Genomic DNA, 121,896 nt, shown 5'->3' on the forward strand with positions numbered 1-121,896 from the left:
AATATTGAAGAGTTTTGCAGTTTGTCATCTGCTGTTAAAGGAGGTGCAGGGTATGTGGTCTCAGAGTCTGTGCCAGTCTCCAGATCCAGGCCACCAGTCTGCTTTCCACGGGCAATGATCCTATTCATAGAATCACAGAACACAATCATAGGATGGTTTGCATTGGAAGGAACCTTTAAAGACCACCTAGTCTTTAAAGACCAAACAGTTCCACCCAACCCTGCCACAGGCAGGGACACCTTCCACCAGACCAGGTTGCTCCAAGCCCTGTCCAACCTGGCCTTGAACACTGCCAGGGATGGGGCAGCCACAGCTTCTCTGGGCACCCTGTGCCAGGGCCTCACCACCCTCACAGGGAAGAATTTCTGCCTCAGATCCCATCTCAATCTCCCCTCTGTCAGTTTAAAGCCATTCCCCCTTGTCCTGTCCCTTCCTGCCCTTGTCAAAAGCCCCCCCTCCAGATTTTTCTTCTTTTCTTTCTCCAGCCCTTGGAGCATCTTCGTGGCCTCCTCTGGGCTCGCTCCAACAGCTCCACATCCCTCTTGTGTTGGGGGCCCCAGAGCTGGATGCAGGACTGCATAAGGACTTCTGTGCTGGTCGCGCTGCTGGTGATGCAGCCCAGCACATGGCTGGTTTCTGGGCTGCAAGCGCACACTGTTGGGTCATGCCCACTTTTTCATCCCAAGTCCTTCTCCTTGGCTGTACCAAAGGATGGGTCCATGGGCAGCTTGGAAACTCAGTAGCGCTGGCCAGGAAGAAGTATTCTCCCCTCCTATTTCTCAAAACCAGCCCTTATACCTTCTTGTGTTAAAATTTAACCCCAAAATGTATCTGGGGCATTTAATGCAACTTAGCCCAAGAGCCTGGAGGTGGAGCAGCCTTCACACGTTGACCTATCCCCATGTGCACTCCCCTTCTGTCCCTGCTCCACTCATATCCTGCTCAACCTCTAGCCAGAGTCTGCATCCAAGATTCTCATAGGTGGGCAAGAGAAACACAGTGGGATTGTTTACAAGGAAACAGGTTACCAAAGAAGCTAACCAAGCAATGGCTTTGCTGAGCTGCACAGAGCAGCACTCCCTCTGCCTCCAAACACTCCATCAGGCACTACCAAAGGTGCCAGGCAGAAAACAGAGTCCTCCAGAGTCAACCAAGATCATGAGAAGGGGCAAGGAGAAGATAAACAGGGACAGATGCAACCCAAAACCACAGCAGATACACGGAGTGAAACTGGGGAGAGAAGGACCAGATTTCCAGGTGGAAATTCAACCTGTTATGAAGAATTGATGAGCACAACCAAGACATACCTTCACCTCCGGAGCCAAGAGCTCGAACTTGCTCTGAGAGCTGTGCCTGTTGCTATGATTAATAAAATCTTTGCAAATAATAACTTACATATATACTATATACATAACACACAAACACATAGAAACCAGAGACCACTAACAACTAGAACATACATGTTGAGGAATGCTTCAGTGTAATGAACTTGGGTGGTCAAAAATCCATGCTGGGGCACAAAACCCAGTTCCCTGCAAGCAAAAGGTAAAACCTGGGAAGAATTTGGACACCACCAAGTTCGACACCCGTGAGGGGATCTTTGCTTTTTGGCTTTGTCCTGGAGGAGCACACAACCATTTTGTGCTGCTGGGGCTCAGCTCAGCGTCAGGATAGGAGGAACAGCCTCTGAGCAGCCCCAGAGCTGCCAGAGTGGAGCTCAGGATGCTTCTCCCCAACTACATTTGTATTCAGGGCTTGTTCACTTGCTTTTCATTAATACAGACATAGATACATGCATCCTATAAAATATTAAGTCATAATCAAGATAGCCTGCTATCAGAAAGAGCCCGGGCAGCTGAATTACACTGCGTTAATAGATGTGTTCATCTTCAGATCTGAGATGGCAGAAACTCTTTTTCTTTCTCTTTCAGCATCCCCAGCTCATAAATTCAATTTTCCTCCAGGCCATTCACAGCCGGATGCTGAGATTGATGGCTGTGTGCCTGATTGACTCCTGCTGACTCCAAGAGATATTCCAGCTGCTATCAAGAGCTCCAGACTGACACTCTCCGTAGAATCAAATAGGTTGGAAAAGACCTTGAAAACCATCAAGTCCAACCTTTACCCCAGGACTGACCACTAAACCATGCCACTAAATGATGTCACAAATGCAAGGTCTTTTCCTCTTGGAGAAGGCAGGCAGCAAGGAGTGAATGCTCAGCCCTATAACCAATAGAAAGGAGAGGCAAGAGCATCTTGGAAAGCCAAGATGGTCATCCTTTGGAAACCTCTCTTCAAGTAGCTCTGCACTGTCAGCCTCAGTTGAGTTGATGCTTCCTCAAGCCCCAGTTGAACCCTTCAGTCTGCAAAACACCCCGAACCTACAGGTGGGTCTTTCTGAGGCCTCCCTATCCCCAAAATAAAAGACATTTTTGGCAGAGTTCAGCTTCAAGCATTGCAAAGCCCCTGGCCTTGTCCCAGCCAGCTCCATCCTCACCAATGTCTCTTGATCTCCTCCAGAGTCCTGAGATCTCAGCAAAGGGCAAAGCTACATCCAAGGTGCAGATCCAGCCCAGGCTTTCGTTGGTCCCTAATGACATTTTCATGGCATTTTGCTCCAGCTCAGTCTGGCAAAGCCACTGTAGTCTCATGCTGGGTTAGCTTACAGCTGAGATGCCTCAGACTGGCCCTGGGAGCAGCAGTTCCATTCTCCAGCACTTTGCTTCCTCATCACACACATGAATATATTCAAAACCCAACTGGACACAGTCCTGGGCAACTTGCTCCAGCTGATCCTGCTTGAGCAGGGATTGGACTAAAGCATCTCAGAGGTGCCTCCAACCTCTCTGGACAACACACGGGACAACGGGCCACGCCATCAGACCCAGCTAAGACACTACAGACATCTAGCTTCATTTTCCTTGCATCTCCCCAAATAGCCACCACTATCAGCGTAAGTTACAGGTTGAGGACTAGTATCACCCTTGCTATGCGCAAGTGTCTCTTAGACATTGGTCTTCCATGAGCTGGGACCTGTTCTCAATGCTGCTGGGGAAGCAGGAGAAGACACAATGAAGCAAATTCTCCCAAATCACCCCAAGGTTTCCGGAAGCACCAGCTCACGCCTGCAGACCCACACGGGCCACCACTTCCCTATCAAAAAGCAGCACAGGAAAAACATCCCTATCTAGCGGAGCTCAACGATGAGGCGACTCCTGTGGTATCTATGGCGGTGTGCATGAAGCAGCAGCTCTGATCCAGAGAAATCCCCCAAGAGGCACAGATCAAATGTTAATCCTTTGGTTTCCCTGGATCAGAAGGGATTATCCCACTGGGTTATTTACTTGCCGTTCTCACCTGCCCTTTCTGATCTGTTTTGCTTGAGAAATAGATAATTCTGGCCTCAATCTCATCCAGGCAAACCAGGGCAAAGCAAGGCAGGGCCTTTTATCCAAGTGTTTCCACTACGGCAGCATGCCCAGGATTCAGGCACAGGATGAGCACAGAGCCCTGTGCTGTCCGAGGGCCTTCAGGTGGGTCCATGGAACACCTGCAATGCATAATCTCTCCCCAGTTAAGTGAAAATTGCTTCTGGACCATGAGAAGCATTATTTGTGATTTTAAAAGGCATAAAGGATAAACACAGGTTTGGGACACCACCTTTGAATGGGAGAAGACCCCTCCACATCCAGCCACGCACCCAGGGAATAAATTAAATCCACGGAATGCAGAGTTTGGTGTTACATCCCAAATGCCTCTGTTCTCCCAGCCCTTCCATACACACTCCCATTTTACCGAGGGCCGGGGAAGGGAGTGCCCCAGGGAAGGAGGAATTAGTCCTCTGGGATCTGCATACCAGCCCCAGGGCTGGACCGTGCTGGGACCCTGTTCCCACATAGGGAGCCCAGCCCTGCTCTGGGATCCCTGTCCCATGGATGGATGCCAGTCCCATGCTTGGATCCTTGCTCTATGCAGGGTCCCCAACCCCATTCCAGGACCCCAGTCCCATGCCAGAACCCCTGTCTTATACCCAGATCTTGGTCCCATGTCAGGACACCAGTCCTATGCTGGGATCCCCATCTCATGGCCAGAGCCCAGTCCATGCTATGATCCCTGTCCCATGCCAGGACCCACATCTCATGATGGGGTCCCAGTCCTGTGCCAGGATAAGTGATGTTTCACTGCAAGGGTTCACTAGAAAGAGCCTGATCCCGGTATTCCTCTCCACTACTCTCTTCCAAGTACAAGCCCAGCCCCTTGTGTCCCTCTTTGGGTGATGTGGCCCACCAGGAAGGGGGCCTTCAAAATGCTCCATTTTGGATATGGGTAGCTATTTACAGGCGTGCTCCCCCCAGGACCCAAAGCAGCAGGGCACCCTGCATGACTGAGAAATGCTGTTTTAAAGGTTTACAGAAAATGAGGTGTTTATCGGAACAAGGGGCAAGAACCTGCCTCCTCAGCAAAGCAAAGGAAATAAGGCTCAGGGCAGGTATTTTCCAGCCAGAAGAGACCACAGCTGGGTCATTGCTTCTGATGGCTGCAGGGATGTTCCTAAAAGTGTGATGATGGGAGGCTCCCATACACTGGCTTGGGGTCTGTGGAACCCATTATGCATCTGGAAGCAGGCCTCTCCTCCTTCCCAGCTGGGTTTGCAAACCCAGGGGTCCAGGGCTGATCCCAGCTGAATTTAAGGCTGGAATCACAGACTGGTTTGGGTTGGAAGAGACCTTAAAGACCATCCAGTTCCAACCCCCTGCCATGGGCAGGGACACCTTCCACATGGAAAAGTCAATACGCTTTATTTTGGCTTGTCCTAGAAGGAGATGCTTTGATTTTCTGTTTCCAAATGACATTTTCATGGAGAGCTGACAGCAAAAACGAGCCCTTCAAAACTCTTTTCCTTGCACAAGAAAAGCAACTTTTAATTGTTTAAATGTTTTATAGGGTTGAAACACTGCTGCGAATGAGCTCAAGAAATGTCAGCCCATGCAGGGCTGAGAAGGGTGCTTGGTGCTGGGTGGAGCACAGGTTTGCTCCCAGAAGCTGTGCTTACAGTCAGAGACAGTTTAAAGGGAATTAAAGTCATGGAGGGAAAACCCATCTGCTTCCACTGTTGCAAAGCAGATGGAGGATTCTCCCCCTTTACCCTGCTCTAGTGAGACACCCCTGCAGTCCTGCATCCAGCTCTGCAGCTCAAACATAAGAAGGACGTGGAGCTGTTGGAGTGAGTCCAGAGGGGCTACAGAGATGCTCCAAGGGCTGGAGCACCTCTGCTATGGAGACAGGCTAAGAGAGATGGGCTTGTTCAGCCTGGAGAAGAGAAGGCTCCAGGGGGACCTTAGAGCAGTTTCCAGTGCTTAAAGGGGCCAACAAGAAACCTGGAGAGGGGCTTTTGACAAGGGCAGGTAGGGACAGGACAAGGGGGAATGGCTTTAAACTGACAGAGGGGAGACTGAGATGAGATCTGAGGCAGAAGTTCTTCCCTGTGAGGGTGGTGAGGCCCTGGCACAGGGTGCCCAGAGAAGCTGTGGCTGCCCCATCCCTGGCAGTGTTCAAGGCCAGGTTGGACACGGGGGCTTGGAGCAACCTGGTCTCGTGGAAGGTGCTCGTGCCCATGGCAGGGGTTGGAAGCTTTAAGGCCCCTTCCAACCCAAACCACTCTGTGATTCTACGATTCTATGATAACTGTTCCCTGCACACTGTGTTCATATTCATATTGGACATGTATTTCAGAGCAGAGGTCATCAGCCTGTGTCCAGAGGGAAAGGAAAGTTGGCATTGGTACCACGCAGCCAGATGGACAGAGGAGCAGGGTCCAGGTACTGGGATTGGATGCAGCGTGGTTTTATGCACAGATATTTGCTGACATCTACAGGGCGTTTCACAGAGACGAGACTGTAGCTACTTGGAGGATGCATATTCACACTCCCCGATTTCCTTCCCAGTGGAGAAATGCACTTTAAGGTGTGTGACAGCCCCAGGTCGTTACTAACTAACTACAAACACCCGTGATCACCCAACACTCATCTTGATCCACAGTTTCACTTTGGTGTTGGAGACTGTCACAAGTTGGGTCCTTTTCATTTTTAAGCATCTTTGAAGCATCACCACATGCTCTGCCCAGTGCCAAGGATATCCCTGTAGAGCAGATAACACCCCCATTTTCTATGACAGACCCACAACACAGTGTTACCTGGACAGGAGCACCCATGACACGCAGCACCCACCTGTGTCTATGTGGCACCTTCACACCTATGATACATCTTGGCTTTCTTGCCCACAAACATGGGTGGAGGGCACTTGGCTGCCTCCTGCACAGGGTAAAACAGAGCAAAATGGTAAAAATAAGACAAAAATGACACTCGGGAAGATGGCTGGGCTTTCACTCCTAGTGCTTTCCCACTAGAGAGCCCAGAGGGAATCCACAGCCACACATCAACTCTTTGGCATGGTGCTGGATACTCACTGGTCGGGTGGGTACTGATGTCCCCTTGCTCCATGGGTTTCCATCTCTTTGTTGGCCTCATGTAGCATGGAAGGGCCCCTCTGAGGGGTGACAGGCTGAGGGGAGGATGCAGCAGGGATGGCTGCAAACACCAGGAACCAGCACACCAAGGGAGAGGGGAGGCAGCTAGGGACGGAGGCTTTAAGCAGCCATTTGTGCACAGAAGTTGGAGGATCAAGAGAGTATTTCACCAGCTCTTTGCTCCTTGTCCTTCATGTGGAATCAGGTAGGGGGGCTCTTGCAGGTGGAAAGCCCTGAAACTTGCTTATCACACACAACCACACAGCAGTTTTGCAGTAGCAGCAGATCTGGCAGAGGAACAAGCGTTGATCAGTCTGTATTTAGCATGGCTGGGACTGACTGTGTCCTGTGTGGAGACCTGGTCCAGCTGGGGATAATCTGAGATGGCCACTCCAGCCACCAAGGCTCCAGCAGGCTTGAGGGCAGAAATGCCACCCCCCTCCAAGGCAGGCTGCTGCCACATGAATAACCTCTCCCCCTCCAGCAGCTCTTTTAAACAGGCTTTTAAAAGCAGCAGGATGTGTGCATTGACAGGAACAGTTATTTTTATCACAGGTGAACTCTTCTGTCAATGCTGCTGTCAAAGGCAGATGCCCCAGATGTCTTACCTCAAGATAAGAACACTTTGAACCAAGCACAGAGGATTCAGAAGCCCGTACAATCAGGCCTGACCAAGGCACCCAGCCTTTAAGACCTCCCAGAGGCACAGCAAAGGTTCCTGGGAAAAGTGCAGGGTCAGCTTTGCAGCATCCCACCCCCTTGCTTCTTCCAGCCACATCAGGTTGGCATCATCCCACGTCACCCCATTCACAGCCCAGGAGTTGTGCTTAGAACTGCAGTAGCTACAAGCTCAGCCACCTCAAAGTCCACTGCTGCTCATCCCAGGGAAGCGAAGGGGACAGGGACTAGCGAACAGTGGTCTGAAGTCCCCACAGACGTAAGAGAGATGAGGTGAGCTTTGCTGACAAGAAGCTCTCCATGACCCAGAAGTGTTCTTTTGCAGCCCAGAAACCAACCGTGCCCTGGGCTGCATCACCAGCAGTGTGACCAGCAGGGTGAGGGAGGGGATTCTCCACTTCTACTCTGCTCTGGTGAGACTCCCCTGCAGTCTTGCACCCAGCTCTGAGGCAACAACACAAGGGCATAGAGCTGTTGGGGTGAGTTCAGAGGCCACAAAGATGCTCCAAGGGCTGAAGCACCTTTGCTATGGAGACAGGCTGAGAGAGCTGGGCTTGTTCAGCCTGGAGAAGGCTCCCGGGACACCTTAGAGCAGCTTCCAGTGCCTGAAGGGGCCAACAGGACAGCTGGAGATGGACTTTTAACAAGGGCAGGTAGGGACAGAACAAGGGGGAATGGATTTAAACTGACAGAGGGGAGATTTAGATGGGCTAATATGAGGAAGTTCTCCCCTGTGAGGCTGGGGAGGCAGTGGTACAGGTTGGCCAAAGAAGCTGAGGCTGCTCCATCCCTGGAAGTGCTCAAGGATTCCATGAGCTGCCTCTACCCAGTCCTCTGCAGAACAAGTGACAACTCCTTCCCCTGTGGGACTGGTTTATTATTAAAAGATTTGTTAACAACAAACTTTGTCAATTACACAATACATAGAAGTGGTGTATATACACAGACACACTGCACCACTGGGAGGGTCGGGAAACCTCAAAGAATAGAACAAATTGCAAATTAACATCAAGCAGCAATCAGGTCCCAAGCCACTCAGCCACTTCCAGCACATGTTGGGTCTGACCATGGATGCTCCCAAATACACACAGCCAGTTCTCTAGAGAAAACCACCTCTTTGTTCCCCACCTGGCAGTCACCACCAGCTCTTCCACAGAAAGAAGCACCTTAAAAAAGCATCTTTGTGCAGGAAGAGGAGAACCAGTCCTCTGGGAAATTGTCATGGCTCTGGCTCTCTAAGGGCTGGCGAGCAGCATGTCCCAACAAGGTGCCTCTACCTGAGGGCAACAGGATTGGAATTGCTGGCAGATCCCAAGCCCAAGGCTGCCTGATGAACCTCCTCAGTCAGAGTCACTTCCCTCCTGCTTTGCTGACCCGACAGCAGATGCCAGCTCCTCCTCCTGCCCTTTCAACCGCTCTCCTGCAAGTGAAAAACAGCAGTGGCTTAGTGATAAACTGGCTGTACTGGGGAACCTACATGGTGGAGGACATGAATCCCTGAGCCCACAGACCATCCCCCCAGCCATGCAAGCCAAGCGTGCATGCAGTCTTGGGGAAGCTAGCAGGACCAACAGCTTCCCAGACCCTTTTGGGACGGCCACCAAGCTCTGCCAGTGCCTCCCTGGCCCAATAGCAAGACACCAAGCTCCCAGCAAGCATCATGTAATCCCTCTGGAACAAATGGTGACCCCCACGTACACCATCCCTCCGGCACCGTAACGCACTTATTAGCTCAGCGATGGCTCTCTGTGTCCTCTTCTCCAGCTTCTCCAGTTTCTTGGCTACATCTCGCTTCAAATCCCTGGAGAGGAGAGAGACAACGTCAGAACAAATCCTCACCCCAGGCAGATGTGAAATCAAGGGCTATATTACACCCTTCCCGCTGGAAGAGATACTTATTATCTCTCCTGTGAGCACCATGGAGCAGAGTGTGTTTCCCATCAGGACAACACACTGATGGGCAAACCACTCAATGCTCTAGCATTCCTTGTCACTGAGGCCACCATGGTGACAAGCATCCCAGAGGGATCAGCAGAGTCACCTGGTGGAAGCAGGAAAAGTGAAGACAGTCCCGTGCTTTGAATTTTCCTCAAAGCAGGGCTGGGTTTCCCGTTTCTAGCAGTTTTAACCCAACCTGGACAACCTCGAGCTGATAATAACCCACCACTGATGCCAACAACCTTTTCCCCATAGCAGAGCTCTGCAGGCACTCACCAATCTGGTTTCCTGGGGGCCAGGTTTGCCAGATCCTAGGGAAGAGAAGACACCCACTGAGAGCTGCAGGCAAGGTTCAAGCCTGGACACAGATAGATGTACCTGGCACAGAATGGCTTGCAATATACGTACCACCTCATCGATGATGGGCTCTGACTTGGCAGCCTCCAGCTGGTCCTTCACCTTGTCTTCCACTAGATGGGGGAACAAGACCAGCATTAACGCAAGGCGCAACAGCAGGACACCAAGAGGACGAGGCACAGCAAAACCCACCAGAGCTCTGGACTTGGTTCACAAAAGCCAATTTGAACATCTTTGCCTTAAGAGCACGGCACACACAAGTGAGTACAAGCAGCATGTGTACTCCCACCACCCAAACCCTTTCAGAGACTCCCAAAAATCACCTGGAAATGATGCAAACCCAACAACCATTAAATGCCACAAACCAACAGCAGCAAGAAGTCGCCTGCTGGGTTCCAACCCTCTTTCCATAAAACCTGCAGGGACCAGCTGCTCCGCAAGTGGCATTTGACTCACTGTGACTCATTTACAAGGCCACCACCTGAGACAACTTGGACAAATCAAGCTCCAGCCCAAACCATACATAAAGGTCTGCAGATACCAAGGATAATGGCAAAGCTTGCATGGCAAACAGCCCTCCATCCTTCAACACTGTGTCTGTGCAAGGAGGGGGTGTGGGGACCAGGGAGAGCACATCCCTGTGGTGGGAATCCTGGTCCAGTAAACGGATATGCCCAAAGCACGTTTAATATGAAATCACACCGAGCCCCAGCCCTTCTGTCCTTCTCCCTCCCACAAAGTGCCCAAGGGCAGACAGGTTGGATGCTCCAGACACAGGAACAGCAGCTCCAAAGAAGGGCTTCCTGAGAGGACGAGTTTTACTGGAAACAGCCAAAATTCCTGTTCCCAATTCCAAATGACACTCCAGGGAAGAATCAGGGGAAGTTTTAAACTTTTACAAAAGGACCAAGAAAGCAGAGTGTCAGCAGATCTCTGCCATGCTCCCACAGGCAGCCTTTTGATATAGGGCATTTTAAAAAAGATCTACTCCAGGAAGACTTCATATTTCAAGATCAAGGGAACTTCTACCCTTTGCTTCCCTCTCAAGAGCTGTGCTGAGGTTCAGTGCTAGGAAACAGCAGACTGAACACCCTGGACTCATGACTAATATTTGTTTAAAGATAACTCAAACAAAAAAAAGCCAGAGTCTCCTTTAGGACCCTCCAGCAAGAGCTCGGCTCCCCTGAGTGTCAACCCTTTGGTTTGGGGCTGGACCCGGTGTGCTCACACACCCACCCCACTTGTGCAACACAGGGTGTGAAGTCCTCATGGGTGAGAGGAAGATGAGGCAAACATGGGCCGCAAGCATCACACTCACCCAGCAGCAGTGGGAAAGCTCTGGCACTCCCACCATGGCTGCTCAGACATGCCATCACCCTCCAGGGATGCAGACAGTCATCTCCTACAACCTAAACACCTCACACCAACAAGCTACCAACAGAATACATCCAGTGACTTTTGCACCTTTGGCTGAAGTGATCAGGAATACAGAGGTTTCCAAGCCACCTGGCTTTTGGAAAGGAAAGGTACAACCCATCCACTCTGCAGCATGCTGGCTGGATGCAAAGTTCCGTGCTGGTTTATTTTGTCCTCACAATGACAAGTGTTGCCTCATTCTCCCTGGGAACATGGCTGGTGTGGGAGACTGGTGAATGGGATGCAGATGGGATGTGCTGTTATAGAGAGCCCCATCATAGCAGTCAGTGAATCCCTGCAACGGGCTCTGTGTGAGGCAGGGGATTCTCCCCCTCTGCTCTCATGAGAGCCCCCCTGCAATCCTGCATCCAGATCTGGGACTCCAATATAAGGACATGGAGCTGTTGGAGTGAGTCCAGAGGTGGTCACAGAGATGCTTGAAGGGCTGGAGCACCTCTGCTATGGAGACAGGCTGAGAGAGCTGGGCTTGTTCAGCCTGGAGAAGAGAAGGCTCCAGGGGGACCTTAGAGCAGCTTCCAGTGCCTAAAGGGGCTGATAAGAGTGCTGCAGAGGGGCATTTGACAAGGGCAGGTAGGGACAGGACAAGGGGGAATGGCTTTAAACTGACAGAGGGGAGACTGAGATGGGATCTGAGGCAGAAGTTCTTCCCTGTGAGGGTGGTGAGGCCCTGGCACAGGTTGCCCAGAGAAGCTGTGGCTGCCCCATCCCTGGCAGTGTTCAAGGCCAGGTTGGACACAGGGGCTTGGAGCAACCTGGTCTAGTGGAAGATGTCCCTGCCCATGGTAGGGGGCTGGAACTCGATGGTCTTTAAGGTCCCTTCCAACCCAAACCAGTCTGTGATTCTATGATCTGCCTTGCCTGAAAGACTCAAAAGAGAGTAAAGCACAGGGAGCCTCACCACAGGCACCAGCACCACCTCCGGCAACGCTTCTGCTGTTGTCCTTCCTTGTGTCACCTCCCATGCACACCCTAGCACCCACCTGAGGCCGGCTTGGCCGGGGGCATCTTCCTCTTCTTAAGCTCCTCATCTTCAGGATCGTAGTTTCGCAGTTTGAGCTCCCTGGGAAGGAAAAGGAAGAGCACAGAGCAGTGAGACACATACTTGCCACGCTAGACCATGGGCTCTCAATAGTGAGGGGCATATCTGCAATAGCAGCTGCGGGCAGTGGCCAGGAGTTGGCAGCAACCCATGCTTGTCAGAAAAGACAGGGTCATGCCAGAGCTCAGCAGGATAAAGGTGATGTCTTGGCAAGCCAAGCAGAGGCTTGGACACAAGTGGTTTTGCAAAGCTCTGAACTTCAGCCCAGCTCCCTTCTAGATCTCAATCCAGTGACAGACTCAGTATGGGAACACCAGAGATCCACAACCAAGGGAAAAAACTATCCCAGGAAGGTACATAGGAAGGACAGGGAGAAAAGAGTATTTGGGGTACAAGGCGCTTACTCAGTCACCAGAAGCTTCTGCAGTACTACAAACACAGGGTGCAAGTAAGGGAAGCAAATTCAGGTTCCTGAGCAAATGGGTGATGGAGCTGACACACACAGGGATGATGATACCCGAACCTCACAGAAGTCTGCCCAGAGAAGCGGTAGATGCCCCATCCCTGGCAGTGCTCAAGGCCACATTAGCTTTCACAGAGACCACGTCAGAAAATCTCACTTAAAATTAAGAACAAAAACCCTACAGCAATAACGCAGATGAGAACAGCACTCCACGCATGACTCCTTCCGCAACGCCTCGCTCCTTCTAGATTTGCCAGATGGGACAGAAAATAAAGGAAAGAGCTTTTCTTTTAGGAGACGCTTTTCTTTTCCACGGTTCTTCTTCCTGGTAAGAGTCATCACAGGGCTGTATCCCACTCTCCTGATTCATAAAGCTCAGTTCCCCGACCATAATGTACACCTCAAGGCAAGAACCAGAGCAGAACACACTTGGCCTGACCACCAAACCACGGCTCCCTTTAGTGGCCCCAAGAGAAGGGCCCTCAGTGGAAGGACAGAGCGTCTTCCCACGCTAGTAGTCCATACTAAGCTGGATCAACAAATTCAGGATGTTGTGGTGGAAGAGGAGCAGAGCTAGCGCTGCCCTACTAGCCCAAAAGAGGAGAACCAAGCGATGCCAGGATGTGCAGAGACACACTGGAGCACGGCCGCCTTCCTCAGCAAGAGCTGCCAAGATATTAATGACCGAGTTTGTCAAGTTTACTCCATCCCCAATTAAAAAAAAATAAAATAAAAACCCCATTGTAATGTTCTGAGCTCAGCATCTGCAGAGGCAACAAGGACACCAGGAAAAACAACCACAGTTTTCTGGGTGAGAATCCAAGCAATGGCAAAAGTTCTCAGATAAATGTAATAACTGAGCCCAGATATTTTGCTGCCAGCAGCACCTTCTGCAACACAAGGTTTACAGTAACCACAGTGAATTCCCCTGGGGCGGAGCAAGGAGCCTGCCGCACCATGCACAGCACTCACATCCAAGAAGAAAACCACCATGTCTGGACCCTGGCTTTGGCAACACAGCTTCAGTAGCCTCAAGCCTGCACTACAGGCAACGAGGTCTCAGCATCTCCTGGATGAGAAGCTGAAGGCCCAGAAAGCAGCAGAGAAACGCAACATGTTATTAATTAATCCCAGGGTGAAGCTCTTTCCATCCTCACCACCAAACCAGGTTGCGGCCTGGCTGCCAGATGTGATGCAAACACAGCAAACTGGGGAGACAGCACGGGAAAATCAAGAGGCTGAATCACGCACTGGGAGAGGGGGTTAGCAAAGGCCAGGGATGGCAAAGGCAGAACTAAAAGCCAGAGGAAGCCCGAGGACAGGCCATACAGGCCCTGGGGTCATACAGAGCCCACACAAACCCACAGACAAGACCAAGGAGGCTCAGGACCATCACATAAATCCCAAACCCCCTCCAGCACTCACACCCTGCTTTTTCTGGCACCCCTCTCACCCCACATCCCCTTCCCCACAGCAGGGCACCCCCTCTGCCTCACTACTCTCCCCTCCTCCTCTCTCCACCCCACAGCCTGCTCCCCATTGTTTCCCCACACACCCCACCAGGCACCAGCCATTCCTCCCACTTGGCCCCATAAACCCCCAATGCCCCACAACCTGAACACCCCGTTACACCCAGCCTGGGGGCTCCAGACCCATTAGCACCCCTGAACCCCCCACCTACCCTCAGATGCTCCTGTCCCTGCCCAATCCTTCTCACATCTCTAGACCTACTCTCCACACCCTCTGCCCCCTACATCCCAAATAACTACAGACCCACTGGAGACCCCCTGACCCCCACATCCCTTCTCTCCCCTCCTCCAAACCACCAAGCCCACCTCAGACCATCCACACACACACACAGAGGCCCACTCCAGACCTCCACACCCCTCCATCTCCCACCCCACACACCTCCCACCGACAGCCCCTCGCCGACCTGCAGCGTGCGCTGCCTCAGAGCCCGCAGCCTCTCCCGCCGCCGCCGCCACGCTTCCCCCTCCAGCCTCCCCAACACCAAGCCCTGAGCCTCCTCCTCCTCCACCTCCACACCACCGCCAGGCGCCGCCATCTTTCCCCTTCTCCTTATACTCCGTACAACCCGCAGCGCGCATGCGCGCATCGAGCGCCTTCAACCCACCGAGCGCCGAGCTTCGGTGGTGGGGTGCAACGGGGGGGGGGGGGGGGGGGGGGGCACATAAAATGATTCAAAATAAATGGGATTTAACAACTAAAAGGTAAAATTGTCCCAAATCATCCTCTTTGTGGCCTTGCTACGCTTATTCCCCCGCTGTCCTAGGGCGCGCAAGGCTCAGTTGCGTTGATTGGAGGGGACGATTACTTCAAGGGGGCATTTAACCTTTTCGCACCCCCCCTTTTACCTTCTCCCCCCCGCAGCGGAGCTGCGTGGGGGAGAAGGTAAAAGGGGGGCTGTGAAAAGCTCCCCCTTCTCGCATCAGTTACTTGGGGGGGTCCTTGTCACCGCCCCCCCTGTACCTGGGGGAGGGCCCGTCCATGGGGGGGGGGCGGAGCTGCCCGTGCCGTGCCGGCCCGGCATGGCTTCCCGGGAGCGGCTCTACGAGCTGTGGATGCTCTACTTCGCCAAGGTGAGGTCGGCACCGGAGGACCCCACGCACACCCCAGTTCCTTCCCTCCCCTCGGGGGTGGGGTGGGGTGGGGGGGCAGCACCCCTTTTAACCCCCATCACCCCGCTGCCTGCATCCCCCTTCCCTAGGGGAAAGGGGAACGCTAAACCCTGCCTGCAACCCCCTGCCGGCACCTCCTCCCCGTCTCACCCCCGACTTGGGGGGGCACCGCGTTCCCTCCGTACCCCTCATTGCGGCATCCCGTGATCCCCCCGCCCCATTCTCCCTATTTGGGGGTCACCGCAAACCCCCCCCGCCCGCACCCTACTGCCGCATCCTGGGAGCCGCCACCGCGTGTCGTCCCCCCCCGCCCCGGATCCCCATTGCTATATCACGGGGATGACACCCCCCCCCCCCGTACCCCGAGTTCCGCGATCCCCCTCGGGGGGCACCGCACCCTCCGGGACTCCCCCACCGCATCCCATCTCTCACGGGGGTATTTGGGGGGTACACACATCCCCTTACACCCGGCCCGGGTGGGTTTGGGGGGGTCCTTTCCCCCTTCCGGGTCCCCGCACCCTTGCCAAGCAGCAGGTGCGGCCGCGGTGACATTGGAGCAGCAGCAGGGGGGAAACGGGGGTTCCCTGTACAGGGGGGACCCTCCCGGCACCACCGCCTGTCCCGTCCCGTCCCGTCCCGTCCCCCCCTCGTATTTCCCTCTGCTGGGGCAGGTCCCACAGGCAGGGGTCCTGGAGAATGGGGGGTTCTGAGCGGCAGCGTGGGGGACCCTCCGTATCCACCTCCAAAGCCCCTTATGCTTTGTTTTCTCCTTAAGTATCCGTGCGTCCAGGTTTGGGGAAGGGTAGTGGGGGGGATCCTGGAGGAAAGGATCACACACCCCCCTGTGTCTCCCCCAGCTCCTATGCCACGGGCTGGGGTGTCCGTCTCAGAGAGATTGGGGTGAAGGGGATTATTTCTTCCCTAAAACCCTGCCGTGTTCCCAGCACATGGCAGGGGGTTCCAGGAGGGATGGTGTTATAAATTGAGACCACAACGGATCATAATCCAATTGAAATTTTATTAATTATAGCAAGTAGAATATGAGCAAGGACAGCGCTGGACGACAGGGGAGTCTGCGCTCCGCCAACTGCCGTGTTAAGTATTTCAAACAGCCCCTTTTTATACATCTTCACTTCTTTGTTCATGAAATAGTGGAAGTACTCTGCGCATGCTTCAGTTGTTGTTAGGGGGTAGTTTCCTGCCTCCTGGTGATCGATGAGACCAAGGTGAGAAGTCTTCCTCCTTTGATCCTTCATCCATATGTCTTTCCAGGGAGTTGTTAGTCTTATCTCTGCCAGTTCCTGGGACATCTTGCGGCTATCTTATCTTGGCCAGCTGTGTTTTATCTCTGTCAGTTCCTTTACATTTGGCTTAACATATATCTTAATAAACAATACACTAGTCTATAGTTTCTCACATGGAACATCTTACAGCTATCTTTAGGCAACATCTACTATGTTTGCATAAGCGATAAGCGATTGCGGTTGGCGACTGTTAGTCTATGTAAGCTGTGTCCGGTGACTGTTTGAGTAAGCAATTTCATACTTTTTTATTGCCTAACCTTTACATTGGGCTTAACATAAATCCTAATAAACAATATCCTAATTTATAGTTTCTCACACGTAGCAAGGCCACAAAGAGGATGATTTGGGACAATTTTACCTTTTATTTGTTAAATCCCATTTATTTTGAATCATTTTATGTGCACCCCACCACCGAAGCTCGGCGCTCGGTGGGTTGAAGGCGCTCGGCGCTCGATGCGCGCATGCGCGCTGCGGGTTGTACGGAGTATAAGGAGAAGGGGAAAGACGGCGGCGCCCAGCGGTGGTGTGGAGGTGGCACAGGTGGCACCACCACAGGGTGGTGAGGCCCTGGCACAGGTTGCCCAGAGAAGCTGTGGCTGCCCCAGCCCTGGCAGCGTTCAAGGCCAGGTTGGACGGGGCCTGGGGCAACCTGGTCTAGTGGAAGGTGTCCCTGTGTATGCCAGGGGGTTGGAAGTGGGTGATCTTAAGGTCCTTTCCAAACCAAGCCATTCTGTGATTCCATGAAAGATCAGATCTCCCTGTTTTATATGCCCCCAAAAATCTGAAACCAAGGAAAGGGAAGCCAAAAATAAAAATGCCAATAAAACAACTCCACAGTATCCTGTTACCTGGAAGCCATTGGAAAGTCATGTGGGAGCAGCCTTGAAGGTAAGCTTTCTGCTGTGCCAAAGCAGAGGAGCCGCACAGGGAAGTGCCATAGTCTCTTAACGTGTCTGTGCGTATTTTCTGCCCGCTTATGATATATAAAAAAGCGTTTCTGAAGCTGATTGCTTATGAAACCGCTGCTTAGCTCATGTTTTCATTGCTGCCTTTTATTAACAGGAAAACCCCACCAAGTTTTTGCAGGGAGCCTTATGAAAGCTCCCGTGGTGACATTAGATCTTGTCAAGGTTAAGGTTGGTTTTCTGTGTATGTTTTAGGAAGCAAATGGTTCTAGCTGCCTAGGCCCTGCTGCGGGGAAAAGCGGGACAGGCTGTGCAGACATCTCCAGAACGAAGGCATTGGGGTTAAGAGCTAAGGAATGGGATTCTTCCTATGTCTTTTATTTTGCAAATGACTTGAGTATGGGCAGTAGAAGCTGTGTGAGGGCTGGATGGGTCTGGAGCTCGCTCTTTGCCCAAGGGTTGTTGTGCTGATGCTCATGACAGTGGTGAGGCTCCTCCTCACAGTATCGTGTGGTAAAGCCCCACTTATCTTCTCTTTTTTTTTTTTTCTTGCCTAATGTTAAAAATCAGATTAAAATGTTCTCTGTGTGTTCCTCAGGAAGACTTTTATTTTTTTTTTTTTAGCTGAAGAAAACCTTTAACCCAATTTAAGCTTCAGCTTAGCACGACTGTATTTAGTTTAGCAGTTCCTGACTGTCACCTAACTGTCCACTTTGAAGGAGACTCATAGCATCCCAGAATGGTTTGGGTTGAAAAGGACCTTAAAGCTCATCCAGTTCCAACCCCCTGCCACAGGCAGGGGCACCTTCCACTAGACCAGGCTGCTCCAAGCCCCATCCAGCCTGGCCTTGAGCACTGCCAGGGATGGGGCAGCCACAGCTTCTCTGGGCAGACTTCTGTGAGGTTCGGGTATCATCATCCCTGTGTGTGTCAGCTCCATCACCCATTTCCTCAGGAACCTGAATTTGCTCCCCTTACTTGCACCGTGTGTTTGTAGTACTGCAGAAGCCTCTGGTGACTGAGTAAGCGCCTTGTACCCCAAATACTCTTTTCTCCCTGTCCTTCCTATGTACCTTCCTGGGATAGTTTTTTCCCTTGGTTGTGGATCTCTGGTGTTCCCATACTGAGTCTGTCACCGGATTGAGATCTAGAAGGGAGCCCCTTGTACAAGCCCCCCCCCCCCAACAGGGGTCCTGGGGGACATGGCGGGGCCAGGGGAGGAGATGGACACAACCGCTGTCCCTGTTCCCAGGTGGCCCCAGGGTCCCCATCCCTCCTGGAACCCCCTGCCATGTGCTGGGAACACGGCAGGGTTTTAGGGAAGAAATAATCCCCTTCACCCCAATCTCTCTGAGACGGACACCCCAGCCCGTGGCATAGGAGCTGGGGGAGACACAGGGGGGTGTGTGATCCTTTCCTCCAGGATCCCCCCCACTACCCTTCCCCAAACCTGGACGCACGGATACTTAAGGAGAAAACAAAGCATAAGGGGCTTTGGAGGTGGATACGGAGGGTCCCCCACGCTGCCGCTCAGAACCCCCCATTCTCCAGGACCCCTGCCTGTGGGACCTGCCCCAGCAGAGGGAAATACGAGGGGGGGACGGGACGGGACGGGACGGGACAGGCGGTGGTGCCGGGAGGGTCCCCCCTGTACAGGGAACCCCCGTTTCCCCCCTGCTGCTGCTCCAATGTCACCGCGGCCGCACCTGCTGCTTGGCAAGGGTGCGGGGACCCGGAAGGGGGAAAGGACCCCCCCAAACCCACCCGGGCCGGGTGTAAGGGGATGTGTGTACCCCCCAAATACCCCCGTGAGAGATGGGATGCGGTGGGGGAGTCCCGGAGGGTGCGGTGCCCCCCGAGGGGGATCGCGGAACTCGGGGTACGGGGGGGGGTGTCATCCCCGTGATATAGCAATGGGGATCCGGGGCGGGGGGGGACGACACGCGGTGGCGGCTCCCAGGATGCGGCAGTAGGGTGCGGGCGGGGGGGGTTTGCGGTGACCCCCAAATAGGGAGAATGGGGCGGGGGGATCACGGGATGCCGCAATGAGGGGTACGGAGGGAACGCGGTGCCCCCCCAAGTCGGGGGTGAGACGGGGAGGAGGTGCCGGCAGGGGGTTGCAGGCAGGGTTTAGCGTTCCCCTTTCCCCTAGGGAAGGGGGATGCAGGCAGCGGGGTGATGGGGGTTAAAAGGGGTGCTGCCCCCCCACCCCACCCCACCCCCCCCCCGAGGGGAGGGAAGGAACTGGGGTGTGCGTGGGGTCCTCCGGTGCCGACCTCCCCTTGGCGAAGTAGAGCATCCACAGCTCGTAGAGCCGCTCCCGGGAAGCCATGCCGGGCCGGCACGGCACGGGCAGCTCCGCCCCCCCCCCATGGACGGGCCCTCCCCCAGGTACAGGGGGGGCGGTGACAAGGACCCCCCCAAGTAACTGATGCTAGAAGGGGGAGCTTTTCACAGCCCCCCTTTTACCTTCTCCCCCACGCAGCTCCGCTGCGGGGGGGAGAAGGTAAAAGGGGGGGTGCGAAAAGGTTAAATGCCCCCTTGAAGTAATCGTCCCCTCCAATCAACGCAACTGAGCCTTGCGCGCCCTAGGACAGCGGGGGAATAAGCGTAGCAAGGCCACAAAGAGGATGATTTGGGACAATTTTACCTTTTATTTGTTAAATCCCATTTATTTTGAATCATTTTATGTGCACCCCACCACCGAAGCTCGGCGCTCGGTGGGTTGAAGGCGCTCGATGCGCGCATGCGCGCTGCGGGTTGTACGGAGTATAAGGAGAAGGGGAAAGACGGCGGCGCCCGGCGGTGGTGTGGAGGTGGCACAGGTGGCACCACCACAGGGTGGTGAGGCCCTGGCACAGGTTGCCCAGAGAAGCTGTGGCTGCCCCAGCCCTGGCAGCGTTCAAGGCCAGGTTGGACGGGGCCTGGGGCAACCTGGTCTAGTGGAAGGTGTCCCTGTGTATGCCAGGGGGTTGGAAGTGGGTGATCTTAAGGTCCTTTCCAAACCAAGCCATTCTGTGATTCCATGAAAGATCAGATCTCCCTGTTTTATATGCCCCCAAAAATCTGAAACCAAGGAAAGGGAAGCCAAAAATAAAAATGCCAATAAAACAACTCCACAGTATCCTGTTACCTGGAAGCCATTGGAAAGTCATGTGGGAGCAGCCTTGAAGGTAAGCTTTCTGCTGTGCCAAAGCAGAGGAGCCGCACAGGGAAGTGCCATAGTCTCTTAACGTGTCTGTGCGTATTTTCTGCCCGCTTATGATATATAAAAAAGCGTTTCTGAAGCTGATTGCTTATGAAACCGCTGCTTAGCTCATGTTTTCATTGCTGCCTTTTATTAACAGGAAAACCCCACCAAGTTTTTGCAGGGAGCCTTATGAAAGCTCCCATGGTGACATTAGATCTTGTCAAGGTTAAGGTTGGTTTTCTGTGTATGTTTTAGGAAGCAAATGGTTCTAGCTGCCTAGGCCCTGCTGCGGGGAAAAGCGGGACAGGCTGTGCAGACATCTCCAGAACGAAGGCATTGGGGTTAAGAGCTAAGGAATGGGATTCTTCCTATGTCTTTTATTTTGCAAATGACTTGAGTATGGGCAGTAGAAGCTGTGTGAGGGCTGGATGGGTCTGGAGCTCGCTCTTTGCCCAAGGGTTGTTGTGCTGATGCTCATGACAGTGGTGAGGCTCCTCCTCACAGTATCGTGTGGTAAAGCCCCACTTATCTTCTCTTTTTTTTTTTTTTCTTGCCTAATGTTAAAAATCAGATTAAAATGTTCTCTGTGTGTTCCTCAGGAAGACTTTTATTTTTTTTTTTTTAGCTGAAGAAAACCTTTAACCCAATTTAAGCTTCAGCTTAGCACGACTGTATTTAGTTTAACAGTTCCTGACTGTCACCTAACTGTCCACTTTGAAGTAGACTCATAGCATCCCAGAATGGTTTGGGTTGAAAAGGACCTTAAAGCTCATCCAGTTCCAACCCCCTGCCACAGGCAGGGGCACCTTCCACTAGACCAGGCTGCTCCAAGCCCCATCCAGCCTGGCCTTGAGCACTGCCAGGGATGGGGCAGCCACAGCTTCTCTGGGCAGACTTCTGTGAGGTTCGGGTATCATCATCCCTGTGTGTGTCAGCTCCATCACCCATTTGCTCAGGAACCTGAATTTGCTCCCCTTACTTGCACCGTGTGTTTGTAGTACTGCAGAAGCCTCTGGTGACTGAGTAAGCGCCTTGTACCCCAAATACTCTTTTCTCCCTGTCCTTCCTATGTACCTTCCTGGGATAGTTTTTTCCCTTGGTTGTGGATCTCTGGTGTTCCCATACTGAGTCTGTCACCGGATTGAGATCTAGAAGGGAGCCCCTTGTACAAGCCCCCCCCCCAACAGGGGTCCTGGGGGACATGGCGGGGCCAGGGGAGGAGATGGACACAACCGCTGTCCCTGTTCCCAGGTGGCCCCAGGGTCCCCATCCCTCCTGGAACCCCCTGCCATGTGCTGGGAACACGGCAGGGTTTTCGGGAAGAAATAATCCCCTTCACCCCAATCTCTCTGAGACGGACACCCCAGCCCGTGGCATAGGAGCTGGGGGAGACACAGGGGGGTGTGTGATCCTTTCCTCCAGGATCCCCCCCACTACCCTTCCCCAAACCTGGACGCACGGATACTTAAGGAGAAAACAAAGCATAAGGGGCTTTGGAGGTGGATACGGAGGGTCCCCCACGCTGCCGCTCAGAACCCCCCATTCTCCAGGACCCCTGCCTGTGGGACCTGCCCCAGCAGAGGGAAATACGAGGGGGGGACGGGACGGGACAGGCGGTGGTGCCGGGAGGGTCCCCCCTGTACAGGGAACCCCCGTTTCCCCCCTGCTGCTGCTCCAATGTCACCGCGGCCGCACCTGCTGCTTGGCAAGGGTGCGGGGACCCGGAAGGGGGAAAGGACCCCCCCAAACCCACCCGGGCCGGGTGTAAGGGGATGTGTGTACCCCCCAAATACCCCCGTGAGAGATGGGATGCGGTGGGGGAGTCCCGGAGGGTGCGGTGCCCCCCGAGGGGGATCGCGGAACTCGGGGTACGGGGGGGGGGGTGTCATCCCCGTGATATAGCAATGGGGATCCGGGGCGGGGGGGGACGACACGCGGTGGCGGCTCCCAGGATGCGGCAGTAGGGTGCGGGCGGGGGGGGTTTGCGGTGACCCCCAAATAGGGAGAATGGGGCGGGGGGATCACGGGATGCCGCAATGAGGGGTACGGAGGGAACGCGGTGCCCCCCCAAGTCGGGGGTGAGACGGGGAGGAGGTGCCGGCAGGGGGTTGCAGGCAGGGTTTAGCGTTCCCCTTTCCCCTAGGGAAGGGGGATGCAGGCAGCGGGGTGATGGGGGTTAAAAGGGGTGCTGCCCCCCCACCCCACCCCACCCCCCCCCCGAGGGGAGGGAAGGAACTGGGGTGTGCGTGGGGTCCTCCGGTGCCGACCTCCCCTTGGCGAAGTAGAGCATCCACAGCTCGTAGAGCCGCTCCCGGGAAGCCATGCCGGGCCGGCACGGCACGGGCAGCTCCGCCCCCCCCCCATGGACGGGCCCTCCCCCAGGTACAGGGGGGGCGGTGACAAGGACCCCCCCAAGTAACTGATGCTAGAAGGGGGAGCTTTTCACAGCCCCCCTTTTACCTTCTCCCCCACGCAGCTCCGCTGCGGGGGGGAGAAGGTAAAAGGGGGGGTGCGAAAAGGTTAAATGCCCCCTTGAAGTAATCGTCCCCTCCAATCAACGCAACTGAGCCTTGCGCGCCCTAGGACAGCGGGGGAATAAGCGTAGCAAGGCCACAAAGAGGATGATTTGGGACAATTTTACCTTTTATTTCTTGTAAGAAACTATGAATTAGGATATTGTTTATTAAGATTTATGTTAAGCCCAATGTAAAGGTTAGGCAATAAAAAGTATGAAATCGCTTACATAGACTAACAGTCGCCAACCGCAAATCGCCTATCGCTTATGCAGACATAGCAGATGTTGCCTAAAGATAGCTGTAAGATGTTCCAGGATATGGCAGAGATAAGACGAACAAAGGACATAGGAGTAGAGGGGTCAACAATGGGACAAAAGAGGAAGACTTCTCACTTCGGCAGAAAACGACCCCGTAACAACAGCTGAAGCCTGCGCAGAGTACCTGCACTACTTCATGAACACGGAAGTAAAGATGTATAAAAAGGGACTGTTTGAACTGCTCAGGACGGCAGTTGGCGGAGCGCAGACTCCCCTGTCGTCCAGCGCTGTCTTTGCTCATATTCTACTTGCTATAATTAATGAAATTTCAATTGGATTATGATCCGTTGTGGTCTCAATTTATAACACTTTCTGGTGCCGTGACTCGGATACGGAACGGTGGGCTTTGGTCCTCCGGGGGGGCGCCCCGCGACATTTCGCGGCCCCGCGGCCAACAGCTTACCTCATCCTTACCGACGAACCTAAATGCTAGAATATGAGCAAAGGGAAAACCGGTAAAATCCCATAAAAATTCTGTGCACGGGAGTCCGGACGAAGACGCAGGACGCGTAAGTATATTGCGAAACTTTCCGCAGAGCGAAATAGTTCGCGGCGGAGGACTGCAGAGTGAAATGGGTTTACGGCAGGTCTGCAGAGTGAAATGGGTTCACGGCAGGTCTGCAGAGTGATTGTTCACGGCAGAGTTGTTCGCAGGTTTGCCGTTCGGGCGGGATTGGGTTTCCTGGAATATAACGAATGAGAGGTTCGATATACTGAACCAAGCGAGTGTGGACCCTTAAGTACTGCGGTTCCCATCTCCCGCGAGGGACTGGGCCAGGAAGAAGGGGGAGCGAGTGAGTGCGTGTTCGGAGATGTTCCAGAAGATGGGGGCGAAGGGCAGCAAGCCTTCGACTCCCATGGGAAGGGTACCCATTGTATGTATAGGCGTAAGGGAATAAATGTAAAGGAAAAACGACCCTGGGTGTGCATACTTTGGAGGAACGATCCCCATGCACCTCAGCGCTGAATAAAGCACACCTACTTTACAACTTTAACGAGTTGTGGAGTCAATCCGCGTATCAATTTGGCGAGCCAGCCAGGAGGCCTCTGTTCGGCTGCAGGATCGGGTGAGGAGCGGATATCCTAAGCCCCCCCCCCTGGCCGCTTGCCTGGGGGAGCTCCGCTTCTCATCCGCTCACTGCGGGGACAGACAGCGACCTGCGCCGGCTGCGGAGAGGCGGTATGCTTGGAATTTAGGTACTTTGGGGGGCCTGTAGGGCGTACGCGTGGCCGGGGCTGCTGGTAAGGCGTGCAGAGACGTCTGGCGCACAGCGGAGTTCCCCGTGGCAGGTAGGGCTTGCAAGCTGGGGGGGCTTGACCGATAGCGCGGCTGCCAGCGATCCTGGAGGCGGATCGGGCGAGCCCGGGTTTTCGCTGCATCCCAAGTTTTGGAGCCAGGGCGGACCTGCTAATGACCGTGTAGGAAGCAGGAGAAGGGCAAGCGGAACCATAGCGTGAGTGTGTGGGATCCCATGTGTTTCTGTGTGACTGAGACGTAGCGTAGCTACGAAGCGAGTGTGGAGTCCTAATCCGCGGTTCCGTGTCTCCGCGAGGGGAGCGGCCGGAGACGGACGAAGCGTTTATGTTTTTCTGTCCTGTGTCTTGTCTGTGTATAACCATCAAGCAGCTCAGAAAGCGGGGGAAGGTCCGGCTGCCCGTCCCGCAGTGGATAACTTTACGAAATACAAGGGCAAGGGAATTTCCTATATGCCCTGTGAGAGTATGTGCCTTGTAGGAGTGTAACTGTATGGGACGGGTGGCATTTCACGTGGATATTGCCACTCAGGACAGCGGTGGGGCAGATACTGCTCGCGGTGTCTTACAAAACACTGCCAGGTAGAAAATTATAATTATCTAATCGGTGACCAGAAATAAAAGATTACTTTGTGGAGAAAAGCCACAAAATCCTGGCGGACTTCCGGGAAGTTAGAATGGAAAACTGAGAAAGGGTTTATAGAAGGTATCAAAGAAAATTTGAGAAGATGTGGTTACAAAGGGAAAAAAAAAATGGGAATACAACAATTAATGTCTCTTTTTGGGACAATCAACGGGGGATATCAGGAAAACCTTCGTAACCTGACATATGAGTGCATAACAAGTTTTGAACAGTGGAACCTGCTGTGGATACTAGGGCAGTGTAAATTTTGCTGGAACTGAAACTATGTTCTAACGACAGGGGAGTTGATCTGCAGAACCCAGAGATACTATCTTACTGAATCCCCTGAGGATATCATAAAACTTGTGTGTGGGTGCTCTCATATTTTAAGTGCATTTGCAGAGCACCGGGAAAGAGAAGCTATAGAGATTTGTAAGAGATTGTTTGAAATGGGAGCCGGTCAAAACAAGGGAATTCTGAAGAAAAGCCCATTGGGTTACATTTTGGCACATTGGAAAGAACTGGGAGGTTCTTCTGGGGGCTCGGTAAACAAGAAAACATTGGTAAAATATTGTAATCAATGGTGGCCTTTATAAACTTTGGAAAATCAGGAAAAATGGCCTAAAAATGGAATTCTGAATTCTAATGCATTTTTTTTTTTTTTACAATTTATGTTGGTTTTGAGGTGGCCAAGAAAATGCAGTGAAGTAATGCATGCAGACATGTTTCGCTTTAAGAAAGCACCTGGAGTGGCAGACAGAATGTGAAATTAATATAACCCTGCCAGATCCCTAATTTTGGTTTTGGAAAAACAGAAAGCTAAGCTGGAGAGATGTTGTTCAGCCTGTGATATTGGGACAGTCATCAAGAAAATTATATATCACAGGTACCTCCGAGAGGAGCACCCTCTGCCTCTGTCCTATCAGGTATTGATAAGGAGGAGGAAATTACTGTCACTGGCAACAAGCAGCACATTCACATTCAGGGTTAAGAAGGGGTTAAACCAGAAGTGCTGTTGCAGAGGCAGGCATCTGTAACCCCTGCAGAGCAGGGTGAGCACCTGTGAAAAATAACAAATAAATAAATAAAAAAGGGAAAACCAAAGGGGAAAGGAGGGAAGCTCCCGCAGTTCCTGTGTTTAAGTATGAGATGGGTGCTGGGGCAGGCAGACAGACATGTTGACAGACGGGATTGAACGGTTGATGAATAAATGTGGATGGGAGTGAAGGAGAAAGCATGGAGAGTGTATAGGAATTGGAAATAGGTAGAAAAGAAAAAGCTGGGCCGTGCTACAGCCACGGCTGCGCTGGTTGCTTTGAAACTGGTGGAGGACGAATGTCGGACAGAAGTGGGGGAGTGACCTCCTCTTCTGTGGAACCGGATCGGTGTGAGTGCTATGAGGAGTTTGGACGCTGGGAGTGAGACTACCCTAGTGGGAGTGCCATGGGGTGGCTCGGGTGACTGAATTGGAACTAGGCTGACGGGACCAGGGGAATCTTCCCTAGCAGATCCACTGGGTATAATGGAATTTTTGGTTGATACAGGTGCAATATATTCAGTTTTAAACAAAGCTTTAATACCTTTGGGGACGATTATATGATGATAAAAGGGGCGACTGGCCAAGGTGAAAAGGCTTATTTTTGTAAACTACTAAAATATCAATTGGGAAAACAATGGGGCATCCATAAGTTTTTGTATATGCCTAACTCCGCAAAAGCTCTTTTGGGGAGAGATTTGTTAGAACACTTGGGAGCAACCATTACTTTCAAAGGAGGCGAGATCACTTTAAAAAGGACCAACAGTATATAGAAATGTTAAAAGCTTAATTTTGATCACTAATCATGTCGAGGGAGAAGTCAGATGGAAAATATACTGGATCAGGTATTCCCAGGGATATGGGCTACAAACATACCTGGAAGAGCTCCTAAAAGAATACCAGGTACAAACGGGGAACGTGCTGTTACAGTATGTAGATGATCTGCTCATAGCAGGGAATAATAAGGAGGATGTAAGAAAAGAAAGCATTCGATTTCTAAACTTTCTTGCACAAAAAGGCCTACGGGTATCACAAGAAAAGTTACAATTTGTGGAGGAAAAAGTGAAATATCTGGGACATTATTTGTTTAACGGCCAGAAAATATTGGAGCCAGTCGCATTAAAGGCCCAGTGACGAGACCCCACTGGAAAGTACTCAGTACTCCAGGGGACACCAAGATAACCCTGAAAAGATAACGTAATGATAGAGACTTTATTTAATTATTTTGCCGCATTATCTTTTGGCATAAAGTGTGTATTGCTGTTTATATTTGCTATAATTATTTCTCCTCTTTTCTATTGTATATGGAAGCGTACAAAGTGTGCTGAAGAAAATTGCTAAACTTATGCAACCACACAATAGTGAATATAGAAGATATGCTGATGTAAATAATGTATGTACTCTAGGTATACGAATTAGGTGTAATAATTTGAATTGCAATTGTTATCCATTTGCTTGTCTTAGGTGTAAGGTATGTCAGGATAAATGGTGGACACACTGTGAGTGTGGATGCCCTCCAATAGGAGTTTGCACACAGTGTTGGAAAATCCAAAGAACTCTCACTGAGTGGAAACTAAAACAATTAGAGTCTAAAACAAGAAATTATTTGGGAATCCCATGAGTGGTGGGAGATTTTTGCCAAAGGAATAAACCCTCAATATTATTGTTACCACTCCAATGAACCGGTCCCCTTTATAGCCGAAATTTTGATTATAAAGTGTAGAAGGGAAGTACTAACTGTATCTTGCTTTGCCCCATTAGTTAAGGCTGCAAAGTGGGAAGCCTATGTAAACAGGCAGAAAGCCCGAAACAGCTGTTCTCCTGAAGAATTCCCTTGCTGCCGAGAAGATGGTACACCCCGTGGCTCGAAGCAACCGAGTCGACGGGCGAGGCAGAGGAGGAATAAACCGTGGAGAAAAGAACCAGAACAATGGGATGCAAAACCAGCAATGGCCGAACTTCCCCAGGACTGGTAAAAATATACTTAAATTGGCAAAAATTGACAGACACCCTTTTTCCTGGTATACCGTTAGTTTTGTTATTGATAATAACCCAAGCAAATGGAAACCCGCATGAACCATTAAAGTGGGAATTAATATCCTGGGAAACATCCAAAGTGATAACCACTTTCACTGGGGCGGGACAACCTGAATTCCCTGCACAACCTTAATGTAGAACTCCGGAAAAGGTTAAATCAACGTAAGAAAGATCGTCCAGCGCTGTGTTTGCTCATATTCTACTTGCTATAATTAATAAAATTTTAATTGGATTATGATCCGTTGTGGTCTCAATTTATCCCCAGGGGGATCGCGGAACTCGGGGTACGGGGGGGGGGTGTCATCCCCGTGATATAGCAATGGGGATCCGGGGCGGGGGGGGACGACACGCGGTGGCGGCTCCCAGGATGCGGCAGTAGGGTGCGGGCGGGGGGGGTTTGCGGTGACCCCCAAATAGGGAGAATGGGGCGGGGGGATCACGGGATGCCGCAATGAGGGGTACGGAGGGAACGCGGTGCCCCCCCAAGTCGGGGGTGAGACGGGGAGGAGGTGCCGGCAGGGGGTTGCAGGCAGGGTTTAGCGTTCCCCTTTCCCCTAGGGAAGGGGGATGCAGGCAGCGGGGTGATGGGGGTTAAAAGGGGTGCTGCCCCCCCACCCCACCCCACCCCCGAAGGGAGGGAAGGAACTGGGGTGTGCGTGGGGTCCTCCGGTGCCGACCTCACCTTGGCGAAGTAGAGCATCCACAGCTCGTAGAGCCGCTCCCGGGAAGCCATGCCGGGCCGGCACGGCACGGGCAGCTCCGCCCCCCCCCCATGGACGGGCCCTCCCCCAGGTACAGGGGGGGCGGTGACAAGGACCCCCCCAAGTAACTGATGCGAGAAGGGGGAGCTTTTCACAGCCCCCCTTTTACCTTCTCCCCCACGCAGCTCCGCTGCGGGGGGGAGAAGGTAAAAGGGGGGGTGCGAAAAGGTTAAATGCCCCCTTGAAGTAATCGTCCCCTCCAATCAACGCAACTGAGCCTTGCGCGCCCTAGGACAGCGGGGGAAGAAGCGTAGCAAGGCCACAAAGAGGATGATTTGGGACAATTTTACCTTTTATTTGTTAAATCCCATTTATTTTGAATCATTTTATGTGCACCCCACCACCGAAGCTCGGCGCTCGGTGGGTTGAAGGCGCTCGATGCGCGCATGCGCGCTGCGGGTTGTACGGAGCATAAGGAGAAGGGGAAAGACGGCGGCGCCCGGCGGTGGTGTGGAGGTGGCACAGGTGGCACCACCACAGGGTGGTGAGGCCCTGGCACAGGTTGCCCAGAGAAGCTGTGGCTGCCCCAGCCCTGGCAGCGTTCAAGGCCAGGTTGGACGGGGCCTGGGGCAACCTGGTCTAGTGGAAGGTGTCCCTGTGTATGCCAGGGGGTTGGAAGTGGGTGATCTTAAGGTCCTTTCCAAACCAAGCCATTCTGTGATTCCATGAAAGATCAGATCTCCCTGTTTTATATGCCCCCAAAAATCTGAAACCAAGGAAAGGGAAGCCAAAAATAAAAATGCCAATAAAACAACTCCACAGTATCCTGTTACCTGGAAGCCATTGGAAAGTCATGTGGGAGCAGCCTTGAAGGTAAGCTTTCTGCTGTGCCAAAGCAGAGGAGCCGCACAGGGAAGTGCCATAGTCTCTTAACGTGTCTGTGCGTATTTTCTGCCCGCTTATGATATATAAAAAAGCGTTTCTGAAGCTGATTGCTTATGAAACCGCTGCTTAGCTCATGTTTTCATTGCTGCCTTTTATTAACAGGAAAACCCCACCAAGTTTTTGCAGGGAGCCTTATGAAAGCTCCCATGGTGACATTAGATCTTGTCAAGGTTAAGGTTGGTTTTCTGTGTATGTTTTAGGAAGCAAATGGTTCTAGCTCCCTAGGCCCTGCTGCGGGGAAAAGCGGGACAGGCTGTGCAGACATCTCCAGAACGAAGGCATTGGGGTTAAGAGCTAAGGAATGGGATTCTTCCTATGTCTTTTATTTTGCAAATGACTTGAGTATGGGCAGTAGAAGCTGTGTGAGGGCTGGATGGGTCTGGAGCTCGCTCTTTGCCCAAGGGTTGTTGTGCTGATGCTCATGACAGTGGTGAGGCTCCTCCTCACAGTATCGTGTGGTAAAGCCCCACTTATCTTCTCTTTTTTTTTTTTTTCTTGCCTAATGTTAAAAATCAGATTAAAATGTTCTCTGTGTGTTCCTCAGGAAGACTTTTATTTTTTTTTTTTTAGCTGAAGAAAACCTTTAACCCAATTTAAGCTTCAGCTTAGCACGACTGTATTTAGTTTAACAGTTCCTGACTGTCACCTAACTGTCCACTTTGAAGTAGACTCATAGCATCCCAGAATGGTTTGGGTTGAAAAGGACCTTAAAGCTCATCCAGTTCCAACCCCCTGCCACAGGCAGGGGCACCTTCCACTAGACCAGGCTGCTCCAAGCCCCATCCAGCCTGGCCTTGAGCACTGCCAGGGATGGGGCAGCCACAGCTTCTCTGGGCAGACTTCTGTGAGGTTCGGGTATCATCATCCCTGTGTGTGTCAGCTCCATCACCCATTTGCTCAGGAACCTGAATTTGCTCCCCTTACTTGCACCGTGTGTTTGTAGTACTGCAGAAGCCTCTGGTGACTGAGTAAGCGCCTTGTACCCCAAATACTCTTTTCTCCCTGTCCTTCCTATGTACCTTCCTGGGATAGTTTTTTCCCTTGGTTGTGGATCTCTGGTGTTCCCATACTGAGTCTGTCACCGGATTGAGATCTAGAAGGGAGCCCCTTGTACAAGCCCCCCCCCCAACAGGGGTCCTGGGGGACATGGCGGGGCCAGGGGAGGAGATGGACACAACCGCTGTCCCTGTTCCCAGGTGGCCCCAGGGTCCCCATCCCTCCTGGAACCCCCTGCCATGTGCTGGGAACACGGCAGGGTTTTAGGGAAGAAATAATCCCCTTCACCCCAATCTCTCTGAGACGGACACCCCAGCCCGTGGCATAGGAGCTGGGGGAGACACAGGGGGGTGTGTGATCCTTTCCTCCAGGATCCCCCCCACTACCCTTCCCCAAACCTGGACGCACGGATACTTAAGGAGAAAACAAAGCATAAGGGGCTTTGGAGGTGGATACGGAGGGTCCCCCACGCTGCCGCTCAGAACCCCCCATTCTCCAGGACCCCTGCCTGTGGGACCTGCCCCAGCAGAGGGAAATACGAGGGGGGGACGGGACGGGACGGGACGGGACAGGCGGTGGTGCCGGGAGGGTCCCCCCTGTACAGGGAACCCCCGTTTCCCCCCTCCTGCTGCTCCAATGTCACCGCGGCCGCACCTGCTGCTTGGCAAGGGTGCGGGGACCCGGAAGGGGGAAAGGACCCCCCCAAACCCACCCGGGCCGGGTGTAAGGGGATGTGTGTACCCCCCAAATACCCCCGTGAGAGATGGGATGCGGTGGGGGAGTCCCGGAGGGTGCGGTGCCCCCCGAGGGGGATCGCGGAACTCGGGGTACGGGGGGGGGGGGTGTCATCCCCGTGATATAGCAATGGGGATCCGGGGCGGGGGGGGACGACACGCGGTGGCGGCTCCCAGGATGCGGCAGTAGGGTGCGGGCGGGGGGGGTTTGCGGTGACCCCCAAATAGGGAGAATGGGGCGGGGGGATCACGGGATGCCGCAATGAGGGGTACGGAGGGAACGCGGTGCCCCCCCAAGTCGGGGGTGAGACGGGGAGGAGGTGCCGGCAGGGGGTTGCAGGCAGGGTTTAGCGTTCCCCTTTCCCCTAGGGAAGGGGGATGCAGGCAGCGGGGTGATGGGGGTTAAAAGGGGTGCTGCCCCCCCACCCCACCCCACCCCCCCCCCGAGGGGAGGGAAGGAACTGGGGTGTGCGTGGGGTCCTCCGGTGCCGACCTCCCCTTGGCGAAGTAGAGCATCCACAGCTCGTAGAGCCGCTCCCGGGAAGCCATGCCGGGCCGGCACGGCACGGGCAGCTCCGCCCCCCCCCCATGGACGGGCCCTCCCCCAGGTACAGGGGGGGCGGTGACAAGGACCCCCCCAAGTAACTGATGCTAGAAGGGGGAGCTTTTCACAGCCCCCCTTTTACCTTCTCCCCCACGCAGCTCCGCTGCGGGGGGGAGAAGGTAAAAGGGGGGGTGCGAAAAGGTTAAATGCCCCCTTGAAGTAATCGTCCCCTCCAATCAACGCAACTGAGCCTTGCGCGCCCTAGGACAGCGGGGGAATAAGCGTAGCAAGGCCACAAAGAGGATGATTTGGGACAATTTTACCTTTTATTTCTTGTAAGAAACTATGAATTAGGATATTGTTTATTAAGATTTATGTTAAGCCCAATGTAAAGGTTAGGCAATAAAAAGTATGAAATCGCTTACATAGACTAACAGTCGCCAACCGCAAATCGCCTATCGCTTATGCAGACATAGCAGATGTTGCCTAAAGATAGCTGTAAGATGTTCCAGGATATGGCAGAGATAAGACGAACAAAGGACATAGGAGTAGAGGGGTCAACAATGGGACAAAAGAGGAAGACTTCTCACTTCGGCAGAAAACGACCCCGTAACAACAGCTGAAGCCTGCGCAGAGTACCTGCACTACTTCATGAACACGGAAGTAAAGATGTATAAAAAGGGACTGTTTGAACTGCTCAGGACGGCAGTTGGCGGAGCGCAGACTCCCCTGTCGTCCAGCGCTGTCTTTGCTCATATTCTACTTGCTATAATTAATGAAATTTCAATTGGATTATGATCCGTTGTGGTCTCAATTTATAACACTTTCTGGTGCCGTGACTCGGATACGGAACGGTGGGCTTTGGTCCTCCGGGGGGGCGCCCCGCGACATTTCGCGGCCCCGCGGCCAACAGCTTACCTCATCCTTACCGACGAACCTAAATGCTAGAATATGAGCAAAGGGAAAACCGGTAAAATCCCATAAAAATTCTGTGCACGGGAGTCCGGACGAAGACGCAGGACGCGTAAGTATATTGCGAAACTTTCCGCAGAGCGAAATAGTTCGCGGCGGAGGACTGCAGAGTGAAATGGGTTTACGGCAGGTCTGCAGAGTGAAATGGGTTCACGGCAGGTCTGCAGAGTGATTGTTCACGGCAGAGTTGTTCGCAGGTTTGCCGTTCGGGCGGGATTGGGTTTCCTGGAATATAACGAATGAGAGGTTCGATATACTGAACCAAGCGAGTGTGGACCCTTAAGTACTGCGGTTCCCATCTCCCGCGAGGGACTGGGCCAGGAAGAAGGGGGAGCGAGTGAGTGCGTGTTCGGAGATGTTCCAGAAGATGGGGGCGAAGGGCAGCAAGCCTTCGACTCCCATGGGAAGGGTACCCATTGTATGTATAGGCGTAAGGGAATAAATGTAAAGGAAAAACGACCCTGGGTGTGCATACTTTGGAGGAACGATCCCCATGCACCTCAGCGCTGAATAAAGCACACCTACTTTACAACTTTAACGAGTTGTGGAGTCAATCCGCGTATCAATTTGGCGAGCCAGCCAGGAGGCCTCTGTTCGGCTGCAGGATCGGGTGAGGAGCGGATATCCTAAGCCCCCCCCCCTGGCCGCTTGCCTGGGGGAGCTCCGCTTCTCATCCGCTCACTGCGGGGACAGACAGCGACCTGCGCCGGCTGCGGAGAGGCGGTATGCTTGGAATTTAGGTACTTTGGGGGGCCTGTAGGGCGTACGCGTGGCCGGGGCTGCTGGTAAGGCGTGCAGAGACGTCTGGCGCACAGCGGAGTTCCCCGTGGCAGGTAGGGCTTGCAAGCTGGGGGGGCTTGACCGATAGCGCGGCTGCCAGCGATCCTGGAGGCGGATCGGGCGAGCCCGGGTTTTCGCTGCATCCCAAGTTTTGGAGCCAGGGCGGACCTGCTAATGACCGTGTAGGAAGCAGGAGAAGGGCAAGCGGAACCACAGCGTGAGTGTGTGGGAGCCCATGTGTTTCTGTGTGACTGAGACGTAGCGTAGCTACGAAGCGAGTGTGGAGTCCTAATCCGCGGTTCCGTGTCTCCGCGAGGGGAGCGGCCGGAGACGGACGAAGCGTTTATGTTTTTCTGTCCTGTGTCTTGTCTGTGTATAACCATCAAGCAGCTCAGAAAGCGGGGGAAGGTCCGGCTGCCCGTCCCGCAGTGGATAACTTTACGAAATACAAGGGCAAGGGAATTTCCTATATGCCCTGTGAGAGTATGTGCCTTGCAGGAGTGTAACTGTATGGGACGGGTGGCATTTCACGTGGATATTGCCACTCAGGACAGCGGTGGGGCAGATACTGCTCGCGGTGTCTTACAAAACACTGCCAGGTAGAAAATTATAATTATCTAATCGGTGACCAGAAATAAAAGATTACTTTGTGGAGAAAAGCCACAAAATCCTGGCGGACTTCCGGGAAGTTAGAATGGAAAACTGAGAAAGGGTTTATAGAAGGTATCAAAGAAAATTTGAGAAGATGTGGTTACAAAGGGAAAAAAAAAATGGGAATACAACAATTAATGTCTCTTTTTGGGACAATCAACGGGGGATATCAGGAAAACCTTCGTAACCTGACATATGAGTGCATAACAAGTTTTGAACAGTGGAACCTGCTGTGGATACTAGGGCAGTGTAAATTTTGCTGGAACTGAAACTATGTTCTAACGACAGGGGAGTTGATCTGCAGAACCCAGAGATACTATCTTACTGAATCCCCTGAGGATATCATAAAACTTGTGTGTGGGTGCTCTCATATTTTAAGTGCATTTGCAGAGCACCGGGAAAGAGAAGCTATAGAGATTTGTAAGAGATTGTTTGAAATGGGAGCCGGTCAAAACAAGGGAATTCTGAAGAAAAGCCCATTGGGTTACATTTTGGCACATTGGAAAGAACTGGGAGGTTCTTCTGGGGGCTCGGTAAACAAGAAAACATTGGTAAAATATTGTAATCAATGGTGGCCTTTATAAACTTTGGAAAATCAGGAAAAATGGCCTAAAAATGGAATTCTGAATTCTAATGCATTTTTTTTTTTTTTTACAATTTATGTTGGTTTTGAGGTGGCCAAGAAAATGCAGTGAAGTAATGCATGCAGACATGTTTCGCTTTAAGAAAGCACCTGGAGTGGCAGACAGAATGTGAAATTAATATAACCCTGCCAGATCCCTAATTTTGGTTTTGGAAAAACAGAAAGCTAAGCTGGAGAGATGTTGTTCAGCCTGTGATATTGGGACAGTCATCAAGAAAATTATATATCACAGGTACCTCCGAGAGGAGCACCCTCTGCCTCTGTCCTATCAGGTATTGATAAGGAGGAGGAAATTACTGTCACTGGCAACAAGCAGCACATTCACATTCAGGGTTAAGAAGGGGTTAAACCAGAAGTGCTGTTGCAGAGGCAGGCATCTGTAACCCCTGCAGAGCAGGGTGAGCACCTGTGAAAAATAACAAATAAATAAATAAAAAAGGGAAAACCAAAGGGGAAAGGAGGGAAGCTCCCGCAGTTCCTGTGTTTAAGTATGAGATGGGTGCTGGGGCAGGCAGACAGACATGTTGACAGACGGGATTGAACGGTTGATGAATAAATGTGGATGGGAGTGAAGGAGAAAGCATGGAGAGTGTATAGGAATTGGAAATAGGTAGAAAAGAAAAAGCTGGGCCGTGCTACAGCCACGGCTGCGCTGGTTGCTTTGAAACTGGTGGAGGACGAATGTCGGACAGAAGTGGGGGAGTGACCTCCTCTTCTGTGGAACCGGATCGGTGTGAGTGCTATGAGGAGTTTGGACGCTGGGAGTGAGACTACCCTAGTGGGAGTGCCATGGGGTGGCTCGGGTGACTGAATTGGAACTAGGCTGACGGGACCAGGGGAATCTTCCCTAGCAGATCCACTGGGTATAATGGAATTTTTGGTTGATACAGGTGCAATATATTCAGTTTTAAACAAAGCTTTAATACCTTTGGGGACGATTATATGATGATAAAAGGGGCGACTGGCCAAGGTGAAAAGGCTTATTTTTGTAAACTACTAAAATATCAATTGGGAAAACAATGGGGCATCCATAAGTTTTTGTATATGCCTAACTCCGCAAAAGCTCTTTTGGGGAGAGATTTGTTAGAACACTTGGGAGCAACCATTACTTTCAAAGGAGGCGAGATCACTTTAAAAAGGACCAACAGTATATAGAAATGTTAAAAGCTTAATTTTGATCACTAATCATGTCGAGGGAGAAGTCAGATGGAAAATATACTGGATCAGGTATTCCCAGGGATATGGGCTACAAACGTACCTGGAAGAGCTCTTAAAAGAATACCAGGTACAAACGGGGAACGTGCTGTTACAGTATGTAGATGATCTGCTCATAGCAGGGAATAATAAGGAGGATGTAAGAAAAGAAAGCATTCGACTTCTAAACTTTCTTGCACAAAAAGGCCTACGGGTATCACAAGAAAAGTTACAATTTGTGGAGGAAAAAGTGAAATATCTGGGACATTATTTGTTTAACGGCCAGAAAATATTGGAGCCAGTCGCATTAAAGGCCCAGTGACGAGACCCCACTGGAAAGTACTCAGTACTCCAGGGGACACAAGATAACCCTGAAAAGATAACGTAATGATAGAGACTTTATTTATTTAATTATTTTGCCGCATTATCTTTTGGCATAAAGTGTGTATTGCTGTTTATATTTGCTATAATTATTTCTCTTTTCTATTATATATGGAAGCGTACAAAGTGTGCTGAAGAAAATTGCTAAACTTATGCAACCACACAATAGTGAATATAGAAGATATGCTGATGTAAATAATGTATGTACTCTAGGTATACGAATTAGGTGTAATAATTTGAATTGCAATTGTTATCCATTTGCTTGTTTTAGGTGTAAGGTATGTCAGGATAAATGGTGGACACACTGTGAGTGTGGATGCCCTCCAATAGGAGTTTGCACACAGTGTTGGAAAATCCAAAGAACTCTCACTGAGTGGAAACTAAAACAATTAGAGTCTAAAACAAGAAATTATTTTGGGAATCCCATGAGTGGTGGGAGATTTTTGCCTAAGGAATAAACCCTCAATATTATTGTTACCACTCCAATGAACCGGTCCCCTTTATAGCCGAAATTTTGATTATAAAGTGTAGAAGGGAAGTACTAACTGTATCTTGCTTTGCCCCATTAGTTAAGGCTGCAAAGTGGGAAGCCTATGTAAACAGGCAGAAAGCCCGAAACAGCTGTTCTCCTGAAGAATTCCCTTGCTGCCGAGAAGATGGTACACCCCGTGGCTCGAAGCAACCGAGTCGACGGGCGAGGCAGAGGAGGAATAAACCGTGGAGAAAAGAACCAGAACAATGGGATGCAAAACCAGCAATGGCCGAACTTCCCCAGGACTGGTAAAAATATACTTAAATTGGCAAAAATTGACAGACACCCTTTTTCCTGGTATACCGTTAGTTTTGTTATTGATAATAACCCAAGCAAATGGAAACCCGCATGAACCATTAAAGTGGGAATTAATATCCTGGGAAACATCCAAAGTGATAACCACTTTCACTGGGGCGGGACAACCTGAATTCCCTGTACAACCTTAATGCAGAACTCCGGAAAAGGTTAAATCAACGTAAGAAAGATCGTCCAGCGCTGTCTTTGCTCATATTCTACTTGCTATAATTAATAAAATTTTAATTGGATTATGATCCGTTGTGGTCTCAATTTATCCCGAGGGGGATCGCGGAACTCGGGGTACGGGGGGGGGGTGTCATCCCCGTGATATAGCAATGGGGATCCGGGGCGGGGGGGGACGACACGCGGTGGCGGCTCCCAGGATGCGGCAGTAGGGTGCGGGCGGGGGGGGTTTGCGGTGACCCCCAAATAGGGAGAATGGGGCGGGGGGATCACGGGATGCCGCAATGAGGGGTACGGAGGGAACGCGGTGCCCCCCCAAGTCGGGGGTGAGACGGGGAGGAGGTGCCGGCAGGGGGTTGCAGGCAGGGTTTAGCGTTCCCCTTTCCCCTAGGGAAGGGGGATGCAGGCAGCGGGGTGATGGGGGTTAAAAGGGGTGCTGCCCCCCCACCCCACCCCACCCCCGAAGGGAGGGAAGGAACTGGGGTGTGCGTGGGGTCCTCCGGTGCCGACCTCACCTTGGCGAAGTAGAGCATCCACAGCTCGTAGAGCCGCTCCCGGGAAGCCATGCCGGGCCGGCACGGCACGGGCAGCTCCGCCCCCCCCCCATGGACGGGCCCTCCCCCAGGTACAGGGGGGGCGGTGACAAGGACCCCCCCAAGTAACTGATGCGAGAAGGGGGAGCTTTTCACAGCCCCCCTTTTACCTTCTCCCCCACGCAGCTCCGCTGCGGGGGGGAGAAGGTAAAAGGGGGGGTGCGAAAAGGTTAAATGCCCCCTTGAAGTAATCGTCCCCTCCAATCAACGCAACTGAGCCTTGCGCGCCCTAGGACAGCGGGGGAAGAAGCGTAGCAAGGCCACAAAGAGGATGATTTGGGACAATTTTACCTTTTATTTGTTAAATCCCATTTATTTTGAATCATTTTATGTGCACCCCACCACCGAAGCTCGGCGCTCGGTGGGTTGAAGGCGCTCGATGCGCGCATGCGCGCTGCGGGTTGTACGGAGCATAAGGAGAAGGGGAAAGACGGCGGCGCCCGGCGGTGGTGTGGAGGTGGCACAGGTGGCACCACCACAGGGTGGTGAGGCCCTGGCACAGGTTGCCCAGAGAAGCTGTGGCTGCCCCAGCCCTGGCAGCGTTCAAGGCCAGGTTGGACGGGGCCTGGGGCAACCTGGTCTAGTGGAAGGTGTCCCTGTGTATGCCAGGGGGTTGGAAGTGGGTGATCTTAAGGTCCTTTCCAAACCAAGCCATTCTGTGATTCCATGAAAGATCAGATCTCCCTGTTTTATATGCCCCCAAAAATCTGAAACCAAGGAAAGGGAAGCCAAAAATAAAAATGCCAATAAAACAACTCCACAGTATCCTGTTACCTGGAAGCCATTGGAAAGTCATGTGGGAGCAGCCTTGAAGGTAAGCTTTCTGCTGTGCCAAAGCAGAGGAGCCGCACAGGGAAGTGCCATAGTCTCTTAACGTGTCTGTGCGTATTTTCTGCCCGCTTATGATATATAAAAAAGCGTTTCTGAAGCTGATTGCTTATGAAACCGCTGCTTAGCTCATGTTTTCATTGCTGCCTTTTATTAACAGGAAAACCCCACCAAGTTTTTGCAGGGAGCCTTATGAAAGCTCCCATGGTGACATTAGATCTTGTCAAGGTTAAGGTTGGTTTTCTGTGTATGTTTTAGGAAGCAAATGGTTCTAGCTCCCTAGGCCCTGCTGCGGGGAAAAGCGGGACAGGCTGTGCAGACATCTCCAGAACGAAGGCATTGGGGTTAAGAGCTAAGGAATGGGATTCTTCCTATGTCTTTTATTTTGCAAATGACTTGAGTATGGGCAGTAGAAGCTGTGTGAGGGCTGGATGGGTCTGGAGCTCGCTCTTTGCCCAAGGGTTGTTGTGCTGATGCTCATGACAGTGGTGAGGCTCCTCCTCACAGTATCGTGTGGTAAAGCCCCACTTATCTTCTCTTTTTTTTTTTTTTCTTGCCTAATGTTAAAAATCAGATTAAAATGTTCTCTGTGTGTTCCTCAGGAAGACTTTTATTTTTTTTTTTTTAGCTGAAGAAAACCTTTAACCCAATTTAAGCTTCAGCTTAGCACGACTGTATTTAGTTTAACAGTTCCTGACTGTCACCTAACTGTCCACTTTGAAGTAGACTCATAGCATCCCAGAATGGTTTGGGTTGAAAAGGACCTTAAAGCTCATCCAGTTCCAACCCCCTGCCACAGGCAGGGGCACCTTCCACTAGACCAGGCTGCTCCAAGCCCCATCCAGCCTGGCCTTGAGCACTGCCAGGGATGGGGCAGCCACAGCTTCTCTGGGCAGACTTCTGTGAGGTTCGGGTATCATCATCCCTGTGTGTGTCAGCTCCATCACCCATTTGCTCAGGAACCTGAATTTGCTCCCCTTACTTGCACCGTGTGTTTGTAGTACTGCAGAAGCCTCTGGTGACTGAGTAAGCGCCTTGTACCCCAAATACTCTTTTCTCCCTGTCCTTCCTATGTACCTTCCTGGGATAGTTTTTTCCCTTGGTTGTGGATCTCTGGTGTTCCCATACTGAGTCTGTCACCGGATTGAGATCTAGAAGGGAGCCCCTTGTACAAGCCCCCCCCCCAACAGGGGTCCTGGGGGACATGGCGGGGCCAGGGGAGGAGATGGACACAACCGCTGTCCCTGTTCCCAGGTGGCCCCAGGGTCCCCATCCCTCCTGGAACCCCCTGCCATGTGCTGGGAACACGGCAGGGTTTTAGGGAAGAAATAATCCCCTTCACCCCAATCTCTCTGAGACGGACACCCCAGCCCGTGGCATAGGAGCTGGGGGAGACACAGGGGGGTGTGTGATCCTTTCCTCCAGGATCCCCCCCACTACCCTTCCCCAAACCTGGACGCACGGATACTTAAGGAGAAAACAAAGCATAAGGGGCTTTGGAGGTGGATACGGAGGGTCCCCCACGCTGCCGCTCAGAACCCCCCATTCTCCAGGACCCCTGCCTGTGGGACCTGCCCCAGCAGAGGGAAATACGAGGGGGGGACGGGACGGGACGGGACGGGACAGGCGGTGGTGCCGGGAGGGTCCCCCCTGTACAGGGAACCCCCGTTTCCCCCCTCCTGCTGCTCCAATGTCACCGCGGCCGCACCTGCTGCTTGGCAAGGGTGCGGGGACCCGGAAGGGGGAAAGGACCCCCCCAAACCCACCCGGGCCGGGTGTAAGGGGATGTGTGTACCCCCCAAATACCCCCGTGAGAGATGGGATGCGGTGGGGGAGTCCCGGAGGGTGCGGTGCCCCCCGAGGGGGATCGCGGAACTCGGGGTACGGGGGGGGGGGGTGTCATCCCCGTGATATAGCAATGGGGATCCGGGGCGGGGGGGGACGACACGCGGTGGCGGCTCCCAGGATGCGGCAGTAGGGTGCGGGCGGGGGGGGTTTGCGGTGACCCCCAAATAGGGAGAATGGGGCGGGGGGATCACGGGATGCCGCAATGAGGGGTACGGAGGGAACGCGGTGCCCCCCCAAGTCGGGGGTGAGACGGGGAGGAGGTGCCGGCAGGGGGTTGCAGGCAGGGTTTAGCGTTCCCCTTTCCCCTAGGGAAGGGGGATGCAGGCAGCGGGGTGATGGGGGTTAAAAGGGGTGCTGCCCCCCCACCCCACCCCACCCCCCCCCGAGGGGAGGGAAGGAACTGGGGTGTGCGTGGGGTCCTCCGGTGCCGACCTCCCCTTGGCGAAGTAGAGCATCCACAGCTCGTAGAGCCGCTCCCGGGAAGCCATGCCGGGCCGGCACGGCACGGGCAGCTCCGCCCCCCCCCCATGGACGGGCCCTCCCCCAGGTACAGGGGGGGCGGTGACAAGGACCCCCCCAAGTAACTGATGCTAGAAGGGGGAGCTTTTCACAGCCCCCCTTTTACCTTCTCCCCCACGCAGCTCCGCTGCGGGGGGGAGAAGGTAAAAGGGGGGGTGCGAAAAGGTTAAATGCCCCCTTGAAGTAATCGTCCCCTCCAATCAACGCAACTGAGCCTTGCGCGCCCTAGGACAGCGGGGGAATAAGCGTAGCAAGGCCACAAAGAGGATGATTTGGGACAATTTTACCTTTTATTTCTTGTAAGAAACTATGAATTAGGATATTGTTTATTAAGATTTATGTTAAGCCCAATGTAAAGGTTAGGCAATAAAAAGTATGAAATCGCTTACATAGACTAACAGTCGCCAACCGCAAATCGCCTATCGCTTATGCAGACATAGCAGATGTTGCCTAAAGATAGCTGTAAGATGTTCCAGGATATGGCAGAGATAAGACGAACAAAGGACATAGGAGTAGAGGGGTCAACAATGGGACAAAAGAGGAAGACTTCTCACTTCGGCAGAAAACGACCCCGTAACAACAGCTGAAGCCTGCGCAGAGTACCTGCACTACTTCATGAACACGGAAGTAAAGATGTATAAAAAGGGACTGTTTGAACTGCTCAGGACGGCAGTTGGCGGAGCGCAGACTCCCCTGTCGTCCAGCGCTGTCTTTGCTCATATTCTACTTGCTATAATTAATGAAATTTCAATTGGATTATGATCCGTTGTGGTCTCAATTTATAACACTTTCTGGTGCCGTGACTCGGATACGGAACGGTGGGCTTTGGTCCTCCGGGGGGGCGCCCCGCGACATTTCGCGGCCCCGCGGCCAACAGCTTACCTCATCCTTACCGACGAACCTAAATGCTAGAATATGAGCAAAGGGAAAACCGGTAAAATCCCATAAAAATTCTGTGCACGGGAGTCCGGACGAAGACGCAGGACGCGTAAGTATATTGCGAAACTTTCCGCAGAGCGAAATAGTTCGCGGCGGAGGACTGCAGAGTGAAATGGGTTTACGGCAGGTCTGCAGAGTGAAATGGGTTCACGGCAGGTCTGCAGAGTGATTGTTCACGGCAGAGTTGTTCGCAGGTTTGCCGTTCGGGCGGGATTGGGTTTCCTGGAATATAACGAATGAGAGGTTCGATATACTGAACCAAGCGAGTGTGGACCCTTAAGTACTGCGGTTCCCATCTCCCGCGAGGGACTGGGCCAGGAAGAAGGGGGAGCGAGTGAGTGCGTGTTCGGAGATGTTCCAGAAGATGGGGGCGAAGGGCAGCAAGCCTTCGACTCCCATGGGAAGGGTACCCATTGTATGTATAGGCGTAAGGGAATAAATGTAAAGGAAAAACGACCCTGGGTGTGCATACTTTGGAGGAACGATCCCCATGCACCTCAGCGCTGAATAAAGCACACCTACTTTACAACTTTAACGAGTTGTGGAGTCAATCCGCGTATCAATTTGGCGAGCCAGCCAGGAGGCCTCTGTTCGGCTGCAGGATCGGGTGAGGAGCGGATATCCTAAGCCCCCCCCCCTGGCCGCTTGCCTGGGGGAGCTCCGCTTCTCATCCGCTCACTGCGGGGACAGACAGCGACCTGCGCCGGCTGCGGAGAGGCGGTATGCTTGGAATTTAGGTACTTTGGGGGGCCTGTAGGGCGTACGCGTGGCCGGGGCTGCTGGTAAGGCGTGCAGAGACGTCTGGCGCACAGCGGAGTTCCCCGTGGCAGGTAGGGCTTGCAAGCTGGGGGGGCTTGACCGATAGCGCGGCTGCCAGCGATCCTGGAGGCGGATCGGGCGAGCCCGGGTTTTCGCTGCATCCCAAGTTTTGGAGCCAGGGCGGACCTGCTAATGACCGTGTAGGAAGCAGGAGAAGGGCAAGCGGAACCATAGCGTGAGTGTGTGGGATCCCATGTGTTTCTGTGTGACTGAGACGTAGCGTAGCTACGAAGCGAGTGTGGAGTCCTAATCCGCGGTTCCGTGTCTCCGCGAGGGGAGCGGCCGGAGACGGACGAAGCGTTTATGTTTTTCTGTCCTGTGTCTTGTCTGTGTATAACCATCAAGCAGCTCAGAAAGCGGGGGAAGGTCCGGCTGCCCGTCCCGCAGTGGATAACTTTACGAAATACAAGGGCAAGGGAATTTCCTATATGCCCTGTGAGAGTATGTGCCTTGCAGGAGTGTAACTGTATGGGACGGGTGGCATTTCACGTGGATATTGCCACTCAGGACAGCGGTGGGGCAGATACTGCTCGCGGTGTCTTACAAAACACTGCCAGGTAGAAAATTATAATTATCTAATCGGTGACCAGAAATAAAAGATTACTTTGTGGAGAAAAGCCACAAAATCCTGGCGGACTTCCGGGAAGTTAGAATGGAAAACTGAGAAAGGGTTTATAGAAGGTATCAAAGAAAATTTGAGAAGATGTGGTTACAAAGGGAAAAAAAAAATGGGAATACAACAATTAATGTCTCTTTTTGGGACAATCAACGGGGGATATCAGGAAAACCTTCGTAACCTGACATATGAGTGCATAACAAGTTTTGAACAGTGGAACCTGCTGTGGATACTAGGGCAGTGTAAATTTTGCTGGAACTGAAACTATGTTCTAACGACAGGGGAGTTGATCTGCAGAACCCAGAGATACTATCTTACTGAATCCCCTGAGGATATCATAAAACTTGTGTGTGGGTGCTCTCATATTTTAAGTGCATTTGCAGAGCACCGGGAAAGAGAAGCTATAGAGATTTGTAAGAGATTGTTTGAAATGGGAGCCGGTCAAAACAAGGGAATTCTGAAGAAAAGCCCATTGGGTTACATTTTGGCACATTGGAAAGAACTGGGAGGTTCTTCTGGGGGCTCGGTAAACAAGAAAACATTGGTAAAATATTGTAATCAATGGTGGCCTTTATAAACTTTGGAAAATCAGGAAAAATGGCCTAAAAATGGAATTCTGAATTCTAATGCATTTTTTTTTTTTTTACAATTTATGTTGGTTTTGAGGTGGCCAAGAAAATGCAGTGAAGTAATGCATGCAGACATGTTTCGCTTTAAGAAAGCACCTGGAGTGGCAGACAGAATGTGAAATTAATATAACCCTGCCAGATCCCTAATTTTGGTTTTGGAAAAACAGAAAGCTAAGCTGGAGAGATGTTGTTCAGCCTGTGATATTGGGACAGTCATCAAGAAAATTATATATCACAGGTACCTCCGAGAGGAGCACCCTCTGCCTCTGTCCTATCAGGTATTGATAAGGAGGAGGAAATTACTGTCACTGGCAACAAGCAGCACATTCACATTCAGGGTTAAGAAGGGGTTAAACCAGAAGTGCTGTTGCAGAGGCAGGCATCTGTAACCCCTGCAGAGCAGGGTGAGCACCTGTGAAAAATAACAAATAAATAAATAAAAAAGGGAAAACCAAAGGGGAAAGGAGGGAAGCTCCCGCAGTTCCTGTGTTTAAGTATGAGATGGGTGCTGGGGCAGGCAGACAGACATGTTGACAGACGGGATTGAACGGTTGATGAATAAATGTGGATGGGAGTGAAGGAGAAAGCATGGAGAGTGTATAGGAATTGGAAATAGGTAGAAAAGAAAAAGCTGGGCCGTGCTACAGCCACGGCTGCGCTGGTTGCTTTGAAACTGGTGGAGGACGAATGTCGGACAGAAGTGGGGGAGTGACCTCCTCTTCTGTGGAACCGGATCGGTGTGAGTGCTATGAGGAGTTTGGACGCTGGGAGTGAGACTACCCTAGTGGGAGTGCCATGGGGTGGCTCGGGTGACTGAATTGGAACTAGGCTGACGGGACCAGGGGAATCTTCCCTAGCAGATCCACTGGGTATAATGGAATTTTTGGTTGATACAGGTGCAATATATTCAGTTTTAAACAAAGCTTTAATACCTTTGGGGACGATTATATGATGATAAAAGGGGCGACTGGCCAAGGTGAAAAGGCTTATTTTTGTAAACTACTAAAATATCAATTGGGAAAACAATGGGGCATCCATAAGTTTTTGTATATGCCTAACTCCGCAAAAGCTCTTTTGGGGAGAGATTTGTTAGAACACTTGGGAGCAACCATTACTTTCAAAGGAGGCGAGATCACTTTAAAAAGGACCAACAGTATATAGAAATGTTAAAAGCTTAATTTTGATCACTAATCATGTCGAGGGAGAAGTCAGATGGAAAATATACTGGATCAGGTATTCCCAGGGATATGGGCTACAAACGTACCTGGAAGAGCTCTTAAAAGAATACCAGGTACAAACGGGGAACGTGCTGTTACAGTATGTAGATGATCTGCTCATAGCAGGGAATAATAAGGAGGATGTAAGAAAAGAAAGCATTCGACTTCTAAACTTTCTTGCACAAAAAGGCCTACGGGTATCACAAGAAAAGTTACAATTTGTGGAGGAAAAAGTGAAATATCTGGGACATTATTTGTTTAACGGCCAGAAAATATTGGAGCCAGTCGCATTAAAGGCCCAGTGACGAGACCCCACTGGAAAGTACTCAGTACTCCAGGGGACACAAGATAACCCTGAAAAGATAACGTAATGATAGAGACTTTATTTATTTAATTATTTTGCCGCATTATCTTTTGGCATAAAGTGTGTATTGCTGTTTATATTTGCTATAATTATTTCTCTTTTCTATTATATATGGAAGCGTACAAAGTGTGCTGAAGAAAATTGCTAAACTTATGCAACCACACAATAGTGAATATAGAAGATATGCTGATGTAAATAATGTATGTACTCTAGGTATACGAATTAGGTGTAATAATTTGAATTGCAATTGTTATCCATTTGCTTGTTTTAGGTGTAAGGTATGTCAGGATAAATGGTGGACACACTGTGAGTGTGGATGCCCTCCAATAGGAGTTTGCACACAGTGTTGGAAAATCCAAAGAACTCTCACTGAGTGGAAACTAAAACAATTAGAGTCTAAAACAAGAAATTATTTTGGGAATCCCATGAGTGGTGGGAGATTTTTGCCTAAGGAATAAACCCTCAATATTATTGTTACCACTCCAATGAACCGGTCCCCTTTATAGCCGAAATTTTGATTATAAAGTGTAGAAGGGAAGTACTAACTGTATCTTGCTTTGCCCCATTAGTTAAGGCTGCAAAGTGGGAAGCCTATGTAAACAGGCAGAAAGCCCGAAACAGCTGTTCTCCTGAAGAATTCCCTTGCTGCCGAGAAGATGGTACACCCCGTGGCTCGAAGCAACCGAGTCGACGGGCGAGGCAGAGGAGGAATAAACCGTGGAGAAAAGAACCAGAACAATGGGATGCAAAACCAGCAATGGCCGAACTTCCCCAGGACTGGTAAAAATATACTTAAATTGGCAAAAATTGACAGACACCCTTTTTCCTGGTATACCGTTAGTTTTGTTATTGATAATAACCCAAGCAAATGGAAACCCGCATGAACCATTAAAGTGGGAATTAATATCCTGGGAAACATCCAAAGTGATAACCACTTTCACTGGGGCGGGACAACCTGAATTCCCTGTACAACCTTAATGCAGAACTCCGGAAAAGGTTAAATCAACGTAAGAAAGATCGTCCAGCGCTGTCTTTGCTCATATTCTACTTGCTATAATTAATAAAATTTTAATTGGATTATGATCCGTTGTGGTCTCAATTTATCCCGAGGGGGATCGCGGAACTCGGGGTACGGGGGGGGGGTGTCATCCCCGTGATATAGCAATGGGGATCCGGGGCGGGGGGGGACGACACGCGGTGGCGGCTCCCAGGATGCGGCAGTAGGGTGCGGGCGGGGGGGGTTTGCGGTGACCCCCAAATAGGGAGAATGGGGCGGGGGGATCACGGGATGCCGCAATGAGGGGTACGGAGGGAACGCGGTGCCCCCCCAAGTCGGGGGTGAGACGGGGAGGAGGTGCCGGCAGGGGGTTGCAGGCAGGGTTTAGCGTTCCCCTTTCCCCTAGGGAAGGGGGATGCAGGCAGCGGGGTGATGGGGGTTAAAAGGGGTGCTGCCCCCCCACCCCACCCCCGAGGGGAGGGAAGGAACTGGGGTGTGCGTGGGGTCCTCCGGTGCCGACCTCCCCTTGGCGAAGTAGAGCATCCACAGCTCGTAGAGCCGCTCCCGGGAAGCCATGCCGGGCCGGCACGGCACGGGCAGCTCCGCCCCCCCCCCATGGACGGGCCCTCCCCCAGGTACAGGGGGGGCGGTGACAAGGACCCCCCCAAGTAACTGATGCTAGAAGGGGGAGCTTTTCACAGCCCCCCTTTTACCTTCTCCCCCACGCAGCTCCGCTGCGGGGGGGAGAAGGTAAAAGGGGGGGTGCGAAAAGGTTAAATGCCCCCTTGAAGTAATCGTCCCCTCCAATCAACGCAACTGAGCCTTGCGCGCCCTAGGACAGCGGGGGAATAAGCGTAGCAAGGCCACAAAGAGGATGATTTGGGACAATTTTACCTTTTATTTGTTAAATCCCATTTATTTTGAATCATTTTATGTGCACCCCACCACCGAAGCTCGGCGCTCGGTGGGTTGAAGGCGCTCGGCGCTCGATGCGCGCATGCGCGCTGCGGGTTGTACGGAGCATAAGGAGAAGGGGAAAGACGGCGGCGCCCGGCGGTGGTGTGGAGGTGGCACAGGTGGCACCACCACAGGGTGGTGAGGCCCTGGCACAGGTTGCCCAGAGAAGCTGTGGCTGCCCCAGCCCTGGCAGCGTTCAAGGCCAGGTTGGACGGGGCCTGGGGCAACCTGGTCTAGTGGAAGGTGTCCCTGTGTATGCCAGGGGGTTGGAAGTGGGTGATCTTAAGGTCCTTTCCAAACCAAGCCATTCTGTGATTCCATGAAAGATCAGATCTCCCTGTTTTATATGCCCCCAAAAATCGGAAACCAAGGAAAGGGAAGCCAAAAATAAAAATGCCAATAAAACAACTCCACAGTATCCTGTTACCTGGAAGCCATTGGAAAGTCATGTGGGAGCAGCCTTGAAGGTAAGCTTTCTGCTGTGCCAAAGCAGAGGAGCCGCACAGGGAAGTGCCATAGTCTCTTAACGTGTCTGTGCGTATTTTCTGCCCGCTTATGATATATAAAAAAGCGTTTCTGAAGCTGATTGCTTATGAAACCGCTGCTTAGCTCATGTTTTCATTGCTGCCTTTTATTAACAGGAAAATCCCACCAAGTTTTTGCAGGGAGCCTTATGAAAGCTCCCATGGTGACATTAGATCTTGTCAAGGTTAAGGTTGGTTTTCTGTGTATGTTTTAGGAAGCAAATGGTTCTAGCTGCCTAGGCCCTGCTGCGGGGAAAAGCGGGACAGGCTGTGCAGACATCTCCAGAACGAAGGCATTGGGGTTAAGAGCTAAGGAATGGGATTCTTCCTATGTCTTTTATTTTGCAAATGACTTGAGTATGGGCAGTAGAAGCTGTGTGAGGGCTGGATGGGTCTGGAGCTCGCTCTTTGCCCAAGGGTTGTTGTGCTGATGCTCATGACAGTGGTGAGGCTCCTCCTCACAGTATCGTGTGGTAAAGCCCCACTTATCTTCTCTTTTTTTTTTCTTGCCTAATGTTAAAAATCAGATTAAAATGTTCTCTGTGTGTTCCTCAGGAAGACTTTTATTTTTTTTTTTAGCTGAAGAAAACCTTTAACCCAATTTAAGCTTCAGCTTAGCACGACTGTATTTAGTTTAACAGTTCCTGACTGTCACCTAACTGTCCACTTTGAAGTAGACTCATAGCATCCCAGAATGGTTTGGGTTGAAAAGGACCTTAAAGCTCATCCAGTTCCAACCCCCTGCCACAGGCAGGGGCACCTTCCACTAGACCAGGCTGCTCCAAGCCCCATCCAGCCTGGCCTTGAGCACTGCCAGGGATGGGGCAGCCACAGCTTCTCTGGGCAGACTTCTGTGAGGTTCGGGTATCCTCATCCCTGTGTGTGTCAGCTCCATCACCCATTTGCTCAGGAACCTGAATTTGCTCCCCTTACTTGCACCGTGTGTTTGTAGTACTGCAGAAGCCTCTGGTGACTGAGTAAGCGCCTTGTACCCCAAATACTCTTTTCTCCCTGTCCTTCCTATGTACCTTCCTGGGATAGTTTTTTCCCTTGGTTGTGGATCTCTGGTGTTCCCATACTGAGTCTGTCACCGGATTGAGATCTAGAAGGGAGCCCCTTGTACGAGCCCCCCCCCCCCCAACAGGGGTCCTGGGGGACATGGCGGGGCCAGGGGAGGAGATGGACACAACCGCTGTCCCTGTTCCCAGGTGGCCCCAGGGTCCCCATCCCATGTGCTGGGAACACGGCAGGGTTTTCGGGAAGAAATAATCCCCTTCACCCCAATCTCTCTGAGACGGACACCCCAGCCCGTGGCATAGGAGCTGGGGGAGACACAGGGGGGTGTGTGATCCTTTCCTCCAGGATCCCCCCCACTACCCTTCCCCAAACCTGGACGCACGGATACTTAAGGAGAAAACAAAGCATAAGGGGCTTTGGAGGTGGATACGGAGGGTCCCCCACGCTGCCGCTCAGAACCCCCCATTCTCCAGGACCCCTGCCTGTGGGACCTGCCCCAGCAGAGGGAAATACGAGGGGGGGACGGGACGGGACGGGAAAGGACAGGCGGTGGTGCCGGGAGGGTCCCCCCTGTACAGGGAACCCCCGTTTCCCCCCTGCTGCTGTTCCAATGTCACCGCGGCCGCACCTGCTGCTTGGCAAGGGTGCGGGGACCCGGAAGGGGGAAAGGACCCCCCCAAACCCACCCGGGCCGGGTGTAAGGGGATGTGTGTACCCCCCAAATACCCCCGTGAGAGATGGGATGCGGTGGGGGAGTCCCGGAGGGTGCGGTGCCCCCCGAGGGGGATCGCGGAACTCGGGGTACGGGGGGGGGGTGTCATCCCCGTGATATAGCAATGGGGATCCGGGGCGGGGGGGGACGACACGCGGTGGCGGCTCCCAGGATGCGGCAGTAGGGTGCGGGCGGGGGGGGTTTGCGGTGACCCCCAAATAGGGAGAATGGGGCGGGGGGATCACGGGATGCCGCAATGAGGGGTACGGAGGGAACGCGGTGCCCCCCCAAGTCGGGGGTGAGACGGGGAGGAGGTGCCGGCAGGGGGTTGCAGGCAGGGTTTAGCGTTCCCCTTTCCCCTAGGGAAGGGGGATGCAGGCAGCGGGGTGATGGGGGTTAAAAGGGGTGCTGCCCCCCCACCCCACCCCACCCCCGAGGGGAGGGAAGGAACTGGGCTGTGCGTGGGGTCCTCCGGTGCCGACCTCACCTTGGCGAAGTAGAGCATCCACAGCTCGTAGAGCCGCTCCCGGGAAGCCATGCCGGGCCGGCACGGCACGGGCAGCTCCGCCCCCCCCCCCATGGACGGGCCCTCCCCCAGGTACAGGGGGGGCGGTGACAAGGACCCCCCCAAGTAACTGATGCTAGAAGGGGGAGCTTTTCACAGCCCGCCTTTTACCTTCTCCCCCACGCAGCTCCGCTGCGGGGGGGAGAAGGTAAAAGGGGGGGTGCGAAAAGGTTAAATGCCCCCTTGAAGTAATCGTCCCCTCCAATCAACGCAACTGAGCCTTGCGCGCCCTAGGACAGCGGGGGAATAAGCGTAGCAAGGCCACAAAGAGGATGATTTGGGACAATTTTACCTTTTATTTGTTGTAAGAAACTATGAATTAGGATATTGTTTATTAAGATTTATGTTAAGCCCAATGTAAAGGTTAGGCAATAAAAAGTATGAAATCGCTTACATAGACTAACAGTCGCGTACCGCAAATCGCCTATCGCTTATGCAAACATAGCAGATGTTGCCTAAAGATAGCTGTAAGATGTTCCAGGAAATGGCAGAGATAAGACGAACAAAGGACATAGGAGTAGAGGGGTCAACAATGGGACAAAAGAGGAAGACTTCTCACTTCGGCAGAAAACGACCCCGTAACAACAGCTGAAGCATGGCAGAGTACCTGCACTACTTCATGAACACGGAAGTAAAGATGTATAAAAAGGGACTGTTTGAACTGCTCAGGACGGCAGTTGGCGGAGCGCAGACTCCCCTGTCGTCCAGCGCTGTCTTTGCTCATATTCTACTTGCTATAATTAATGAAATTTCAATTGGATTATGATCCGTTGTGGTCTCAATTTATAACAATTTCTGGTGCCGTGACTCGGATACGGAACGGTGGGCTTTGGTCCTCCGGGGGGGCGCCCCGCGACATTTCGCGGCCCCGCGGCCAACAGCTTACCTCATCCTTACCGACGAACCTAAATGCTAGAATATGAGCAAAGGGAAAACCGGTAAAATCCCATAAAAATTCTGTGCACGGGAGTCCGGACGAAGACGCAGGACGCGTAAGTATATTGCGAAACTTTCCGCAGAGCGAAATAGTTCGCGGCGGAGGACTGCAGAGTGAAATGGGTTCACGGCAGGTCTGCAGAGTGATCACGGCAGAGTAGTTCGCAGGTTTGCCGTTCGGGCGGGATTGGGTTTCCTGGAATATAACGAATGAGAGGTTCGATATACTGAACCAAGCGAGTGTGGACCCTTAAGTACTGCGGTTCCCATCTCCTGCGAGGGACTGGGCCAGGAACAAGGGGGAGCGAGTGAGTGCGTGTTCGGAGATGTTCCAGAAGATGGGGGCGAAGGGCAGCAAGCCTTCGACTCCCATGGGAAGGGTACCCATTGTATGTATAGGCGTAAGGGAATAAATGTAAAGGAAAAACGACCCTGGGTGTGCATACTTTGGAGGAACGATCCCCATGCACCTCAGCGCTGAATAAAGCACACCTACTTTACAACTTTAACGAGTTGTGGAGTCAACCCGCGTATCAATTTGGCGAGCCAGCCAGGAGGCCTCTGTTCGGCTGCAGGATCAGGTGAGGAGCGGATATCCTAAGCCCCCCCCCAGGCCGCTTGCCTGGAGGAGCTCCGCTTCTCATCCGCTCACTGCGGGGACAGACAGCGACCTGCGCCGGCTGCGGAGAGGCGGTATGCTTGGAATTTGGGTACTTTGGGGGGCCTGTAGGGCGTACGCGTGGCCCGGGGCTGCTGGTAAGGCGTGCAGAGACGTCTGGCGCACAGCGGAGTTCCCCGTGGCAGGTAGGGCTTGCAAGCTGGGGGGGCTCGTCGACCGATAGCGCGGCTGCAAGCGATCCTGGAGGCGGATCGGGCGAGCCCGGGTTTTCGCTGCATCCCAAGTTTTGGAGCCAGGGCGGACCTGCTAATGACCGTGTAGGAAGCAGGAGAAGGGCAAGCGGAACCATAGCGTGAGTGTGTGGGATCCCATGTGTTTCTGTGTGACTGAGACGTAGCGTAGCTACGAAGCGAGTGTGGAGTCCTAATCCGCGGTTCCGTGTCTCCGCGAGGGGAGCGGCCGGAGACGGACGAAGCGTTTATGTTTTTCTGTCCTGTGTCTTGTCTGTGTATAACCATCAAGCAGCTCAGAAAGCGGGGGAAGGTCCGGCTGCCCGTCCCGCAGTGGATAACTTTACGAAATACAAGGGCAAGGGAATTTCCTATATGCCCTGTGAGAGTATGTGCCTTGTAGGAGTGTAACTGTATGGGACGGGTGGCATTTCACGTGGATATTGCCACTCAGGACAGCGGTGGGGCAGATACTGCTCGGGGTGTCTTACAAAACACTGCCAGGTAGAAAATTATAATTATCTAATCGGTGACCAGAAATAAAAGATTACTTTGTGGAGAAAAGCCACAAAATCCTGGCGGACTTCCGGGAAGTTAGAATGGAAAACTGAGAAAGGGTTTATAGAAGGTATCAAAGAAAATTTGAGAAGATGTGGTTACAAAGGGAAAAAAAAAATAAAATGGGAATACAACAATTAATGTCTCTTTTTGGGACAATCAACGGGGGATATCAGGAAAACCTTCGTAACCTGACATATGAGTGCATAACAAGTTTTGAACAGTGGAACCTGCTGTGGATACTAGGGCAGTGTAAATTTTGCTGGAACTGAAACTATGTTCTAACGACAGGGGAGTTGATCTGCAGAACCCAGAGATACTATCTTACTGAATCCCCTGAGGATATCATAAAACTTGTGTGTGGGTGCTCTCATATTTTAAGTGCGTTTGCAGAGCACCGGGAAAGAGAAGCTATAGAGATTTGTAAGAGATTGTTTGAAATGGGAGCCGGTCAAAACAAGGGAATTCTGAAGAAAAGCCCATTGGGTTACATTTTGGCACATTGGAAAGAACTGGGAGGTTCTTCTGGGGGCTCGGTAAACAAGAAAACATTGGTAAAATATTGTAATCAATGGTGGCCTTTATAAACTTTGGAAAATCAGGAAAAATGGCCTAAAAATGGAATTCTGAATTCTAATGCATTTTTTTACAATTTATGTTGGTTTTGAGGTGGCCAAGAAAATGCAGTGAAGTAATGCATGCAGATATGTTTCGCTTTAAGAAAGCACCTGGAGTGGCAGACAGAATGTGAAATTAATATAACCCTGCCAGATCCCTAATTTTGGTTTTGGAAAAACAGAAAGCTAAGCTGGAGAGATGTTGTTCAGCCTGTGATATTGGGACAGTCATCAAGAAAATTATATATCACAGGTACCTCCGAGAGGAGCACCCTCTGCCTCTGTCCTATCAGGTATTGATAAGGAGGAGGAAATTGCTGTCACTGGCAACAAGCAGCACATTCACATTCAGGGTTAAGAAGGGGTTAAACCAGAAGTGCTGTTGCAGAGGCAGGCATCTGTAACCCCTGCAGAGCAGGGTGAGCACCTGTGAAAAATAACAAATAAATAAATAAAAAGGGAAAACCAAAGGGGAAAGGAGGGAAGCTCCCGCAGTTCCTGTGTTTGAGCATGAGATGGGTGCTGGGGCAGGCAGACAGACATGTTGACAGACGGGATTGAACGGTTGATGAATAAATGTGGATGGGAGTGAAGGAGAAAGCATGGAGAGTGTATAGGAATTGGAAATAGGTAGAAAAGAAAAAGCTGGGTCGTGCTACAGCCACGGCTGCGCTGGTTGCTTTGAAACTGGTGGAGGACGAATGTCGGACAGAAGTGGGGGAGTGACCTCCTCTTCTGTGGAACCGGATCGGTGTGAGTGCTATGAGGAGTTTGGACGCTGGGAGTGAGACTACCCTAGTGGGAGTGCCATGGGGTGGCTCGGGTGACTGAATTGGAACTAGGCTGACGGGACCAGGGGAATCTTCCCTAGCAGATCCACTGGTTATAATGGAATTTTTGGTTGATACAGGTGCAATGTATTCAGTTTTAAACAAAGCTTTAATACCTTTGGGGACGATTATATGATGATAAAAGGGGCGACTGGCCAAGGTGAAAAGGCTTATTTTTGTAAACTACTAAAATATCAATTGGGAAAACAATGGGGCATCCATAAGTTTTTGTATATGCCTAACTCCGCAAAAGCTCTTTTGGGGAGAGATTTGTTAGAACTCTTGGGAGCAACCATTACTTTCAAAGGAGGCGAGATCACTTTAAAAAGGACCAACAGTATATAGAAATGTTAAAAGCTTAATTTTGATCACTAATCATGTCGAGGGAGAAGTCAGATTGAAGATATACTGGATCAGGTATTCCCAGGGATATGGGCTACAAACGTACCTGGAAGAGCTCCTAAAAGAATACCAGGTACAAACGGGGAACGTGCTGTTACAGTATGTAGATGATCTGCTCATAGCAGGGAATAATAAGGAGGATGTAAGAAAAGAAAGCATTCGACTTCTAAACTTTCTTGCACAAAAGGGCCTACGGGTATCACAAGAAAAGTTACAATTTGTGGAGGAAAAAGTGAAATATCTGGGACATTATTTGTTTAACGGCCAGAAAATATTGGAGCCAGTCGCATTAAAGGCCCAGTGACGAGACCCCACTGGAAAGTACTCAGTACTCCAGGGGACACCAAGATAACCCTGAAAAGATAACGTAATGATAGAGACTTTATTTAATTATTTTGCCGCATTATCTTTTGGCATAAAGTGTGTATTGCTGTTTATATTTGCTATAATTATTTCTCCTCTTTTCTATTGTATATGGAAGCGTACAAAGTGTGCTGAAGGAAATTGCTAAATTTATGCAACCACACAATAGTGAATATAGAAGATATGCTGATGTAAATAATGTATGTACTCTAGGTATACGAATTAGGTGCAATAATTTGAATTGCAATTGTTATCCATTTGCTTGTTTTAGGTGTAAGGTATGTCAGGATAAATGGTGGACACACTGTGAATGTGGATGCCCTCCAATAGGAGTTTGCACACAGTGTTGGAAAATCCAAAGAACTCTCACTGAGTGGAAACTAAAACAATTAGAGTCTAAAACAAGAAATTATTTGGGAATCCCATGAGTGGTGGGAGATTTTTGCCAAAGGAATAAACCCTCAATATTATTGTTACCACTCCAATGAACCGGTCCCCTTTATAGCCGAAATTTTGATTATAAAGTGTAGAAGGGAAGTACTAACTGTATCTTGCTTTGCCCCATTAGTTAAGGCTGCAAAGTGGGAAGCCTATGTAAACAGGCAGAAAGCCCGAAACAGCTGTTCTCCTGAAGAATTCCCTTGCTGCCGAGAAGATGGTACACCCCGTGGCTCGAAGCAACCGAAGCAACCGAGTCGACGGGCGAGGCAGAGGAGGAATAAACCGTGGAGAAAAGAACCAGAACAATGGGATGCAAAACCAGCAATGGCCGAACTTCCCCAGGACTGGTAAAAATATACTTAAATTGGCAAAAATTGACAGACACCCTTTTTCCTGGTATACCGTTAGTTTTGTTATTGATAATAACCCAAGCAAATGGAAACCCGCATGAACCATTAAAGTGGGAATTAATATCCTGGGAAACATCCAAAGTGATAACCACTTTCACTGGGGCGGGACAACCTGAATTCCCTGCACAACCTTAATGCAGAACTCCGGAAAAGGTTAAATCAACGTAAGAAAGATCGTCCAGCGCTGTCTTTGCTCATATTCTACTTGCTATAATTAATAAAATTTTAATTGGATTATGATCCGTTGTGGTCTCAATTTATCCCGAGGGGGATCGCGGAACTCGGGGTACGGGGGGGGGGGTGTCATCCCCGTGATATAGCAATGGGGATCCGGGGCGGGGGGGGACGACACGCGGTGGCGGCTCCCAGGATGCGGCAGTAGGGTGCGGGCGGGGGGGGTTTGCGGTGACCCCCAAATAGGGAGAATGGGGCGGGGGGATCACGGGATGCCGCAATGAGGGGTACGGAGGGAACGCGGTGCCCCCCCAAGTCGGGGGTGAGACGGGGAGGAGGTGCCGGCAGGGGGTTGCAGGCAGGGTTTAGCGTTCCCCTTTCCCCTAGGGAAGGGGGATGCAGGCAGCGGGGTGATGGGGGTTAAAAGGGGTGCTGCCCCCCCACCCCACCCCACCCCCGAGGGGAGGGAAGGAACTGGGGTGTGCGTGGGGTCCTCCGGTGCCGACCTCACCTTGGCGAAGTAGAGCATCCACAGCTCGTAGAGCCGCTCCCGGGAAGCCATGCCGGGCCGGCACGGCACGGGCAGCTCCGCCCCCCCCCCATGGACGGGCCCTCCCCCAGGTACAGGGGGGGCGGTGACAAGGACCCCCCCAAGTAACTGATGCGAGAAGGGGGAGCTTTTCACAGCCCCCCTTTTACCTTCTCCCCCACGCAGCTCCGCTGCGGGGGGGAGAAGGTAAAAGGGGGGGTGCGAAAAGGTTAAATGCCCCCTTGAAGTAATCGTCCCCTCCAATCAACGCAACTGAGCCTTGCGCGCCCTAGGACAGCGGGGGAATAAGCGTAGCAAGGCCACAAAGAGGATGATTTGGGACAATTTTACCTTTTATTTGTTAAATCCCATTTATTTTGAATCATTTTATGTGCACCCCACCACCGAAGCTCGGCGCTCGGTGGGTTGAAGGCGCTCGGCGCTCGATGCGCGCATGCGCGCTGCGGGTTGTACGGAGTATAAGGAGAAGGGGAAAGACGGCGGCGCCCGGCGGTGGTGTGGAGGTGGCACAGGTGGCACCACCACAGGGTGGTGAGGCCCTGGCACAGGGTGCCCAGAGAAGCTGTGGCTGCCCCAGCCCTGGCAGCGTTCAAGGCCAGGTTGGACGGGGCCTGGGGCAACCTGGTCTAGTGGAAGGTGTCCCTGTGTATGCCAGGGGGTTGGAAGTGGGTGATCTTTACAGATGTCCAGTTTGCATAGCTGATCCCTAACCCAATCCTCATCTACCAAAGCAAACTCCTCCTTTGTCCTGACTCCTTCTGGGGCTATAGAAATCCGGGGCCCTCGGGGAGAGTCTGCAGGAGTAAAGACAGAGGCAAAGAAGGCATTCAGCACCTCTGCCTTCTTTATATCCTCTGTCTCCAGGGTACCCACTTTGTTCAGCAGTGGGCCTATATTGCCTCTTGTAAAGATGATGGAACAACTTATTCTTGACTCCATCACTAGGCATATCAAGGATGAGGGGGTCATTAAGAACAGCCAACATGGTTTTATGAGGGGGAAGTCATGTATGACCAACCTTATAGCCTTCTATGAGGAAGTGACTAGGTGGAGGGATGATGGTAGAGCGGTAGATGTAGTTTTTCTTGATTTCAGTAAGGCATTTGATACTGTCTCCCACAGCATCCTCATAGATAAGCTAAGGAAGTGTGGGCTTGACGATCAAGTAGTGAGGTGGATTGAGAACTGGTTGAAAGGAAGAAGGCAGAGAGTTGTGGTCAATGGCGCAGAATCTAGCTGGAGGTCTGTGACTAGTGGAGTCCCTCAGGGGTCGGTGCTGGGACCGGTGCTGTTTAATATTTTCATCAATGACCTGGATGAGGGAACTGAGTGCACCCTCAGCAAGTTTGCTGATGACACAAAACTGGGAGGAGTGGCTGACACACCAGAGGACTGTGCTGCCATTCAGCGAGACCTGGACAGGCTGGAGAGTTGGGCGGGGAGAAACTTGATGAAATTTAACAAGGGCAAGTGTAGAGTCTTGCATCTGGGGAAGAACAACCCCATGTACCAGTACAGGTTGGGGGTTGACCTGCTGGAAAGTAGTGAAGGGGAAAGGGACCTGGGGGTCCTGGTGGATAGGAGGATGACCATGAGCCAGCAATGTGCTCTTGTGGCCAAGAAGGCAAATGGCATCTTAGGGTGCATTAGAAAGGGAGTGGTTAGTAGGTCAAGAGAGGTTCTCCTCCCCCTCTACTCAGCCTTGGTGAGGCCGCATCTGGAATATTGCGTCCAGTTCTGGGCCCCTCTGTTCAAGAAGGACAGGGAATTGCTTGAAGGAGTCCAGCGCAGAGCCACAAAGATGATTAAGGGAGTGGAACATCTCCCTTATGAGGAGAGGCTGAGGGAGCTGGGTCTCTTTAGCTTGCAAAAGAGGAGACTGAGGGGTGACCTCATCAATGTTTACAAATATGTGAAGGGTAGGTGTCAGGATGATGGAGCTAGGCTTTTTTCAGTGATATCCAGTGATAGGACAAGGGGCAATGGGTGTAAACTGGAACATAGGAAGTTCCACGTTAACATCAGGAAGAACTTCTTTACTGTAAGAGTGACAGAGCACTGGAACAGGTTGCCCAGGGGGGTTGTGGAGTCTCCTACACTGGAGATATTCAAGGCCCGCCTGGACAAGTTCCTGTGTGATGTACTGTAGGTTACCCTGCTCTTGCAGGGGGGTTGGACTAGATGATCTTTTTAGGTCCCTTCCAACCCTTGGGATTCTGTGATTCTGTGATCTTAAGGTCCTTTCCAAACCAAGCCATTCTGTGATTCCATGAAAGATCAGATCTCCCTGTTTTATATGCCCCCAAAAATCTGAAACCAAGGAAAGGGAAGCCAAAAATACAAATGCCAATAAAACAACTCCACAGTATCCTGTTACCTGGAAGCCATTGGAAAGTCATGTGGGAGCAGCCTTGAAGGTAAGCTTTCTGCTGTGCCAAAGCAGAGGAGCCGCACAGGGAAGTGCCATAGTCTCTTAACGTGTCTGTGCGTATTTTCTGCCCGCTTATGATATATAAAAAAGCGTTTCTGAAGCTGATTGCTTATGAAACCGCTGCTTAGCTCATGTTTTCATTGCTGCCTTTTATTAACAGGAAAACCCCACCAAGTTTTTGCAGGGAGCCTTATGAAAGCTCCCATGGTGACATTAGATCTTGTCAAGGTTAAGGTTGGTTTTCTGTGTATGTTTTAGGAAGCAAATGGTTCTAGCTCCCTAGGCCCTGCTGCGGGGAAAAGCGGGACAGGCTGTGCAGACATCTCCAGAACGAAGGCATTGGGGTTAAGAGCTAAGGAATGGGATTCTTCCTATGTCTTCTATTTTGCAAATGACTTGAGTATGGGCAGTAGAAGCTGTGTGAGGGCTGGATGGGTCTGGAGCTCGCTCTTTGCCCAAGGGTTGTTGTGCTGATGCTCATGACAGTGGTGAGGCTCCTCCTCACAGTATCGTGTGGTAAAGCCCCACTTATCTTCTCTTTTTTTTTTCTTGCCTAATGTTAAAAATCAGATTAAAATGTTCTCTGTGTGTTCCTCAGGAAGACTTTTATTTTTTTTTTTTTAGCTGAAGAAAACCTTTAACCCAATTTAAGCTTCAGCTTAGCACGACTGTATTTAGTTTAACAGTTCCTGACTGTCACCTAACTGTCCACTTTGAAGGAGACTCATAGCATCCCAGAATGGTTTGGATTGAAAAGGACCTTAAAGCTCATCCAGTTCCAACCCCCTGCCACAGGCAGGGGCACCTTCCACTAGACCAGGCTGCTCCAAGCCCCATCCAGCCTGGCCTTGAGCACTGCCAGGGATGGGGCAGCCACAGCTTCTCTGGGCAGACTTCTGTGAGGTTCGGGTATCCTCATCCCTGTGTGTGTCAGCTCCATCACCCATTTGCTCAGGAACCTGAATTTGCTCCCCTTACTTGCACCGTGTGTTTGTAGTACTGCAGAAGCCTCTGGTGACTGAGTAAGCGCCTTGTACCCCAAATACTCTTTTCTCCCTGTCCTTCCTATGTACCTTCCTGGGATAGTTTTTTCCCTTGGTTGTGGATCTCTGGTGTTCCCATACTGAGTCTGTCACCGGATTGAGATCTAGAAGGGAGCCCCTTGTACAAGCCCCCCCCCCAACAGGGGTCCTGGGGGACATGGCGGGGCCAGGGGAGGAGATGGACACAACCGCTGTCCCTGTTCCCAGGTGGCCCCAGGGTCCCCATCCCTCCTGGAACCCCCTGCCATGTGCTGGGAACACGGCAGGGTTTTAGGGAAGAAATAATCCCCTTCACCCCAATCTCTCTGAGACGGACACCCCAGCCCGTGGCATAGGAGCTGGGGGAGACACAGGGGGGTGTGTGATCCTTTCCTCCAGGATCCCCCCCACTACCCTTCCCCAAACCTGGACGCACGGATACTTAAGGAGAAAACAAAGCATAAGGGGCTTTGGAGGTGGATACGGAGGGTCCCCCACGCTGCCGCTCAGAACCCCCCATTCTCCAGGACCCCTGCCTGTGGGACCTGCCCCAGCAGAGGGAAATACGAGGGGGGGACGGGACGGGACGGGACGGGACGGGACAGGCGGTGGTGCCGGGAGGGTCCCCCCTGTACAGGGAACCCCCGTTTCCCCCCTGCTGCTGCTCCAATGTCACCGCGGCCGCACCTGCTGCTTGGCAAGGGTGCGGGGACCCGGAAGGGGGAAAGGACCCCCCCAAACCCACCCGGGCCGGGTGTAAGGGGATGTGTGTACCCCCCAAATACCCCCGTGAGAGATGGGATGCGGTGGGGGAGTCCCGGAGGGTGCGGTGCCCCCCGAGGGGGATCGCGGAACTCGGGGTACGGGGGGGGGGTGTCATCCCCGTGATATAGCAATGGGGATCCGGGGCGGGGGGGGACGACACGCGGTGGCGGCTCCCAGGATGCGGCAGTAGGGTGCGGGCGGGGGGGGTTTGCGGTGACCCCCAAATAGGGAGAATGGGGCGGGGGGATCACGGGATGCCGCAATGAGGGGTACGGAGGGAACGCGGTGCCCCCCCAAGTCGGGGGTGAGACGGGGAGGAGGTGCCGGCAGGGGGTTGCAGGCAGGGTTTAGCGTTCCCCTTTCCCCTAGGGAAGGGGGATGCAGGCAGCGGGGTGATGGGGGTTAAAAGGGGTGCTGCCCCCCCACCCCACCCCACCCCCGAGGGGAGGGAAGGAACTGGGCTGTGCGTGGGGTCCTCCGGTGCCGACCTCACCTTGGCGAAGTAGAGCATCCACAGCTCGTAGAGCCGCTCCCGGGAAGCCATGCCGGGCCGGCACGGCACGGGCAGCTCCGCCCCCCCCCCATGGACGGGCCCTCCCCCAGGTACAGGGGGGGCGGTGACAAGGACCCCCCCAAGTAACTGATGCTAGAAGGGGGAGCTTTTCACAGCCCCCCTTTTACCTTCTCCCCCACGCAGCTCCGCTGCGGGGGGGAGAAGGTAAAAGGGGGGGTGCGAAAAGGTTAAATGCCCCCTTGAAGTAATCGTCCCCTCCAATCAACGCAACTGAGCCTTGCGCGCCCTAGGACAGCGGGGGAATAAGCGTAGCAAGGCCACAAAGAGGATGATTTGGGACAATTTTACCTTTTATTTGTTAAATCCCATTTATTTTGAATCATTTTATGTGCACCCCACCACCGAAGCTCGGCGCTCGGTGGGTTGAAGGCGCTCGGCGCTCGATGCGCGCATGCGCGCTGCGGGTTGTACGGAGTATAAGGAGAAGGGGAAAGACGGCGGCGCCCGGCGGTGGTGTGGAGGTGGCACAGGTGGCACCACCACAGGGTGGTGAGGCCCTGGCACAGGTTGCCCAGAGAAGCTGTGGCTGCCCCAGCCCTGGCAGCGTTCAAGGCCAGGTTGGACGGGGCCTGGGGCAACCTGGTCTAGTGGAAGGTGTCCCTGTGTATGCCAGGGGGTTGGAAGTGGGTGATCTTAAGGTCCTTTCCAAACCAAGCCATTCTGTGATTCCATGAAAGATCAGATCTCCCTGTTTTATATGCCCCCAAAAATCGGAAACCAAGGAAAGGGAAGCCAAAAATACAAATGCCAATAAAACAACTCCACAGTATCCTGTTACCTGGAAGCCATTGGAAAGTCATGTGGGAGCAGCCTTGAAGGTAAGCTTTCTGCTGTGCCAAAGCAGAGGAGCCGCACAGGGAAGTGCCATAGTCTCTTAACGTGTCTGTGCGTATTTTCTGCCCGCTTATGATATATAAAAAAGCGTTTCTGAAGCTGATTGCTTATGAAACCGCTGCTTAGCTCATGTTTTCATTGCTGCCTTTTATTAACAGGAAAACCCCACCAAGTTTTTGCAGGGAGCCTTATGAAAGCTCCCGTGGTGACATTAGATCTTGTCAAGGTTAAGGTTGGTTTTCTGTGTATGTTTTAGGAAGCAAATGGTTCTAGCTCCCTAGGCCCTGCTGCGGGGAAAAGCGGGACAGGCTGTGCAGACATCTCCAGAACGAAGGCATTGGGGTTAAGAGCTAAGGAATGGGATTCTTCCTATGTCTTTTATTTTGCAAATGACTTGAGTATGGGCAGTAGAAGCTGTGTGAGGGCTGGATGGGTCTGGAGCTCGCTCTTTGCCCAAGGGTTGTTGTGCTGATGCTCATGACAGTGGTGAGGCTCCTCCTCACAGTATCGTGTGGTAAAGCCCCACTTATCTTCTCTTTTTTTTTTCTTGCCTAATGTTAAAAATCAGATTAAAATGTTCTCTGTGTGTTTCTCAGGAAGACTTTTATTTTTTTTTTAGCTGAAGAAAACCTTTAACCCAATTTAAGCTTCAGCTTAGCACGACTGTATTTAGTTTAACAGTTCCTGACTGTCACCTAACTGTCCACTTTGAAGTAGACTCATAGCATCCCAGAATGGTTTGGGTTGAAAAGGACCTTAAAGCTCATCCAGTTCCAACCCCCTGCCACAGGCAGGGGCACCTTCCACTAGACCAGGCTGCTCCAAGCCCCATCCAGCCTGGCCTTGAGCACTGCCAGGGATGGGGCAGCCACAGCTTCTCTGGGCAGACTTCTGTGAGGTTCGGGTATCCTCATCCCTGTGTGTGTCAGCTCCATCACCCATTTGCTCAGGAACCTGAATTTGCTCCCCTTACTTGCACCGTGTGTTTGTAGTACTGCAGAAGCCTCTGGTGACTGAGTAAGCGCCTTGTACCCCAAATACTCTTTTCTCCCTGTCCTTCCTATGTACCTTCCTGGGATAGTTTTTTCCCTTGGTTGTGGATCTCTGGTGTTCCCATACTGAGTCTGTCACCGGATTGAGATCTAGAAGGGAGCCCCTTGTACAAGCCCCCCCCCCCCAACAGGGGTCCTGGGGGACATGGCGGGGCCAGGGGAGGAGATGGACACAACCGCTGTCCCTGTTCCCAGGTGGCCCCAGGGTCCCCATCCCTCCTGGAACCCCCTGCCATGTGCTGGGAACACGGCAGGGTTTTCGGGAAGAAATAATCCCCTTCACCCCAATCTCTCTGAGACGGACACCCCAGCCCGTGGCATAGGAGCTGGGGGAGACACAGGGGGGTGTGTGATCCTTTCCTCCAGGATCCCCCCCACTACCCTTCCCCAAACCTGGACGCACGGATACTTAAGGAGAAAACAAAGCATAAGGGGCTTTGGAGGTGGATACGGAGGGTCCCCCACGCTGCCGCTCAGAACCCCCCATTCTCCAGGACCCCTGCCTGTGGGACCTGCCCCAGCAGAGGGAAATACGAGGGGGGGACGGGACGGGACGGGACAGGCGGTGGTGCCGGGAGGGTCCCCCCTGTACAGGGAACCCCCGTTTCCCCCCTGCTGCTGCTCCAATGTCACCGCGGCCGCACCTGCTGCTTGGCAAGGGTGCGGGGACCCGGAAGGGGGAAAGGACCCCCCCAAACCCACCCGGGCCGGGTGTAAGGGGATGTGTGTACCCCCCAAATACCCCCGTGAGAGATGGGATGCGGTGGGGGAGTCCCGGAGGGTGCGGTGCCCCCCGAGGGGGATCGCGGAACTCGGGGTACGGGGGGGGGGGGGTGTCATCCCCGTGATATAGCAATGGGGATCCGGGGCGGGGGGGGACGACACGCGGTGGCGGCTCCCAGGATGCGGCAGTAGGGTGCGCGCGGGGGGGGTTTGCGGTGACCCCCAAATAGGGAGAATGGGGCGGGGGAATCACGGGATGCCGCAATGAGGGGTACGGAGGGAACGCGGTGCCCCCCCAAGTCGGGGGTGAGACGGGGAGGAGGTGCCGGCAGGGGGTTGCAGGCAGGGTTTAGCGTTCCCCTTTCCCCTAGGGAAGGGGGATGCAGGCAGCGGGGTGATGGGGGTTAAAAGGGGTGCTGCCCCCCCACCCCACCCCCGAGGGGAGGGAAGGAACTGGGGTGTGCGTGGGGTCCTCCGGTGCCGACCTCACCTTGGCGAAGTAGAGCATCCACAGCTCGTAGAGCCGCTCCCGGGAAGCCATGCCGGGCCGGCACGGCACGGGCAGCTCCGCCCCCCCGCCATGGACGGGCCCTCCCCCAGGTACAGGGGGGGCGGTGACAAGGACCCCCCCAAGTAACTGATGCTAGAAGGGGGAGCTTTTCACAGCCCCCCTTTTACCTTCTCCCCCACGCAGCTCCGCTGCGGGGGGGAGAAGGTAAAAGGGGGGGTGCGAAAAGGTTAAATGCCCCCTTGAAGTAATCGTCCCCTCCAATCAACGCAACTGAGCCTTGCGCGCCCTAGGACAGCGGGGGAATAAGCGTAGCAAGGCCACAAAGAGGATGATTTGGGACAATTTTACCTTTTATTTGTTAAATCCCATTTATTTTGAATCATTTTATGTGCACCCCACCACCGAAGCTCGGCGCTCGGTGGGTTGAAGGCGCTCGGCGCTCGATGCGCGCATGCGCGCTGCGGGTTGTACGGAGTATAAGGAGAAGGGGAAAGACGGCGGCGCCCGGCGGTGGTGTGGAGGTGGCACAGGTGGCACCACCACAGGGTGGTGAGGCCCTGGCACAGGTTGCCCAGAGAAGCTGTGGCTGCCCCAGCCCTGGCAGCGTTCAAGGCCAGGTTGGACGGGGCCTGGGGCAACCTGGTCTAGTGGAAGGTGTCCCTGTGTATGCCAGGGGGTTGGAAGTGGGTGATCTTAAGGTCCTTTCCAAACCAAGCCATTCTGTGATTCCATGAAAGATCAGATCTCCCTGTTTTATATGCCCCCAAAAATCTGAAACCAAGGAAAGGGAAGCCAAAAATACAAATGCCAATAAAACAACTCCACAGTATCCTGTTACCTGGAAGCCATTGGAAAGTCATGTGGGAGCAGCCTTGAAGGTAAGCTTTCTGCTGTGCCAAAGGAGAGGAGCCGCACAGGGAAGTGCCATAGTCTCTTAACGTGTCTGTGCGTATTTTCTGCCCGCTTATGATATATAAAAAAGCGTTTCTGAAGCTGATTGCTTATGAAACCGCTGCTTAGCTCATGTTTTCATTGCTGCCTTTTATTAACAGGAAAACCCCACCAAGTTTTTGCAGGGAGCCTTATGAAAGCTCCCATGGTGACATTAGATCTTGTCAAGGTTAAGGTTGGTTTTCTGTGTATGTTTTAGGAAGCAAATGGTTCTAGCTCCCTAGGCCCTGCTGCGGGGAAAAGCGGGACAGGCTGTGCAGACATCTCCAGAACGAAGGCATTGGGGTTAAGAGCTAAGGAATGGGATTCTTCCTATGTCTTTTATTTTGCAAATGACTTGAGTATGGGCAGTAGAAGCTGTGTGAGGGCTGGATGGGTCTGGAGCTCGCTCTTTGCCCAAGGGTTGTTGTGCTGATGCTCATGACAGTGGTGAGGCTCCTCCTCACAGTATCGTGTGGTAAAGCCCCACTTATCTTCTCTTTTTTTTTTTTTTCTTGCCTAATGTTAAAAATCAGATTAAAATGTTCTCTGTGTGTTCCTCAGGAAGACTTTTATTTTTTTTTTTTTAGCTGAAGAAAACCTTTAACCCAATTTAAGCTTCAGCTTAGCACGACTGTATTTAGTTTAACAGTTCCTGACTGTCACCTAACTGTCCACTTTGAAGTAGACTCATAGCATCCCAGAATGGTTTGGGTTGAAAAGGACCTTAAAGCTCATCCAGTTCCAACCCCCTGCCACAGGCAGGGGCACCTTCCACTAGACCAGGCTGCTCCAAGCCCCATCCAGCCTGGCCTTGAGCACTGCCAGGGATGGGGCAGCCACAGCTTCTCTGGGCAGACTTCTGTGAGGTTCGGGTATCATCATCCCTGTGTGTGTCAGCTCCATCACCCATTTGCTCAGGAACCTGAATTTGCTCCCCTTACTTGCACCGTGTGTTTGTAGTACTGCAGAAGCCTCTGGTGACTGAGTAAGCGCCTTGTACCCCAAATACTCTTTTCTCCCTGTCCTTCCTATGTACCTTCCTGGGATAGTTTTTTCCCTTGGTTGTGGATCTCTGGTGTTCCCATACTGAGTCTGTCACCGGATTGAGATCTAGAAGGGAGCCCCTTGTACAAGCCCCCCCCCCAACAGGGGTCCTGGGGGACATGGCGGGGCCAGGGGAGGAGATGGACACAACCGCTGTCCCTGTTCCCAGGTGGCCCCAGGGTCCCCATCCCTCCTGGAACCCCCTGCCATGTGCTGGGAACACGGCAGGGTTTTAGGGAAGAAATAATCCCCTTCACCCCAATCTCTCTGAGACGGACACCCCAGCCCGTGGCATAGGAGCTGGGGGAGACACAGGGGGGTGTGTGATCCTTTCCTCCAGGATCCCCCCCACTACCCTTCCCCAAACCTGGACGCACGGATACTTAAGGAGAAAACAAAGCATAAGGGGCTTTGGAGGTGGATACGGAGGGTCCCCCACGCTGCCGCTCAGAACCCCCCATTCTCCAGGACCCCTGCCTGTGGGACCTGCCCCAGCAGAGGGAAATACGAGGGGGGGACGGGACGGGACGGGACGGGACAGGCGGTGGTGCCGGGAGGGTCCCCCCTGTACAGGGAACCCCCGTTTCCCCCCTCCTGCTGCTCCAATGTCACCGCGGCCGCACCTGCTGCTTGGCAAGGGTGCGGGGACCCGGAAGGGGGAAAGGACCCCCCCAAACCCACCCGGGCCGGGTGTAAGGGGATGTGTGTACCCCCCAAATACCCCCGTGAGAGATGGGATGCGGTGGGGGAGTCCCGGAGGGTGCGGTGCCCCCCGAGGGGGATCGCGGAACTCGGGGTACGGGGGGGGGGGGTGTCATCCCCGTGATATAGCAATGGGGATCCGGGGCGGGGGGGGACGACACGCGGTGGCGGCTCCCAGGATGCGGCAGTAGGGTGCGGGCGGGGGGGGTTTGCGGTGACCCCCAAATAGGGAGAATGGGGCGGGGGGATCACGGGATGCCGCAATGAGGGGTACGGAGGGAACGCGGTGCCCCCCCAAGTCGGGGGTGAGACGGGGAGGAGGTGCCGGCAGGGGGTTGCAGGCAGGGTTTAGCGTTCCCCTTTCCCCTAGGGAAGGGGGATGCAGGCAGCGGGGTGATGGGGGTTAAAAGGGGTGCTGCCCCCCCACCCCACCCCACCCCCCCCCCGAGGGGAGGGAAGGAACTGGGGTGTGCGTGGGGTCCTCCGGTGCCGACCTCCCCTTGGCGAAGTAGAGCATCCACAGCTCGTAGAGCCGCTCCCGGGAAGCCATGCCGGGCCGGCACGGCACGGGCAGCTCCGCCCCCCCCCCATGGACGGGCCCTCCCCCAGGTACAGGGGGGGCGGTGACAAGGACCCCCCCAAGTAACTGATGCTAGAAGGGGGAGCTTTTCACAGCCCCCCTTTTACCTTCTCCCCCACGCAGCTCCGCTGCGGGGGGGAGAAGGTAAAAGGGGGGGTGCGAAAAGGTTAAATGCCCCCTTGAAGTAATCGTCCCCTCCAATCAACGCAACTGAGCCTTGCGCGCCCTAGGACAGCGGGGGAATAAGCGTAGCAAGGCCACAAAGAGGATGATTTGGGACAATTTTACCTTTTATTTCTTGTAAGAAACTATGAATTAGGATATTGTTTATTAAGATTTATGTTAAGCCCAATGTAAAGGTTAGGCAATAAAAAGTATGAAATCGCTTACATAGACTAACAGTCGCCAACCGCAAATCGCCTATCGCTTATGCAGACATAGCAGATGTTGCCTAAAGATAGCTGTAAGATGTTCCAGGATATGGCAGAGATAAGACGAACAAAGGACATAGGAGTAGAGGGGTCAACAATGGGACAAAAGAGGAAGACTTCTCACTTCGGCAGAAAACGACCCCGTAACAACAGCTGAAGCCTGCGCAGAGTACCTGCACTACTTCATGAACACGGAAGTAAAGATGTATAAAAAGGGACTGTTTGAACTGCTCAGGACGGCAGTTGGCGGAGCGCAGACTCCCCTGTCGTCCAGCGCTGTCTTTGCTCATATTCTACTTGCTATAATTAATGAAATTTCAATTGGATTATGATCCGTTGTGGTCTCAATTTATAACACTTTCTGGTGCCGTGACTCGGATACGGAACGGTGGGCTTTGGTCCTCCGGGGGGGCGCCCCGCGACATTTCGCGGCCCCGCGGCCAACAGCTTACCTCATCCTTACCGACGAACCTAAATGCTAGAATATGAGCAAAGGGAAAACCGGTAAAATCCCATAAAAATTCTGTGCACGGGAGTCCGGACGAAGACGCAGGACGCGTAAGTATATTGCGAAACTTTCCGCAGAGCGAAATAGTTCGCGGCGGAGGACTGCAGAGTGAAATGGGTTTACGGCAGGTCTGCAGAGTGAAATGGGTTCACGGCAGGTCTGCAGAGTGATTGTTCACGGCAGAGTTGTTCGCAGGTTTGCCGTTCGGGCGGGATTGGGTTTCCTGGAATATAACGAATGAGAGGTTCGATATACTGAACCAAGCGAGTGTGGACCCTTAAGTACTGCGGTTCCCATCTCCCGCGAGGGACTGGGCCAGGAAGAAGGGGGAGCGAGTGAGTGCGTGTTCGGAGATGTTCCAGAAGATGGGGGCGAAGGGCAGCAAGCCTTCGACTCCCATGGGAAGGGTACCCATTGTATGTATAGGCGTAAGGGAATAAATGTAAAGGAAAAACGACCCTGGGTGTGCATACTTTGGAGGAACGATCCCCATGCACCTCAGCGCTGAATAAAGCACACCTACTTTACAACTTTAACGAGTTGTGGAGTCAATCCGCGTATCAATTTGGCGAGCCAGCCAGGAGGCCTCTGTTCGGCTGCAGGATCGGGTGAGGAGCGGATATCCTAAGCCCCCCCCCCTGGCCGCTTGCCTGGGGGAGCTCCGCTTCTCATCCGCTCACTGCGGGGACAGACAGCGACCTGCGCCGGCTGCGGAGAGGCGGTATGCTTGGAATTTAGGTACTTTGGGGGGCCTGTAGGGCGTACGCGTGGCCGGGGCTGCTGGTAAGGCGTGCAGAGACGTCTGGCGCACAGCGGAGTTCCCCGTGGCAGGTAGGGCTTGCAAGCTGGGGGGGCTTGACCGATAGCGCGGCTGCCAGCGATCCTGGAGGCGGATCGGGCGAGCCCGGGTTTTCGCTGCATCCCAAGTTTTGGAGCCAGGGCGGACCTGCTAATGACCGTGTAGGAAGCAGGAGAAGGGCAAGCGGAACCACAGCGTGAGTGTGTGGGAGCCCATGTGTTTCTGTGTGACTGAGACGTAGCGTAGCTACGAAGCGAGTGTGGAGTCCTAATCCGCGGTTCCGTGTCTCCGCGAGGGGAGCGGCCGGAGACGGACGAAGCGTTTATGTTTTTCTGTCCTGTGTCTTGTCTGTGTATAACCATCAAGCAGCTCAGAAAGCGGGGGAAGGTCCGGCTGCCCGTCCCGCAGTGGATAACTTTACGAAATACAAGGGCAAGGGAATTTCCTATATGCCCTGTGAGAGTATGTGCCTTGCAGGAGTGTAACTGTATGGGACGGGTGGCATTTCACGTGGATATTGCCACTCAGGACAGCGGTGGGGCAGATACTGCTCGCGGTGTCTTACAAAACACTGCCAGGTAGAAAATTATAATTATCTAATCGGTGACCAGAAATAAAAGATTACTTTGTGGAGAAAAGCCACAAAATCCTGGCGGACTTCCGGGAAGTTAGAATGGAAAACTGAGAAAGGGTTTATAGAAGGTATCAAAGAAAATTTGAGAAGATGTGGTTACAAAGGGAAAAAAAAAATGGGAATACAACAATTAATGTCTCTTTTTGGGACAATCAACGGGGGATATCAGGAAAACCTTCGTAACCTGACATATGAGTGCATAACAAGTTTTGAACAGTGGAACCTGCTGTGGATACTAGGGCAGTGTAAATTTTGCTGGAACTGAAACTATGTTCTAACGACAGGGGAGTTGATCTGCAGAACCCAGAGATACTATCTTACTGAATCCCCTGAGGATATCATAAAACTTGTGTGTGGGTGCTCTCATATTTTAAGTGCATTTGCAGAGCACCGGGAAAGAGAAGCTATAGAGATTTGTAAGAGATTGTTTGAAATGGGAGCCGGTCAAAACAAGGGAATTCTGAAGAAAAGCCCATTGGGTTACATTTTGGCACATTGGAAAGAACTGGGAGGTTCTTCTGGGGGCTCGGTAAACAAGAAAACATTGGTAAAATATTGTAATCAATGGTGGCCTTTATAAACTTTGGAAAATCAGGAAAAATGGCCTAAAAATGGAATTCTGAATTCTAATGCATTTTTTTTTTTTTTTACAATTTATGTTGGTTTTGAGGTGGCCAAGAAAATGCAGTGAAGTAATGCATGCAGACATGTTTCGCTTTAAGAAAGCACCTGGAGTGGCAGACAGAATGTGAAATTAATATAACCCTGCCAGATCCCTAATTTTGGTTTTGGAAAAACAGAAAGCTAAGCTGGAGAGATGTTGTTCAGCCTGTGATATTGGGACAGTCATCAAGAAAATTATATATCACAGGTACCTCCGAGAGGAGCACCCTCTGCCTCTGTCCTATCAGGTATTGATAAGGAGGAGGAAATTACTGTCACTGGCAACAAGCAGCACATTCACATTCAGGGTTAAGAAGGGGTTAAACCAGAAGTGCTGTTGCAGAGGCAGGCATCTGTAACCCCTGCAGAGCAGGGTGAGCACCTGTGAAAAATAACAAATAAATAAATAAAAAAGGGAAAACCAAAGGGGAAAGGAGGGAAGCTCCCGCAGTTCCTGTGTTTAAGTATGAGATGGGTGCTGGGGCAGGCAGACAGACATGTTGACAGACGGGATTGAACGGTTGATGAATAAATGTGGATGGGAGTGAAGGAGAAAGCATGGAGAGTGTATAGGAATTGGAAATAGGTAGAAAAGAAAAAGCTGGGCCGTGCTACAGCCACGGCTGCGCTGGTTGCTTTGAAACTGGTGGAGGACGAATGTCGGACAGAAGTGGGGGAGTGACCTCCTCTTCTGTGGAACCGGATCGGTGTGAGTGCTATGAGGAGTTTGGACGCTGGGAGTGAGACTACCCTAGTGGGAGTGCCATGGGGTGGCTCGGGTGACTGAATTGGAACTAGGCTGACGGGACCAGGGGAATCTTCCCTAGCAGATCCACTGGGTATAATGGAATTTTTGGTTGATACAGGTGCAATATATTCAGTTTTAAACAAAGCTTTAATACCTTTGGGGACGATTATATGATGATAAAAGGGGCGACTGGCCAAGGTGAAAAGGCTTATTTTTGTAAACTACTAAAATATCAATTGGGAAAACAATGGGGCATCCATAAGTTTTTGTATATGCCTAACTCCGCAAAAGCTCTTTTGGGGAGAGATTTGTTAGAACACTTGGGAGCAACCATTACTTTCAAAGGAGGCGAGATCACTTTAAAAAGGACCAACAGTATATAGAAATGTTAAAAGCTTAATTTTGATCACTAATCATGTCGAGGGAGAAGTCAGATGGAAAATATACTGGATCAGGTATTCCCAGGGATATGGGCTACAAACGTACCTGGAAGAGCTCTTAAAAGAATACCAGGTACAAACGGGGAACGTGCTGTTACAGTATGTAGATGATCTGCTCATAGCAGGGAATAATAAGGAGGATGTAAGAAAAGAAAGCATTCGACTTCTAAACTTTCTTGCACAAAAAGGCCTACGGGTATCACAAGAAAAGTTACAATTTGTGGAGGAAAAAGTGAAATATCTGGGACATTATTTGTTTAACGGCCAGAAAATATTGGAGCCAGTCGCATTAAAGGCCCAGTGACGAGACCCCACTGGAAAGTACTCAGTACTCCAGGGGACACAAGATAACCCTGAAAAGATAACGTAATGATAGAGACTTTATTTATTTAATTATTTTGCCGCATTATCTTTTGGCATAAAGTGTGTATTGCTGTTTATATTTGCTATAATTATTTCTCTTTTCTATTATATATGGAAGCGTACAAAGTGTGCTGAAGAAAATTGCTAAACTTATGCAACCACACAATAGTGAATATAGAAGATATGCTGATGTAAATAATGTATGTACTCTAGGTATACGAATTAGGTGTAATAATTTGAATTGCAATTGTTATCCATTTGCTTGTTTTAGGTGTAAGGTATGTCAGGATAAATGGTGGACACACTGTGAGTGTGGATGCCCTCCAATAGGAGTTTGCACACAGTGTTGGAAAATCCAAAGAACTCCACTGAGTGGAAACTAAAACAATTAGAGTCTAAAACAAGAAATTATTTTGGGAATCCCATGAGTGGTGGGAGATTTTTGCCTAAGGAATAAACCCTCAATATTATTGTTACCACTCCAATGAACCGGTCCCCTTTATAGCCGAAATTTTGATTATAAAGTGTAGAAGGGAAGTACTAACTGTATCTTGCTTTGCCCCATTAGTTAAGGCTGCAAAGTGGGAAGCCTATGTAAACAGGCAGAAAGCCCGAAACAGCTGTTCTCCTGAAGAATTCCCTTGCTGCCGAGAAGATGGTACACCCCGTGGCTCGAAGCAACCGAGTCGACGGGCGAGGCAGAGGAGGAATAAACCGTGGAGAAAAGAACCAGAACAATGGGATGCAAAACCAGCAATGGCCGAACTTCCCCAGGACTGGTAAAAATATACTTAAATTGGCAAAAATTGACAGACACCCTTTTTCCTGGTATACCGTTAGTTTTGTTATTGATAATAACCCAAGCAAATGGAAACCCGCATGAACCATTAAAGTGGGAATTAATATCCTGGGAAACATCCAAAGTGATAACCACTTTCACTGGGGCGGGACAACCTGAATTCCCTGTACAACCTTAATGCAGAACTCCGGAAAAGGTTAAATCAACGTAAGAAAGATCGTCCAGCGCTGTCTTTGCTCATATTCTACTTGCTATAATTAATAAAATTTTAATTGGATTATGATCCGTTGTGGTCTCAATTTATCCCGAGGGGGATCGCGGAACTCGGGGTACGGGGGGGGGGTGTCATCCCCGTGATATAGCAATGGGGATCCGGGGCGGGGGGGGACGACACGCGGTGGCGGCTCCCAGGATGCGGCAGTAGGGTGCGGGCGGGGGGGGTTTGCGGTGACCCCCAAATAGGGAGAATGGGGCGGGGGGATCACGGGATGCCGCAATGAGGGGTACGGAGGGAACGCGGTGCCCCCCCAAGTCGGGGGTGAGACGGGGAGGAGGTGCCGGCAGGGGGTTGCAGGCAGGGTTTAGCGTTCCCCTTTCCCCTAGGGAAGGGGGATGCAGGCAGCGGGGTGATGGGGGTTAAAAGGGGTGCTGCCCCCCCACCCCACCCCACCCCCGAAGGGAGGGAAGGAACTGGGGTGTGCGTGGGGTCCTCCGGTGCCGACCTCACCTTGGCGAAGTAGAGCATCCACAGCTCGTAGAGCCGCTCCCGGGAAGCCATGCCGGGCCGGCACGGCACGGGCAGCTCCGCCCCCCCCCCATGGACGGGCCCTCCCCCAGGTACAGGGGGGGCGGTGACAAGGACCCCCCCAAGTAACTGATGCGAGAAGGGGGAGCTTTTCACAGCCCCCCTTTTACCTTCTCCCCCACGCAGCTCCGCTGCGGGGGGGAGAAGGTAAAAGGGGGGGTGCGAAAAGGTTAAATGCCCCCTTGAAGTAATCGTCCCCTCCAATCAACGCAACTGAGCCTTGCGCGCCCTAGGACAGCGGGGGAAGAAGCGTAGCAAGGCCACAAAGAGGATGATTTGGGACAATTTTACCTTTTATTTGTTAAATCCCATTTATTTTGAATCATTTTATGTGCACCCCACCACCGAAGCTCGGCGCTCGGTGGGTTGAAGGCGCTCGATGCGCGCATGCGCGCTGCGGGTTGTACGGAGCATAAGGAGAAGGGGAAAGACGGCGGCGCCCGGCGGTGGTGTGGAGGTGGCACAGGTGGCACCACCACAGGGTGGTGAGGCCCTGGCACAGGTTGCCCAGAGAAGCTGTGGCTGCCCCAGCCCTGGCAGCGTTCAAGGCCAGGTTGGACGGGGCCTGGGGCAACCTGGTCTAGTGGAAGGTGTCCCTGTGTATGCCAGGGGGTTGGAAGTGGGTGATCTTAAGGTCCTTTCCAAACCAAGCCATTCTGTGATTCCATGAAAGATCAGATCTCCCTGTTTTATATGCCCCCAAAAATCTGAAACCAAGGAAAGGGAAGCCAAAAATAAAAATGCCAATAAAACAACTCCACAGTATCCTGTTACCTGGAAGCCATTGGAAAGTCATGTGGGAGCAGCCTTGAAGGTAAGCTTTCTGCTGTGCCAAAGCAGAGGAGCCGCACAGGGAAGTGCCATAGTCTCTTAACGTGTCTGTGCGTATTTTCTGCCCGCTTATGATATATAAAAAAGCGTTTCTGAAGCTGATTGCTTATGAAACCGCTGCTTAGCTCATGTTTTCATTGCTGCCTTTTATTAACAGGAAAACCCCACCAAGTTTTTGCAGGGAGCCTTATGAAAGCTCCCATGGTGACATTAGATCTTGTCAAGGTTAAGGTTGGTTTTCTGTGTATGTTTTAGGAAGCAAATGGTTCTAGCTCCCTAGGCCCTGCTGCGGGGAAAAGCGGGACAGGCTGTGCAGACATCTCCAGAACGAAGGCATTGGGGTTAAGAGCTAAGGAATGGGATTCTTCCTATGTCTTTTATTTTGCAAATGACTTGAGTATGGGCAGTAGAAGCTGTGTGAGGGCTGGATGGGTCTGGAGCTCGCTCTTTGCCCAAGGGTTGTTGTGCTGATGCTCATGACAGTGGTGAGGCTCCTCCTCACAGTATCGTGTGGTAAAGCCCCACTTATCTTCTCTTTTTTTTTTTTTTCTTGCCTAATGTTAAAAATCAGATTAAAATGTTCTCTGTGTGTTCCTCAGGAAGACTTTTATTTTTTTTTTTTTAGCTGAAGAAAACCTTTAACCCAATTTAAGCTTCAGCTTAGCACGACTGTATTTAGTTTAACAGTTCCTGACTGTCACCTAACTGTCCACTTTGAAGTAGACTCATAGCATCCCAGAATGGTTTGGGTTGAAAAGGACCTTAAAGCTCATCCAGTTCCAACCCCCTGCCACAGGCAGGGGCACCTTCCACTAGACCAGGCTGCTCCAAGCCCCATCCAGCCTGGCCTTGAGCACTGCCAGGGATGGGGCAGCCACAGCTTCTCTGGGCAGACTTCTGTGAGGTTCGGGTATCATCATCCCTGTGTGTGTCAGCTCCATCACCCATTTGCTCAGGAACCTGAATTTGCTCCCCTTACTTGCACCGTGTGTTTGTAGTACTGCAGAAGCCTCTGGTGACTGAGTAAGCGCCTTGTACCCCAAATACTCTTTTCTCCCTGTCCTTCCTATGTACCTTCCTGGGATAGTTTTTTCCCTTGGTTGTGGATCTCTGGTGTTCCCATACTGAGTCTGTCACCGGATTGAGATCTAGAAGGGAGCCCCTTGTACAAGCCCCCCCCCCAACAGGGGTCCTGGGGGACATGGCGGGGCCAGGGGAGGAGATGGACACAACCGCTGTCCCTGTTCCCAGGTGGCCCCAGGGTCCCCATCCCTCCTGGAACCCCCTGCCATGTGCTGGGAACACGGCAGGGTTTTAGGGAAGAAATAATCCCCTTCACCCCAATCTCTCTGAGACGGACACCCCAGCCCGTGGCATAGGAGCTGGGGGAGACACAGGGGGGTGTGTGATCCTTTCCTCCAGGATCCCCCCCACTACCCTTCCCCAAACCTGGACGCACGGATACTTAAGGAGAAAACAAAGCATAAGGGGCTTTGGAGGTGGATACGGAGGGTCCCCCACGCTGCCGCTCAGAACCCCCCATTCTCCAGGACCCCTGCCTGTGGGACCTGCCCCAGCAGAGGGAAATACGAGGGGGGGACGGGACGGGACGGGACGGGACAGGCGGTGGTGCCGGGAGGGTCCCCCCTGTACAGGGAACCCCCGTTTCCCCCCTCCTGCTGCTCCAATGTCACCGCGGCCGCACCTGCTGCTTGGCAAGGGTGCGGGGACCCGGAAGGGGGAAAGGACCCCCCCAAACCCACCCGGGCCGGGTGTAAGGGGATGTGTGTACCCCCCAAATACCCCCGTGAGAGATGGGATGCGGTGGGGGAGTCCCGGAGGGTGCGGTGCCCCCCGAGGGGGATCGCGGAACTCGGGGTACGGGGGGGGGGGGTGTCATCCCCGTGATATAGCAATGGGGATCCGGGGCGGGGGGGGACGACACGCGGTGGCGGCTCCCAGGATGCGGCAGTAGGGTGCGGGCGGGGGGGGTTTGCGGTGACCCCCAAATAGGGAGAATGGGGCGGGGGGATCACGGGATGCCGCAATGAGGGGTACGGAGGGAACGCGGTGCCCCCCCAAGTCGGGGGTGAGACGGGGAGGAGGTGCCGGCAGGGGGTTGCAGGCAGGGTTTAGCGTTCCCCTTTCCCCTAGGGAAGGGGGATGCAGGCAGCGGGGTGATGGGGGTTAAAAGGGGTGCTGCCCCCCCACCCCACCCCACCCCCCCCCGAGGGGAGGGAAGGAACTGGGGTGTGCGTGGGGTCCTCCGGTGCCGACCTCCCCTTGGCGAAGTAGAGCATCCACAGCTCGTAGAGCCGCTCCCGGGAAGCCATGCCGGGCCGGCACGGCACGGGCAGCTCCGCCCCCCCCCCATGGACGGGCCCTCCCCCAGGTACAGGGGGGGCGGTGACAAGGACCCCCCCAAGTAACTGATGCTAGAAGGGGGAGCTTTTCACAGCCCCCCTTTTACCTTCTCCCCCACGCAGCTCCGCTGCGGGGGGGAGAAGGTAAAAGGGGGGGTGCGAAAAGGTTAAATGCCCCCTTGAAGTAATCGTCCCCTCCAATCAACGCAACTGAGCCTTGCGCGCCCTAGGACAGCGGGGGAATAAGCGTAGCAAGGCCACAAAGAGGATGATTTGGGACAATTTTACCTTTTATTTCTTGTAAGAAACTATGAATTAGGATATTGTTTATTAAGATTTATGTTAAGCCCAATGTAAAGGTTAGGCAATAAAAAGTATGAAATCGCTTACATAGACTAACAGTCGCCAACCGCAAATCGCCTATCGCTTATGCAGACATAGCAGATGTTGCCTAAAGATAGCTGTAAGATGTTCCAGGATATGGCAGAGATAAGACGAACAAAGGACATAGGAGTAGAGGGGTCAACAATGGGACAAAAGAGGAAGACTTCTCACTTCGGCAGAAAACGACCCCGTAACAACAGCTGAAGCCTGCGCAGAGTACCTGCACTACTTCATGAACACGGAAGTAAAGATGTATAAAAAGGGACTGTTTGAACTGCTCAGGACGGCAGTTGGCGGAGCGCAGACTCCCCTGTCGTCCAGCGCTGTCTTTGCTCATATTCTACTTGCTATAATTAATGAAATTTCAATTGGATTATGATCCGTTGTGGTCTCAATTTATAACACTTTCTGGTGCCGTGACTCGGATACGGAACGGTGGGCTTTGGTCCTCCGGGGGGGCGCCCCGCGACATTTCGCGGCCCCGCGGCCAACAGCTTACCTCATCCTTACCGACGAACCTAAATGCTAGAATATGAGCAAAGGGAAAACCGGTAAAATCCCATAAAAATTCTGTGCACGGGAGTCCGGACGAAGACGCAGGACGCGTAAGTATATTGCGAAACTTTCCGCAGAGCGAAATAGTTCGCGGCGGAGGACTGCAGAGTGAAATGGGTTTACGGCAGGTCTGCAGAGTGAAATGGGTTCACGGCAGGTCTGCAGAGTGATTGTTCACGGCAGAGTTGTTCGCAGGTTTGCCGTTCGGGCGGGATTGGGTTTCCTGGAATATAACGAATGAGAGGTTCGATATACTGAACCAAGCGAGTGTGGACCCTTAAGTACTGCGGTTCCCATCTCCCGCGAGGGACTGGGCCAGGAACAAGGGGGAGCGAGTGAGTGCGTGTTCGGAGATGTTCCAGAAGATGGGGGCGAAGGGCAGCAAGCCTTCGACTCCCATGGGAAGGGTACCCATTGTATGTATAGGCGTAAGGGAATAAATGTAAAGGAAAAACGACCCTGGGTGTGCATACTTTGGAGGAACGATCCCCATGCACCTCAGCGCTGAATAAAGCACACCTACTTTACAACTTTAACGAGTTGTGGAGTCAATCCGCGTATCAATTTGGCGAGCCAGCCAGGAGGCCTCTGTTCGGCTGCAGGATCGGGTGAGGAGCGGATATCCTAAGCCCCCCCCCCTGGCCGCTTGCCTGGGGGAGCTCCGCTTCTCATCCGCTCACTGCGGGGACAGACAGCGACCTGCGCCGGCTGCGGAGAGGCGGTATGCTTGGAATTTAGGTACTTTGGGGGGCCTGTAGGGCGTACGCGTGGCCGGGGCTGCTGGTAAGGCGTGCAGAGACGTCTGGCGCACAGCGGAGTTCCCCGTGGCAGGTAGGGCTTGCAAGCTGGGGGGGCTTGACCGATAGCGCGGCTGCCAGCGATCCTGGAGGCGGATCGGGCGAGCCCGGGTTTTCGCTGCATCCCAAGTTTTGGAGCCAGGGCGGACCTGCTAATGACCGTGTAGGAAGCAGGAGAAGGGCAAGCGGAACCATAGCGTGAGTGTGTGGGATCCCATGTGTTTCTGTGTGACTGAGACGTAGCGTAGCTACGAAGCGAGTGTGGAGTCCTAATCCGCGGTTCCGTGTCTCCGCGAGGGGAGCGGCCGGAGACGGACGAAGCGTTTATGTTTTTCTGTCCTGTGTCTTGTCTGTGTATAACCATCAAGCAGCTCAGAAAGCGGGGGAAGGTCCGGCTGCCCGTCCCGCAGTGGATAACTTTACGAAATACAAGGGCAAGGGAATTTCCTATATGCCCTGTGAGAGTATGTGCCTTGCAGGAGTGTAACTGTATGGGACGGGTGGCATTTCACGTGGATATTGCCACTCAGGACAGCGGTGGGGCAGATACTGCTCGCGGTGTCTTACAAAACACTGCCAGGTAGAAAATTATAATTATCTAATCGGTGACCAGAAATAAAAGATTACTTTGTGGAGAAAAGCCACAAAATCCTGGCGGACTTCCGGGAAGTTAGAATGGAAAACTGAGAAAGGGTTTATAGAAGGTATCAAAGAAAATTTGAGAAGATGTGGTTACAAAGGGAAAAAAAAAATGGGAATACAACAATTAATGTCTCTTTTTGGGACAATCAACGGGGGATATCAGGAAAACCTTCGTAACCTGACATATGAGTGCATAACAAGTTTTGAACAGTGGAACCTGCTGTGGATACTAGGGCAGTGTAAATTTTGCTGGAACTGAAACTATGTTCTAACGACAGGGGAGTTGATCTGCAGAACCCAGAGATACTATCTTACTGAATCCCCTGAGGATATCATAAAACTTGTGTGTGGGTGCTCTCATATTTTAAGTGCATTTGCAGAGCACCGGGAAAGAGAAGCTATAGAGATTTGTAAGAGATTGTTTGAAATGGGAGCCGGTCAAAACAAGGGAATTCTGAAGAAAAGCCCATTGGGTTACATTTTGGCACATTGGAAAGAACTGGGAGGTTCTTCTGGGGGCTCGGTAAACAAGAAAACATTGGTAAAATATTGTAATCAATGGTGGCCTTTATAAACTTTGGAAAATCAGGAAAAATGGCCTAAAAATGGAATTCTGAATTCTAATGCATTTTTTTTTTTTTTACAATTTATGTTGGTTTTGAGGTGGCCAAGAAAATGCAGTGAAGTAATGCATGCAGACATGTTTCGCTTTAAGAAAGCACCTGGAGTGGCAGACAGAATGTGAAATTAATATAACCCTGCCAGATCCCTAATTTTGGTTTTGGAAAAACAGAAAGCTAAGCTGGAGAGATGTTGTTCAGCCTGTGATATTGGGACAGTCATCAAGAAAATTATATATCACAGGTACCTCCGAGAGGAGCACCCTCTGCCTCTGTCCTATCAGGTATTGATAAGGAGGAGGAAATTACTGTCACTGGCAACAAGCAGCACATTCACATTCAGGGTTAAGAAGGGGTTAAACCAGAAGTGCTGTTGCAGAGGCAGGCATCTGTAACCCCTGCAGAGCAGGGTGAGCACCTGTGAAAAATAACAAATAAATAAATAAAAAAGGGAAAACCAAAGGGGAAAGGAGGGAAGCTCCCGCAGTTCCTGTGTTTAAGTATGAGATGGGTGCTGGGGCAGGCAGACAGACATGTTGACAGACGGGATTGAACGGTTGATGAATAAATGTGGATGGGAGTGAAGGAGAAAGCATGGAGAGTGTATAGGAATTGGAAATAGGTAGAAAAGAAAAAGCTGGGCCGTGCTACAGCCACGGCTGCGCTGGTTGCTTTGAAACTGGTGGAGGACGAATGTCGGACAGAAGTGGGGGAGTGACCTCCTCTTCTGTGGAACCGGATCGGTGTGAGTGCTATGAGGAGTTTGGACGCTGGGAGTGAGACTACCCTAGTGGGAGTGCCATGGGGTGGCTCGGGTGACTGAATTGGAACTAGGCTGACGGGACCAGGGGAATCTTCCCTAGCAGATCCACTGGGTATAATGGAATTTTTGGTTGATACAGGTGCAATATATTCAGTTTTAAACAAAGCTTTAATACCTTTGGGGACGATTATATGATGATAAAAGGGGCGACTGGCCAAGGTGAAAAGGCTTATTTTTGTAAACTACTAAAATATCAATTGGGAAAACAATGGGGCATCCATAAGTTTTTGTATATGCCTAACTCCGCAAAAGCTCTTTTGGGGAGAGATTTGTTAGAACACTTGGGAGCAACCATTACTTTCAAAGGAGGCGAGATCACTTTAAAAAGGACCAACAGTATATAGAAATGTTAAAAGCTTAATTTTGATCACTAATCATGTCGAGGGAGAAGTCAGATGGAAAATATACTGGATCAGGTATTCCCAGGGATATGGGCTACAAACGTACCTGGAAGAGCTCTTAAAAGAATACCAGGTACAAACGGGGAACGTGCTGTTACAGTATGTAGATGATCTGCTCATAGCAGGGAATAATAAGGAGGATGTAAGAAAAGAAAGCATTCGACTTCTAAACTTTCTTGCACAAAAAGGCCTACGGGTATCACAAGAAAAGTTACAATTTGTGGAGGAAAAAGTGAAATATCTGGGACATTATTTGTTTAACGGCCAGAAAATATTGGAGCCAGTCGCATTAAAGGCCCAGTGACGAGACCCCACTGGAAAGTACTCAGTACTCCAGGGGACACAAGATAACCCTGAAAAGATAACGTAATGATAGAGACTTTATTTATTTAATTATTTTGCCGCATTATCTTTTGGCATAAAGTGTGTATTGCTGTTTATATTTGCTATAATTATTTCTCTTTTCTATTATATATGGAAGCGTACAAAGTGTGCTGAAGAAAATTGCTAAACTTATGCAACCACACAATAGTGAATATAGAAGATATGCTGATGTAAATAATGTATGTACTCTAGGTATACGAATTAGGTGTAATAATTTGAATTGCAATTGTTATCCATTTGCTTGTTTTAGGTGTAAGGTATGTCAGGATAAATGGTGGACACACTGTGAGTGTGGATGCCCTCCAATAGGAGTTTGCACACAGTGTTGGAAAATCCAAAGAACTCTCACTGAGTGGAAACTAAAACAATTAGAGTCTAAAACAAGAAATTATTTTGGGAATCCCATGAGTGGTGGGAGATTTTTGCCTAAGGAATAAACCCTCAATATTATTGTTACCACTCCAATGAACCGGTCCCCTTTATAGCCGAAATTTTGATTATAAAGTGTAGAAGGGAAGTACTAACTGTATCTTGCTTTGCCCCATTAGTTAAGGCTGCAAAGTGGGAAGCCTATGTAAACAGGCAGAAAGCCCGAAACAGCTGTTCTCCTGAAGAATTCCCTTGCTGCCGAGAAGATGGTACACCCCGTGGCTCGAAGCAACCGAGTCGACGGGCGAGGCAGAGGAGGAATAAACCGTGGAGAAAAGAACCAGAACAATGGGATGCAAAACCAGCAATGGCCGAACTTCCCCAGGACTGGTAAAAATATACTTAAATTGGCAAAAATTGACAGACACCCTTTTTCCTGGTATACCGTTAGTTTTGTTATTGATAATAACCCAAGCAAATGGAAACCCGCATGAACCATTAAAGTGGGAATTAATATCCTGGGAAACATCCAAAGTGATAACCACTTTCACTGGGGCGGGACAACCTGAATTCCCTGTACAACCTTAATGCAGAACTCCGGAAAAGGTTAAATCAACGTAAGAAAGATCGTCCAGCGCTGTCTTTGCTCATATTCTACTTGCTATAATTAATAAAATTTTAATTGGATTATGATCCGTTGTGGTCTCAATTTATCCCGAGGGGGATCGCGGAACTCGGGGTACGGGGGGGGGGTGTCATCCCCGTGATATAGCAATGGGGATCCGGGGCGGGGGGGGGACGACACGCGGTGGCGGCTCCCAGGATGCGGCAGTAGGGTGCGGGCGGGGGGGGTTTGCGGTGACCCCCAAATAGGGAGAATGGGGCGGGGGGATCACGGGATGCCGCAATGAGGGGTACGGAGGGAACGCGGTGCCCCCCCAAGTCGGGGGTGAGACGGGGAGGAGGTGCCGGCAGGGGGTTGCAGGCAGGGTTTAGCGTTCCCCTTTCCCCTAGGGAAGGGGGATGCAGGCAGCGGGGTGATGGGGGTTAAAAGGGGTGCTGCCCCCCCACCCCACCCCCGAGGGGAGGGAAGGAACTGGGGTGTGCGTGGGGTCCTCCGGTGCCGACCTCCCCTTGGCGAAGTAGAGCATCCACAGCTCGTAGAGCCGCTCCCGGGAAGCCATGCCGGGCCGGCACGGCACGGGCAGCTCCGCCCCCCCCCCATGGACGGGCCCTCCCCCAGGTACAGGGGGGGCGGTGACAAGGACCCCCCCAAGTAACTGATGCTAGAAGGGGGAGCTTTTCACAGCCCCCCTTTTACCTTCTCCCCCACGCAGCTCCGCTGCGGGGGGGAGAAGGTAAAAGGGGGGGTGCGAAAAGGTTAAATGCCCCCTTGAAGTAATCGTCCCCTCCAATCAACGCAACTGAGCCTTGCGCGCCCTAGGACAGCGGGGGAATAAGCGTAGCAAGGCCACAAAGAGGATGATTTGGGACAATTTTACCTTTTATTTGTTAAATCCCATTTATTTTGAATCATTTTATGTGCACCCCACCACCGAAGCTCGGCGCTCGGTGGGTTGAAGGCGCTCGGCGCTCGATGCGCGCATGCGCGCTGCGGGTTGTACGGAGCATAAGGAGAAGGGGAAAGACGGCGGCGCCCGGCGGTGGTGTGGAGGTGGCACAGGTGGCACCACCACAGGGTGGTGAGGCCCTGGCACAGGTTGCCCAGAGAAGCTGTGGCTGCCCCAGCCCTGGCAGCGTTCAAGGCCAGGTTGGACGGGGCCTGGGGCAACCTGGTCTAGTGGAAGGTGTCCCTGTGTATGCCAGGGGGTTGGAAGTGGGTGATCTTAAGGTCCTTTCCAAACCAAGCCATTCTGTGATTCCATGAAAGATCAGATCTCCCTGTTTTATATGCCCCCAAAAATCGGAAACCAAGGAAAGGGAAGCCAAAAATAAAAATGCCAATAAAACAACTCCACAGTATCCTGTTACCTGGAAGCCATTGGAAAGTCATGTGGGAGCAGCCTTGAAGGTAAGCTTTCTGCTGTGCCAAAGCAGAGGAGCCGCACAGGGAAGTGCCATAGTCTCTTAACGTGTCTGTGCGTATTTTCTGCCCGCTTATGATATATAAAAAAGCGTTTCTGAAGCTGATTGCTTATGAAACCGCTGCTTAGCTCATGTTTTCATTGCTGCCTTTTATTAACAGGAAAATCCCACCAAGTTTTTGCAGGGAGCCTTATGAAAGCTCCCATGGTGACATTAGATCTTGTCAAGGTTAAGGTTGGTTTTCTGTGTATGTTTTAGGAAGCAAATGGTTCTAGCTGCCTAGGCCCTGCTGCGGGGAAAAGCGGGACAGGCTGTGCAGACATCTCCAGAACGAAGGCATTGGGGTTAAGAGCTAAGGAATGGGATTCTTCCTATGTCTTTTATTTTGCAAATGACTTGAGTATGGGCAGTAGAAGCTGTGTGAGGGCTGGATGGGTCTGGAGCTCGCTCTTTGCCCAAGGGTTGTTGTGCTGATGCTCATGACAGTGGTGAGGCTCCTCCTCACAGTATCGTGTGGTAAAGCCCCACTTATCTTCTCTTTTTTTTTTCTTGCCTAATGTTAAAAATCAGATTAAAATGTTCTCTGTGTGTTCCTCAGGAAGACTTTTATTTTTTTTTTTAGCTGAAGAAAACCTTTAACCCAATTTAAGCTTCAGCTTAGCACGACTGTATTTAGTTTAACAGTTCCTGACTGTCACCTAACTGTCCACTTTGAAGTAGACTCATAGCATCCCAGAATGGTTTGGGTTGAAAAGGACCTTAAAGCTCATCCAGTTCCAACCCCCTGCCACAGGCAGGGGCACCTTCCACTAGACCAGGCTGCTCCAAGCCCCATCCAGCCTGGCCTTGAGCACTGCCAGGGATGGGGCAGCCACAGCTTCTCTGGGCAGACTTCTGTGAGGTTCGGGTATCCTCATCCCTGTGTGTGTCAGCTCCATCACCCATTTGCTCAGGAACCTGAATTTGCTCCCCTTACTTGCACCGTGTGTTTGTAGTACTGCAGAAGCCTCTGGTGACTGAGTAAGCGCCTTGTACCCCAAATACTCTTTTCTCCCTGTCCTTCCTATGTACCTTCCTGGGATAGTTTTTTCCCTTGGTTGTGGATCTCTGGTGTTCCCATACTGAGTCTGTCACCGGATTGAGATCTAGAAGGGAGCCCCTTGTACGAGCCCCCCCCCCCCCAACAGGGGTCCTGGGGGACATGGCGGGGCCAGGGGAGGAGATGGACACAACCGCTGTCCCTGTTCCCAGGTGGCCCCAGGGTCCCCATCCCATGTGCTGGGAACACGGCAGGGTTTTCGGGAAGAAATAATCCCCTTCACCCCAATCTCTCTGAGACGGACACCCCAGCCCGTGGCATAGGAGCTGGGGGAGACACAGGGGGGTGTGTGATCCTTTCCTCCAGGATCCCCCCCACTACCCTTCCCCAAACCTGGACGCACGGATACTTAAGGAGAAAACAAAGCATAAGGGGCTTTGGAGGTGGATACGGAGGGTCCCCCACGCTGCCGCTCAGAACCCCCCATTCTCCAGGACCCCTGCCTGTGGGACCTGCCCCAGCAGAGGGAAATACGAGGGGGGGACGGGACGGGACGGGAAAGGACAGGCGGTGGTGCCGGGAGGGTCCCCCCTGTACAGGGAACCCCCGTTTCCCCCCTGCTGCTGTTCCAATGTCACCGCGGCCGCACCTGCTGCTTGGCAAGGGTGCGGGGACCCGGAAGGGGGAAAGGACCCCCCCAAACCCACCCGGGCCGGGTGTAAGGGGATGTGTGTACCCCCCAAATACCCCCGTGAGAGATGGGATGCGGTGGGGGAGTCCCGGAGGGTGCGGTGCCCCCCGAGGGGGATCGCGGAACTCGGGGTACGGGGGGGGGGTGTCATCCCCGTGATATAGCAATGGGGATCCGGGGCGGGGGGGGACGACACGCGGTGGCGGCTCCCAGGATGCGGCAGTAGGGTGCGGGCGGGGGGGGTTTGCGGTGACCCCCAAATAGGGAGAATGGGGCGGGGGGATCACGGGATGCCGCAATGAGGGGTACGGAGGGAACGCGGTGCCCCCCCAAGTCGGGGGTGAGACGGGGAGGAGGTGCCGGCAGGGGGTTGCAGGCAGGGTTTAGCGTTCCCCTTTCCCCTAGGGAAGGGGGATGCAGGCAGCGGGGTGATGGGGGTTAAAAGGGGTGCTGCCCCCCCACCCCACCCCACCCCCGAGGGGAGGGAAGGAACTGGGCTGTGCGTGGGGTCCTCCGGTGCCGACCTCACCTTGGCGAAGTAGAGCATCCACAGCTCGTAGAGCCGCTCCCGGGAAGCCATGCCGGGCCGGCACGGCACGGGCAGCTCCGCCCCCCCCCCCATGGACGGGCCCTCCCCCAGGTACAGGGGGGGCGGTGACAAGGACCCCCCCAAGTAACTGATGCTAGAAGGGGGAGCTTTTCACAGCCCGCCTTTTACCTTCTCCCCCACGCAGCTCCGCTGCGGGGGGGAGAAGGTAAAAGGGGGGGTGCGAAAAGGTTAAATGCCCCCTTGAAGTAATCGTCCCCTCCAATCAACGCAACTGAGCCTTGCGCGCCCTAGGACAGCGGGGGAATAAGCGTAGCAAGGCCACAAAGAGGATGATTTGGGACAATTTTACCTTTTATTTGTTGTAAGAAACTATGAATTAGGATATTGTTTATTAAGATTTATGTTAAGCCCAATGTAAAGGTTAGGCAATAAAAAGTATGAAATCGCTTACATAGACTAACAGTCGCGTACCGCAAATCGCCTATCGCTTATGCAAACATAGCAGATGTTGCCTAAAGATAGCTGTAAGATGTTCCAGGAAATGGCAGAGATAAGACGAACAAAGGACATAGGAGTAGAGGGGTCAACAATGGGACAAAAGAGGAAGACTTCTCACTTCGGCAGAAAACGACCCCGTAACAACAGCTGAAGCATGGCAGAGTACCTGCACTACTTCATGAACACGGAAGTAAAGATGTATAAAAAGGGACTGTTTGAACTGCTCAGGACGGCAGTTGGCGGAGCGCAGACTCCCCTGTCGTCCAGCGCTGTCTTTGCTCATATTCTACTTGCTATAATTAATGAAATTTCAATTGGATTATGATCCGTTGTGGTCTCAATTTATAACAATTTCTGGTGCCGTGACTCGGATACGGAACGGTGGGCTTTGGTCCTCCGGGGGGGCGCCCCGCGACATTTCGCGGCCCCGCGGCCAACAGCTTACCTCATCCTTACCGACGAACCTAAATGCTAGAATATGAGCAAAGGGAAAACCGGTAAAATCCCATAAAAATTCTGTGCACGGGAGTCCGGACGAAGACGCAGGACGCGTAAGTATATTGCGAAACTTTCCGCAGAGCGAAATAGTTCGCGGCGGAGGACTGCAGAGTGAAATGGGTTCACGGCAGGTCTGCAGAGTGATCACGGCAGAGTAGTTCGCAGGTTTGCCGTTCGGGCGGGATTGGGTTTCCTGGAATATAACGAATGAGAGGTTCGATATACTGAACCAAGCGAGTGTGGACCCTTAAGTACTGCGGTTCCCATCTCCTGCGAGGGACTGGGCCAGGAACAAGGGGGAGCGAGTGAGTGCGTGTTCGGAGATGTTCCAGAAGATGGGGGCGAAGGGCAGCAAGCCTTCGACTCCCATGGGAAGGGTACCCATTGTATGTATAGGCGTAAGGGAATAAATGTAAAGGAAAAACGACCCTGGGTGTGCATACTTTGGAGGAACGATCCCCATGCACCTCAGCGCTGAATAAAGCACACCTACTTTACAACTTTAACGAGTTGTGGAGTCAACCCGCGTATCAATTTGGCGAGCCAGCCAGGAGGCCTCTGTTCGGCTGCAGGATCAGGTGAGGAGCGGATATCCTAAGCCCCCCCCCAGGCCGCTTGCCTGGAGGAGCTCCGCTTCTCATCCGCTCACTGCGGGGACAGACAGCGACCTGCGCCGGCTGCGGAGAGGCGGTATGCTTGGAATTTGGGTACTTTGGGGGGCCTGTAGGGCGTACGCGTGGCCCGGGGCTGCTGGTAAGGCGTGCAGAGACGTCTGGCGCACAGCGGAGTTCCCCGTGGCAGGTAGGGCTTGCAAGCTGGGGGGGCTCGTCGACCGATAGCGCGGCTGCAAGCGATCCTGGAGGCGGATCGGGCGAGCCCGGGTTTTCGCTGCATCCCAAGTTTTGGAGCCAGGGCGGACCTGCTAATGACCGTGTAGGAAGCAGGAGAAGGGCAAGCGGAACCATAGCGTGAGTGTGTGGGATCCCATGTGTTTCTGTGTGACTGAGACGTAGCGTAGCTACGAAGCGAGTGTGGAGTCCTAATCCGCGGTTCCGTGTCTCCGCGAGGGGAGCGGCCGGAGACGGACGAAGCGTTTATGTTTTTCTGTCCTGTGTCTTGTCTGTGTATAACCATCAAGCAGCTCAGAAAGCGGGGGAAGGTCCGGCTGCCCGTCCCGCAGTGGATAACTTTACGAAATACAAGGGCAAGGGAATTTCCTATATGCCCTGTGAGAGTATGTGCCTTGTAGGAGTGTAACTGTATGGGACGGGTGGCATTTCACGTGGATATTGCCACTCAGGACAGCGGTGGGGCAGATACTGCTCGGGGTGTCTTACAAAACACTGCCAGGTAGAAAATTATAATTATCTAATCGGTGACCAGAAATAAAAGATTACTTTGTGGAGAAAAGCCACAAAATCCTGGCGGACTTCCGGGAAGTTAGAATGGAAAACTGAGAAAGGGTTTATAGAAGGTATCAAAGAAAATTTGAGAAGATGTGGTTACAAAGGGAAAAAAAAAATAAAATGGGAATACAACAATTAATGTCTCTTTTTGGGACAATCAACGGGGGATATCAGGAAAACCTTCGTAACCTGACATATGAGTGCATAACAAGTTTTGAACAGTGGAACCTGCTGTGGATACTAGGGCAGTGTAAATTTTGCTGGAACTGAAACTATGTTCTAACGACAGGGGAGTTGATCTGCAGAACCCAGAGATACTATCTTACTGAATCCCCTGAGGATATCATAAAACTTGTGTGTGGGTGCTCTCATATTTTAAGTGCGTTTGCAGAGCACCGGGAAAGAGAAGCTATAGAGATTTGTAAGAGATTGTTTGAAATGGGAGCCGGTCAAAACAAGGGAATTCTGAAGAAAAGCCCATTGGGTTACATTTTGGCACATTGGAAAGAACTGGGAGGTTCTTCTGGGGGCTCGGTAAACAAGAAAACATTGGTAAAATATTGTAATCAATGGTGGCCTTTATAAACTTTGGAAAATCAGGAAAAATGGCCTAAAAATGGAACTCTGAATTCTAATGCATTTTTTTACAATTTATGTTGGTTTTGAGGTGGCCAAGAAAATGCAGTGAAGTAATGCATGCAGATATGTTTCGCTTTAAGAAAGCACCTGGAGTGGCAGACAGAATGTGAAATTAATATAACCCTGCCAGATCCCTAATTTTGGTTTTGGAAAAACAGAAAGCTAAGCTGGAGAGATGTTGTTCAGCCTGTGATATTGGGACAGTCATCAAGAAAATTATATATCACAGGTACCTCCGAGAGGAGCACCCTCTGCCTCTGTCCTATCAGGTATTGATAAGGAGGAGGAAATTGCTGTCACTGGCAACAAGCAGCACATTCACATTCAGGGTTAAGAAGGGGTTAAACCAGAAGTGCTGTTGCAGAGGCAGGCATCTGTAACCCCTGCAGAGCAGGGTGAGCACCTGTGAAAAATAACAAATAAATAAATAAAAAGGGAAAACCAAAGGGGAAAGGAGGGAAGCTCCCGCAGTTCCTGTGTTTGAGCATGAGATGGGTGCTGGGGCAGGCAGACAGACATGTTGACAGACGGGATTGAACGGTTGATGAATAAATGTGGATGGGAGTGAAGGAGAAAGCATGGAGAGTGTATAGGAATTGGAAATAGGTAGAAAAGAAAAAGCTGGGTCGTGCTACAGCCACGGCTGCGCTGGTTGCTTTGAAACTGGTGGAGGACGAATGTCGGACAGAAGTGGGGGAGTGACCTCCTCTTCTGTGGAACCGGATCGGTGTGAGTGCTATGAGGAGTTTGGACGCTGGGAGTGAGACTACCCTAGTGGGAGTGCCATGGGGTGGCTCGGGTGACTGAATTGGAACTAGGCTGACGGGACCAGGGGAATCTTCCCTAGCAGATCCACTGGTTATAATGGAATTTTTGGTTGATACAGGTGCAATGTATTCAGTTTTAAACAAAGCTTTAATACCTTTGGGGACGATTATATGATGATAAAAGGGGCGACTGGCCAAGGTGAAAAGGCTTATTTTTGTAAACTACTAAAATATCAATTGGGAAAACAATGGGGCATCCATAAGTTTTTGTATATGCCTAACTCCGCAAAAGCTCTTTTGGGGAGAGATTTGTTAGAACTCTTGGGAGCAACCATTACTTTCAAAGGAGGCGAGATCACTTTAAAAAGGACCAACAGTATATAGAAATGTTAAAAGCTTAATTTTGATCACTAATCATGTCGAGGGAGAAGTCAGATTGAAGATATACTGGATCAGGTATTCCCAGGGATATGGGCTACAAACGTACCTGGAAGAGCTCCTAAAAGAATACCAGGTACAAACGGGGAACGTGCTGTTACAGTATGTAGATGATCTGCTCATAGCAGGGAATAATAAGGAGGATGTAAGAAAAGAAAGCATTCGACTTCTAAACTTTCTTGCACAAAAGGGCCTACGGGTATCACAAGAAAAGTTACAATTTGTGGAGGAAAAAGTGAAATATCTGGGACATTATTTGTTTAACGGCCAGAAAATATTGGAGCCAGTCGCATTAAAGGCCCAGTGACGAGACCCCACTGGAAAGTACTCAGTACTCCAGGGGACACCAAGATAACCCTGAAAAGATAACGTAATGATAGAGACTTCATTTAATTATTTTGCCGCATTATCTTTTGGCATAAAGTGTGTATTGCTGTTTATATTTGCTATAATTATTTCTCCTCTTTTCTATTGTATATGGAAGCGTACAAAGTGTGCTGAAGGAAATTGCTAAATTTATGCAACCACACAATAGTGAATATAGAAGATATGCTGATGTAAATAATGTATGTACTCTAGGTATACGAATTAGGTGCAATAATTTGAATTGCAATTGTTATCCATTTGCTTGTTTTAGGTGTAAGGTATGTCAGGATAAATGGTGGACACACTGTGAATGTGGATGCCCTCCAATAGGAGTTTGCACACAGTGTTGGAAAATCCAAAGAACTCTCACTGAGTGGAAACTAAAACAATTAGAGTCTAAAACAAGAAATTATTTGGGAATCCCATGAGTGGTGGGAGATTTTTGCCAAAGGAATAAACCCTCAATATTATTGTTACCACTCCAATGAACCGGTCCCCTTTATAGCCGAAATTTTGATTATAAAGTGTAGAAGGGAAGTACTAACTGTATCTTGCTTTGCCCCATTAGTTAAGGCTGCAAAGTGGGAAGCCTATGTAAACAGGCAGAAAGCCCGAAACAGCTGTTCTCCTGAAGAATTCCCTTGCTGCCGAGAAGATGGTACACCCCGTGGCTCGAAGCAACCGAAGCAACCGAGTCGACGGGCGAGGCAGAGGAGGAATAAACCGTGGAGAAAAGAACCAGAACAATGGGATGCAAAACCAGCAATGGCCGAACTTCCCCAGGACTGGTAAAAATATACTTAAATTGGCAAAAATTGACAGACACCCTTTTTCCTGGTATACCGTTAGTTTTGTTATTGATAATAACCCAAGCAAATGGAAACCCGCATGAACCATTAAAGTGGGAATTAATATCCTGGGAAACATCCAAAGTGATAACCACTTTCACTGGGGCGGGACAACCTGAATTCCCTGCACAACCTTAATGCAGAACTCCGGAAAAGGTTAAATCAACGTAAGAAAGATCGTCCAGCGCTGTCTTTGCTCATATTCTACTTGCTATAATTAATAAAATTTTAATTGGATTATGATCCGTTGTGGTCTCAATTTATCCCGAGGGGGATCGCGGAACTCGGGGTACGGGGGGGGGGTGTCATCCCCGTGATATAGCAATGGGGATCCGGGGCGGGGGGGGACGACACGCGGTGGCGGCTCCCAGGATGCGGCAGTAGGGTGCGGGCGGGGGGGGTTTGCGGTGACCCCCAAATAGGGAGAATGGGGCGGGGGGATCACGGGATGCCGCAATGAGGGGTACGGAGGGAACGCGGTGCCCCCCCAAGTCGGGGGTGAGACGGGGAGGAGGTGCCGGCAGGGGGTTGCAGGCAGGGTTTAGCGTTCCCCTTTCCCCTAGGGAAGGGGGATGCAGGCAGCGGGGTGATGGGGGTTAAAAGGGGTGCTGCCCCCCCACCCCACCCCACCCCCGAGGGGAGGGAAGGAACTGGGGTGTGCGTGGGGTCCTCCGGTGCCGACCTCACCTTGGCGAAGTAGAGCATCCACAGCTCGTAGAGCCGCTCCCGGGAAGCCATGCCGGGCCGGCACGGCACGGGCAGCTCCGCCCCCCCCCCATGGACGGGCCCTCCCCCAGGTACAGGGGGGGCGGTGACAAGGACCCCCCCAAGTAACTGATGCGAGAAGGGGGAGCTTTTCACAGCCCCCCTTTTACCTTCTCCCCCACGCAGCTCCGCTGCGGGGGGGAGAAGGTAAAAGGGGGGGTGCGAAAAGGTTAAATGCCCCCTTGAAGTAATCGTCCCCTCCAATCAACGCAACTGAGCCTTGCGCGCCCTAGGACAGCGGGGGAATAAGCGTAGCAAGGCCACAAAGAGGATGATTTGGGACAATTTTACCTTTTATTTGTTAAATCCCATTTATTTTGAATCATTTTATGTGCACCCCACCACCGAAGCTCGGCGCTCGGTGGGTTGAAGGCGCTCGGCGCTCGATGCGCGCATGCGCGCTGCGGGTTGTACGGAGTATAAGGAGAAGGGGAAAGACGGCGGCGCCCGGCGGTGGTGTGGAGGTGGCACAGGTGGCACCACCACAGGGTGGTGAGGCCCTGGCACAGGGTGCCCAGAGAAGCTGTGGCTGCCCCAGCCCTGGCAGCGTTCAAGGCCAGGTTGGACGGGGCCTGGGGCAACCTGGTCTAGTGGAAGGTGTCCCTGTGTATGCCAGGGGGTTGGAAGTGGGTGATCTTTACAGATGTCCAGTTTGCATAGCTGATCCCTAACCCAATCCTCATCTACCAAAGCAAACTCCTCCTTTGTCCTGACTCCTTCTGGGGCTATAGAAATCCGGGGCCCTCGGGGAGAGTCTGCAGGAGTAAAGACAGAGGCAAAGAAGGCATTCAGCACCTCTGCCTTCTTTATATCCTCTGTCTCCAGGGTACCCACTTTGTTCAGCAGTGGGCCTATATTGCCTCTTGTAAAGATGATGGAACAACTTATTCTTGACTCCATCACTAGGCATATCAAGGATGAGGGGGTCATTAAGAACAGCCAACATGGTTTTATGAGGGGGAAGTCATGTATGACCAACCTTATAGCCTTCTATGAGGAAGTGACTAGGTGGAGGGATGATGGTAGAGCGGTAGATGTAGTTTTTCTTGATTTCAGTAAGGCATTTGATACTGTCTCCCACAGCATCCTCATAGATAAGCTAAGGAAGTGTGGGCTTGACGATCAAGTAGTGAGGTGGATTGAGAACTGGTTGAAAGGAAGAAGGCAGAGAGTTGTGGTCAATGGCGCAGAATCTAGCTGGAGGTCTGTGACTAGTGGAGTCCCTCAGGGGTCGGTGCTGGGACCGGTGCTGTTTAATATTTTCATCAATGACCTGGATGAGGGAACTGAGTGCACCCTCAGCAAGTTTGCTGATGACACAAAACTGGGAGGAGTGGCTGACACACCAGAGGACTGTGCTGCCATTCAGCGAGACCTGGACAGGCTGGAGAGTTGGGCGGGGAGAAACTTGATGAAATTTAACAAGGGCAAGTGTAGAGTCTTGCATCTGGGGAAGAACAACCCCATGTACCAGTACAGGTTGGGGGTTGACCTGCTGGAAAGTAGTGAAGGGGAAAGGGACCTGGGGGTCCTGGTGGATAGGAGGATGACCATGAGCCAGCAATGTGCTCTTGTGGCCAAGAAGGCAAATGGCATCTTAGGGTGCATTAGAAAGGGAGTGGTTAGTAGGTCAAGAGAGGTTCTCCTCCCCCTCTACTCAGCCTTGGTGAGGCCGCATCTGGAATATTGCGTCCAGTTCTGGGCCCCTCTGTTCAAGAAGGACAGGGAATTGCTTGAAGGAGTCCAGCGCAGAGCCACAAAGATGATTAAGGGAGTGGAACATCTCCCTTATGAGGAGAGGCTGAGGGAGCTGGGTCTCTTTAGCTTGCAAAAGAGGAGACTGAGGGGTGACCTCATCAATGTTTACAAATATGTGAAGGGTAGGTGTCAGGATGATGGAGCTAGGCTTTTTTCAGTGATATCCAGTGATAGGACAAGGGGCAATGGGTGTAAACTGGAACATAGGAAGTTCCACGTTAACATCAGGAAGAACTTCTTTACTGTAAGAGTGACAGAGCACTGGAACAGGTTGCCCAGGGGGGTTGTGGAGTCTCCTACACTGGAGATATTCAAGGCCCGCCTGGACAAGTTCCTGTGTGATGTACTGTAGGTTACCCTGCTCTTGCAGGGGGGTTGGACTAGATGATCTTTTTAGGTCCCTTCCAACCCTTGGGATTCTGTGATTCTGTGATCTTAAGGTCCTTTCCAAACCAAGCCATTCTGTGATTCCATGAAAGATCAGATCTCCCTGTTTTATATGCCCCCAAAAATCTGAAACCAAGGAAAGGGAAGCCAAAAATACAAATGCCAATAAAACAACTCCACAGTATCCTGTTACCTGGAAGCCATTGGAAAGTCATGTGGGAGCAGCCTTGAAGGTAAGCTTTCTGCTGTGCCAAAGCAGAGGAGCCGCACAGGGAAGTGCCATAGTCTCTTAACGTGTCTGTGCGTATTTTCTGCCCGCTTATGATATATAAAAAAGCGTTTCTGAAGCTGATTGCTTATGAAACCGCTGCTTAGCTCATGTTTTCATTGCTGCCTTTTATTAACAGGAAAACCCCACCAAGTTTTTGCAGGGAGCCTTATGAAAGCTCCCATGGTGACATTAGATCTTGTCAAGGTTAAGGTTGGTTTTCTGTGTATGTTTTAGGAAGCAAATGGTTCTAGCTCCCTAGGCCCTGCTGCGGGGAAAAGCGGGACAGGCTGTGCAGACATCTCCAGAACGAAGGCATTGGGGTTAAGAGCTAAGGAATGGGATTCTTCCTATGTCTTCTATTTTGCAAATGACTTGAGTATGGGCAGTAGAAGCTGTGTGAGGGCTGGATGGGTCTGGAGCTCGCTCTTTGCCCAAGGGTTGTTGTGCTGATGCTCATGACAGTGGTGAGGCTCCTCCTCACAGTATCGTGTGGTAAAGCCCCACTTATCTTCTCTTTTTTTTTTCTTGCCTAATGTTAAAAATCAGATTAAAATGTTCTCTGTGTGTTCCTCAGGAAGACTTTTATTTTTTTTTTTTTAGCTGAAGAAAACCTTTAACCCAATTTAAGCTTCAGCTTAGCACGACTGTATTTAGTTTAACAGTTCCTGACTGTCACCTAACTGTCCACTTTGAAGGAGACTCATAGCATCCCAGAATGGTTTGGATTGAAAAGGACCTTAAAGCTCATCCAGTTCCAACCCCCTGCCACAGGCAGGGGCACCTTCCACTAGACCAGGCTGCTCCAAGCCCCATCCAGCCTGGCCTTGAGCACTGCCAGGGATGGGGCAGCCACAGCTTCTCTGGGCAGACTTCTGTGAGGTTCGGGTATCCTCATCCCTGTGTGTGTCAGCTCCATCACCCATTTGCTCAGGAACCTGAATTTGCTCCCCTTACTTGCACCGTGTGTTTGTAGTACTGCAGAAGCCTCTGGTGACTGAGTAAGCGCCTTGTACCCCAAATACTCTTTTCTCCCTGTCCTTCCTATGTACCTTCCTGGGATAGTTTTTTCCCTTGGTTGTGGATCTCTGGTGTTCCCATACTGAGTCTGTCACCGGATTGAGATCTAGAAGGGAGCCCCTTGTACAAGCCCCCCCCCCAACAGGGGTCCTGGGGGACATGGCGGGGCCAGGGGAGGAGATGGACACAACCGCTGTCCCTGTTCCCAGGTGGCCCCAGGGTCCCCATCCCTCCTGGAACCCCCTGCCATGTGCTGGGAACACGGCAGGGTTTTAGGGAAGAAATAATCCCCTTCACCCCAATCTCTCTGAGACGGACACCCCAGCCCGTGGCATAGGAGCTGGGGGAGACACAGGGGGGTGTGTGATCCTTTCCTCCAGGATCCCCCCCACTACCCTTCCCCAAACCTGGACGCACGGATACTTAAGGAGAAAACAAAGCATAAGGGGCTTTGGAGGTGGATACGGAGGGTCCCCCACGCTGCCGCTCAGAACCCCCCATTCTCCAGGACCCCTGCCTGTGGGACCTGCCCCAGCAGAGGGAAATACGAGGGGGGGACGGGACGGGACGGGACGGGACGGGACAGGCGGTGGTGCCGGGAGGGTCCCCCCTGTACAGGGAACCCCCGTTTCCCCCCTGCTGCTGCTCCAATGTCACCGCGGCCGCACCTGCTGCTTGGCAAGGGTGCGGGGACCCGGAAGGGGGAAAGGACCCCCCCAAACCCACCCGGGCCGGGTGTAAGGGGATGTGTGTACCCCCCAAATACCCCCGTGAGAGATGGGATGCGGTGGGGGAGTCCCGGAGGGTGCGGTGCCCCCCGAGGGGGATCGCGGAACTCGGGGTACGGGGGGGGGGTGTCATCCCCGTGATATAGCAATGGGGATCCGGGGCGGGGGGGGACGACACGCGGTGGCGGCTCCCAGGATGCGGCAGTAGGGTGCGGGCGGGGGGGGTTTGCGGTGACCCCCAAATAGGGAGAATGGGGCGGGGGGATCACGGGATGCCGCAATGAGGGGTACGGAGGGAACGCGGTGCCCCCCCAAGTCGGGGGTGAGACGGGGAGGAGGTGCCGGCAGGGGGTTGCAGGCAGGGTTTAGCGTTCCCCTTTCCCCTAGGGAAGGGGGATGCAGGCAGCGGGGTGATGGGGGTTAAAAGGGGTGCTGCCCCCCCACCCCACCCCACCCCCGAGGGGAGGGAAGGAACTGGGCTGTGCGTGGGGTCCTCCGGTGCCGACCTCACCTTGGCGAAGTAGAGCATCCACAGCTCGTAGAGCCGCTCCCGGGAAGCCATGCCGGGCCGGCACGGCACGGGCAGCTCCGCCCCCCCCCCATGGACGGGCCCTCCCCCAGGTACAGGGGGGGCGGTGACAAGGACCCCCCCAAGTAACTGATGCTAGAAGGGGGAGCTTTTCACAGCCCCCCTTTTACCTTCTCCCCCACGCAGCTCCGCTGCGGGGGGGAGAAGGTAAAAGGGGGGGTGCGAAAAGGTTAAATGCCCCCTTGAAGTAATCGTCCCCTCCAATCAACGCAACTGAGCCTTGCGCGCCCTAGGACAGCGGGGGAATAAGCGTAGCAAGGCCACAAAGAGGATGATTTGGGACAATTTTACCTTTTATTTGTTAAATCCCATTTATTTTGAATCATTTTATGTGCACCCCACCACCGAAGCTCGGCGCTCGGTGGGTTGAAGGCGCTCGGCGCTCGATGCGCGCATGCGCGCTGCGGGTTGTACGGAGTATAAGGAGAAGGGGAAAGACGGCGGCGCCCGGCGGTGGTGTGGAGGTGGCACAGGTGGCACCACCACAGGGTGGTGAGGCCCTGGCACAGGTTGCCCAGAGAAGCTGTGGCTGCCCCAGCCCTGGCAGCGTTCAAGGCCAGGTTGGACGGGGCCTGGGGCAACCTGGTCTAGTGGAAGGTGTCCCTGTGTATGCCAGGGGGTTGGAAGTGGGTGATCTTAAGGTCCTTTCCAAACCAAGCCATTCTGTGATTCCATGAAAGATCAGATCTCCCTGTTTTATATGCCCCCAAAAATCGGAAACCAAGGAAAGGGAAGCCAAAAATACAAATGCCAATAAAACAACTCCACAGTATCCTGTTACCTGGAAGCCATTGGAAAGTCATGTGGGAGCAGCCTTGAAGGTAAGCTTTCTGCTGTGCCAAAGCAGAGGAGCCGCACAGGGAAGTGCCATAGTCTCTTAACGTGTCTGTGCGTATTTTCTGCCCGCTTATGATATATAAAAAAGCGTTTCTGAAGCTGATTGCTTATGAAACCGCTGCTTAGCTCATGTTTTCATTGCTGCCTTTTATTAACAGGAAAACCCCACCAAGTTTTTGCAGGGAGCCTTATGAAAGCTCCCGTGGTGACATTAGATCTTGTCAAGGTTAAGGTTGGTTTTCTGTGTATGTTTTAGGAAGCAAATGGTTCTAGCTCCCTAGGCCCTGCTGCGGGGAAAAGCGGGACAGGCTGTGCAGACATCTCCAGAACGAAGGCATTGGGGTTAAGAGCTAAGGAATGGGATTCTTCCTATGTCTTTTATTTTGCAAATGACTTGAGTATGGGCAGTAGAAGCTGTGTGAGGGCTGGATGGGTCTGGAGCTCGCTCTTTGCCCAAGGGTTGTTGTGCTGATGCTCATGACAGTGGTGAGGCTCCTCCTCACAGTATCGTGTGGTAAAGCCCCACTTATCTTCTCTTTTTTTTTTCTTGCCTAATGTTAAAAATCAGATTAAAATGTTCTCTGTGTGTTTCTCAGGAAGACTTTTATTTTTTTTTTAGCTGAAGAAAACCTTTAACCCAATTTAAGCTTCAGCTTAGCACGACTGTATTTAGTTTAACAGTTCCTGACTGTCACCTAACTGTCCACTTTGAAGTAGACTCATAGCATCCCAGAATGGTTTGGGTTGAAAAGGACCTTAAAGCTCATCCAGTTCCAACCCCCTGCCACAGGCAGGGGCACCTTCCACTAGACCAGGCTGCTCCAAGCCCCATCCAGCCTGGCCTTGAGCACTGCCAGGGATGGGGCAGCCACAGCTTCTCTGGGCAGACTTCTGTGAGGTTCGGGTATCCTCATCCCTGTGTGTGTCAGCTCCATCACCCATTTGCTCAGGAACCTGAATTTGCTCCCCTTACTTGCACCGTGTGTTTGTAGTACTGCAGAAGCCTCTGGTGACTGAGTAAGCGCCTTGTACCCCAAATACTCTTTTCTCCCTGTCCTTCCTATGTACCTTCCTGGGATAGTTTTTTCCCTTGGTTGTGGATCTCTGGTGTTCCCATACTGAGTCTGTCACCGGATTGAGATCTAGAAGGGAGCCCCTTGTACAAGCCCCCCCCCCCCAACAGGGGTCCTGGGGGACATGGCGGGGCCAGGGGAGGAGATGGACACAACCGCTGTCCCTGTTCCCAGGTGGCCCCAGGGTCCCCATCCCTCCTGGAACCCCCTGCCATGTGCTGGGAACACGGCAGGGTTTTCGGGAAGAAATAATCCCCTTCACCCCAATCTCTCTGAGACGGACACCCCAGCCCGTGGCATAGGAGCTGGGGGAGACACAGGGGGGTGTGTGATCCTTTCCTCCAGGATCCCCCCCACTACCCTTCCCCAAACCTGGACGCACGGATACTTAAGGAGAAAACAAAGCATAAGGGGCTTTGGAGGTGGATACGGAGGGTCCCCCACGCTGCCGCTCAGAACCCCCCATTCTCCAGGACCCCTGCCTGTGGGACCTGCCCCAGCAGAGGGAAATACGAGGGGGGGACGGGACGGGACGGGACAGGCGGTGGTGCCGGGAGGGTCCCCCCTGTACAGGGAACCCCCGTTTCCCCCCTGCTGCTGCTCCAATGTCACCGCGGCCGCACCTGCTGCTTGGCAAGGGTGCGGGGACCCGGAAGGGGGAAAGGACCCCCCCAAACCCACCCGGGCCGGGTGTAAGGGGATGTGTGTACCCCCCAAATACCCCCGTGAGAGATGGGATGCGGTGGGGGAGTCCCGGAGGGTGCGGTGCCCCCCGAGGGGGATCGCGGAACTCGGGGTACGGGGGGGGGGGGTGTCATCCCCGTGATATAGCAATGGGGATCCGGGGCGGGGGGGGACGACACGCGGTGGCGGCTCCCAGGATGCGGCAGTAGGGTGCGCGCGGGGGGGGTTTGCGGTGACCCCCAAATAGGGAGAATGGGGCGGGGGAATCACGGGATGCCGCAATGAGGGGTACGGAGGGAACGCGGTGCCCCCCCAAGTCGGGGGTGAGACGGGGAGGAGGTGCCGGCAGGGGGTTGCAGGCAGGGTTTAGCGTTCCCCTTTCCCCTAGGGAAGGGGGATGCAGGCAGCGGGGTGATGGGGGTTAAAAGGGGTGCTGCCCCCCCACCCCACCCCACCCCCGAGGGGAGGGAAGGAACTGGGGTGTGCGTGGGGTCCTCCGGTGCCGACCTCACCTTGGCGAAGTAGAGCATCCACAGCTCGTAGAGCCGCTCCCGGGAAGCCATGCCGGGCCGGCACGGCACGGGCAGCTCCGCCCCCCCGCCATGGACGGGCCCTCCCCCAGGTACAGGGGGGGCGGTGACAAGGACCCCCCCAAGTAACTGATGCTAGAAGGGGGAGCTTTTCACAGCCCCCCTTTTACCTTCTCCCCCACGCAGCTCCGCTGCGGGGGGGAGAAGGTAAAAGGGGGGGTGCGAAAAGGTTAAATGCCCCCTTGAAGTAATCGTCCCCTCCAATCAACGCAACTGAGCCTTGCGCGCCCTAGGACAGCGGGGGAATAAGCGTAGCAAGGCCACAAAGAGGATGATTTGGGACAATTTTACCTTTTATTTGTTAAATCCCATTTATTTTGAATCATTTTATGTGCACCCCACCACCGAAGCTCGGCGCTCGGTGGGTTGAAGGCGCTCGGCGCTCGATGCGCGCATGCGCGCTGCGGGTTGTACGGAGTATAAGGAGAAGGGGAAAGACGGCGGCGCCCGGCGGTGGTGTGGAGGTGGCACAGGTGGCACCACCACAGGGTGGTGAGGCCCTGGCACAGGTTGCCCAGAGAAGCTGTGGCTGCCCCAGCCCTGGCAGCGTTCAAGGCCAGGTTGGACGGGGCCTGGGGCAACCTGGTCTAGTGGAAGGTGTCCCTGTGTATGCCAGGGGGTTGGAAGTGGGTGATCTTAAGGTCCTTTCCAAACCAAGCCATTCTGTGATTCCATGAAAGATCAGATCTCCCTGTTTTATATGCCCCCAAAAATCTGAAACCAAGGAAAGGGAAGCCAAAAATACAAATGCCAATAAAACAACTCCACAGTATCCTGTTACCTGGAAGCCATTGGAAAGTCATGTGGGAGCAGCCTTGAAGGTAAGCTTTCTGCTGTGCCAAAGGAGAGGAGCCGCACAGGGAAGTGCCATAGTCTCTTAACGTGTCTGTGCGTATTTTCTGCCCGCTTATGATATATAAAAAAGCGTTTCTGAAGCTGATTGCTTATGAAACCGCTGCTTAGCTCATGTTTTCATTGCTGCCTTTTATTAACAGGAAAACCCCACCAAGTTTTTGCAGGGAGCCTTATGAAAGCTCCCGTGGTGACATTAGATCTTGTCAAGGTTAAGGTTGGTTTTCTGTGTATGCTTTAGGAAGCAAATGGTTCTAGCTCCCTAGGCCCTGCTGCGGGGAAAAGCGGGACAGGCTGTGCAGACATCTCCAGAACGAAGGCATTGGGGTTAAGAGCTAAGGAATGGGATTCTTCCTATGTCTTTTATTTTGCAAATGACTTGAGTATGGGCAGTAGAAGCTGTGTGAGGGCTGGATGGGTCTGGAGCTCGCTCTTTGCCCAAGGGTTGTTGTGCTGATGCTCATGACAGTGGTGAGGCTCCTCCTCACAGTATCGTGTGGTAAAGCCCCACTTACCTTCTCTTTTTTTTTTTTTCTTGCCTAATGTTAAAAATCAGATTAAAATGTTCTCTGTGTGTTCCTCAGGAAGACTTTTATTTTTTTTTTTAGCTGAAGAAAACCTTTAACCCAATTTAAGCTTCAGCTTAGCACGACTGTATTTAGTTTAGCAGTTCCTGACTGTCACCTAACTGTCCACTTTGAAGTAGACTCATAGCATCCCAGAATGGTTTGGGTTGAAAAGGACCTTAAAGCTCATCCAGTTCCAACCCCCTGCCACAGGCAGGGGCACCTTCCACTAGACCAGGCTGCTCCAAGGCCCATCCAGCCTGGCCTTGAGCACTGCCAGGGATGGGGCAGCCACAGCTTCTCTGGGCAGACTTCTGTGAGGTTCGGGTATCCTCATCCCTGTGTGTGTCAGCTCCATCACCCATTTGCTCAGGAACCTGAATTTGCTCCCCTTACTTGCACCGTGTGTTTGTAGTACTGCAGAAGCCTCTGGTGACTGAGTAAGCGCCTTGTACCCCAAATACTCTTTTCTCCCCGTCCTTCCTATGTACCTTCCTGGGATAGTTTTTTCCCTTGGTTGTGGATCTCTGGTGTTCCCATACTGAGTCTGTCACCGGATTGAGATCTAGAAGGGAGCCCCTTGTACAAGCCCCCCCCCCAACAGGGGTCCTGGGGGACATGGCGGGGCCAGGGGAGGAGATGGACACAACCGCTGTCCCTGTTCCCAGGTGGCCCCAGGGTCCCCATCCCTCCTGGAACCCCCTGCCATGTGCTGGGAACACGGCAGGGTTTTAGGGAAGAAATAATCCCCTTCACCCCAATCTCTCTGAGACGGACACCCCAGCCCGTGGCATAGGAGCTGGGGGAGACACAGGGGGGTGTGTGATCCTTTCCTCCAGGATCCCCCCCACTACCCTTCCCCAAACCTGGACGCACGGATACTTAAGGAGAAAACAAAGCATAAGGGGCTTTGGAGGTGGATACGGAGGGTCCCCCACGCTGCCGCTCAGAACCCCCCATTCTCCAGGACCCCTGCCTGTGGGACCTGCCCCAGCAGAGGGAAATACGAGGGGGGGACGGGACGGGACGGGACGGGACAGGCGGTGGTGCCGGGAGGGTCCCCCCTGTACAGGGAACCCCCGTTTCCCCCCTGCTGCTGCTCCAATGTCACCGCGGCCGCACCTGCTGCTTGGCAAGGGTGCGGGGACCCGGAAGGGGGAAAGGACCCCCCCAAACCCACCCGGGCCGGGTGTAAGGGGATGTGTGTACCCCCCAAATACCCCCGTGAGAGATGGGATGCGGTGGGGGAGTCCCGGAGGGTGCGGTGCCCCCCGAGGGGGATCGCGGAACTCGGGGTACGGGGGGGGGGTGTCATCCCCGTGATAGAGCAATGGGGATCCGGGGCGGGGGGGGACGACACGCGGTGGCGGCTCCCAGGATGCGGCAGTAGGGTGCGGGCGGGGGGGGTTTGCGGTGACCCCCAAATAGGGAGAATGGGGCGGGGGGATCACGGGATGCCGCAATGAGGGGTACGGAGGGAACGCGGTGCCCCCCCAAGTCGGGGGTGAGACGGGGAGGAGGTGCCGGCAGGGGGTTGCAGGCAGGGTTTAGCGTTCCCCTTTCCCCTAGGGAAGGGGGATGCAGGCAGCGGGGTGATGGGGGTTAAAAGGGGTGCTGCCCCCCCACCCCACCCCACCCCCGAGGGGAGGGAAGGAACTGGGGTGTGCGTGGGGTCCTCCGGTGCCGACCTCCCCTTGGCGAAGTAGAGCATCCACAGCTCGTAGAGCCGCTCCCGGGAAGCCATGCCGGGCCGGCACGGCACGGGCAGCTCCGCCCCCCCCCCATGGACGGGCCCTCCCCCAGGTACAGGGGGGGCGGTGACAAGGACCCCCCCAAGTAACTGATGCGAGAAGGGGGAGCTTTTCACAGCCCCCCTTTTACCTTCTCCCCCACGCAGCTCCGCTGCGGGGGGGAGAAGGTAAAAGGGGGGGTGCGAAAAGGTTAAATGCCCCCTTGAAGTAATCGTCCCCTCCAATCAACGCAACTGAGCCTTGCGCGCCCTAGGACAGCGGGGGAATAAGCGTAGCAAGGCCACAAAGAGGATGATTTGGGACAATTTTACCTTTTATTTGTTAAATCCCATTTATTTTGAATCCTTTTATGTGCACCCCACCACCGAAGCTCGGCGCTCGGTGGGTTGAAGGCGCTCGGCGCTCGATGCGCGCATGCGCGCTGCGGGTTGTACGGAGTATAAGGAGAAGGGGAAAGACGGCGGCGCCCGGCGGTGGTGTGGAGGTGGCACAGGTGGCACCACCACAGGGTGGTGAGGCCCTGGCACAGGTTGCCCAGAGAAGCTGTGGCTGCCCCAGCCCTGGCAGCGTTCAAGGCCAGGTTGGACGGGGCCTGGGGCAACCTGGTCTAGTGGAAGGTGTCCCTGTGTATGCCAGGGGGTTGGAAGTGGGTGATCTTAAGGTCCTTTCCAAACCAAGCCATTCTGTGATTCCATGAAAGATCAGATCTCCCTGTTTTATATGCCCCCAAAAATCTGAAACCAAGGAAAGGGAAGCCAAAAATAAAAATGCCAATAAAACAACTCCACAGTATCCTGTTACCTGGAAGCCATTGGAAAGTCATGTGGGAGCAGCCTTGAAGGTAAGCTTTCTGCTGTGCCAAAGCAGAGGAGCCGCACAGGGAAGTGCCATAGTCTCTTAACGTGTCTGTGCGTATTTTCTGCCCGCTTATGATATATAAAAAAGCGTTTCTGAAGCTGATTGCTTATGAAACCGCTGCTTAGCTCATGTTTTCATTGCTGCCTTTTATTAACAGGAAAACCCCACCAAGTTTTTGCAGGGAGCCTTATGAAAGCTCCCGTGGTGACATTAGATCTTGTCAAGGTTAAGGTTGGTTTTCTGTGTATGTTTTAGGAAGCAAATGGTTCTAGCTCCCTAGGCCCTGCTGCGGGGAAAAGCGGGACAGGCTGTGCAGACATCTCCAGAACGAAGGCATTGGGGTTAAGAGCTAAGGAATGGGATTCTTCCTATGTCTTTTATTTTGCAAATGACTTGAGTATGGGCAGTAGAAGCTGTGTGAGGGCTGGATGGGTCTGGAGCTCGCTCTTTGCCCAAGGGTTGTTGTGCTGATGCTCATGACAGTGGTGAGGCTCCTCCTCACAGTATCGTGTGGTAAAGTCCCACTTATCTTCTCTTTTTTTTTTCTTGCCTAATGTTAAAAATCAGATTAAAATGTTCTCTGTGTGTTCCTCAGGAAGACTTTTATTTTTTTTTTTAGCTGAAGAAAACCTTTAACCCAATTTAAGCTTCAGCTTAGCACGACTGTATTTAGTTTAGCAGTTCCTGACTGTCACCTAACTGTCCACTTTGAAGTAGACTCATAGCATCCCAGAATGGTTTGGGTTGAAAAGGACCTTAAAGCTCATCCAGTTCCAACCCCCTGCCACAGGCAGGGGCACCTTCCACTAGACCAGGCTGCTCCAAGGCCCATCCAGCCTGGCCTTGAGCACTGCCAGGGATGGGGCAGCCACAGCTTCTCTGGGCAGACTTCTGTGAGGTTCGGGTATCCTCATCCCTGTGTGTGTCAGCTCCATCACCCATTTGCTCAGGAACCTGAATTTGCTCCCCTTACTTGCACCAAGTGTTTGTAGTACTGCAGAAGCCTCTGGTGACTGAGTAAGCGCCTTGTACCCCAAATACTCTTTTCTCCCTGTCCTTCCTATGTACCTTCCTGGGATAGTTTTTTCCCTTGGTTGTGGATCTCTGGTGTTCCCATACTGAGTCTGTCACCGGATTGAGATCTAGAAGGGAGCCCCTTGTACAAGCCCCCCCCCCAACAGGGGTCCTGGGGGACATGGCGGGGCCAGGGGAGGAGATGGACACAACCGCTGTCCCTGTTCCCAGGTGGCCCCAGGGTCCCCATCCCTCCTGGAACCCCCTGCCATGTGCTGGGAACATGTGGAGGATTGGCTTGTCGAAAAAAGGTCAAAGGTCACGCTCCCATCAACGAGCTGAAACAAGACATCTGTGTAGAAGATGGTGCAAACCTCTCACGCCAGATAATGAGGAAATGAAGGACACCGGCAAACAGCAACATACTATGACCAATCACAGCCAAGGCCACTAAGTGATAAGTGCATGAGAAGGAGGATGGTGGGGGGGTGCACGGTGTAGCTGCAAAAATGTAGAAGCTATAAACCAATGATCTTGTAACATGTAGAAGCTATGAGCCAATGATCTCTCTGTAACCAAACTATAAACATGCAAGCAAGGTATATAAGTATCGATCTGCTTAGCAATAAACGAGACTTGTCGGTCATCATCTGATGAGCTCGTCTCCCGGCGATTCCCACAAATGGTGACCCCGACGTGATCCCTCGAACACCACGGTGGGACGACGTAAGTTGTGCTCGGGTCCTGATCGCAGCCACAGGACGGTCAAAGCGCCAAGATCTCGGGATTTTAAGCGCCGGACCCTGGGTGACCGTATAGACGAGCCCGGCCGATACGCGCCGCCGAAACCTGAAGGGGCTGCAACAAGCGCGCTAAAGGTATGGAAAGGCAAGCGGCGTATGATTTATTTACTGCCTTCTTACAAAAGCGGCAGGTTAAAGGGATCGACCTGCAGAAAGACCTGCAGGGACTGTTAGCTTATGGACAGTCTAAGGGATGTTTTGTTAACCCTCACAGTGTCCATGAATTAGCAGAATGGCGAAAATTTGGAGATAAGATTTGGCAAGCTATATATAATACCCTGTTAAAACAAAAGGCTGGGAAGACAGCAGGGATCGGGAAAGCTCCGAAGAACGCAGCCACGGAGGGCAGTGACACTGTGAAACATTTGTTGGTCATTTGGAGAACTATTTTAGAGATGTTAAAGTCAAAAAGTGAGATCGTGGAACCCAGTGTCCCCCCCCCACCCCTGGCCACCCTTGAGCCTCTGCCAGTTGCCGCCGTGGCTGCAAAGTCTGAAGACAGAGATGAAGACACTCTTTTTGACCCAGACCCTATTGACCCCAAGAAAGAGCCTGTGCGTGCTCATCAGGCTGCTGTTGCTGCTTCTGAAGTTCTGACGCCTGTTAATTCTGATGCTGACCTGGATGATCCTTTTAACATGGAGCCGGAAAAGAAGCCTAATTTATATCCCCCAGATCCTCATGATAAATGGACAGCTGTAAAGGAAGAAGCGAGATGGGTGTGGGATGCAGATGTATTGTGTGCTTTCCCTGTGATGTATGTGCTGGATCAAGAGCCGTGGTGGGAAGGTCTCTCGTATGCCCTTATCAGGGGTATCGAGAGGACTGTGGTGGACTGTGGTGGTCCGTGGACTTGGGGTCCCATATACAACTCATTTGATACAGTCTGTCTGTGATACTCATGTACTAGAAGTTAGCAAATATGTCTATGATCTTATTGATGCTTGGAAACCTTTATAGATATTGCTGGCCACTTCTTCTGACATAGGCTGGCCACCTGTGTCAGAATGAGTGTGCATTTTGGTCAGTATAAAAGCCCAAGCCTCATGCGATGTGAGGGAGGCAGAGCCTCTGTGGGGACGCTCGCTAGGGCTGAGCCTGCCACCTCACACTGCGATGATGCTTGTTGGAGCTGGTTTCCTGATAGTCTTCACAGGGTCCTTATGCCACATTCTGTACGTGGAACTGTGTAGTGCGAGTAATGATTGTCTGGATTTTGTGTTTCAAACACTGTGGTTGTGTGAAATGTGCTTGTGGGATCCCATATGCATACGTATGTGTGTGTGTGTGTGTGATGAGAGCAGATGGTGTTCTATGTATTTTTTTTGTTATCGTGTTCATGTAAAAGTTTTTAACAGGTAGTGGTTTAACATTTCAGGCAAGAAAGGGTTAATGCAGAAGTGCGGTTGCTGACAGGTATTTATGGCTGCTGCTGAAGCAGGCAGGCAGCTGTAGCTGCTGCCCAGCAGGCTGCTGTTTGTAGCCGCGCAAAGCAGAGCGAACAACTTCTGAAAAAAAAAAAAAAAAAAAAAAGGGGGGGGGGAGAGAAGAAAGGAAGGTAAAGTTGCAGAGCACAGGCAGACAAATGCGAACCCAGGTGATAGACTGGAAATCTATTCAGAGAGAGGCTCTGTCAAACAATGATTTTGATTGTTGCAGGAAAAGATTCTCGCCTTTCCTGTTCAGTACCAGATTAACGCTCAAGGTCAGGCAGTAAATGCTGAAATGTCTCCCTTAAATTGGAAATTGCTATCTCAGTTAAGGCAAACTGTTATTTCTACAGGCATTCAGTTTGAACCCACTAGGCAGATGTTGTCATATATTTGGGGAACAGATTTGCTGTTATATTAAAAGTATTGTGAAATTGATCCTCACCCCTTCGCAGTTGTTGTTATGGAACATGTATTGGCAGAAAACCTGTCAAGAGGCAGTTGCAGTTCAGCGAGGCCAGGGAGATCCCCTGATTGGGGTGCAATTACAACACCTGATGGGAACTGGACAGTTCTCCACTAAGGAGGCTCAAGTCCAGCTAGGTCCAGAATTGTTAAAAGAATCTATGAAACTAGCCTTGCTACTGGGGAGATCATCATCTGCCTTGAAAGGACTATTCATTGTTCCAGGTGCCATCGAAGCTGATTATATGGGTGAAATTACGTTAAATTATTTATGCATCTTTGGTGATGAACAAACTCCAGCGGTTATTAAGCACTTTGTACAAACAGAAGATAAAGCCTTCTTTTAAGGCATACTATCGAGATCCTAATACAGATTTGTGGCAGGGACCGGCAGAAGTAATATATCTGGGCCGTGGTTACGCCTGTGTTTGTGCTCCTGCAGGACCCTTGTGGGTACCATCCAAGTGACTAAGACCGGCTGTTGCAGAAGCTCCAGTGACGGCGTCTCCGAGCTAGTGTATGGACCCTGACTCGCAGGCCCGGGAGGAGCGTTGCTTGCGCCGAGCGCTACAGCCACTAATAGAAGAACTTAACTCCTTAGTCAACACAGAGCTTTCATTGAGCACGGTCGCCCTCCTAGATCCGGTCCATGGCCACAGGCATATAGTGGTACAACTGAGATTGGTGATACAACAAGTGCTTCGGTAACTCTGTAGTTTTTGTCATCAGTGTGACCCTACAGTAGAATTATATTGTGGTGGTTGTCAGTCTATAAGGCGTCTTCGCCAGAGTTAGCTGAAACAAAGACCTTTTGTATAGTCTGTCAAATTATCTTTTATGCAACCCGCTTATAGCGCTTCAGAAATATTTAGCTGATTTTAGAAGTACAGATTTTGAATTACTCGAGTTATTTGAAAATCGAGGTTCACTTCATAGAGCTGCATATACGTTTGCTTTACAAGCTGCTTTGCCGTTATAGGTCTCATAATTATAGGGGGTTTGTTACTTTGTTATGCTTTGCAATGTTGTTCTGCTTGTTTACAACGACTCCTGACTCAGTCCTTATTCCTTCATAAAGAAAAAGGGGGAATTGTGGAGGATTGGCTTGTCGAAAAAGGTCAAAAGGTCACGCTCCCATCACCGAGCTGAAACAAGACATCTGTGTAGAAGATGGTGCAAACCTCTCACGCCAGATAATGAGGAAATGAAGGACACCGGCAAACAGCAACATACTATGACCAATCACAGCCAAGGCCACTAAGTGATAAGTGCATGAGAAGGAGGATGGTGGGGGGGTGCACGGTGTAGCTGCAAAAATGGAGAAGCTATAAACCAATGATCTTGTAACATGTAGAAGCTATGAGCCAATGATCTCTCTGTAACCAAACTATAAACATGCAAGCAAGGTATATAAGTATCCATCTGCTTAGCAATAAACGAGACTTGTCGGTCATCATCTGATGAGCTCGTCTCCCGGCGATTCCCACACCCCAGCCCGTGGCATAGGAGCTGGGGGAGACACAGGGGGGTGTGTGATCCTTTCCTCCAGGATCCCCCCCACTACCCTTCCCCAAACCTGGACGCACGGATACTTAAGGAGAAAACAAAGCATAAGGGGCTTTGGAGGTGGATACGGAGGGTCCCCCACGCTGCCGCTCAGAACCCCCCATTCTCCAGGACCCCTGCCTGTGGGACCTGCCCCAGCAGAGGGAAATACGAGGGGGGGACGGGACGGGACGGGACGGGACAGGCGGTGGTGCCGGGAGGGTCCCCCCTGTACAGGGAACCCCCGTTTCCCCCCTGCTGCTGCTCCAATGTCACCGCGGCCGCACCTGCTGCTTGGCAAGGGTGCGGGGACCCGGAAGGGGGAAAGGACCCCCCCAAACCCACCCGGGCCGGGTGTAAGGGGATGTGTGTACCCCCCAAATACCCCCGTGAGAGATGGGATGCGGTGGGGGAGTCCCGGAGGGTGCGGTGCCCCCCGAGGGGGATCGCGGAACTCGGGGTACGGGGGAGGGGGTGTCATCCCCGTGATATAGCAATGGGGATCCGGGGCGGGGGGGGACGACACGCGGTGGCGGCTCCCAGGATGCGGCAGTAGGGTGCGGGCGGGGGGGGTTTGCGGTGACCCCCAAATAGGGAGAATGGGGCGGGGGGATCACGGGATGCCGCAATGAGGGGTACGGAGGGAACGCGGTGCCCCCCCAAGTCGGGGGTGAGACGGGGAGGAGGTGCCGGCAGGGGGTTGCAGGCAGGGTTTAGCGTTCCCCTTTCCCCTAGGGAAGGGGGATGCAGGCAGCGGGGTGATGGGGGTTAAAAGGGGTGCTGCCCCCCCACCCCACCCCACCCCCGAGGGGAGGGAAGGAACTGGGGTGTGCGTGGGGTCCTCCGGTGCCGACCTCCCCTTGGCGAAGTAGAGCATCCACAGCTCGTAGAGCCGCTCCCGGGAAGCCATGCCGGGCCGGCACGGCACGGGCAGCTCCGCCCCCCCCCCATGGACGGGCCCTCCCCCAGGTACAGGGGGGGCGGTGACAAGGACCCCCCCAAGTAACTGATGCTAGAAGGGGGAGCTTTTCACAGCCCCCCTTTTACCTTCTCCCCCACGCAGCTCCGCTGCGGGGGGGAGAAGGTAAAAGGGGGGGTGCGAAAAGGTTAAATGCCCCCTTGAAGTAATCGTCCCCTCCAATCAACGCAACTGAGCCTTGCGCGCCCTAGGACAGCGGGGGAATAAGCGTAGCAAGGCCACAAAGAGGATGATTTGGGACAATTTTACCTTTTATTTGTTAAATCCCATTTATTTTGAATCATTTTATGTGCACCCCACCACCGAAGCTCGGCGCTCGATGCGCGCATGCGCGCTGCGGGTTGTACGGAGTATAAGGAGAAGGGGAAAGACGGCGGCGCCCGGCGGTGGTGTGGAGGTGGCACAGGTGGCACCACCACAGGGTGGTGAGGCCCTGGCACAGGTTGCCCAGAGAAGCTGTGGCTGCCCCAGCCCTGGCAGCGTTCAAGGCCAGGTTGGACGGGGCCTGGGGCAACCTGGTCTAGTGGAAGGTGTCCCTGTGTATGCCAGGGGGTTGGAAGTGGGTGATCTTAAGGTCCTTTCCAAACCAAGCCATTCTGTGATTCCATGAAAGATCAGATCTCCCTGTTTTATATGCCCCCAAAAATCTGAAACCAAGGAAAGGGAAGCCAAAAATAAAAATGCCAATAAAACAACTCCACAGTATCCTGTTACCTGGAAGCCATTGGAAAGTCATGTGGGAGCAGCCTTGAAGGTAAGCTTTCTGCTGTGCCAAAGCAGAGGAGCCGCACAGGGAAGTGCCATAGTCTCTTAACGTGTCTGTGCGTATTTTCTGCCCGCTTATGATATATAAAAAAGCGTTTCTGAAGCTGATTGCTTATGAAACCGCTGCTTAGCTCATGTTTTCATTGCTGCCTTTTATTAACAGGAAAACCCCACCAAGTTTTTGCAGGGAGCCTTATGAAAGCTCCCGTGGTGACATTAGATCTTGTCAAGGTTAAGGTTGGTTTTCTGTGTATGTTTTAGGAAGCAAATGGTTCTAGCTCCCTAGGCCCTGCTGCGGGGAAAAGCGGGACAGGCTGTGCAGACATCTCCAGAACGAAGGCATTGGGGTTAAGAGCTAAGGAATGGGATTCTTCCTATGTCTTTTATTTTGCAAATAAGGGGAAAGATGGCGGCGCCCGGCGGTGTTGTGGAGGTGGAGGAGGAGGCCCAGGGCCTGGTGTTGGGGAGGCTGGAGGAGGAAGCGCGGCGGCGGCGGCAGGAGAGGCTGCGGGCTCTGAGGCAGCGCACGCTGCAGGTCGGCGAGGGGCTGGCGGTGGGAGGTGTGTGGGGTGGGAGATGGAGGGGTGTGGAGGTCTGGAGTGGGCCTCTGTGTGTGTGTGTGGATGGTCTGAGGTGGGCTTGGTGGTTTGGGGGAGGGGAGAGAAGGGATGTGGGGGTCAGGGGGTCTCCAGTGGGTCTGTAGTTATTTGGGATGTGGGGGGCAGAGGGTGTGGAGAGTAGGTCTAGAGGTGTGAGAAGGATTGGGCAGGGACAGGAGCATCTGAGGGTAGGTGGGAGGTTCAGGGGTGCTAATGGGTCTGGAGCCCCCAGGCTGGGTGTAACGAGGGGTTCAGGTTGTGGGGCATTGGGGGTTTATGGGGCCAAGTGGGAGGAATGGCTGGTGCCTGGTGGGGTGTGTGGGGAAACAATGGGGAGCAGGCTGTGGGGTGGAGAGAGGAGGAGGGGAGAGTAGTGAGGCAGAGGGGGTGCCCTGCTGTGGGGAAGGGGATGTGGGGTGAGAGGGGTGCCAGAAAAAGCAGGGTGTGAGTGCTGGAGGGGGTTTGGGATTTATGTGATGGTCCTGAGCCTCCTTGGTCTTGTCTGTGGGTTTGTGTGGGCTCTGTATGACCCCAGGGCCTGTATGGCCTGTCCTCGGGCTTCCTCTGGCTTTTAGTTCTGCCTTTGCCATCCCTGGCCTTTGCTAACCCCCTCTCCCAGTGCGTGATTCAGCCTCTTGATTTTCCCGTGCTCTCTCCCCAGTTTGCTGTGTTTGCATCACATCTGGCAGCCAGGCCGCAACCTGGTTTGGTGGTGAGGATGGAAAGAGCTTCACCCCGGGACTAATTAATAACATGTTGCGTTTCTCTGCTGCTTTCTGGGCCTTCAGCTTCTCATCCAGGAGATGCTGAGACCTCGTTGCCTGTAGTGCAGGCTTGAGGCTACTGAAGCTGTGTTGCCAAAGCCAGGGTCCAGACATGGTGGTTTTCTTCTTGGATGTGTGTGCTGTGCATGGTGCGGCAGGCTCCTTGCTCCGCCCCAGGGGAATTCACTGTGGTTAGTGTAAACCTTGTGTTGCAGAAGGTGCTGCTGGCAGCAAAATATCTGGGCTCAGTTATTACATTTATCTGAGAACTTTTGCCATTGCTTGGATTCTCACCCAGAAAACTGTGGTTGTTTTTCCTGGTGTCCTTGTTGCCTCTGCAGATGCTGAGCTCAGAACATTACAATGGGGTTTTTATTTTATTTTTTTTTAATTGGGGATGGAGTAAACTTGACAAACTCGGTCATTAATATCTTGGCAGCTCCTGCTGAGGAAGGCGGCTGTGCTCCAGTGTGTCTCTGCACATCCTGGCATCGCTTGGTTCTCCTCTTTTGGGCTAGTAGGGCAGCGCTAGCTCTGCTCCTCTTCCACCACAACATCCTGAATTTGTTGATCCAGCTTAGTATGGACTACTAGCGTGGGAAGACGCTCTGTCCTTCCACTGAGGGCCCTTCTCTTGGGGCCACTAAAGGGAGCCGTGGTTTGGTGGTCAGGCCAAGTGTGTTCTGCTCTGGTTCTTGTCTTGAGGTGTACATTATGGTCGGGGAACTGAGCTTTATGAATCAGGAGAGTGGGATACAGCCCTGTGATGACTCTTACCAGGAAGAAGAACCGTGGAAAAGAAAAGCGTCTCCTAAAAGAAAAGCTCTTTCCTTTATTTTCTGTCCCATCTAGCAAATCTAGAAGGAGCGAGGCGTTGCGGAAGGAGTCATGCGTGGAGTGCTGTTCTCATCTGCGTTATTGCTGTAGGGTTTTTGTTCTTAATTTTAGGTGAGATTTTCTGACGTGGTCTCTCTGAAAGCTAATGTGGCCTTGAGCACTGCCAGGGATGGGGCAGCCACAGCTTCTCTGGGCAGACTTCTGTGAGGTTCGGGTATCCTCATCCCTGTGTGTGTCAGCTCCATCACCCATTTGCTCAGGAACCTGAATTTGCTCCCCTTACTTGCACCGTGTGTTTGTAGTACTGCAGAAGCCTCTGGTGACTGAGTAAGCGCCTTGTACCCCAAATACTCTTTTCTCCCTGTCCTTCCTATGTACCTTCCTGGGATAGTTTTTTCCCTTGGTTGTGGATCTCTGGTGTTCCCATACTGAGTCTGTCACCGGATTGAGATCTAGAAGGGAGCCCCTTGTACAAGCCCCCCCCCCCCCCCCCAACAGGGGTCCTGGGGGACATGGCGGGGCCAGGGGAGGAGATGGACACAACCGCTGTCCCTGTTCCCAGGTGGCCCCAGGGTCCCCATCCCTCCTGGAACCCCCTGCCATGTGCTGGGAACACGGCAGGGTTTTCGGGAAGAAATAATCCCCTTCACCCCAGTCTCTCTGAGACGGACACCCCAGCCCGTGGCATAGGAGCTGGGGGAGACACAGGGGGGTGTGTGATCCTCTCCTCCAGGATCCCCCCCACTACCCTTCCCCAAACCTGGACGCACGGATACTTAAGGAGAAAACAAAGCATAAGGGGCTTTGGAGGTGGATACGGAGGGTCCCCCACGCTGCCGCTCAGAACCCCCCATTCTCCAGGACCCCTGCCTGTGGGACCTGCCCCAGCAGAGGGAAATACGAGGGGGGGACGGGACGGGACGGGACAGGACAGGCGGTGGTGCCGGGAGGGTCCCCCCTGTACAGGGAACCCCCGTTTCCCCCCTGCTGCTGCTCCAATGTCACCGCGGCCCGCACCTGCTGCTTGGCAAGGGTGCGGGGACCCGGAAGGGGGAAAGGACCCCCCCAAACCCACCCGGGCCGGGTGTAAGGGGATGTGTGTACCCCCCAAATACCCCCGTGAGAGATGGGATGCGGTGGGGGAGTCCCGGAGGGTGCGGTGCCCCCCGAGGGGGATCGCGGAACTCGGGGTACGGGGGGGGGGTGTCATCCCCGTGATATAGCAATGGGGATCCGGGGCGGGGGGGGACGACACGCGGTGGCGGCTCCCAGGATGCGGCAGTAGGGTGCGGGCGGGGGGGGTTTGCGGTGACCCCCAAATAGGGAGAATGGGGCGGGGGGATCACGGGATGCCGCAATGAGGGGTACGGAGGGAACGCGGTGCCCCCCCAAGTCGGGGGTGAGACGGGGAGGAGGTGCCGGCAGGGGGTTGCAGGCAGGGTTTAGCGTTCCCCTTTCCCCTAGGGAAGGGGGATGCAGGCAGCGGGGTGATGGGGGTTAAAAGGGGTGCTGCCCCCCCCACCCCACCCCACCCCCGAGGGGAGGGAAGGAACTGGGGTGTGCGTGGGGTCCTCCGGTGCCGACCTCCCCTTGGCGAAGTAGAGCATCCACAGCTCGTAGAGCCGCTCCCGGGAAGCCATGCCGGGCCGGCACGGCACGGGCAGCTCCGCCCCCCCCCCCATGGACGGGCCCTCCCCCAGGTACAGGGGGGGCGGTGACAAGGACCCCCCCAAGTAACTGATGCTAGAAGGGGGAGCTTTTCACAGCCCCCCTTTTACCTTCTCCCCCACGCAGCTCCGCTGCGGGGGGGAGAAGGTAAAAGGGGGGGTGCGAAAAGGTTAAATGCCCCCTTGAAGTAATCGTCCCCTCCAATCAACGCAACTGAGCCTTGCGCGCCCTAGGACAGCGGGGGAATAAGCGTAGCAAGGCCACAAAGAGGATGATTTGGGACAATTTTACCTTTTATTTGTTAAATCCCATTTATTTTGAATCATTTTATGTGCACCCCACCACCGAAGCTCGGCGCTCGATGCGCGCATGCGCGCTGCGGGTTGTACGGAGTATAAGGAGAAGGGGAAAGACGGCGGCGCCCGGCGGTGGTGTGGAGGTGGCACAGGTGGCACCACCACAGGGTGGTGAGGCCCTGGCACAGGTTGCCCAGAGAAGCTGTGGCTGCCCCAGCCCTGGCATCGTTCAAGGCCAGGTTGGACGGGGCCTGGGGCAACCTGGTCTAGTGGAAGGTGTCCCTGTGTATGCCAGGGGGTTGGAAGTGGGTGATCTTAAGGTCCTTTCCAAACCAAGCCATTCTGTGATTCCATGAAAGATCAGATCTCCCTGTTTTATATGCCCCCAAAAATCTGAAACCAAGGAAAGGGAAGCCAAAACTAAAAATGCCAATAAAACAACTCCACAGTATCCTGTTACCTGGAAGCCATTGGGAAGTCATGTGGGAGCAGCCTTGAAGGTAAGCTTTCTGCTGTGCCAAAGCAGAGGAGCCGCACAGGGAAGTGCCATAGTCTCTTAACGTGTCTGTGCGTATTTTCTGCCCGCTTATGATATATAAAAAAGCGTTTCTGAAGCTGATTGCTTATGAAACCGCTGCTTAGCTCATGTTTTCATTGCTGCCTTTTATTAACAGGAAAACCCCACCAAGTTTTTGCAGGGAGCCTTATGAAAGCTCCCATGGTGACATTAGATCTTGTCAAGGTTAAGGTTGGTTTTCTGTGTATGTTTTAGGAAGCAAATGGTTCTAGCTGCCTAGGCCCTGCTGCGGGGAAAAGCGGGACAGGCTGTGCAGACATCTCCAGAACGAAGGCATTGGGGTTAAGAGCTAAGGAATGGGATTCTTCATATGTCTTTTATTTTGCAAATAAGGGGAAAGATGGCGGTGCCCGGCGGTGGTGTGGAGGTGGAGGAGGAGGCCCAGGGCCTGGTGTTGGGGAGGCTGGAGGAGGAAGCGCGGCGGCGGCGGCAGGAGAGGCTGCGGGCTCTGAGGCAGCGCACGCTGCAGGTCGGCGAGGGGCTGTCGGTGGGAGGTGTGTGGGGTGGGAGATGGAGGGGTGTGGAGGTCTGGTGTGGGCCTCTGTGTGTGTGTGTGGATGGTCTGAGGTGGGCTTGGTGGTTTGGGGGAGGGGAGAGAAGGGATGTGGGGGTCAGGGGGTCTCCAGTGGGTCTGTAGTTACTTGGGATGTGGGGGGCAGAGGGTGTGGAGAGTAGGTCTAGAGGTGTGAGAAGAATTGGGCAGGGACAGGAGCATCTGAGGGTAGGTGGGGGGTTCAGGGGTGCTAATGGGTCTGGAGCCCCCAGGCTGGGTGTAACGAGGGGTTCAGGTTGTGGGGCATTGGGGGTTTATGGGGCCAAGTGGGAGGAATGGCTGGTGCCTGGTGGGGTGTGTGGGGAAACAATGGGGAGCAGGCTGTGGGGTGGAGAGAGGAGGAGGGGAGAGTAGTGAGGCAGAGGGGGTGCCCTGCTGTGGGGAGAGAGGGGTGCCAGAAAAAGCAGGGTGTGAGTGCTGGAGGGGGTTTGGGATTTATGTGATGGTCCTGAGCCTCCTTGGTCTTGTCTGTGGGTTTGTGTGGGCTCTGTATGACCCCAGGGCCTGTATGGCCTGTCCTCGGGCTTCCTCTGGCTTTTAGTTCTGCCTTTGCCATCCCTGGCCTTTGCTAACCCCCTCTCCCAGTGCGTGATTCAGCCTCTTGATTTTCCCGTGCTCTCTCCCCAGTTTGCTGTGTTTGCATCACATCTGGCAGCCAGGCCGCAACCTGGTTTGGTGGTGAGGATGGAAAGAGCTTCACCCCGGGATTAATTAATAACATGTTGCGTTTCTCTGCTGCTTTCTGGGCCTTCAGCTTCTCATCCAGGAGATGCTGAGACCTCGTTGCCTGTAGTGCAGGCTTGAGGCTACTGAAGCTGTGTTGCCAAAGCCAGGGTCCATACATGGTGGTTTTCTTCTTGGATGTGCGTGCTGTGCATGGTGCGGCAGGCTCCTTGCTCCGCCCCAGGGGAATTCACTGTGGTTAGTGTAAACCTTGTGTTGCAGAAGGTGCTGCTGGCAGCAAAATATCTGGGCTCAGTTATTACATTTATCTGAGAACTTTTGCCGTTGCTTGGATTCTCACCCAGAAAACTGTGGTTGTTTTTCCTGGTGTCCTTGTTGCCTCTGCAGATGCTGAGCTCAGAACATTACAATGGGGTTTTTATTTTATTTTTTTTTAATTGGGGATGGAGTAAACTTGACAAACTCGGTCATTAATATCTTGGCAGCTCCTGCTGAGGAAGGCGGCCGTGCTCCAGTGTGTCTCTGCACATCCTGGCATCGCTTGGTTCTCCTCTTTTGGGCTAGTAGGGCAGCGCTAGCTCTGCTCCTCTTCCACCACAACATCCTGAATTTGTTGATCCAGCTTAGTATGGACTACTAGCGTGGGAAGACGCTCTGTCCTTCCACTGAGGGCCCTTCTCTTGGGGCCACTAAAGGGAGCCGTGGTTTGGTGGTCAGGCCAAGTGTGTTCTGCTCTGGTTCTTGTCTTGAGGTGTACATTATGGTCGGGGAACTGAGCTTTATGAATCAGGAGAGTGGGATACAGCCCTGTGATGACTCTTACCAGGAAGAAGAACCGTGGAAAAGAAAAGCGTCTCCTAAAAGAAAAGCTCTTTCCTTTATTTTCTGTCCCATCTAGCAAATCTAGAAGGAGCGAGGCGTTGCGGAAGGAGTCATGCGTGGAGTGCTGTTCTCATCTGCGTTATTGCTGTAGGGTTTTTGTTCTTAATTTTAGGTGAGATTTTCTGACGTGGTCTCTGTGAAAGCTAATGTGGCTGTTGTTTAACACAAATAGCATCTCACACACAGTACCACTGAACTGTGCCTTTGAGGGTAAAGCTCCTGGTAGACCTGTCCTGGTAAGTTTGTTGAAGCCTCTCTAAATCCATTTTTGCTCTTGGCTTTTGCAGCTTCCTGAGACAGAGTTCCACCATTTAATGACAAAACTACTTCCTTTGGTTTAAAACCCATTAAATGGAAGTTGCCTTGGGTGCTCTCTCACGCAGCCCTTGTGAGAAATAAAATACTCACTCCATGTTCTTGTTCATGAGTTTATAGCGTGCTTGGTCTCCCTTTCAGATCCAGGCTGTGGTACGTGAAGTCTGTCTTTGTACACAAATCTCTCTGAATCACCTCGATGACTATTCCTGGTGCCTCCCTGAGTGCTGGGATGCCCTTTTGCTGTGAGCGGATCAGGATGTGGGGCACTTGTGAGTCGACAGCACTGGCATTTATTTCATGTTCCCCACCTCTCATGTTCTCACTTTGGTTACACAAGCCTGTCTTCAACAGTCAAAAGCTTGTCTACTTTTTCCAGTCTTATTGGTCTTAACTGAGACCTTTCCACAGGGGCCTTCTCCAGGCTGAACAAGCCCAGCTCTCTCAGCCTATCTCCATAGCAGAGGTGCTCCAGCCCTCGGAGCATCTCCATGGCCTCCTCTGGACTCACTCCAACAGCTCCGCTTCCTTCTCATGTTCTAGGCCTCGGAGCTGGGTACGGGACTGCAGAACAGAGCAGGGAGGGAGAATCCCCTCACTCGACCTGCTGGTCATGCTGCTGGTGATGCAGCCCAGCACACATACTGTTGTCTCATTGCTCAGATGTCGTTTTACAACCCGTCTGCCAGCTGCTGCTGGATTTCCTTCTGAGCGATTTCACCTGCAGCTACTGTCATCTAGCCAGGCAGGTCTTTCCCAAGTCTTCTGTGGTGCTTGTGACAGCCCAAACCCTGGCAGAGGGCATGAGGGTCGAGCACAGGTGGCACCACCACAGGGTGGTGAGGCCCTGGCACAGGTTGCCCAGAGAAGCTGTGGCTGCCCCAGCCCTGGCAGCGTTCAAGGCCAGGTTGGACGGGGCCTGGGGCAACCGGGTCTAGTGGAAGGTGTCCCTGTGTATGCCAGGGGGTTGGAAGTGGGTGATCTTAAGGTCCTTTCCAAACCAAGCCATTCTGTGATTCCATGAAAGATCAGATCTCCCTGTTTTATATGCCCCCAAAAATCTGAAACCAAGGAAAGGGAAGCCAAAAATAAAAATGCCAATAAAACAACTCCACAGTATCCTGTTACCTGGAAGCCATTGGAAAGTCATGTGGGAGCAGCCTTGAAGGTAAGCTTTCTGCTGTGCCAAAGCAGAGGAGCCGCACAGGGAAGTGCCATAGTCTCTTAACGTGTCTGTGCGTATTTTCTGCCCGCTTATGATATATAAAAAAGCGTTTCTGAAGCTGATTGCTTATGAAACCGCTGCTTAGCTCATGTTTTCATTGCTGCCTTTTATTAACAGGAAAACCCCACCAAGTTTTTGCAGGGAGCCTTATGAAAGCTCCCGTGGTGACATTAGATCTTGTCAAGGTTAAGGTTGGTTTTCTGTGTATGTTTTAGGAAGCAAATGGTTCTAGCTCCTAGGCCCTGCTGCGGGGAAAAGCGGGACAGGCTGTGCAGACATCTCCAGAACGAAGGCATTGGGGTTAAGAGCTAAGGAATGGGATTCTTCCTATGTCTTTTATTTTGCAAATGACTTGAGTATGGGCAGTAGAAGCTGTGTGAGGGCTGGATGGGTCTGGAGCTCGCTCTTTGCCCAAGGGTTGTTGTGCTGATGCTCATGACAGTGGTGAGGCTCCTCCTCACAGTATCGTGTGGTAAAGCCCCACTTATCTTCTCTTTTTTTTTTTTTCTTGCCTAATGTTAAAAATCAGAATAAAATGTTCTCTGTGTGTTCCTCAGGAAGTCTTTTATTTTATTTTTTAGCTGAAGAAAACCTTTAACCCAATTTAAGCTTCAGCTTAGCACGACTGTATTTAGTTTAGCAGTTCCTGACTGTCACCTAACTGTCCACTTTGAAGTAGACTCATAGCATCCCAGAATGGTTTGGGTTGAAAAGGACCTTAAAGCTCATCCAGTTCCAACCCCCTGCCACAGGCAGGGGCACCTTCCACTAGACCAGGCTGCTCCAAGCCCCATCCAGCCTGGCCTTGAGCACTGCCAGGGATGGGGCAGCCACAGCTTCTCTGGGCAGACTTCTGTGAGGTTCGGGTATCCTCATCCCTGTGTGTGTCAGCTCCATCACCCATTTCCTCAGGAACCTGAATTTGCTCCCCTTACTTGCACCGTGTGTTTGTAGTACTGCAGAAGCCTCTGGTGACTGAGTAAGCGCCTTGTACCCCAAATACTCTTTTCTCCCTGTCCTTCCTATGTACCTTCCTGGGATAGTTTTTTCCCTTGGTTGTGGATCTCTGGTGTTCCCATACTGAGTCTGTCACCGGATTGAGATCTAGAAGGGAGCCCCTTGTACAAGCCCCCCCCCCCCCAACAGGGGTCCTGGGGGACATGGCGGGGCCAGGGGAGGAGATGGACACAACCGCTGTCCCTGTTCCCAGGTGGCCCCAGGGTCCCCATCCCTCCTGGAACCCCCTGCCATGTGCTGGGAACACGGCAGGGTTTTAGGGAAGAAATAATCCCCTTCACCCCAATCTCTCTGAGACGGACACCCCAGCCCGTGGCATAGGAGCTGGGGGAGACACAGGGGGGTGTGTGA

The 121,896-nt window shown here is 52.6% G+C and overlaps 1 protein-coding gene and 12 long non-coding RNA genes across 13 annotated transcripts; 5 read left to right on the forward strand and 8 right to left on the reverse strand.

The window, feature by feature from the left end:
- Positions 1–8,060: 8,060 nt before the first annotated feature.
- Positions 8,061–14,510, reverse strand: LOC136008146 (coiled-coil domain-containing protein 12-like). Its single transcript, XM_065666980.1, has 7 exons — positions 14,477–14,510; positions 12,621–12,682; positions 11,917–11,996; positions 9,551–9,612; positions 9,419–9,453; positions 8,929–9,005; positions 8,061–8,624 (listed from the first exon to the last, which is right to left on the reverse strand). The coding sequence occupies exons 1-7, from the start codon at positions 14,501–14,503 to the stop codon at positions 8,545–8,547; spliced, it is 423 nt and encodes a 140-aa protein (XP_065523052.1). The 5' UTR covers positions 14,504–14,510; the 3' UTR covers positions 8,061–8,544.
- Positions 14,511–23,098: 8,588 nt separating this feature from the next.
- Positions 23,099–29,369, reverse strand: LOC136008135 (uncharacterized). Its single transcript, XR_010609984.1, has 2 exons — positions 28,941–29,369; positions 23,099–23,991 (listed from the first exon to the last, which is right to left on the reverse strand). It is a non-coding gene; the product is annotated as an uncharacterized LOC136008135 (long non-coding RNA).
- A 2,545-nt stretch (positions 29,370–31,914) lies between these two features.
- On the forward strand, positions 31,915–37,882 carry LOC136008136 (uncharacterized). Its single transcript, XR_010609985.1, has 2 exons — positions 31,915–33,202; positions 37,369–37,882. It is a non-coding gene; the product is annotated as an uncharacterized LOC136008136 (long non-coding RNA).
- Positions 32,483–38,755, reverse strand: LOC136008137 (uncharacterized). The gene is made up of 2 exons (XR_010609986.1): positions 38,327–38,755; positions 32,483–33,375 (listed from the first exon to the last, which is right to left on the reverse strand). It is a non-coding gene; the product is annotated as an uncharacterized LOC136008137 (long non-coding RNA).
- A 2,711-nt stretch (positions 38,756–41,466) lies between these two features.
- On the forward strand, positions 41,467–47,266 carry LOC136008138 (uncharacterized). The gene is made up of 2 exons (XR_010609987.1): positions 41,467–42,587; positions 46,753–47,266. It is a non-coding gene; the product is annotated as an uncharacterized LOC136008138 (long non-coding RNA).
- On the reverse strand, positions 41,868–51,016 carry LOC136008139 (uncharacterized). Its single transcript, XR_010609988.1, has 2 exons — positions 50,878–51,016; positions 41,868–42,760 (listed from the first exon to the last, which is right to left on the reverse strand). It is a non-coding gene; the product is annotated as an uncharacterized LOC136008139 (long non-coding RNA).
- A 315-nt stretch (positions 51,017–51,331) lies between these two features.
- On the reverse strand, positions 51,332–62,429 carry LOC136008140 (uncharacterized). The gene is made up of 3 exons (XR_010609989.1): positions 61,797–62,429; positions 57,047–57,879; positions 51,332–52,087 (listed from the first exon to the last, which is right to left on the reverse strand). It is a non-coding gene; the product is annotated as an uncharacterized LOC136008140 (long non-coding RNA).
- A 5,528-nt stretch (positions 62,430–67,957) lies between these two features.
- LOC136008141 (uncharacterized) lies at positions 67,958–73,924 on the forward strand. Its single transcript, XR_010609990.1, has 2 exons — positions 67,958–69,245; positions 73,411–73,924. It is a non-coding gene; the product is annotated as an uncharacterized LOC136008141 (long non-coding RNA).
- LOC136008142 (uncharacterized) lies at positions 68,526–74,797 on the reverse strand. The gene is made up of 2 exons (XR_010609991.1): positions 74,369–74,797; positions 68,526–69,418 (listed from the first exon to the last, which is right to left on the reverse strand). It is a non-coding gene; the product is annotated as an uncharacterized LOC136008142 (long non-coding RNA).
- A 2,711-nt stretch (positions 74,798–77,508) lies between these two features.
- Positions 77,509–83,308, forward strand: LOC136008143 (uncharacterized). The gene is made up of 2 exons (XR_010609992.1): positions 77,509–78,629; positions 82,795–83,308. It is a non-coding gene; the product is annotated as an uncharacterized LOC136008143 (long non-coding RNA).
- Positions 77,910–87,059, reverse strand: LOC136008144 (uncharacterized). Its single transcript, XR_010609993.1, has 2 exons — positions 86,921–87,059; positions 77,910–78,802 (listed from the first exon to the last, which is right to left on the reverse strand). It is a non-coding gene; the product is annotated as an uncharacterized LOC136008144 (long non-coding RNA).
- Positions 87,060–87,374: 315 nt separating this feature from the next.
- On the reverse strand, positions 87,375–98,471 carry LOC136008149 (uncharacterized). Its single transcript, XR_010609997.1, has 3 exons — positions 97,839–98,471; positions 93,089–93,921; positions 87,375–88,130 (listed from the first exon to the last, which is right to left on the reverse strand). It is a non-coding gene; the product is annotated as an uncharacterized LOC136008149 (long non-coding RNA).
- A 10,834-nt stretch (positions 98,472–109,305) lies between these two features.
- On the forward strand, positions 109,306–110,295 carry LOC136009227 (uncharacterized). The gene is made up of 2 exons (XR_010610414.1): positions 109,306–109,543; positions 109,918–110,295. It is a non-coding gene; the product is annotated as an uncharacterized LOC136009227 (long non-coding RNA).
- The last annotated feature ends 11,601 nt before the right edge of the window (positions 110,296–121,896 follow it).

The sequence above is a fragment of the Lathamus discolor genome, chromosome 2, assembly GCF_037157495.1.
Source record: "Lathamus discolor isolate bLatDis1 chromosome 2, bLatDis1.hap1, whole genome shotgun sequence".
In the NCBI taxonomy this organism is placed as follows: Eukaryota; Metazoa; Chordata; class Aves; order Psittaciformes; family Psittacidae; genus Lathamus; species Lathamus discolor.

What these genes read in the sequence shown, in the direction of transcription:
- LOC136008146 (XM_065666980.1), bottom strand. Translation starts at nt 14,503, where the DNA reads ATGGCGGCGCCTGGCGGTGGTGTGGAG. An exon ending in CGCCTGGCGGTGGTGTGGAG is followed by an intron (nt 12,683 to 14,476) that starts GTGGAGGAGGAG and finishes TGGCAAATCTAG; the next exon opens with AAGGAGCGAGGCGTTGCGGA. An exon ending in AGCCCATCATCGATGAGGTG is followed by an intron (nt 9,454 to 9,550) that starts GTACGTATATTG and finishes TCTCTTCCCTAG; the next exon opens with GATCTGGCAAACCTGGCCCC.